The sequence below is a fragment of the Pyricularia oryzae genome, chromosome 1 (genome assembly GCF_000002495.2).
Source record: "Pyricularia oryzae 70-15 chromosome 1, whole genome shotgun sequence".
NCBI lineage: Eukaryota > Fungi > Ascomycota > Sordariomycetes > Magnaporthales > Pyriculariaceae > Pyricularia > Pyricularia oryzae.
The window spans coordinates 537,765-665,518 of NC_017844.1; the positions used below are offsets into that span (position 1 = coordinate 537,765).

Consider the following 127,754-nt stretch of genomic DNA (forward strand, 5'->3'; position numbering starts at 1 on the left):
TGGATGTGGTCCTTGATTCTCAATTGTCCTCGGACATAATGGGTGCACTTCCCACTTTCGGCGGTCCTTCCGTCGAATACTTCGATGTCGAATGGGTTTCGCAGCGGATACATTTGTAGTTGGCGTTCTTCGGCCCATCCTTGGTCGAGGAAGCATTTTCCTTCCGCACCGCAATCGGTGAGGGCATAGGTTGGGAGGTTTTGGCCCCCCACTGTCAGTTCGGCAGGCAGGATCATCAGGTCGGATCGTTGGTTATATTCCTCTTCAACGGGGAACCCGTGAACGGCGGCGGCAGAAATGCGGATCGCCGGCGGTCTATGCGCGGCCTTGGCGGCCTGGGGGCGACTTATCCCAGGCGGGCTCCGTTTTTCGAACTTCGGCTGCTGGAGCGGCTGGCGTCCGAGCCGCGGCGGGGGTTTTTAGGGAGTTTGGTTTGTATCTGGCGCGGGGACCTGGACCTGGACCTGGATCGTTCGATCCCGGCCTGGTGCAGCCGCGTGCGGCGGGTATCCGGTTCCGGGCATTTGGCAACGAAATGTTCTTGGGATCCACAACGGTAACATAGCATGTTTTCCTTGCGGTTGTGGCGGCGTTGGCTGCTCAGGTCCATAGGGTCGTTAAGCGGGAGCTCCGCGTTTGGCTTGGGGGCGGCCCGCGGTATGTCGGGTTGGGTTCGGGGAGCCGCGCGCGCGGGGGGCGCTGCGGCCCGAGGGGTACGTGTCTGTCTATTTTTATACTGCTGGTGCTGGCGGTAGCGGTTATCCAAGCTTTGCAGGTGTCGGGTGAATTCGTGGTATTGGCGAGATGGGGCGGGGTTGTGGAGGAGCATGTCCTGGAGCTCTTCCGATATTCCCTGGAATAAAAGAGGGGGGAGGGCATCCTCCGGCATTTCTCCTTCCAAAGACAGGCGTTGGAACTCCGACAGATACTCGGCGAAATCTACGTTCCGCTGCTTCAGGGCATATAGTTTGTTTTGTGCGTTTTGGACGTGGTCGGGGTCCCCGAATGCCTCCTCTAGGTATTGGAGGAGATCCGTATAATCTCCGAATTGGGGTGTGCCTCCGACCATTTTGGGCAGGATCAGGTTGTACGCTTTACCGGACAGTCGACCGGCTACATAAATCAGGCGTGATTCGGGGTTGGGGAAGCGGTCTTTGTTTGAGGTCATCTTCCCCCGGATTTGGGTGGCGAAGCGGCGGAGGTCGGAGCGGGCGCCCGTAAATTTATCGGGGTCTGGAAGTCGTTCAGAAAGGCGGGCGGAGGCGGGATGTTCGGAAGCAGGCGGCGGAGTCGTTCCCATAGGAGTAACCATAAGGGGTTCAACAGGCGTGTTGGTAGTTGGGGCGGGGGTGGTTATGTGTACCGTGGGTAGCGTTACGGTCCGAACTTCCTTCAGTTCGGACCGTGTTTTCTCTAATTCGGCGAAAGCGGCATCCCGGGAGGTTATGGCGGAGGCCTTTTCCATGGCCATGGCCAGAATGTCGGCCTGCGCCTTGTCGCGGACACGGTCCGTTTCGGCGCGGGCGCGTTGGGTCTCGGCTTCCTGCATTTCTAGGCAGGAGTTCAGGCGGACGTTGCTATCGTGCAATAGTTGCAGCTTTTGGTAGGAATCGGAGATGTAAGACACCCATTGTTCAGGGTGTCCTTGTAGGTGTTCGATCAGTTCCTCGGTCGAATCGGTTAAGATCGGGGGTTGCAGTGACGCAGGCATCGCGGGCACCTAATGAAGGAGCTACGTAATGTCACGGGCAGGCAGGGCGGACAGGTAGGTGCGGGCGATCAGGTAACAGGACAGAGTATATTGGCTATCTAGTCTTCCAGGTACAGGGTAGCAGGTGGTTGTTGACGAAGACGTAGCTCGAGGAGCTACATATCGGAGACTGCAGAGATTTCGCGTAGATATACGCGCGCGAGGCGCTCGGCCCTCGCGCCTTCACGTGACAGGGGTCATGACTAAGCGACAGCCCAGTGGCTGTCCTTCAGGTCTGTGACAATAAACGAATTAAAACGGAATCGGTAATTATTATAATATAAAATTCCTATTAAATATTTTTATTATAGTGGTTATTAATAACAAATTAACCGTTTACGTATAATAAAAAAAATTTATTATAATTGGAAAATAATAAAATTATTTAAAAAAGGCCGGGAACGGTTATTTTAACGCATTTGTTTGCAACGTTAGAAAATTATACGATTTTCCAAATGCGGTTAATTTTTTTTTGTTATTTTATTAGCAATTATTTACGGTTTTATGGGAAAATATATTTGCAATTAATATAAAAAATAGTTTGTATTAATTTATGGGCAGATATGCGTGTAAGGAAATTACGTATTTAACCACGTGATTTTATAACACGTAAAAAAATTTTCAACCGATTTTAACGAGCATGTAGATAGTTAAAAATGAAGAGATTAGATTACGTTTAATTTGTTATATTGTTTTTACCGATCGCAGCGATTATACGATTCCTATTAACATTAAGCATATATTGTCCGGCGGTCCTTATTACCTGATTATAGTTGAGCCGCGTCCCCCCTTGACATTCGAAGTGGATACAAATCGGCCGCACCATTTAACCGTGCAGCTTTTGGTACAAAGAAGAATCGCGCATCGCTATATGTGGGGGTTATTTTTATATTAAATAACAAATATAAACAAGAAAAAAAAACACACAAGTCCAAAGGATCCCACGGCCCCATGAGTCCAGTTGATTCTGAATAAAGCCCGACCGACTGACCAATTCCCTTTGTTCTCTGGACGATGGATGCAGCTTTCCCATACGAAACCTATTCATGAAACGCATACCTCGACCAGCTCCGAATCCTAGTCCCCCATCTCCATAACATATAGGGAAAAGGGATTAGCACGGCGCATATTCCGCCCACAACGGAGCCGCCGACTGTCAATCCCAGCTTTGCAAAGAGCCTCCCCGCGGCGTAGGGAAAGGCGGCGGCGAAAACGGACCGGATAAGGTTGTTGATGGCCAGGGCGCTATTGGCGTGGATTAGGTATACCTCAATTAGGTACACCACGCCTGACATGAAGACGAGGATGGATCCGCAGCCTATCAATATGCCCGAGAAGGCCTGGGGCAGCCAGGGCAGGGAAGGGTTCGAGGTCCATGCAAACCAGAAGATGCCTGTGTTTGCTGTTTAGTGTGTGCACAAGTGTATGTGATTGGAATTGCAAAGGCATAAAAGCAAGAAAAGAAAGAAGAAAAAAAAGAGAATAGACTCACCGGCAGGCAGGATGAAGGAGCCCGCTATCATTGGTGGTAGGCGCCTTTCGGGGACGTGAATTTTTGTTTGCTTAGCCATGGGCCCCAGGTAGTATATGCTATGAACCGCCAGCGCGACGCACGCGACGACAACACCTATAAAGATGCTGATAAATGGTAGGCTGCCGTCGACCTGGCTGAAATTCCGCTCGACGACAAAAGCGAGCGGGTACATAGAAAAGGTCAGATAGATGACGCCGTATACAAGACTCATGTAGATGGTAAAGATGAGCAGCTGTTTTTGGTCTCATGTCTGGTCAGTCGTGACAATTTCCCGTGCTTGGGATTTATCGAAAGCTTGAAAGCTTCCTCTGTGGGAACACTCACGATCGGCTCGAGTACAAGCATCTTCGGAGGTTTGGTCAAGTATTTCTGGACAAACACAGAAGCGGTCGGCCTTGCTTGGCCAGTCTTCTCGTCGCTCAGCCCCATACTCGCAGCCCTACGACGGAGTATAACCGGCCCAGACGTCTCGGGCGTCGCGAGGAACGCGGCCGTCCCAAATACAGCAACACCGATCAAGGTGACCCACGAAGTCCACCTCCAACCGACATAGCGGGCCAGGGCATTACCGGCGATGGGGCCGGCGGCTGGTCCGCAAAAGGTAGCCAGACTGAAGAGAGCCGTCGATACGCCCCTCTCAGCCGGACCGGTGAGGAAGTCCACAAACATGCCGCCCACAATGGCCAGCACCGACGAGCCCGCCAGCGCGCCGAGGAACCGGAAAGCGAGTATGACGCCCAGCGAGTCGGCCGCGGCGCAGGGGATCTGGAACAGGGCGAACAGGAAAAGACCAGCAAACATGGGCCGTGTCTTGCCGTACAGCTCCGAGGCCGGGCCCCAGACCATGGGGCCGAGGGCGAAGCCCAGCACGTACAGAGCGATGCCCAAGAGGGCGACGTCGTTCGAGACGCCAAAGATGCGCTGGACGTCGGGCAGGGCTCCCGAGAAGACGCTGCTGCCGAAGGAGACCATGAAGGTGGCGAGCGAGTTTGTTGCCACGATGGTCCACTTGCGCCAGGGGGACCAGTTCACGGGGTTCTCAGGGTCCTCGGGCCCGGTCCAGCCGGCTGTGTCCATTATAGACGGCTCCATCGCTGGCGCTGTCTCTTGTTCTATGGAAATGCTTGTGTTTCTTTCCCCCCTGAGACAGGTGGTGAGTACTGAGGAGCCTGATGCTTAGGATTAGGTGCAGAAGGGTCAGAGAAACATGAGGAATCGGGAATCATGATGCCCTTGCCGCACAAAAGAAAGAAACACCCAATCCGAGGGGAGGTGCGGGGGAGGCAATGTAAAGTAGAACCATAGTCAAGACTGTAGATGGGATTTGCCACCAGGTGAAACAGAGAAATATCATCTCGGGTCAAATTTCATTAAAACCAAAGGGTGCTTTTTCCCGAGACCTCGACTAACCGATGAATCAGGAGCCCCCTCCCTACCCGGATACAAGTGTTGCAGATTTAACCACTACCAAAACGTCGCAACCTCTTTCGCATGCAAGCTCGACGTATAAGGCAAAGACGAGGGGAACTTGGCGGCGACAGAAAAGAAATGGCCCGATAGCTCCACCTGCCATGCCAAAACGCAGAGGCTAACTGACGGTGCATCTTTTTGATTACCTCTCTTACGTCCCTTACGCCACCGATTCAAGATGACAGAAACGCGAGTGCATATCTCCCCTTAACAAAGCCTACAAGGGTGAGACATTTCGGGGCTGTCTTAGACCAGGTGTCTAGATGGTTCAGCGGCACGAGGAGTGCGTGGTGCGCGAAGCGAGCCACGTGCTCCGGACGTAGCGGTAGTGTTTACTCTACCTCGCCGTGCAGGGAAAGTTTCGCGGGCCTTTTCATTGGCTTAACCTGCTCTCCTCCTCTTGGAGGATCTGGCAAACTCGAAGCGCAATTGGACGAGAGTTTTAGCGTCGATTCTAGCGTATAACAAGTGAAGTTGTTCGGAAGGAATAATCACCACGCTACTCCGCTGACGCCTTCCGAAACAGTCGATTATTACGAACAGGTTATTTTAGACTATCTACCACTTGCAACCCAGCAGAAACGTGGTTTCGAGTCAAGGTGCGGTTTTTGCAGCTTTGACGGATATTCAAATATCCTGCTTGTGATTCTTTCGTGATTTGAAAAACTACTAGTATTGCATTTAGAGTGTGATATATATGCTCATCTGTGAAAATTTTTCTTTTCGAATTCTATTTTTATTATATTCCCCCTTTTTTTGCCTTTTGCCTTTTGTATTTTGACAGTCCACGTGGTATGTATAGTACAGTACAGCAGTATACTGAGCGTGGGCCGGCTGGGTTAACCTTCAAAATGACCGCGTAGCGCGGCAAAGTGGCAGGACCATGGAAGATCTGCAGAGTACCACGTACAAGTGGCAACTTTAGTCTCATTTGCCACATAGTTATGTCAAGATATGACATCCACTGCACCTCATCTGAATATCTCACCAGGATTTCGTGGGAGAATAGCGCGCAGTTGGATTCTGCAAAGTCGTGCATTTTGATACGAGATGCTACTATCAGGTGAGCGACGCGTCCCGCGTTGAGCCTTATATCTCACCGAAAAAAAAGAAAGAAACTTGGTTTTCAAAGCAAAGTTTGCTGGGGTAGGTTCCGGAAGTTTGACACTGCATGTTCACGGATCCCGGCAGGGTCAAATACTGGAAGAGGTACAGTGCGTGAATAAAATGTGCGTTTTTCCTAGCGGTTTAAGGTCTTATATTCCAGGTCCGTGTAACCTGGGGACGTACTGTAGCCAGGCATGTCATTTGTACCGCGTAGTAAACAGGCCAACTGCTTGCTTTGTGCGAATGAAGCTTGGTAGCTGAAAAGGCTATTTTGAATTTTTTTGTTGGTGTTAAGACGGGAATTCCCCGCTGTCCCGGACTGGATCCCGGATATCAATCTGAAAGTTTGACATATGCTGCGCGCTAAGCGTCTATCGATCGAGGGTCAGCGACCTGTCCCTACCGCATCGGCCATCATTATGATTGAGGCCCGAGCTCGGTGTCCTTTTACGGAACACGACTGGTCTCGCGGTCACGACTGTGACAGCCTGGGTAAGGCTGTGTGGTATCGGGGTAATAAAGTCAGGACCCTGAAAGTAAAACCGTTTTTTTTTTTTTTTTTTTTAGCTTTTTGCAGAATTGGATGTCTTGGATAATCTTTAAATGTTCGCGGGCCACAACAAGCTGCGCGACCTGGTGGCTACTTAGAATTGCAAAAACACTACCACCATCAATAATTTGCGCAATATCATGTCCCATCTATGACTAGCAGGTTTCAGGTGTAGAATGTGTAACTATCCAGAACGGGATTATGTTTATACAACGGCATGTAAGACCGAAGTGCCTCCATGCCATCTCCATGCCATCATCACGGCATGTTAGGAGGTTGTAAGCTTGGGGACCCTTTCAAAAAAGACAAAGGAGCCAACACAGTAGAGCCCTGTGCAGTCCCGAGCATAAAATGTGGGCATAGGGCTGTCCCAGTCGAGACTTGAAAGTATTGGATCATGAACCGAGCGAGAAACAGGCAATATATATAAGCTGTGAGCCATCGTCCTTTGGCGCCTTTTTGTACAAATTACAACGCACTCTTTCCCCCCCAGCGATTATTCAGATCGATTTTGTCTTTAGCTCAGCGGAACCACAAATGATCCTAACGCTTTGTCGTCCTTGACAGAAATGTCCATACCGATAGCTACGATCGCCTCGGCGGTCCTGTCCCTAAGGGGCCTAACTTGGGTGGCCTTTATATTCCTCGTCAGCTACTGCATCTATTCTTTGCATATCAAGCCCTTGCTCAGCCCCCTGCGCCACCTTCCGGCCCCTAAACAGGGCTTTTTATGGTTTCGACTCCTTAAAGAGCCCAAAGCCGTAGAGATTGAGCGGTGGATGGACGAGCTTCCCCACGACGGTCTCTTCAGGTATTATGGCATTTTTAACAGACAGCGCATTTTTACTGCCAGCCCTAAAGCTACTGCCGACCTGTTGCACGGTCCAAACGCCTTTAAATATATCAAGCCCAAATTGCAATTTATATTGGCCAACAATATTGCGGGCAAAGGTCTCCTAATCCAGGAAAGGGAAGAAAATAAACACGCCCGCAAAGGTTTAATTCCCGCTTTCAACCCCGACCAAATAAGGAAATCGTTCCCCGATATGTGGAAAACGGCCGTCGAAACCATAGAAGCATTGCCAAATTACACGGAAAAAATGGCTTTAGGGGATAATGGGTGTAACAGCACCGAAGTCGTCGAATTGCTTAAACTCATATCGGCCGCGAGCATCGATATAATCGGCCATTTTGCCTATAGCACCGATTTCAAGGCCATACAAATAAACGCACCAAAATACAAACGGCATGCCCTCAAATCGCCAAACTCGATCTTCGCCCGCGCCTACGTCGAAATGTTCAAAACGACATGGAGAGGCCAGCGGTCGCTCGAGGCCGCTTCGCTAATCGGCGCCAACATTGCCCTGGCCCTGCCCCTGCGCGCCGTCAAAACCATCAAAAGCATTATGGCACTGGTCTGGCAGGTGTCGGAAAACATAGTCACCGAGCACGAGCGCGCGGCGGAGGTCAGCGAGCGCAAACACACTTTTTCACACCAAGACAATGAGGACAAGACACTCGGCAGTACCAAAACGGCCGCGATCCGAGAGGACATGCTCAGCGTGGCGATGCGGTCCGGGGCCTTTCGCACCGGGATCTCGTCACGCAGACGGTGCACTTCCTCGCCGCCGGCACCGAGACGGTGGCGGGCAGCGCCTCGTGGGCCGTGCACCTCCTCTCACGACACCCAGAGATGCAGACGCGGCTGCGCGACGAGGTCCGCGCCGCCATCCCGGATCCGAACGCGCCGCAGCAACAGGCCACGTTGCGGTCGCTGTCCTATCTCGGCGCCGTGGTACAGGAGGTGCTGCGGTACCACTCCATCAACACGCTGTTGTGGCGCGAGTGCGTCGATCCGACGGCATCTGAGATCTGCGGCGTTTACATCCCCAAAGGCACCGTCGTCGTCTTTTCACCTTGGGCCATGAACCGCGATCCCAAGAGCTGGGGACCCGATGCTCGCACCTTCAACCCGGATCGGTGGTTGGGCCCCGCGGACCAGCAAGAGAAGCACCGGCGCCACCCGTGCTCGTTCCTGACCTTCGGGTCCGGCCCGCGCCGATGCCCGGGCGAGCCCTACGCTCGCGATGAGCTGCTGTGTCTAATCGCCAGCCTGGTCGGACGCTACCACTTCTCGCCGCTCCGGCCAGAGGCGGAGTCAGACGAGGGTCAGGAGATTGGGGACGATTTTGCGCTGACGCTTTTCAAGATTTACGAGGGCTGGAGGTTGATGGTGACGAGGGTTCCGGGGTGGTGAATTTTCCAAAAGAAATGAATCTGGAAAGAAAAGAAAAAAAAAAACTGCGATTGTTTTCTTGAAGTTGATTTTCTTACATACATGTACGATTTGAGCAAACGCCGGCGCTTCTCTTCTGTGCCAATTATTGTTTTCCTGTTTACTCGACAGGTTCGTGTCAGGAACAGTCCGTTTCTTTCCATTGCGATTTTTTGTGCGAGGCGCTGCGTGCGGCAGCTAGTTTCCATGGCTTCTACACGGGCAAACTAATAAAGGGACATCCCTTGTACATCCACGCAGGAGATAGCCTATCGCGGGGTTGACCGACAAATATAGAGTTTCTCTGTTATACAAACTTTGATATGTGTATGTGTGTGGGACAGGGTAAATTTTGCAGGGAGACACATCTGAGGAAGCCGTACTTGTTAGATGGAATGTGCCGAGATCACACGTAGGGAAATATTTTGATCTCGCTTTGGGTTTCGGGTGGCTCATCAGCTTTTTCTTGTTGTTAATTCCATGAAAGCTCACTGGTTCCGTCAAACATCGATTGCGGCTCGGTTTCCATATGGAGCAAAGGCTAGGTAGGGGATGAAACCCCATTTATCGTGACTAAAAGTGGGCCAGATGATCCCAACACCAACTCGATCCCACAATTCAATTGCTTACCTGGGTAAGGTGAGTAAGTTCAGAGCCCTAGGTTGAACAATCGATACACCTCCATGTACCATACCAGCCACATGGCTTTTCGGCCGATTAAATCGGCCAAAAAGAAATCGCTGGTTCTCTGAACCGAAGCGATCTTTGCGCGGACCCACAGGGACGGAGTACAACGCAAAGCCACAATTGAGCCACGCTCAATTGCGGGAGCTACGGGCTTCAGGGATGAGCCCTGAGACTATATAAGGGTTAAAAATTCAAAAAGGAGATGACCACTTCAGGGTCCTGTCCATTTGTGGGTCACCCGGGCTTGATTTGTTTGCCTGCGTGGTTTATCACTGCCAATGATATTATTCAAGATCGCCTTGGGTACTAAAGGCTATTCAGACCTCGCTGTAATCCAAACCAGCCGGCGGTACGTTTTGACCGTGGTATCGGTGACGCGTAGTCGAGGGCTTGGCCGCGCTCCAGTTAGCTACCGCCTCAACCTCCGCGTTCAATCAGCCACGAGAATCGAATTTTTGGGTTATTGGTAGGGGCAAGCCCGACTTTTTTTGCTTAAATGCCGCTTTTTTATCTATTTTATCATTGCAGCGGTCTCAGGCAGCCTATCTCCTGCCGACCTTGTGTTTCTTCGACCAAAATTAAATGATATTTTTACAAGTTAAACAACGGTAACCGGACAGCGCAATCTCCCAGGCCTTGTATCTCTCCTCTGTGATTTTGGCGCCTTTAAACCACATTCACTTAATGCAAACGCTAAACGCGACGCAATGCAAATTAAGGTTAATTATGTTTGCTAACCTCCGCCAATGAAGCTTTAGCCGACTCGCTACAATCCACCTGAGATATTCTAACTTACATTTCAACTCTGTAAAGTTGTTGCGGGGAAAATTTTGGCGTTAGAACATTTGGCTCTATTAGGCAGCATTAGGCGCATGTATGCATCGGATGCATTTCTTTATTAACTAATAATTTGAGTGTGCGTGTGCCGTTGTGCATATTTCGGGGGGGGGGGGGGGGAGGTATGGTCACAAAGATTCGACCTCTAGCATTCCCAAAGAATAAGCTTGATTTTCCAACCCCCTCATCGCTCCTGGGTGCCATCCATGAGGTAGGCATGTAAACAAAACCCCACCCCCATCCACGACGCAGCCATGGATTGTACGTTGCTTGCTACTCTGCCGACCGCGACCGCGAATTGAGTGGGACGCCAACGTTGTTCTCTGTCTGCCTCATCAACGCGGTCACGACCTGTTCTCTTTTGGTGCCTTCTTCAAAACTCTCAACCCCAATAATGCCACCAATTAAAATCGAACTAGCCTGTGTAATATTTGTATGGTATGATCCAACATTCGTATGGTAAAACTTCAGGGAACTGTGAGACAAGCAAGTATTTGGATGCTGCAACGAGTGCAAGTAATAGCCTCATAGCCCAGCTGCTTAAATACGATCGAGAGCGAGACCCATCTGAAAACACTAACGGGGTGACGGGGTGACGGGGACTCTCTGACGATATAGCTCCGTGTAGCTTATTTGTGTATGTCAAAAGCAGTACAGTTGAATACATTTGAACCGTATGGACTGACATGACAACCTCTGGGCAAGAAAAAATAACAACCTGACACAGTGACCAACGCGAAAATTCCACGAGCAGACTGTTCACAAAGCAACGGAATCGCATACCGTCAAAGTTTTCTCAAGACCTTCACGAGACATCGACGACAAGATCTATGGCCAAGGCAAAAACTTCAAAAATGAACGAGCCGCTTTGTACGGGAATTGAGCCCGACGTGGGGGTCGAACCCACAGCCTTGAGATTAAGAGTCTCACGCTCTACCGATTGAGCTAGCCGGGCGACTCTTGATGTTGCTGTGAAGGTCAGGAGAGTGGTAGGACTGATATCCCTCTCGTGTAGCGCTTTTGTGCGTCATCTGAGCCCTACATCGCAGCGGGGTCAAGTAGCTTGAGAATCCCATGCGGAGCGTGCATAATTGTGGGTAATATGTGCTTGTGTTCGAGTCGTTGGTTGGGGGTGGTTGAAAGCCGGGACATCACGTGCTGAACATGTGACTTTTTGAGAAGGTGGATTTTTAGGCGCAGTCTCGGAGGACGATTTTGTCCCAAGTTTCCCTTGCTTGCTAAGCAGAAGCGCTGAAACATTGAATTTCGTCGCAAGGTTACCATATCAAACAAAACTGGGCTTTGCTTGTACCTACTCTTCGCATCATTTTAGACGTCCAGCAGTGTATTCGTTCCCGGAATGCGTAAGATGTCAGAGGCACGCCTATCATGTTAGCCCGGAAAATTTGTCAACCATCTTGGGGACGCTTTCGTCCGCGTCTCAAATGGCCACAAATGACTACAAATGACTAATTTCCAACCCGACAACATCGCAATTGCTACGCAGGTCAAAGCGGGTGGATCGGTCTGCGGCGTACCCAAAATACCGAGTATTTTCGCAATTGTTTGTGATTTGGTAATCTAAGCGAGCGAGGGATTCAAATGGAACCCAGATAAAGGAAAAGCCCGCTAAATGACGACTGGTGCCTGTCCGGACCGTCGCCTAGGTCGCCAACAAGCTGCAATCGTGCTTCGTCAGCGCTGCCGCCTTGGCAGCTAGGCTTGTTTGCATGCATTCCTATTTCGCTACTTCGGGCTAACCATGCTAACCATGCTTGATGATTTCAAAGCACAACCCCACCAATCGGCTGAGACACGGGGCAAGGTGAGTATCATAGACGTGGGATGGTATGTCTGTAATTATATCTGGACATATCGTCATGGATATACATACATACACCCAAGTATATATAACCATCTGATCGCTGGATCTAGAGGCAAGATGCAAAAGATTCCAGATATTCACTCTCAAGCTGCCAACTCAGACTGACATCACATTCCCAACTCACACTGACCAACTCAACAACCAAGACGAGTATACCTTGCACAGGCGCTACACTTACAACCCTCAAAATCTCATCACTCAAGCCTTCATCGTCCAACATCATGTCCCCCACCAAGCAAGGCCGCAAAATCGCCATTGTCGGCGCGACAGGATCAGTCGGCACCCCAACGCTCGAGGGCCTGATCGCCCAGGGCATCCACACCATCACCGTCATCACGCGGCCGGACAGCACCAACAAAATCCCCGAGGCCGGCGTCGCCCGCGTCGAGCGTGGCGTCGCATCCGACTCGGACTTTGCCGTCCGCGTCCTCAAGGACCAAGACGTGCTGGTGATGCAGCTCGGCGTGGGCGCCATGGGGGACCAGCCGCTGTGGATCGAGGCGGCGGCCAAGGCCGGGGTGCCGCTGGTGGTGCCTACCGAGTTCGGCAGCGACCCGGACCCCGAGTCGCGCATCGTCCAGGAGGTGCCCATGCTCAGCGGCAAGAAGCCCGTGCGCGACCTGATCGAGGAGCGCGGAATGGCCTGGTTCGCCATGGTCAACAACCCGTGGTTCGACTGGTCGCTGCCAAAGGGCCTGTGGGGCTTCGACGTCGCCGCCCGCACGGCCAGGCTGTACGACGGCGGGAGGACAAAGTTCCCCACGACCAACATCGGCACCGTCGGCAAGGCCACGGCCGGTCTGCTGTCGCTGCCCGACGCGGAGCTGGCAAAGTTCCGCAACAAGCCCGTGTTTCTCAAGTCGTTCTACATCACGCAGAGGGACGTCTTGGCCAGCCTGCTAAAGGCGACGGGCACGGAGGAGAAGGACTGGAAGATTGAAGAGGTCGACTCGGACAAGTTCATCGAGCAGGGGGTGAAGGCGGGCACTGAGCTCGACTTCATATCTGCATTCTATGCCATGCACATGACGGAGGGACGTGGAGGAGACTACAGCCACAAGATTGGGGATAACATGGAGCTTCTGGGAGCGGTTGAGAAGGAGACCCTCGATGAGACTGTGGCGAGGGCTATCAAGGGCATTTAGCCCAGCGATAGCAAGTTGTGTTTTATTCAGCGAACGGTTTGGTCTTTTGATTTTGCAAGTCTGATCAACTGAAATTTAGCAAGTTTTAATTCATTCATTACAAGCATTCGAGCTGAATTGGCGTCTCTCCTGCAAGTCACGCTGAGCCGTGTAAGTAAAAAGTTTAGTTGACGGTACATGGCTTTTTGAGGTTGCAACATTCTAACAATAGTCTCGCTCTAGTGCATGTCTTGGTCTAATTCTAGATCTAGGTCTGGTCTAGTATTCCCAAATATCCAGGTGGGATAAATGACTGTCTCGGAAAAGAAAGTAAAGGGAATGAATGAGCACGTGCAGCGCGGGGCAACGGTCAACGCAGTTTAACGTTTATTTCTCCAACATCCGAGCGAAGCAATTACCAAGGTAGACAATCGGCACTCGGACGTAGTATCGGCAACTGCAACCGTGATTTTTTTTTTTACCATGATCGAATAAACCGTGGCCACATCCTCCCGACAAACCCATGACCCAGATAACTATGGCGACTGATGAAGAACTCATCATGACACCACCCGAGTCCCCGCCTACTCCCCTGCGCAGGGGAAGCATCATCGGCGGACGTCAAGGCGACAAGTTTCGCCTGACTGTCCTGGCTGATGGCCTAGTCCGCTACGAGTGGGCGCCGGACAGTCGGTTCGAGGATAGGCCGTCCTCGTTTGCATACCGTCGCGACCGCGGAGGGACCGACGGTTTTGTGGTCGAGGAGTCGGACGACGGCGGCTGGATTGACATAGTCACCAAACGTTTCCGCATCACCTTTGACACAAACTGCACGTCGTTTGCGGCGCACAACTTCTTCTGCCTCGTGGCGGGCCACACCCGCAGCCTCTGGCGGTATGGCTACTACAAGCCGTGGGAGAGCCTCGGCGGCACTGCTCGCACGCTGGACCGCGTCGACGGCAGGACGGACTGGGGCACCGGCATCATGTCGCACAAGGGGTATGCCACCATCGACGACTCGACCACCATGCTTTTCGAGGAGGATGGCTTTGTCGCGCCCCGTCTCGCGGGAGAAGGGAGGGTGGACGGTTACTTGTTCGCCTACGGGCACGACTACCGCGACGCCATCAAGGCGTTTTATCTCATCTCGGGTGAGACGCCCGTCATCCCGCGCTGGGCGCTGGGCAACTGGTGGAGCAGGTACTACCCGTACAGCGACGACGAGTACGTCGGCCTCATGGACGATTTCGAGAAGCATCGAGTGCCGCTGTCGGTTGCCGTCATCGACATGGACTGGCACCTGGTTGACGACCCGCGGGTTATCGCCGATGGTCAGAACGGCTGGACTGGATATTCGTGGGACCGCAAGCTGTTCCCACACCCGCGTCGCTTCCTGGCAGAGCTGCACAAGCGTGGGTTGAAGACGACTCTCAACGACCACCCGGCCGACGGTGTGCACAGGTACGAAGACTTGTACGAGGAGTTTTGCCGCGCGGTTGGCCGGGATCCAGCATCGGGGGAGCCGGTAGCGTTTGACATAACAAACCGCAAATACATGCGTGCATACTTTGAGGTCCTGCTCAAACCGCTCCAAGAGGACGGCTGCGACTTTTGGTGGATAGACTGGCAGCAAGGCGAGTACACCAAGCTGCGCGGCGTTGATCCGCTCTGGGTGCTCAACCACTTCCACTACCAGCACATCAAGAGCAGCAAGATGCCCCAGCCCCTGATCCTGTCGCGGTATGCCGGGCCCGGCAGCCACCGGTATCCGCTCGGCTTCTCCGGGGACAGCGTGGTTTCGTGGGACAGCCTGCGCTTCCAGCCCGCCTTCACGGCGACGGCGTCCAACATTGGCTACGGCTGGTGGAGCCACGACATTGGCGGCCACTACCTGGGTGCCAAGAGCGTCGAGCTCACCACGCGCTGGGTCCAGCTCGGCGTCTTCTCGCCCATCATGCGCCTGCACTCGTCCAACACGCGCTGGGTGTCCAAGGAGCCGTGGCTCTTGCCCACCGGCGGGCCACAGGAGACGGTCTTGGACTTTATGAGGTTGCGGCACCGGCTGCTGCCGTACCTGTACTCGATGAACGTGCGCGCCTCAGAGGAGGGAATGCCGCTCGTGCAGCCCATGTACTGGGAGTGCCCGACGCGCCACGAGGCGTACCGCGTCGAGAACCAGTTCCTCTTTGGCAGCAGCATGATGGTGCTGCCCATCACGGATCCGCTTGACCCGACGTACCGGCTCGCCAAGACCAAGGGCTGGTTGCCTCCGGGCAGGTGGGTGGACTACTTCACCGGCAGGATATACACTGGAGACCGCGAGGCGTGGATGAGCAGGCCCCTGGATCAGTATCCCGTGTTTGTCAGGGAGGGATCCATTGTGGTCTTGGATGCTGCCGAAAAGCTCCAAAACAGCACACCGCTGCCCAGCTCTCTCGAGGTCGTGCTCGCTGTTGACCAAAGCTCCGGAAACGCCTGCTTCGACCTCCACGAAGACGTACAGGCCAAAGACGGCGAAATCAGACGCTTGACTACAAAGATTGAATGGACAGCAGAGACGAGCACCGTCACAATCACCAATCCCCCAGGCTCACCCAAGGATTCCCATCCCACCCGGGAATGGAACCTGCTCTTCCTCGCCCAGCACGGCAGCAGGTGCACCTTGACCAACGCGCAAAACAACGCGCAGCTCCGCCGCCAACCCGACGAAAGGGGCTCGCGCTTCACCCTGGGCAGCTTCCCGTCCGACGAGCCCATCGTGGTGACGCTCGGCGGCGCGGGCGGCATGCGGAACAAGAACCCGATCGGCCACATCGAGAAGATGCTGGGCGATGCCGAGATCGAGTATGCGCTCAAGGACACCATCTGGGCTGCGTTGACGGTCGAGATGGGCAAGAAGACCTACCAGGCGCGCCCAAAGAACGAGCAGCTGCAGGGCGTGCAGGCCTTGGAGATTGATGACAGTCTGAGGCATGCCATTGTGGAGTTGTTGCTGCTCGAGTATGAGGACATTTGAGGGACTAAAAGATCCGGATCAAAAGTATTTGTAACACGTTTTCCCATGCCAGAAATACGTGACAGAAATAACCAATACAGCAAGACTCGAGCTTTTTACATGCCCAAGAGGAGTAGATGATACCCCCAGATGTTCTGATTAACCAGAGAGCAGACATACAATGGTATTCTACTTGCATCAAAACGCATGGAGCTCATCATTGTCAAGACATATTTGGGGTACAGCCAGCTACCCCGTACAACTCGATGATGGTAAACAAAGCAAGCGATAGAAACATGGCCGCTGCTGACAGAGGACTTGACCTTCTTCTGGTTGGCGCAGCACGAAAAAGATGTTATTGATCTTGCGTCAAAGGCCGTCTGCTCGCCAGTGGATTCAGCAAAGCACATACTGCCAAAATATCAATATGAGGTATTGGGTGAAGGAAGCGTCGTCATGCCATTGTCACGGAGCTCAATAGCAAGGACGTAGTTTGGGACATGCCGGAAATGCTGAATCTTAGAAAGACGGCCGAAGCTGACAAGTTTGGCATTAATAGAAAAAGTTGCAAATAATGCCCATTGACCCCTGCCATAATGTCAAATCGTAGCTTGGAGCGGCAACAGACATTGAGGTCATGCTTCGTGGCAGGAGCTGTTCAGCCGCCGTATGGTCACCGACAATGTCCTGACTCGGTCTTGATATTTTGTATTCCCTACCAGAGTACTTTTTTTTTCCACTCGTGATCCAAATTTAGTAGCTTCTTCTGTTCTATTTTTGTGCTGTTTGCAGATCAGTTGCTTTTAGGCAGAGTTAAGCACGGAAGTACGAGAGGTATGTACTAACAATCATTATGCAGGTTATGCCATTATTCGCGCCAACACCGGATTATTGAAGCAACGCTTAAACAAAACTCCCATCCAACCCGCCCTCCCCCAGGAACCATAGAAGGAGAGGGAATAAATAAGAACCAAACACAAACCGGTTTTTCCTTGACCTTGAACACCAACTCATGGTTTTTATATATCCTTTTTCATTTGGCATTTCACAGCATATTCCTTTTGTAACCTACAGTTTTTTCTTCTTCTTTTATTCCAACGACACCTTTTATTCGAGACCAAAATGCGTTCTTCTACGCTCATTACCATTTTCGGCCTGGCACTTGGCGTCTCTGCGGACGTGGCTGAGTATACGGCCTGCATGACGAATGCCCGACAAACCTGGGAGAATCTCGGCCATGATCCCAATCTGAACCATGCTATCCAACAATGCCACGTTGATTGCGCAAGGCATCTACCTTCGGGAATTTATGTGGTGTACGATCCTAGGCAACATGCTATGTTACTCTGTATGGATTTGGCTAGACCTAGGACTCCGACTCATACTGTTCCTCTTTAAATTTTCGTTGCAGTTGGGGCATGCGTGGTGGCAAAAGTTTTCGGGTTTGAATTTCGTCTTTTATAGGGGTCTTCAATAGTGCCTATCTACCTACCTTGGGTATGTGAGGCTTGCTGTCTAATTACAATGCCAATTTCTGGCCAACCTTGGACACTCCGCCTCGAGCCCCCTACAATAGGTAGCACTGGAACGTACCTAGATAGGTAGATAGGCAGATAATCAAGGGCTTAGTTCTCTTCAGACTTGTTACGAGCAGGATCCGCGATTCCCAATTTCCGGGTTACACAGACTACCACTCTTGAAATGGAGCGCAAAGAGGGTGAAATCTTGTTCATGTATCAAGGGAATTGTGTACCTCGTGTGCCATGGATCCTGGTCCCAAGCTTACCTGTTTTTTTCGTCGTGTACAAAAACAAAGATAGGCTTTTATGCTTATGCTTCAACTCAGGTCTGGACCTGCGATCAGGAAGTGGGTTTAGTCCAATAAGCTTACGTGTATTAGTTTTCCCAGGATTGATTCATGTGTAATAATATATGTAGACAAGCGTAGAAAAGGGTCAGTTAAACTTTTGTTTTGACGAGCAACTTTTACTCCTCGTCTTTTATGCCGGGGTATTTCATCTGGTCTCTACACCGAATTTACCTGCCAGTATACACAACCATTCTTGTATATTCTTCTCGTATTATTCCAGCTTCACTGCTCTATTCCAGTTATCAGTACGACAAAGGCGTCCTCTTACGTTTATCACCATTTTTGCTCGATTAATTGCGAAAGAACCTGGAGAGAGAGCGGCAGAGATTAGACCTCTTAAGCTGCCTAAAGTCATTGCTACGAACGTTGCGAGCATTCTATCTATGAACCAGAATACTATGTAGTATAGCCACAACATCCATGGGCGCATTTCAGTGGGTAAGTGGGTAGTGACGTTTAGGCTGCATATCGGAACGCGACATTTGTACCCTTTATTCTCTGCATTCGGGAGTGAGTGTTCGACTTTGCCGCCAGTTTTATTTGTATTTTTGCCTGGTAAACCATGCCGGAATATGTTGCGGTCGAATGAATTTGGCGTACGTACGTGTTGAGACACTTGTTCGCACAGCTTTCCTTGCTTCTGATGGAGGGCTTGACAATATGAGATGAACCAATGGAATGTTTAGCAACGTTTACACCCAGCTTGCTTTCTTATCAGTATCTATCTGTCTCCGTGTCAAAGATGCATCATACTTTATTGTGACATCAAGCTTAACCGAGCTGGGACGACAAACTCCCAAGTGTATTTGGTTCAACACAGGTTCTGTAGATATGGTAAAAGTAGGCTTACTCAACGACTGGTGGCCCGCCAAACCCAGGTAGTAAGCAGCAACAGGCTGTATCACGTGACTGTACTCGACGAGGGGTTATTCCAGGAGAGGCTCTCCACTTGGCAGCCCACACCACCCTCTTGCGCCTGCAAGCCCATGCCTAATAAGGCTAAGCCCCCTCAGCAAAGCGCCTGTGGATTACTGTTGTTGGTTACCGGCAAGCAGAGGTCAAATTTCCTGGCGCGATGCCGCACAGCAACAGCAGCGCGCACCTCGATCCGACACCCATCGAGCGACACTGTTCGAGGAAGCGACCAATCAACCCTTGGTCGTAAATGATGTGATGAGGTGTGCGGTGTCTAAGCGATTGGCTGACTATTGGCAGGTTCCTGAGCATGCTCAATTTATTCCCGCCTTCTATCCGTCCCGGCCTTGTCCAGCAACTGGCCTCCACTGTCATCCATCTAAAAGCTGTTAGGTGCTCTTACTGTACGGTTCTTTGCGGCACAGCTACCACTGGTCGCTACCGGTACAAGGTCTTTGGAGCACTTGGTGGATGCACTTTTTCTTCTTCTTACCTTTGGGGTCGGCAAGGCTAATCAAGTGCCGAAAGTCCAGTACATTTTGACCTTACTACGGGCTTTATGCCTGACTGGCCTGGCCCCCTTGTTCGCAAACCATCCTGTACATTCTGACTGTAATCAATTTGCTGATGTCGCGCATAGCTGCCTATATATCGTTACGACATCCTTCCTTTCAACAATATCCACCCTTTTTCTAATGATCATTTTTATTTTCATTCTCATTTCATCCCAGTATCCTGACCCGGGACTTGTGTTTTTCATCTTGCATTTATCATAACGCCGTGCAGAAACCACTAACCTTCCTTTCCAATCAGTCAAATAACCACTAATTCTAGACAGCTACCTAGGTACCTTGCCATCAACCCACTAACCAACAGAACTCGCCATGAAGGGCGCGCTTGTGGTGACGGCAGCCCTCAGCATAGGAGCTGCATCCGCCCGCAGCATTCCTGTTCAGGCCCGCAGCCCATATGGTACCGATGGCAGCGGCATGATAGCAGCCGATGGCAACCAAGATACCAATCATGACTCCCATAGCGCTTTGGAGAAGCGATTCTTGCCCCTGATCCCTGTGCTCGCAACAGTAGGCGCTCCACTCATTGGCAAGGCCGTCGACAAGATTGTCGACAAGGTCTCTGGAGGGGACAAGAAGAAGAAGGAGGAGGAGGAAGCGAAGAAGAAGGCCGAGGCTGACGCGGCGGCCGCAGCCGAGGCGGAAGCAAAGAAGAAGGCCGACGCGGAGGCGGCCGAGGCGAAGAAGAAGAAGGAGGCCGAGGACAAGAAGAAGAAGGACGAGGAAGAGAAGAAGAAGAAGGACGAGGCGGATAAGAAAAAGAAGGAGGAGGAGGAGAAGAAGCAGAAGGAACAGAACCCTGCCGTTGTGCCTGTGCCAGTTTCTCCCATCCCGAACACCACCACTGAAGAGCCGGGTGTGGAGGGAGGCGTGCCCCCGACCCAGCTTCCTACCGAGGGTGCTGAGGGTCTTCCTGATCCGGTTCCCGGCCAGGCTGTTGATCCTTTGGCTGGTCAAGTTATTGACCCGATGACTGGCCAAGTTGTTGATCCGATGACTGGTCAAGTGGTCGATCCTTTGGCTGGCCAAGTTATTGACCCGATGACTGGCCAGGTTGTGGATCCGATGACTGACCAAGTGCTCGCTCCTGTCCCCGGTCAGGTTCCGGACCCTTTGACTGGTCAGATTCCAGATCCGCTGGCCGGTGCTGCTGACGGAACACTGGGAGGCGCGCTCGAAGGCGGAGCCGCTGGCTTGCCTGTTGAAGGGGCCGCTGGCCTGGATTTCGCACAGACTGTTCCCGGCGATGCTGCTGGTGCTGTCCCTGCTACTGGTACTGTCCCCGCCACCGGACCCGTTCCTGCTGCAGGCGCTGTTCCTGCTGGTGGTGCCACAGATCTGGAGGGCCTCAGCGAGCTCCAAGGCCCCGCGGCTCTGCAGCCTCAAACCGCCGCTGTCAACCCTGGATTCGCCGGAGCTGGCCTCGAGCAGGAGGACCCGTCCCTTCTCGCCGCCAACCCACTTACCCAAGGCGGCGCCGCCCCCGCCCAGGTTCCTCTCGCTCCGAACCCGGCAGCCTTCCAGCCCGTGGCCATGGCAGCCGGTGGAGCCGCCGGCATGGATGGCCTCGACATGTACGCGCAGCAGCCGGACGCGCTCGGTGCGCAGTCGTTCGCCGCTCCTCCGGCCGGAGCTATGCAGGCGGTCTACCGACGCGACGACGCCGCGTTGGAGAAGCGGATCCTGCCCGCGGCGGCCATGGCTGCCATCTCGTTGGCTCCGATGGTGGCGCCCGTCTTCAGCACGGCTGGCGATCTTGTCGGCAAGCTCGCCAAGAAGATCAAGGGCAAGAAGGATCCCGAGCCGGCGGCTCAGCCAGTTGCTGATCCCGCCGTTGCACCGGCGCCGCAGCCGGCGCCGCAGCCGGCGCCGCAGCCTGTTCCTCCGCCTGCTCCCCAGCCGGTTCAGCCTGCTCCTCAGCCTGCTCCTCAACCTGCCCAGCCGATTCCTCAGCCAGTTCCTCAGCCGGGTGTGCTGCCTGCCAATGACCCATTGATGCAAGGTCCTGACGACTTTTATGACGACGAGTTTGAGGATGGTTTCGATGACGGTCTTGGCCCTGTTCCTGGTGCTGGTGCTGGCGTCGGTGCTGGCGTCGGTGCTGGTGCCGGTGTCGCTGGTCCCGCGACTGGTCTTGGTGCTGGTCCTGGCCAAGCAGGGGGTCTCGCTGCTGGTGGTCTTGGTGCCGGTGCTGACCCTTATGGCGCTGATCCCTATGGTGCTGACCCTTATGGTGCCGATCCTTATGCGGCCGACGCTTCTTTTGACAATGGTTTTGAAGATGACCTCTACGGCGCCGCTCCGGCCCAGGGAATTTACCGCCGCGATATCAATGTTGCTAACGCCCAGGATGGCACCGAATACTCTGACAGCACCGATGACGATGACAATGACGTCTTCTTCGACGCCGAAGAATCACTCAACGGAAAAAACACCCAGGTCTACGAGGGCGCCGACACCACCGAAGCCAATTCTTTGTACGGGCGTGATGATCTTTACGACGATGCCGACGCCGACGCCGACGAGGACGAGGACGAGGACGAGGACGACGATGAGTACTCAAGCATTTACAATGGTGAAGAGCATCCTGATAACACTGACCCATCTAGGCGCCAATCTACCCAGCAACCTCTGATCTTTGAGGATATAACTGATGAAGACGCTGTGGCCGAGATCATGAGGAGGTTTGTCCCGGCACGTCGCGTCAAGCGCAGCTGGAGGGCTTGATCCGACCGGGTTTTGCCGTCAATTTTTCTTTTATTTTTACTATTTCTTGTTTGTACATCTATAAGTATAGAGACTGGCTGTTTGCAAGGAGTTCCGGATCGATAAAATGCGGGTAGCGATACCGTTTTGGGTTATTTCTTGGGTATTCACTTTGTTTTTGCTTTTACTGTCATACATTCTCTGTCTATACATTTTCTTTCCTATTTGTTTGAGCCTATTGATTTTCCGATATTCAGTTGCTGTGCTTTTCATGTCTTGTGTAGTTTATACCGATGGGCTGAAGTCGCAATTCCGAGACTTGATGGGTTCGAACCAACTCTAGACCTAGACTAGAACAGTGTGGGAATTTCAGACCACACTCATGCAGTATCGCTTATTGTACTGCTTACAGTAAGCAGGCAAGGCAGCCTCAAAAAATGGGCGTGGAGACTGCCGGTCATGGTGAGTACTCACATGGCCGACAGCTCGGCATGTAACATAGCATCATGCCATTGAAGACGTAAAGGACCCTACAAAACATCGATCAGGGTTCAAAGATTTTCATACATGTCGTATTAAAAAACCATGGTACCTTGCTGTAAATACCGTTGCACTTAGACGGGTGGGCTGATCTGGGGAAAGCGGGTGCCTCGGCCCCCGCATATTAATTGTGGTGGGTTTGGCTATAATTGACTGGGAAGAGGCCCGGCGTAAAGCGTATCCAAGGAGCCTGGGGGCGGATTGGCAGGCGCACAGGAGTGCTGATTCGTCTTTTGCCAGAGGTTCCAACCAGGCGAATGGGATCATTTCGCGATTTGTGGGTTGATTAATGCATCTTTATTTGTTTTTTTTTGTTTTTTTGCTGTCGTAAGCTGATGGATAGCATGGCGATTAAACGACCCAGTGAACAAATTGATTTTCTTAGAGTTTGGACAATTTGCCTCAAACCCCGCATCCCCATGTGAGGTTAGCGGTTGGAGAGCTTGTACTGTAGGTACATATGTAACCAAAAGTAGCATGGCCGAGGTATGGACCCTTGGGGTCAGGCATGTCAGCAACAAAAATAAGTTAAGCTGAGTTACCTACTGTGTTTGTTCAAACATCACATCACCGCATCTTGGGCTGTCAACATTCAAGCCAGCGATCATCAAAACAACCAATCTCGAATCACAGATACGCGAGATTGCTTGAAATAATCAAGCCCTCGGTGGCCTGACTTGCTGCCAATCGCTGCCACTCGCTGTCGCCACTCCCTTCCAACCTATAGTTGCCTTGCTGTACACTTCAAATCCCCCCCAAAAAAAAACACAGCAATCATGGCCGAATCATCAACACAGCCTGTCATCATCGTCGGTGGCGGCCTCGCAGGCCTGGTCGCCGCCTTTGAGCTGACCCAGCGCGGCGTCCGCACCATCATCGTCGACCAGGAGGGCCGCGCGTCGCTCGGCGGGCAGGCCTTTTGGTCGCTGGGCGGCATATTCATGGTCGACTCGGCCGAGCAGCGCAGGATGGGCATCAAGGACAACAAGGACCTGGCCATGCGCGACTGGCTCGGCAGCGCCGGCTTCGACCGCCCCAAGGAGGACTATTGGCCGCGGCGCTGGGCCGAGGCCTTTGTCGATTTCGCCGCCGACGGAATGGAGGACTACGTCAAGAAGCGCGGCCTCGGGTTTCTGATGAACGTCGGCTGGGCTGAGCGCGGCGACGGCACCGCCGAGGGTCACGGCAACTCGGTCCCGCGCTTCCACCTGACCTGGGGCACTGGGCCCGAGGTCGTGAGGGTGTTTCAGGAGCCGGTCGAGGCGGCTGAGAAGAAGGGCCTGGTCGAGTTTCGGTTCCGGCACTGCGTCGACGAGCTGATCATCGAGGACGGCAGGGCCGTTGGTGTCAAGGGCAGGGTGCTGGAGGACGACAACAAGCCGCGGGGCGTCAAGTCCTCCCGCACAGTCATCGACACCTTTGAGCTCCGCGGCGCCTCCGTCCTCGTCTCGTCGGGCGGTATCGGCGGCAACGTAGAGGCCGTCAAAGCGGCGTGGCCCGTTGACAGGCTGGGTCCAAAGGTCCCAGAACACTTTGTCGTCGGCGTGCCGGACCACGTGGATGGCCGCATGATCGGAATTTCGGAGAGCGCAGGCGCCAACGTCATCAACCGCGATCGCATGTGGCACTACACCGAGGGACTGGCCAACTGGAACCCCATCTGGCCCTCTCACGGCATCCGTGTGCTCCCGGCACCTTCGTCGCTGTGGCTCGATGCCGAGGGCAAGCGCCTGCCGCCGTACCTCTTCCCGGGCACCGACACCCTGGGCACGCTGAAGCACATTTGCTCGACGGGCTACGACTACACCTGGTTCATCCTCACGCAGTCCATCATCGCGCGAGAGTTTGCCCTCTCAGGATCCGAGCAGAACCCAGACATCACCGGCAAGTCGGTGTGGCAATTCATCAGGCACCGCATCCTTGGCGGCAAGGGAACCATCCCTGTGCAAAACTTCCAAAAGCACGGCGAGGACTTTGTGGTGCGCGACAACCTCCCCGACCTGGTGGACGGCATGAACAAGCTGGCGGCGCAGCGGGGCGGGCCGAGCCTGGAGCTCTCCAAGATCGAGGCGGTCATCAACGCGCGCGACGACCAGTTCGACAGCCCCTACAGCAAGGACGCGCAGGCGATGCTGGTGGCCAACGCGCGGCAGTACTGGCCCGACAAGCGCGGGCGTGTGGCGGCGCCGCACCGGCTGCTGGACCCCAAACACGGCCCGCTCATCGCCGTGCGCATGAACCTGCTCACGCGCAAGACGCTCGGCGGCATCGAGACGGACCTGTCCAGCAACGTGATGCGCGCCGACGGGAGCCGCTTCCCGGGCCTGTACGCCGCCGGAGAGGTGGCCGGGTTCGGAGGTGGTGGCGTCCACGGCTACAACTCGCTCGAGGGGACTTTTGTCGGCGGGTGCATCTTTTCGGGCAGGGCGGCCGGGATTGCCATGGCTGATGAGGTGTTGGGCACGACGACTGGAGATCTCAAGGCCAGGATATAATGTGTTTGAGGGGATTGGATTCTCACCTTTTATGTCCTATTGTCAAATATTGTACCACGATAGAAATGAATGTTTGCATGTTAACAGGTACGTAACTAAGCAGAGCATGGAGAAATGTTGCCGTTTTGTGATCGAGTTGAATTTCTTGAAATTTTTGCCCATTTGTTTGCATAGTAGATTACAAATGACAAAAACAAGGTTTAAATCTGACAAAATCCCGCATTGTTCAAATTGCGGCTCACGTTTTTTTTTTTTTTTTTTTTTTTTTTTTCGCCTGTTCCCGTGGTAGAGGCACCAACTAGTTTTCTCGTCATATATTGAAGAGTACCAACCCAAAGTGTGAACAAAAGGCAAACAACTGTGCGCTTTGCGGTCATTCGTCTATACGTTGATTCACAGTTCCGACGTGTTTTGGCACGGTAAATGGGGCTATTCAGGACTTGCTTTGTGCCTGACCTAACTTCAACTTCTCGTTGGTAAATGTTGTCCATAAAAAGTGATTCAAGATGCAGTTCCGTGTATTGGCGTGACCCAGATCAAAGCCATCGGCCCGACTTTGGCCATCGTTCCCTAGGCCCATCTTGTCGAGCCGCCGATCGCGCTTCTTCCGTTTGGTAACCTTGCTGTGCCCTATGTCCCTATAGTGCCATGATCCTTCGACCAGATTGTTCTGGTCTAGTACCTGAGAAAATGCTCGCCGTTCGCCGTGGCTTATAGCAAGCTCTATCGCGATGCCAACCTAGGTCTTAAAGTCAACTTTGTGTTCGTCATTGGGCCTATGCATGCTGATCGATCAAGTGACACTGGCTCGCGTAGCATTCAATATCCCCAACAGCTGCTATTCCGCATGCAGCGGCATAGCTTATTCAAATTCAAAACCTGCAAAACAATATCCTGGCAAAGCCCTTAGGAGACCCACAGCTATGCACCGCCGAAGCCGCTGCGCCTTGGGTAAAAAAATCACGTTATCAAGAGCGCGAGATCGGATGTCCGATGCAGGAGTTTGATGTTATGAGATGTATCGCTCTACCATATTAGTTCTGGTGGGAAGCCTTGGAAGCTAGGAACACGTCGGATAAAGTAGGTACCTACTGCAAGCTAGAAAGGTAAGCGACAAAAAGCTTGAATTATTGACAACCAACAATTGGTCTGAAGTGCTGCTATTTGTCTCAAAGCGGACGGAACAAGGAAACAAAAAGTCGAAAGCGGAATCGAGACCTTGGTAAAACATGACCCGATGACGTTTTTTGGTGGGCTGCACTCTAATTGAGTATGGCGGGGGCGCTTGGTAAGGCACATTTTGAATTTGCCCCGTCACTGCCGGCAGTGACAGATCAGTGCGGTACGAAGTACGAACTGGGGCTGGCTTGTTTGTCTGCAGGTCGCATCAGCCTGCGGCTTTGCCGTAGGTATTATCTTACTACTAATTACTGCAAGAAACCAACCAGATATAGCCAGGATATAATTACGCAATAACCCCCATTTCAAGATTATCTCCAAGCTAAACTGATCGCCAGCATCGCATTCCTATGACCAACCACATGGGAGCTTGGGACGCCTCAAAAGATTAAACCTGGTTGATCTCGCTGCGCGTGGAGACGTGGGCTGGAAAGGCCGCGTACTCCCGCTAAAAAAAGACCGCTAAGCTACAAGTCTAGCCTTTAAACCCCACCTGACACAGCCAGAGCGTTCACTGATTGGCAGCAGCTTGTTCGACATCGCGGCCGAATACCCGGCTCATCACCGAGAGCAAGCTCTGTGTTTAGAGAGCCGTTTTCCCACCTTTTTATTGTGGACTTTTTTTCTGGGACGGTTTCCAATGCGGTTCGGGACGAACTCAAGCCCAGCGGTTTCTATGTAACCCCGTTTCCTTCGACGCCAGAACGGTGAACATTGCATCTCCGGACTATCCTCCATTTCCAGAGGGGTTTTTTTTGGTGTCTTTTGCGCTGCGTATCTGCTTGCCATTCGAGCTTACCCCTCCAATCTTGGCGCTCGTCGATTCGTCTTGGCATATCGCTCTGCCAGGGTCCTGCTCGCTCCCCGTAGCGCTGCGCGAATCATCCGGGCTGAGTGCTCCGCACCCTGTGAAAATCGATTTGCGAAACACCCGATAGCTTGAAAAAAAAAACAATGACATCAACCACTCCAAATCCCCCTCCACCCGGGCTCCACGACGCAAACGATATAGCTCCGAGGAGCGCTCTGCTCGAGTCGCAAGCTGCGCCCAAACCTGATGAAGCGCCCTCTGGCCACAGCGAGGAGAACCAAAAGAGCGCCGACAAGGACGACGCCGCCGAGCCGGAACCGCAACATTCAGGGCGACCCTTACATACCGCTTCGGATCTGAAGAACAAGTTTGACGATAAGAAGAAGAGCTTGGCCGAGAAGAACAACCCCCCAGGCGGCTTTGACAAAACACCCCTCCCCGACTTTCCCCCGGGCTTCACTGTCAAATTTACCTTCCACAGGGCATGGAACCTCCCCATCGCCGACATCCCGACCGCCGCAGCCGACCCCTTTGTGCACGCGACCCTGAACGCCGACGTACCGAAGCGCCACAAGGAAGACCCGAACTTGAGGCACCGCACCCGCACCGAGCGCAAAACTCTCGAGCCGGCGTGGGAGGAAGAATGGGTCGTCGCAAACATCCCCAGGACGGGCTTCCGCCTCAAGTGCCGCCTATACGATGAGGACTACCCCGACTCGGACGACAGGCTGGGCAACGTCACGTACATTTCGCCCATGATCGATGAGAACTGGCCGGGGTTGAAGCGGCATACTTTTGAGGTCAAGAAACGGTCGGGGAGCAAGCGCGCGTACTTTCTTAAGGCGGCCGAGTCCTTTTTCAACAAGGACTCCCACATGACACCTTTTCTGGAGTTGAGCATCGAAGTTCTGGGCCACTCTTCCGCACCAGGAGCGCAGATGTACACCATCTCGCCGACCAGGTTCATCCAGCACTTCAGCCCTATGATTGGGCGCCTGACGGGAGTCAAGGTCAACCGTGAGGAAAGCGACGAGCGCAAGTCGCAGGATCGCCGAGAATCGGAGAGCAAGAAAGCCCAGAGATACGAGTAAGTGTTTTGGCATTTTATTTTTAGTTATAAACCTTGCAAGGTTATAGATCGGCTAACCCGAGTCCCAAAATAGCTTCCAAGCAATCGAGATGCAACTACAGGGCCCTGTTCCACCAGAGATGTACCACAGATATGTCGAGTTCAAGCGCTTTGTGGGACCAATGTTCTCGTCGGCAGGTTTGCGGGGGCGCGTTCTGAACAAGGTGCTGCACAAACAGCACCGTCGTGTGTACAACTACGACTCGACGACAAAGTATGGCAACTTTGAGCCTTGTTCAAATGAGGCTTCTCTACAGTTCCTTCAGCTGGCACATTTTGACGAAGGCGGCCGTGTTTTCACATACGTCCTCACGCTAGATGGGTTGTTGCGTTTCACAGAGACGGGCAAAGAGTTTGGTATTGACATGTTGTCCAAGCACACGATGCACTCAGACGTGGAGACATATATTGCCTGCTCGGGAGAATTCTTCATCCGCAGAAAACACCACAAATTGGATATCTTCAACTCACATAAGCGGTCACATTCGGGGACCCATAACGGGGGCCAGACGAGCAAGGAGGACAGTGATGAGCAAAAGTCACAGGATCAACGGCGCGCCGAGGAGCAAGAACGGAGGCACGTGGGTGGTGAGGAAGAGCCTGTGAAGAACTGGGAGATCCCGGGTAGGAAAGCCTCTTCAAGTGCCGAGGAGGGTGGGGACAAGAAGGAAAAGGGCGAGGGAAAGGAAAACGAGGACAAAAAGGAAACCGAGGAAAAGAAGCCAAAGAGGTCGAGCGAAAGCAATTCACCACCTCGCGATCCTCGCAAGTACGAGCTCATCATCGACAACGACTCTGGCACCTACCGCCCTGACAAATCGATCCTCCCACTCCTGCACCAATTTCTCGAGTGCAACTTCCCGGACCTCGAAATCCGCGCCATGCACTGCGACGACGATGAGCTCAAGAAGCTCAAGGCGGACCAGCACGAGGCCAAGAAGAAGACGGGCCCGCGCGTGCACATGGTGTTGAACCGAAGCCCAAGCTCGTCAAGCATCAGCTCGTCGGACGAGAGCGACCTCTCCAGCCTGGACCAAAGCCTCGAGCACGAGAGCGCAAAGAAGAGCAAGCGGGAGAGGGCCTGGGATGCGCTCAACGACCCCAAAGGCGGGTTCCAGGAGCTCAAGGGGAGCCTCGCCAGGCGACCCAAAGATGCTGCTGCTGCTGAGCAGGCGGGGAAAGCTGAAGAGGTCAAGGTGTGAGATGTGGTGCTGGCCGCCCCTATTACTAATGTCTACTATTACTATAAATTGCTTGGCTGAACTTGCTGTCGGGGCGCTTTTTTTCTGCTTTCCTTGGGCTTGTTGCTGCACGCTTTATTAGTAATGTTAAATTTTATTCGAGAGCTTTTTCCTGAGATACCTAGCTATTAAGATACTTTGTTTGAGACACTTCAAGTTACTCTTTTTCTCGCCGGTCTGACGTGCTCTCTTCTCGTTCAAAATCCACCGTCTTCCGTCAGAGGACAAGGTAAACTAGATCCAGTAACCCACGCAGTCCTTTCTTCTGTCGCATTGTTACGAGCACGTTGGGCTTGTTCACAGAAGCGATGATTCCGCATAGAAAAATATGATATCGTGTTTTTATTGATATCATTCGTCTCACTTTGTATCTCTAGCGTTTTTATTTGATATTTTTACCTTGGCAATTTCATTTGGAAGTTGAGAATTCTGAGTGTTTCTTTCGAGATAGACTAATTCGGTAGAGTAACAAAATCCAGGAACCCAACATTCCTTGCTGCTAAATCAACGCCATTTCTGATATGCAAGCCTTGGCTAGTGTTGTCCGGACCAGACCAAATGGAGCCTGGCTCTTTGCAAACCAGAGAAGTCTCCAACCCCCACCAAGGTGAATAAGCATAGGTACGCTCACCTGTAATGTGAATGCGCATAAAAAGGGCGTGAGATTCACAGAGATATGGGTATGCGCCTCGAGGTTGCCCCGCGATCTACTGTACAACCTGGTAGCGCGCTCTTATTATCTCTGTTGGAACTTTTCCCGATTCGTCCCACTTCTGATAAGTCGTATACCATGGCTGAACTTCAAAGTAAAAATTGGGAAGACGAGTAGTCATTTTGACCCTTTTGCAATCTTTGTCCAGCTCCAGATACGCGGATTTGCCGTCCAGGAATTTGGTGTGCTTGATGGGGTGCTTGAGTCTAATCGGCTGTGAATAAGTTAAAGAAGAGACCTTCCGTCCGGTGTGGTCGATTCCGTCCACCTCTTCTACCACTGAGCGAACTTGGCAGCCAATAGTTGGCTTTTCCTTGCCACTGCCCTCTGCCGACACTGCATTCGCCATGCCGGCGATGACGATTGACCCGAAGACAAGTCCAAACTGCATGATGATTGGCGACTGAATTAATAATTTGATAAATTTAAAGACTCGGTCGTGATAGAAATTGAAAACAGAAGAATGTAACAGGGAAGAGTTGAAGGCGGTCTATGGCTGAGTTGAAAGGGATAGGGAAAGATATCTATTTGCCTGGTACACATACCAACCGATATGGCTACTCATTCTTATGGTTCTAAAGTAATGCATTATGATTATAGTTAGTTTAAATTATCATTTCACTTTCACAAGTTCGTCTTTCGGTGAAGCTGAGCAAGATATATTTGGTATACTCGGCTTCAAACGAATTGCTTTGGTTAGCATGGCAATGCACCTGTTTTCAAAAGATAAAAATATAGCCCTGTATTAAGGCTGAGGAAAACGGATATCCAGGCCCAAAACTCTCACAACTCAAGTTTGTACTCCGTAAAAGCACCGTCTTTTTTTTTGTCATCTACCATGCAAGTCATTGCCCTTTTCTGGTATAACGCTTAACCGCTCGCCATGACATGCAGGCAAACTGGCTGACTAGACTACCTTAGTTTCGCATCCGGCCTGACTCACATCAAGCTGATAAACCCCAGTCTCGGGGTGCATGCGAGAGCCGATTCCCCCCACTTACTCCAACGTTTGGTGTAAGTGAACTCCGAGCTCCGAGGGGCGGCTCTTGTTTCGAACGCCGTGGACAGGCCTACTTAAGACACGACAAAGAAAAATCTCTGCGCACTTGGAGCCAGGTCTTTTCTTTCTTTCTTTTCCAATTTTACCATTTTACACAAGAAAAAGAACTGGAGTTGGCAAAAAGTGGCATAAAACACGGAAATATTAGACCAGTCCAAAAAAAAAACAGAACCGAGCGGGCCAAGATGACCGCCACCGACCTGGACGCCGAAAACATGGCCTCCTGGGTCACCAACGCCCAGTTCTGGGACGACTCCATCGGCGCCGGGGGCAACGTCTACTGGCGCAAACTGCAGGAGCCGTCGCTGCGGCGGCTGGTCTCGGCCAAGATCGAGGCGGCCAAGGCGTCGGCGGCCGGCGGCCGCGCGCTCGACATCAGCACCGGCAACGGGCTGTGCGCGCGCTGGCTGGTCGACGAGGGCATCCCGTCGGTGCGGGCCGTCGACGGCAGCTCGGGCATGATCGAGGTCGCCAAGGCCAGGATGGCTGAGGCTAAGCCCCGGTACGACGGCATCCAGATTGGGCTGCTCGACGTCACTGACCGTGCTGCCTTTGCGCGCGAGATTGAGACGGCCGCAGAGGTAAACCGTACTACGTTTCTGTCTCCCTCGATCTTGCTTTGCGGATTTGTTCAGACTGTGATGTTTGGTTTCTTGCATTGCTCTTTCTCCGAAATGTGATCAATGGTTGCTTGTGCTAACCCCCTGATGCGAGTACATCAGTTCGGCGGCTACGACGTGATCTTGATGAACATGGCCATTCAGGACGTGCCGACTCTTGAACCGCTCGTCGAGGCGCTGCCGAAGCTGCTCAAAAAGGACGGAATGTTAGCAACTCTGCCCAGTTTTGCTTTCTCCCCTCCTTTTTTTTTATGAGTGATCAATGTTTGCTATACTGTGACTATGCTCCTTTGACTAACAAATTTCCCTGTCCCGCGCCCATGACAAAAGATTCTTCGGCACGCTCCTCCACCCCGTGTTTCTGACCTCGGGCGCGGCCCGAGACATCAAGCTGACGTGGGTTGACGGTGAGCTGGTCGTCGAGCGGGCGCGCATCGTCAAGGACTACATGTCCATCCCGCCCTACAGGGGGCTCGCAATACCCGGTCAGCCGGCTAAGCAGGTAATTCAGCGACTCTCTTTTTATGCTTTGCTTGTCTTATCCGGGGAAAACCGCTTGCATTCCATCTGTTTTCCAAGAATGCAACGTGACACAATGCAAAAAACAATACTAACAATGAGCCGTGCTTGTGAAAAAAAAGGTTTACTATCACCGCAATTTCCAAGACTTGTTTGCTCCGTTCTTCCAAGCCGGTCTCGTTTTGGACAAATTGGAGGAACTGGCATTTTCCGAAGGAGATGGCGAGCCCGACAAGATTGAGTCAACCCTCAACTTCACGCAGATACCCGTCATGATGTCGTTCCGGGTGCGGCGGGGAGATTAAATATGTAGGGCTCATTCCCAAGTCACACGGGTGTCCTGAACACAGATTGGTAGGAACCTCATGCATTGCTCGATATAACTATGCGAGCTGCACTTACTAGAATGGATATCATATCTACTACCCCTAGAACTAGAGACAACACTCAAAAGTTTCCCATATCCTTCCCATTCCACTCAGTAATAACACCTGAAAGACTGTTTGTATCAGAAATATTGGCCTAGAAGCTCCCTGATTGGGGGTACAATCCATCTTCTCCCAGGGATTACCGCCGGCACCTCAGGCTCAATCCGAGTCGTCGTGTTGACAGGCGGAAACTGATTCTGCAAGTCTTGATACCCTGCAGCCACTGGAGGCCTGAGACCCAACCCCTCAAACACCTTGTCCACACAGTTGTCCATGAGTTCTTGGACTCGGTCCTCCATGTGCCAGGGCCCGTTCCAACTCGCGGAAAAGGTCAGCCTGTTTTCATGTACCAGGATACTCATGATTATGTCTCGAGAGAATACGAATCGGGTGATGACGGGTCGCTCAATGTGAAGGGTGCCGATATTGGTCCGCATTATTTGGTCGATGTTGTTCATGCCAGGCAAAAACACCAGCATAGGCTTTTGGTCGCTCCTTTCCAAGAAGGACACCAGTTCCGGCTCAGCCATGTCGATATCCTCAAGTGGGTCAGGGTTGATCTCAGGTTCGGCTTCAGCTTCGGCCTGGGCTTCAGCTTCGGCCTCGGCATAGAACTTCTTGATTTGTTGCATGACGACCAGAAATTCGGTCTGGTCTGATTGAGGACGCGTGGTACTCAGGCAGTTGAAGAGAAGTGTTCCCATCCTTCCAAGCGCGCCGTTTAGAGACATAACTCCTGGAGGTGGCCCGCCTTGCCAGTCGGGGATGAGGACGGGAAGACGTTTTGAAGAGCGCACGTCGACCACGAGACATTTGTGTGAAAGTGTGTGATGAACTGATGCTGGGTCTTGAACTCTGCGAGGCTGGAAACGTCTGGAATCGCAGGTAATGTGGCTCATATATCGAATGACTTTGGCATCTGAGCCTTGGAGAAGGTGCCGATTCTGACGAGGTTCAAGATGGATATGGTCAGCAGATTCATAGTGTGCAACTGTTAGGTAGAGAAATTATAGTATGCTACTTTACCTGCCAATCTCGAGATACCAATATAACGGCTGCGTGAAATGCATGAGACACTGTTCTGCCTAGCGCAGACAAATTCGTCACCAGCAATACGGTGTCAATCTCGTTCAGCTCGATATACCGGTTGGCAGGTATAATCGATTCCGGGCCCAGGCGCACCTCGTGTAGCAAACTCAAATGCGAGGGGAATTCCGAAGCCACAACGCCGTGAGGCATAGGAGCAAAAGGTTGCTTGCCATGACCGAGCGGTTTCTGTGTGTGGCTGCTATCCAAAACAGGAGTTTTCCTGGCACGCAGAGGACTGAAGTGGAATTCTCGATTTTCCTAGTTGAGTATCTCTGGTACAGGTCTTCTGATGTCATTGGCGGCGAACATGACCAGCGCATTCAGAAGTCCTAGGGCGCCGTTGTCGTCTATTAGCCAGGCGGGGGATCTCAGAATCAGTTGAGTCTCCAGAAATTCGCTGTGAGGATCTAACTCTGGGATGATCACCGAGAGTTGGCAAGCGTCCCGCGACCCTTCTGTTCTCCCCAGGGAATCTTCGGTAGGGCCGCTTCTAAATGTCGCGGCCACCCAGTCAGGTATCGTCGAAGCGGGTGCACTGCCGACGCGAATACAAGTCCTTCGTAGCGTGTCTGTATTCGGATCTCGACTCACTGTGGCTGCAATTCCGAAATGACAGAAGCGGAGCTTGATCCAGGCTCTCTCCATGGCAACCTTGTACCGTTCCCCAAGAGTGTTCAGGTCAATATTCCGAATCCGAAATTGACAAAGCATCAACTTGACCATACACGAGGCCGTGATCATCTAGGCTTCACGGCCCGTCCAGTTCCAGTTTTCCGCTATGTTGTAATAGGTCACTTCCATATCGGTGAGTTCGGAGCTGGCTGCGACGCCACCCTGAAGCGGTTGATCGATCTCCATTGGCTGTAAATCTGCTGGAAAATGGACGGCAAGAATATTTCGCGTCAGGGAAAAGTGACTTGACTTGTATCGTATGTTCTGGGCGATGGCGAGAGCAATGATTGATGGTGACAAAGTAAAGTAAGGCAATGTCCCTAAGGTGGCTTACTGGAGACATGTTCAGTCTCAACGAAGCTGGTGAGATTTCATCATTGACGTCGTGACTTCTTCCAAGCCCCGCCAAATCAGGGGAAGAAGGCATGGTGGAGCATGTGTGTACATGGCAAGTCGCACTAGCTCAATAAGGAAACTCCGACAGATGTGCGCCTGGGGAAACTTCGGATAATGTTCTTGGCGTGTGTACAAATATCTTTTCCTGTCCGCATCGTGACAGAATTTCTTCTTTCTGTTTCAGTACAGTACAGTCTATTATGGTGCAAGACAATCTCTTCTAACAGAGACCAAGCCTGATTTTGTTTGCGCTGACAAAAGAAGAGGAACAGCCCAAGCATCGATCAATTGATTCCCTGCTACCCCGCACTTTCAGCAAGTACGTGCCCACCTAGGTAGGTATCCACCCCACCAAACACCTACCTCGTCACTACTAGCATCCAAACATCAAGCTGAAGCTGTCAGTCCAGCAAGCTTGGGCAACCACAATCAGGCCGACCTAGTCTCATCCATAATTTCCCACCTTGGATTCGAACTGACAGCCGCTACACATATCTTGGTCTGCATCGTCAGTCACCATGGCTTCAAAAACCGAAAAAGACCAGGAACAAATCGCCATAGCCAAGGGGTTGGAAAACATCCCCTGGTGCGATGACTACGAAAAGATGATCTCTGGTGTCTTGTAAGTCGAAACTGCAACGAAACAAGCCTTCCACGCTAACTCAAAGAAAATCAAAGGTACGACGCTTTCGTACCAGAGCTGGTGCAGGGTCGCTTTAGGGCCCGACAATTTATGCACAAATACAACCACTACTTCCCCGAAGACGCCACTCCCGAATCGCTGCAAAAAGGCCGTGAGGAGCTTCTACGGGGCATCATGGGCAAGGTCGGCAAGGACGCCTTCATCGAGCCCCCGGTCAACATTGACTATGGCTGCAACATAATCATCGGCGACACCTTTTACTCGAACTTCAAGTAAGTCTGCTTGTTTTGTGGAATGCTCCTAATCGACCTGCAGGCGATACTAGTTCTAGAACTAGTTGCTAACAAATGACTGCCACACCGAAAACACAGCCTCGTAATTCTAGACTGCGGCATCGTCAACATTGGCAACCGAGTCATGTTCGGACCCTTCGTCTCCATCTTCACCGCCACCCACGAGACCGAGGTACAGTCGCGCCGGGATGGGATTGAGTATGCCCTCCCTGTCACGATTGGGGACGACTGCTGGATCGGCGGGAACGTCACCATCTTGCCCGGTGTGACAATCGGCAAGGGCACCACCATCGGCTCTGGAAGCGTCGTGACCAAGTCAATCCCTGAGTTCTCTGTTGCCGTAGGATCGCCTGCAAAGGTTATCAAGAAGGTTCAGCCTGTGCCTGACCTCCCATAGGGGCTTCTGGAGAAGCTGGATTTATGAGAATATGATGTCATTTACTCAACACAAGCTAAGCTTGTCTATAGTGATCGAAGATTTGGACCTCTACGTGCCACATTCCGTTTTCTTGACCATGGCCATACAAACTCAGACTCAAGGGTTAGACTTTGCTTTGGTTTAAGCTGATCTATTTCAGACGGTGTGTTACGTGAGCAGAAAATCTTCAATAAGGGATGAACATGCTTGCTGAGCCGTTTGACTTGAAGATCCAGACCATCTTTGTGCTGCAGTAGCACCCAGGAGCTGAGGGGCTAGGGTCGCGAGCGGAACATACGGGGAACCATCCGCCATTTGGGTGGCTCAGTCACCGGTCTTGGCTTTGTTGCTGTTCTCCAGACTTCGACCAAGGACTCGTTGTCTTGTTTTTTAATGTCTCTAATATCAACTCTAAGCCTCGCCGTGATTTTATGTCGAGATGTTGATGGTTACAAACCCTAACCTACTGAAATGCTTTTGCCGTGACAGATAAGAACCTCCTGTTGCACCATGCCGGAGTACAAATATTGGATACGTAGGGTTGAAAGTCACCTTTTGGTATCACAAATGGCAGGAAGCTCAAGTGGCACCGAGATGTCGGACAGCGAGGCTGGTCTGTGCAAACTAATGCCGCGTGTACTGAGGGTGGGGCGAGGACCTGGTACACGGGTATGAGCTGCACCCAGGAAAAGCTACTCGGAGGAGTGATTTGTCGGGCATGTCATGGGCAGGTTGGAGAAGGCAACGGGATTTGCAGACTGAGGTGGTGATATGATGTGTAGGTGGGCATGTCGTATATAGGCTATGCTTTGTGACGTTGAGGGGGGAAATGAAAAAAGAAACGCCTACAAAACAAACCCTGCCTGCTTCCCTGAATCATATAGTTGCCTCCACCAGGACAATCTTGAGCAAATACCCGTTCACAGCCCACCTGAGGCCGTATTCCTTGACGACTACGCTCCCGCATTCCCCACACCGGAGACGCTCCAGCTTGGTCTTGAACCTCTCAGACGGCGGCGGTAGCAGGTTCGAGCCGTCGGCAATCTTGTTGAGCTCGACGGTGAACCACACCGACGTCCGCTCCCGGTACTTGTGCCGCGCCTTGTGGTAGAGACTTCGTATCGAACGGGAACTGTAACTTGAGTATATGCTTTCGAGAAACTATAAGCAAGACACCGATTACACGAATCAGATAACTGTCCACATTCTAAATACGTTTGTGAGGGAAGAAATGTTTCAAAAAAAATAAGGGGTTGAGAAAAGAGTGTTTGTGCATCTTTTACATGAAAAGAAGGAAAAACAAAACACCTTGTATAATGTCTCCCTTTGACAATTTCTTGGAAGCAAGAGTAAAAGAATAAACACGAAAATTAAGAAAAAAGAAGAAGACCAAGACAATAACACCAGGAATCATTTCTTCCTCACACTGCTCTTCCCCCTCCCCCTGCTTGGCGCCTTCCTCGAAGGCGCATCGTCGTCGTCGCTGCTACTGCTACTACTGCTACTGCTGCTGCTGCTCCCGTCCCCGTCGGCCGGAGGGGGCACGTCGAAGAAGCTCCCCGCGCTGACGGCCTTCCTCTTGATGATGACGTAGTTTATGCCGCCCCTCTTCTTGGGCCCGTCGTCGTCGCTCCTCAGCAGGGCGGGGAAGATGACGATGCTTCGCCTCCCGTCCCGGCCGCCAGAGTAGTAGTGCGGCTTCTCGTCCACCTCCTCCACGGGCGGTCGCCACTCGAACCGCCAGCGCGCCGCGTGGCAAAACAGCTTCTCGCCTAGCTCGACGGCCCGCGTCGACACGGCGGCGATCCCCGACAGGCGCAGCTCCCGCTCGGTGGGGGAGTTGGACCGCGCAAAGACGACGAGGATGCGCTCGAGCGTCGCGACGCAGGGCTTGACCAGCGCGTGGTGGTCCTGCGCGCCCGGCTGGAGGAAGAAGGCGGTGATCATGCGCCAGGCGGCGAGGGCGGCTTCTTCTTCTGCAGCGGGGGTGGTGGGGGGTTGGGTTGACCGCGTTCTTTGTTAGCTCGGGTCCGTTTACCCCAGGAAAAGAAGATCCAAAGGTGCGGGGGGAGTTGCTTTCCCATACCTTTGCCCAACTCGGGCCTCAACTCATCGAACCGCCTCATCAGCTCCACGACGGCCGGGTCCAGGCTCGTCTCGTCCGGGTGGCTGTAAAAGTCGATGCTGCTGACCATGACCCTGGCTATGCATATCCGGAGACCCATGCGGCGGTGGCGCGGCGAGTGCAGCAGAGTGGCGAGGTCCTCTGCCTCCTGCGCATCGTCGACGACGCCGGCCTCGTGTATCGACTCGCGAATCTGCTCCCGCGAGTGGTAAACGGAATCGGTGTGGTAGAAGCGGCGGGCGTGGGAGTCGATGGCGGAGCGGAGTATGGTCCACGTCTGGCGGACCGAGGTGTCGTCTGGTGGCGTAAGGAGGCTGTCTTGGAAATTTGTGAGAGGAAAGGGCGAAGCCCCTTTGGAACTGCTACCTCCCATCTTTTATTTTGTAAAGGGGGAAAACAGTTATTTGCTATGATTTGTTTGCTGGGCGAGACATGGTATACTGGATGGGATCCTTGAAAAAAAGATGTTGCGATGTCGATGCTTTCTGTGTGGTATTTCAGTGAAGAAGTTGAAATTCGACGTGCATGGACCAAGAAAACCTAAAGGTGGCTAGCCGGCCGCCTACACTAGATACAAGTCTTCCTTCCGTCACTGCGTGTGATTGTCGGCGATTTTTGACGGAACCTTGTGATTGTGGGCTGAGTACCGGGCGCGAGCATCCACCATATTCACATGAACCAGTTCGATCGTCGAGTCCCAAGAGGTCCGGAGCAAACCAAAAAGAGGTAAAAAAAAAGTCACTTTAGCTTGGCCGTGCCTGCAGGAGGGGAACCTCTCCGCGATATGAACAACAAATCTTGCATCTGAGCAGGGGCGATGGTGCAAATGCACGTGGGGTTATGGCAGAGAAAGGCGTAAACCCCAAGCCACTCGAGATTAGCGTTATCTCAGGTGGTCAACTCATGTCAACTGCTAAAAATGTTAGTTTGTGCTAGGCTCGAGGTTGCGAAGCTAGCCAGGTGACGTGGTCAAGGACAGGGTGACCACGGAAGCTCGCCTGACGAGCTATATTCACCTCTAGAACTAGAACTAGAACTAGGTCTAGTTCTAACATGGTTCGACTGCGATCATGTACGCCTAGGTTGAACTAGGTTCTTTGACAATTAATGATGCCGGCAGGCAAGTTCACCACTTTGACAATCTGCCAGGAACGACGGGGGAGCTCAAGGTTCGTTGATGTGGTTCTAACTGCCAAAAACAAGAAACTTATCCAAAAAGATGGAACATGTAGGACTCGTGGCGGAACAGGGTTCATTTAGACTTGGTCGTAAAACACCAAGCAGCGCACTTCTATGCTCTGCCTACCCTTAGCGTCGGGCGGCGTGGCAGGATCGACAAAGGCCGTATGCGGAGTCAGTGCGGCCAGACCCTCCCGCCCGTTTGGCCGCCCTTCGCTCCTCGAATCGAAGCATTTGATAAACATGACTTCGTCTGGGGTCATATCCTTGGCGTAGTAGAATTTGTGCTTGTCATTAGGAGCGATGGCGTAAGTTTCGCCTGGGTTGGTTGTTCATGGCAACTGGTTAGTACCCGTAATACCCTGGTCTCTGCGAGGAAAAAAAAGAAGTAACGTGGAAGCAGAGAAGCAACATCATGTTCCGAAATACGGGGTACTTACCTCTGACTTCATACCCCTCCATGCTAGCCAAAGATGCAGGGTCTGCGAGAACCTCCTTGCCGCGGTCGTCGTCGTCCTCCCCCTCCTGGCGCTTCGGGTACAGAAGATCAACAGCGACCAGGTCCTTGGGTTCCGTGGAGCGCCAATCAATCACAGCAAGGGGGTAATCAGACGCCGGCCATCCTATAGGCCGCCAGACGTTAATAATCTGGTACCGGCCCTTGATCAGCTCCTCAGCCTCGGCAGGATCCGTGACGTGACGACGTAGCCTCGTCTCCGCTGCAGCGGGAGTCTGGTCGACGTGGACAGCTTGCACAGGCTGTCGGGGACTGTCCGGTGTCCGACGGCGGATGGTGTGGTCGAATATGACAATCTTCTTGATGCCTGGCAGCTTCTCCTTGAGCAGAGACTCGACCTCGGAGTAATAACCCCCGCGGACGGCCTTGTCGTCGGTAAAATCTTTCTCGGCGGCTGGGTGATGGAAAACTGAGAATCCGCAGTTGTCGGTGGTGAAGTTTTCAAGACCCTCGGCGCGCATGTCATGTACGGGGCGCTCAATCGAAATGCGCTTCCACGAGGTGGCGTCGACGTCCACCTTGCTCCATGGCTTTCCGCTGTCGGTGTTTCCGAGCGTGCTCGGGTCGAGATAGCGGAAACTGCCGGTGGTTGCCATGACTGGCTGGAATGTATTTATTGCTCGTTCTTTCTGATACTCGCGCAAAATACAGCAGAGATCCGTATGGATCAGGCAGTGACTTGGTTGAACAGCCTGAGCTTGATCCAAATCCAGTCGTTTGTTTGTGCGGGGTATCGTTCCTTCCTAACAGGCAGATATACGGCAATCACAAGTGCTCAAAGCAGGTGCAGAGTATCGCTTTCTTCAAAATACGGAATTGAGATTGCTCAGTTCAATGACAATGGGGCTGGATGATTCTTATTGTTTTGCTATACACATGGATGATAACTGTCAATTCTCGATCTGACAAATGCTCGCCCCCAAATGTATACCCCAGATTAAGTGGGAGCCGATGATGCCATCACCATTTGACAAATGGGACATCCATTTGTCAGTCCCGCCGCAGTGGGGTAAACTGTTCTTCCGCGCTGACTCGCGCATTCAGCAGTTCTGCTTATTGTTTGTTACTCCAGCACAAAAACAAAACAAGAGCTCGCCATCCTCACCGTAAACTCTCGCCATAGCTTTTTAACTCAATGCCATGTTGTCGTGTTGCATAGTATGCGCCCATGGCGCTGCTTTTAACCCTTCCGGATTCCCCAAGCCAGGTCTGGACTTACGCCATGCCAGGGGTAATTTCTTTTGGTTGTTTTTGGTGACCCTGGAGATAGATGGTGGAACTTCGTGTGGCCAAGCAGGCGCCCGTTGCTTGGGTCAACAATGTGTAGTACCGTAGTAGTAAGCTGGCTTGGCTGGGTACCTTGCTTTTCCGCTCACACCACAACCGGCACTAATGTCCCGTGGTGAATCTTTAATCCTTGGGGGTGACAATCGAAGCTCGATAACTCACTACTTGTGGTATTGCACATTTGGGTATCGTAGCGTAGTTATATACAAACCTTACTTTGAGGATATGTATTTCCTTGCCTGCATGATGACAGGGCGCGTCAAACGAATCCATCGCCCAAGCTCTACCCCGGTTCAAGATTTTAAAGATTATCAATTACGAAAGTATGATCACTCAGATTGGCGACCCTCTTTTTACGAATGAGACCCTAGACTTGGAACCAACAAAAACGGAACAACCCAACCCCAAGCCACACGCAGCCCACCCGCCCACAACCCTCATCTTACGTGGTTTCCTTCACTCCAACACTGCCCGCAAAAGTCCATCCCATAATAACTTGGCGCGTACGCGCGTCGAGGTAGAGAATGAAAGAAAACAAAAGAATACTTCAGCCTTATGGCGTGCCGCTCTACCGAACACGACCCTTTTCGGGCACCTCGGCGCTTTCCCCCCAAGATAAATCTAATCAGACGAGCGAGCGGGCAAGGACTTGGCTGACTACGACTTTGTCTTGTTTGTTTCTTTTGGTCCACAGGACTTGGACCTTGGCTGTAATTTTTTTTTTCTCTGGCGAGGCAAAGCAAAAGAGAGGCATGCTAATAAGAACCAATGTCCAGCCCACGATGGTTTGTTTCGATCCTTTCGTGGTGCTAGTCCTCGTCTCCGAAACTTGTCTTTGAGAGCTGTCTTACTATTCCAAGATGATGATGCACCACCTCGGGTCTTTGCTGTGTGCCGCTGCAGCAATAGTGAGCACAGCAGCCGCGCAAACAGTCGTCGCTCATGATTGCTATCCAAAACTTGTGCCAGACATTGCATCCGACGAAATTCCCCTCGTTGCCCCGTTGGCTAACGTCATTGCCACCGATGGTCCGTCATCCACACGGCAATCTGGAAGCCAAGCCAGCACTTTGAGATGCGATTCCCCAAATGATGTTACCCACATCAACATACTGAGCAACATGTCCGTTGCGGGTGTCAGCCCCACGACACCAGCAGTCTCAAATCCAACATCAAATGGCCATGCCGTATCGCCAGGAGCTGCGTACGTTCATAATCTTTGTTGACTAGATCGCAGTCCAAAAATATCGTTGAACCTCGTCTCTGACTCTTCGTCTGCAGGAACTCAATGGCAGTCTGTAGGCCCGCCACCGCCCAACAGGCTTGCAATGCCACGATGGAGGAACCGAAAGCCAAAGCCCAAAATGTGCAACCGCTTGTACCCAAACCTGCTCACAAGCTGACCAGGTACGATTCGGCGGCGTTTGCTGGCGCGGGCGCTCTGATTGGCGCTGCCCTCCTCTTCTGAGTGCTAGACATGCCAAGACGTATCGACGACTGCTAGCCCATCGAGGCTGGACCGATATTTTGCATCAAACAGCGGCGCGAAGAAGTCGTTTCGGAGCTCGGTAATGGGGGCTGATTCCTCGATTGCATCTACCTAGACCAGGATCCAGTAATATTGTGATGACACGAGAACGGGTTTCGTCAAGCATGGTTCTTTGAGCCCCGGGCGGCAGCGGCGCTGGCCCGATGGCATTTTCGGCCTCTTTCCCATCGCTCTCCGCATTGCGGAACCGCACGACCGACCCCCCCGAGCGAATCCCTGCTGTCTGCCTCGCATGCACTATAATCATGGACGAGATTGCCAACGATTTGTCTGTGACTACGCCGGGTGCAACCCGGTAACCAGGTCATCTTTTTCTTTTTGCCACCGGATTGTACTCCCTCGTTAGCATATGCAGGTTCTCCAGAAGCTCAACCCAGCCGAAATGCTGTGGTCGTCATAAGGGTCACTGGTGGCGATGGGCCTGAAGAGGTGATGCCGTCGTGGAAACTTATACGTGCACGGCACGCCCTAGAACGATTCGCCCGAGAAGGTGTTTGCGATGTAGGGCTGGGCAGGGTACATCGGGTTTGCTATTTGTCCCTCGTGCGGGGGCTACATACCAAAGTCAAGTCGTACCTTGAACGCCAAGGCAAGGGGACAGGTCGTGTATGGTAGCGAGCTCAAGGATCCCCGATAGTCGAGTGCAATGGGCATTTTTGACTCGTTGGATATAACCATAAAAGCTACTTTTGTCTGTCCCGACAACCATGTCGACTCGAGGTGGTTGGCCCTTGACTCATTTTTCTAGGATATACTTCAACTCATGAAATCCAGTAACTGGGATGGAAAATAAACAATCAGAGTTAAACTGGCAGTTGTTTGCATTGTCGTCCAGTTAAAGAGATTGCCAATCCAGAAGCACTATTTACCTTCCCCTTTTGGAAAAAGCCGCAAAAACCTGTACCGGCGCCGTCATCGATGCAACTTTGGCTGGGCAAAGATTGCGTCAAAAAGTGGGCAGAGATAGCACGGCTCGGAGTGATGATGGCAGGGCAAATGAGGGGTAAAAAGAGAGTTGTGATGCCGTCTTGGATGCGAACGAGGGAGATGTAGAGTTCTGCCTATTATTTATTACTCGTATTTATTCATGTCATTGCATCCTCCCAGTCACTAAACCACCCTCTCTCCCTGTCCTATAACAACCAGGTGAAGCCTGACTGTAGGTAGATATCAACCACCAAACAGTCCAGACCACTCATCCAACCATGCGATCACCACCGGGAGCAGTGGCGGCCCTGGCCAGCGTCGCGGCGCAACTCGCCACCGCCGCCCTGGTGCCCCGCGACGCAGCAGCGCCCACGACGGCAGCGATGCCTCTCCCCTTCCCCGCCCAGGTCGGCATCGACGACTCCAACCTAGCGACGTGCGCCAACGCCAACTGGCCACCGCCGTCCTCGCCCGTCGGCGAGGTCATCAGCGCGCAGCTCCCCGACGCGGACCTGCAGGCGGCGCTCGGGGAGGTGGACCCGGCGCGGATCCGGGCCATAGTCGACAAGCTGGTCGGCTTCGGCACGCGCCACACGCTGTCGACGCAGACGGACCCGACGCGCGGCATCGGCGCCGCCAGGGACTGGATCGCCGAGGAGATGCGTGGCTATGCGGCCACCGCCGGCGGCAGGATGGAGGTCACGGTGCCCGGGTACGTGCAGGGCGTGGCCTCGCGGATATCGTTCCCCGTCAAGATTAGCAACGTCGTGGCGACGTTGAAGGGCGACAAGGATCCGGATAGGGTCTACGTCGTCTCGGGGCATTATGATAGTCGGGTCACGGATGTTATGAACTACGAGGCTGACGCGCCAGGGGCGAATGATGATGCTTCGGGTGTTGCTTGTGGGTTCTCTTCCTTTGCTATTTTTTACCTGGTGGATGTGTCACTTGCTAACAGCTTTTTTTTCAAAACTACAAAAAGTGGCGATGGAACTCGCCCGCATCTTTGCGACGCGCCGCCCAGCCGCGACGATAGTCTTTACGGCAGTGGCGGGCGAGGAGCAGGGCCTCTACGGGTCGGCATTCATGGCACAGACCTACCGCAACGCCTCGGTCAACGTGGAGGGCGTGCTCAACAACGACATCATCGGATCCTCCACGGGATCCAGGGGTGAAAAGGACCCACACACAGTCCGGGTCTTTTGCCAGGGAGGATCACCAGCAGGCGAGTCCAAGGAGCGGGCAGAGACGCGCGCCAGCATTGGCGGGGAGAACGACTCGCCGGCGCGGGAGCTGGGACGCTTCATCGCCGAGGTGGGCGGCAACGCCTTCACCGACATGAAGGTGGCGCTCGTGTACCGCCTGGACCGGTACCTGCGGGGCGGGGACCACAGGAGCTTCCTGGACGCCGGGTACGGGTCGGCGGTGCGCTTCACCGAGCCCAACGAGGACTTCAACCACCAGCACCAGGACGTGCGCAACGCCACCGACGGCACCGTGCTGGGCGACCTGGCCGAGTTTGTCGACTACGACTACGTCGCGCGCGTCGCAAAGGTCAACCTCGCCGCGGCCTGGTCGCTGGCCAACGCGCCGCCGCAGGTCCGCAACGTCACGGTCGACACGTCGACCCTGTCAAACGACAGCGGTCTGTCCTGGGCCAAGATCGCCGGTGCGGGAGCCGCGCTGGTCAAGGGGTACGAGGTGGTGTGGAGGCCGACCACGGCGAGCCTGTGGACGCACCAGCTGTACGTCGGGGACGTTGCGAGCTTCAGGGTGCCGCTGACAAAGGATAATGTGATCTTTGGGGTGAGGAGCGTGGGCCTGAATGGTTACAAAAGTCCTGCCACGATGCCGTTTCCCGGATGATGATGCTTCGGCGGGGGTTTGTTTGTCGGTAATGTGAGGAACACTTGCGTGAAAAGGTGAAGGAAATGAAGGCAAGGCAGCGGGCTTACAATTGAGTGGGGTCGTGATCTTGGGGCTGCCCGACAAGCCACAGAATTGTTTAAATTGGGCGATGAAATTGGAATAAGGAATAAGCCAGAGACAAAATTGGCATGGCAGAACTTTCAAGGTGCTTATTTTGGCCGCTTTTGGAAGCTCAATTTACCCAAAGGGCAGTAGTGCACGTAAGCAGCCATGACAAGTCAGTTGCTGTCGCAATGCCACTTTCTTTCGGTTTAATCACAAATCCCCGTCCCTGGCCGTGGCTAGGAACTCGATTCAAGAACACCAAAAATAATCTCTTGCCAGGTTCTTCAATCGGGCATGAAACAACCAAATCCCAATTGGAGATTTCTCTCCAGAGATACTGACTGGTGTTCAATCACTTGCGCATTAACCCGTGCATCCCTTTGCAGGGAAATTCCTCGCATGGTGGTCGAAAAACGGCGCGAAGGAGTCTACCACAGCCCGCATGGGACAGTAATTTCAAAGCGGCTGCGCCCGCAAACCAGCCTGGTCAGGCACCGCACAGCCAAGATTCAGCATAGCCATGGGCCAAAACAAACGAGCCCCCAGGCGCGTATTTTGGCTGTGCAGATGCATTCGACGCTCATGAAATATATATCAAGTCCAGGTGAAAAGATTGTTGTAAAGAAATCTTGAATGCATCATCACAACTTCTCATTCTCACATTCTCAAACGCAAAACATCATCAAAAAACGTCGTCTTTCGGCTTTGTAGATGCAATTTACACACAGTAAACCAACACCAAAGGCTGCCAACATGGAACCCTGCACCACCACCACCACCACCACCACCACTCACACAAACAACACCACCGACATCACAAAACAAGACCTGAATCGCGCCATGGCCATCCGCAAGCGAGCAGCTTCAGATCCCATGCCCTCTCCTCTCAGACCTCAAGCTGCCGCCTCTGCTACAACCCAACCGACAACGAGACGGCGACAGTCGCTCGACCACGACCAAGAAAACACACAAAAAGGCACCACAAACTATTCAAAGCCCCTCTGGGCGCACAGGCGACAGGAACTCAGCCAGTGCAGGATGCAGACCCGTGCCGTCAAGACGCTGCGCACCGGTTCGCCGGCTCGACAGGACCGGGTGGTCAAGAAGCAGCCGTCGAGGGCCGGCAGGATCCCCGAGTCGCTGCGGGTCGGGCGGGAGAATCCCATGTTCAATTTGAAGGTGTCACGGTTGCAATTGAGGATACCACATTCAATTGTGCTGGCCGACGACTCGGCCTCCTCTGTGAGGTTACTGTGGGCGAGGTCGCCGCTTGAGGGGTTTTCGGGGATGCCGGGGCGGATAGGTTTTGCATAGAGGTGTTGATTTGTTCGAAGCTATTCGGACGTGATTGGCGGGACTAATAGGGAATAATAGTTGTTGAAACAGTCACGGAGAAATGGAAATATTTTTGAAAGTTGCATCATGCTTGTTGAGACTCGTAGAGGTTCTGTATGCCCTCGTTGATATGGTAGCTAATAGTTCACAACCCGATTGTCGTGTCATGTCTCAATGCACCGATAATGCCCAGTCTTCACATTCCATTATGCCTTCTTGGTACCACCCATGTTGTTCTGGATAGTGCCGCCGATGGCGCCGTCCTTGGTGAACTGCTTTCCAATCATCCCGTCCGCGGCCAAGGGGCCTCCAACGGCCTGGCCTATTGAACCAATGGCTCCGTCGGCTGTGGTTTTGGTTATCTTTTGTTAGCATTGTCAAGCAGACACGACGAACCAGACGAGCGAAATGCTTACCCTCAAACTGCTTGCCAACAGCTCCCTGGGCATCCATGGCCTTGGGCTTGACGGCACCGGTGCTGGGGGCGTCTTTGCTGAAGTCCTGGGTGGGGATGCCAATGGGCTTGTCCTGACCGGCGTTGTTGCTTTCCATTTTGGTGTTTTGGGGCGTGTGTTTGCCGAGGTATGATTATTGGGTATTGTTCTTGTCAAGATTGAGCTGTCGAGAAGATGTGATGTGATTCCAAGCTTCTTCTGTCTGTACGAGTGTGACATTTGGACGTCCTCAAATAGGAATCAAACCGGTCGCACGGGTGAGAAAGCACTCATACAATCGCCAAGTGGTGACGACATACATACGCCCTCGTTCCTATTGTCATGACGACATTGCTACGATGCAATCGCTTTGTTTCTCAACAGTGCGTTTTGAACTCTATTTCTCTGTTTTGCAGCTGCAGGAATTAGCTCTTTGCACCTGCAGTAGGTAATTCACATTCATTGTATCAATATCTAGCCAGGTAGGTACCATTTACTGTTAGTGGTGGAGTTGGCGAGCATCTGGAAACAAACGTGCAAACTGAGTGAGACCCGCAGATCCAACCTCAAAGTATGTCGGACTCTTGGCTTGATCGGCCCCAACAACAAAACATAAAAATTCGGGCTTTTGTGTAATCCATGATACGTCGATTGGAAATCAACGAACCCGGCACCAAATGCAGGCGTCCAGAACATGCTGAAAGATGCTCATTCTGCTTCTTCCAAACGCAATAATGACGTCAGGTGCTTACTATCATGATGATGCCGTCCGTTTGAAGGGCAGACATGGCCTACGGCACCCAATGTTTAGGTTATGTTCAAGACATTTCTGTAGAAGACATGGACTTGAATCAGTCAATGCTCCAAAATAGTCAAAGTCAAATCCGAAAAAAAAAGAGAATCAATAAATGAGATTCTCCCCCAGACTAGGCAAATGAAGATGCAACCACTTTCCAACGAACAAGTGCAAAAACTTTCCAACTACGACACTCTCGCCCAGGCTGATGACGCCCAGCCCGCTATCGTGACCTCCATCCCCGAGGTCCCCATAACCGAGGCCCGCAAGCCATGGCAGCCCGAGGATGAGGATCGGCTGCCCCGTCCCGGAGTGGGCCGCGCCAACATCGCCGCGACCTACGATCAGCCCGAGGGCACGACCGAGGGGGACTATGCGGCAAAGCACAGCGATCAGACCGTGCTGCAGCAGCACCTTGAGTTCTTTGACAGGGTGAGGAGACCTTATTTTTTATGTCTCCTATGTTGAGCCGTGGACTTGATCCGCTAATTACCGTCTCTAAAATGAACCAAAAGGACCGCGATGGCATCATCTGGCCGCGCGACACCTTTATCGGCTTCTACCGGCTGGGCTTTGGTGCCGTGCTGTCCTTCCTGTCCATTTTTGTCATCCACAGCAACTTCTCCTACGCGACGGGGGACTCGTGGATCCCGGACCCCATGTTCCGCATCAACCTGTCCAATATCCACAAGGACAAGCACGGCAGCGCGTCGGGTGCCTACGACGCCGAGGGCCGCTTCGTGCCGCAGAGGTTCGAGGACCTGTTTGCCAAGCACGCCCAGGGGCGCGACTACATGACCGCCCGGGATGTGGTGAACCTGCTCAAGGGGCAGAGGATGATTGCGGATCCGGTTGGTTGGTTCCATGCGTTTATTGAGTGTGAGTCTTTTGTTTCCTTTAAAGTGTGTAAGATTTTTTTTTCCAGCTTCAAAATTCTTGCTGACATCTCCTTTGGCCCCATGTCAAAGGGACGGCTACTTATTACATGCTGTGGCCCGAGGACGGCCGCATGAAGAAGGAGGATGTCAGGGGGGTTTTTGATGGCAGCATATTCTACACCATTGCAGCCAGGCGGGAGGAAAAGATGGATGAGGCAAAGCGCAGATGAGAATTGGGATTGTTTGCATGAACAAAGCCTGCCAACGAAAAAAGACATTCTTGAATGAAAATAACTTGAAAGTACAAGGTATCGAATACCTAGAAATAAAAATCTTGCCAAAAACTCTCACAAGACAAGGGGTATCTCCTGAAAACAAAGAAAGGCGTGACTGCCAAAAAATACATGGTCAAGGTCGTGGGACTCATTATCAATCTGCCGCTACTTTGTGTTCCTGTTTTTGTCCTCATTCGCCTTCCCCTTCTCGTCTGCGGAGGGGACACTCTTCCCCTTTTCGATTCTAGTAACGACATCGATGTGATCTTGCCTCTTTACACCGCGGCTCCACCTCTTCCACTCAAACCCAAACACCGCAATGCTAGCAGCCCCAAGGCCAATCGCGCACCCCACGACGACGAGGAGGGTCGTCAGAATGGCCCCTCCAGACTCGGGTGTTATATCAATGCGCTTTTGGAGGACGCCCCGCGGCAGTAAGTGTTGCTGGTGCTCGTGGGTCGTATCGGCTATGGTATCCGGTTGCTTTATCGATCCGTCTGGTATTGCGTCCGTCTGGACTGTTACTGATGGAGTTGTGCTTGATGGGAGCTGCAGCTTTGTTGAGCTGGTGATATCGACTGGTGCAGCGAGGATTGTTGCACAGAGCAAAGATATGACGAGAAAAGCAAGAGCGGCTGTGTGGTGACTGGCTCGGAAGGCAGGGTACATGTTGTTTGTATGTCTGTCCCTGAGCATGCAGCAGCTGTTTGTGTTGCCGGTGAAATGCAAGAGCTGGAGGTCTAGCGTGCTGCGGTCGTATGATGGTGATATGTGTAACAGTCCTGGCTTGGGAATTCAGTGTTCCCTAACGTATATACTGGCGTTGTTTGACAAAAGACCTCGCTCTATTGACCAAGGAGGATTCAAAACATTTAATAACTGCAGTGTCCTTTTTTCTTTATGATTCCCAACAAGGCAGTCACACGGCTGCTTAGATCCAATTCGCTTGCAAGACTCAGCCCTACCAGGACGAGAGCGCCGAGGTGACGGATAATAAATTCACGAGCAAAGAATTTCAGGCAGATGACGCCAAGATCACAAAAGGCCACAACGGTTACCTGACGAGGGCATTGCTACCTATTATTGCAGTACCATTTTCTGCTGGATTAAATTGGCCAGGCCTCACGATGGCTGCGCCGCGCGCTTGTTGCTTACACGTGGGGACGAACCCGACAAAAAGGGAACAAATTCTTTTACCCCCAAAACGGGTCACCAGGCAGCCGTCGGTTCAGGAAGCGAGAATAAATACATAGCCCCCAAATGAGACAGGATCGTGTAATTTTGGGTCCAAACGCGGCATCTTTTTTACTTTTATCTCTAGGATATATCAATGTAATAAACGCCTTCTATATACAATCCACACAATCTGCCGTGCTCCGAATGTCAAAAAAAGTGAAAAAAAAGAATAAACAGCCTTGTCACCAGGCCGTGTTTGCCAAGGCTTCAGCGCTTGGGGGCCAAAAGGGGGAAAGCGAGAAGCGAAGAAAAGAATATAGAGAACAAGGTCTGATGATGTTGTATCGCGGAGCATTCGAGCTTGTGGGAAATAGCTCAGTTGAGAGCAGATCGATGAACGGAACGGTTTAGGCCAGGCCCAGGAGCTGGCGGAGAAGGTCGGCCATTGACGTTCCTGAACCAGCACCGGCACCGGCACCGGCACCGGCACCAGCTCCGGCTCCAGCCTCCTTGCCAGCCTCCTTGCCAGCCTCCTTGCCAGCCCCCTTGCCAGCTCCTGCTTCGGCACCGGCGCCAGCAGCAGGCTTGGCCACGGGAGCAGCACCGGCAGCCTGGGGAAGGAAGATGCCCCACTCGGCGTTCATGTTCTTGACCACCATCTTGAGCTCGTTCTCCTCCTCCTCGAACTCGAGCTCGCCGACGTTCTTGTCGATGACGAAGGCGTTGACCTCGGTGCAGAGCCTGCCGATCTTGCCTTGGCGAATGTCGAGCTTGTCTGCGTCGTGGAAGCAGCCCTTTTTGTTAGCAACTGTCTCGAGAGTCTGTTTGAGGGAACAAGGCCTCTAATGAAACCAGGGGGCTACTGACTGTCGGCGTTCAGAATGTAGTCAATCTGCTGCAGCGTGATGTTGTCGGCACCCTCGGCGAGCGACACCTTGTACGACGACGGCTCGAGGGCGACGAAGCCGGCCGGAGGGGGCGGCGGGGTCTTGTTCTCCGTCACCATGAGGGTGCGGCCCGCTGCGGTGTTTTGGAACTCGACCTCGAACACGCCGTTTTTCTACAGTGTCCAGGGTGATGTTAGCAAGAAGCCCCTGTTCAGAGAGCAGCAAGTGTTTAGGTTCCCAGCAGCAGGGCAGTCTTACCCCGGGTGGGAACTTGACGTCCTGCTTGGTCGCGCCGGCTTCCAGCGCCACCGCGACGCCAAACTGGCCAGCAATGTCCCGTTCATCCTTCTTCTCCTCCCCCTCCTTCTTTGCGCCACCTGCCTCCTTTGCACCTTCGGCGGCGCCAGAGGCCTTTTCTCCAGCTTTGGCCGCACCAGCCTTGGCTGCGCCGGGCTTGGCCGCACCGGCGTCGACTGAGCTGGTTGCCGGGGCCGGGGCAGTGGGCAGAGCCCAGACGGCCGAGAGCTGGGCAGCAAGGAAGAAGATTGACGAGGGACGCATCTTGGTAGAGCTGTGTTGGTAGTATATGTGGGATGTGATGATATTTCCTTTTATATCAAAGAGGGAAAAAGAAAGAAGATACAGTGTTCAAACGAAGGTCGGTCCTGCCGAAATGATGAGAAATGGCCGGCCAAAGAAGTGAAAATGGTCTAGGTGCGTGCAGATGATGAAGCATGAAAGAGACGAGTTCACCGAGAAGGGCGATGCCACGAGCCTATATATAAATTCTACCTGATGTGACCATAAACATAACTGGTTGCCTCTGACCGGGCCAGGAGGTATCATCTTGTCACCCGTGACTGTGGCATCAAAGACCCGACCCGGCTGCTACTGCACCGCCCAAAAACAGGCATCTCCATCTACAAAGCCTCGAGCAAGGAAGCAGGTTCAGCCGCGCTGGGCTTCTGCATGCGGCAAACCCGCGCGTAGCCAAACGAGAACAAGGGGTGGGGATGGGTGAAAAAAAGGCAGCAAGGCAAAGAAGTCTTGTTTCCGACAAGCAATCGCAGCCGTCGTGGCATTACAACCAATTACCAGGGGACAAAAAAAGTACCCTGGTGTCAAATCAATCGCGATGCTGCAGTCAAGCTCAATATTCAAGCGCCAAGCTCAATGGGGTAATCGCCTGACATGTGGCTTGGCGGGCAAGTTTACGCTGCTTGTGGTTTCTAGAAAAAATAGATTGGCAACAAATCCTTTTGGAATTGCAAGGCGCGTGCAAAAGAACGTGGTGAGTCTGCCAAGGCTGCCAAGGCTGCCAAGTCAAGTGAGACGGCGAACCCCCTGAGGTGGGACGCGTTTGGATGGCCATTCACAAAAAATAAACCGCCAAGAGCAAGCAGCCCCTCGCGGTGTTATGTTTTCTTTTTTTTCCCCTGCTACTTGCGCTAAATATGCAAACCCAAAATCTAGTGGTAGCAGCGCCCGAAACTTTCAACATGCGCGGTAGAGAGTCAAGGGGGGAGTCAGAGTTTCTATCAACCTTAATCGGTCGCTTTGCCTGCCAAGAAGTGTTCCGAAAGGAAGATCAGCGAGTCAGCAGTCCGAATGAGAGAAAAAAAAAAGCACCAGGACAAAAAAAAATGAAATAGAAACAGAAATCTTCGGCGCAAACAAACGCGGGCAAGATGCAGCCATGTTAGAATTGGCGAATAATATGAGCAACTCCAGCCGGGGCAGCACGCAAATGTTTGCTGTTTCTTGTGCTGTGTCGTGTGCCCAGCTTCCTTTCTAGATCTAGGACTAATAAAAAAATCTGGAGTTCAAGTGGGTTTTGGTTTGGGGGGAAATCGTCGGAGCCCCGGTGAGCGTATCTACTCCGTACTCTACCGACCCGGCTACGGAGAACAAGTGGTTCGCTGAGTGGGGATGCTATTGCTGGATTTGGCCACTTGGCCCCGAGAAATGCGTTTGGGATTTTCTGGAACATGCATCCCTCGCCTCCACCTGCCAAACAATTTAAGCATGGCCAGATACGATAGATCCCTTTGACCCGCACGCATGCTGCAGACGATTTGCTTGGGATAATGTTATCTGATGTTGCGAGATGATCGATGGGCCAGCGGGCCACTCATCCGATTGCATGTTTCTGGGGCACATGGTATGCAGGGCAACAAGGTCAGTGTTTGACATTGATTACTGGGATTTTGGAATCGCTTATTTTGTCCTATGCGACAAAGCTGTCACGGAGAAAATATTGAATCAATTTGATCCTCTCTGCCAAGCTGCAAGGAGGCTGCCCTCGACAAAGAGACCTTGTGCTAGTCCTAGTCCGCGTCGTTCCCACTGGCCGGAAGCCCACCCGTCATGCCCCTCCCGAGGTCCTCCTTGAGCCTCTCCCCGCCGACGACCAAGGGCTTGCAGTCCTGCAGGCAAAAAATCATCCTCGCCCACTCGGTCGGGCTGGGGTTCCTCCAGGCGTGCATGGTGGCGCGCTGGACCATGACGTCGCCCCGCTTCATGACGGTGACCTCGCCCGAGTCGAGCACGCTCTCGACGGTGCCCTCGAGCACGATGCCGTAGTCGAGGCTCTGCGTCCGGTGCATCATGCACTCGTGCCCCGGGCCAAAGTCGACGTAGCGCAGCACCGTGCCGTTGGCCCGCACCAGCCCGTGCTTCGAGTGGCCCTCGCCGTCCAGCGTCGACTCGTGCGCCGCCACGTCGCCGTCGCCGTTGAGGTCCACCGGGAACTGCGACGTCGAGTACGCCACCGACATGGCGATCTTGCCGTCGTCGTGCGGCGCCCACTTGACCGTGCGCTTCGAGTGCACGATTGCTTTTCCGGTCGCGGGGTCGTGGCCCGTCAGATACGTTGTCGGACCTGGGAGGTCGGGCGAGAGTTGGCCTTCGGTTGGTGGGCGGTCTGTCATGGTGTCTGCCGTCTATTGTGAAAAAAAATTATTTTGTTTGTTTTTTTGTTGGAGGGAAAGTGAAGTTGGCCCGCACTCCGCTAGTTGAGGGGGAGGGGAGATGTCTTGAGGTCTCGGAGGACCGAGGGTAAAGGTAGGTAGGTAATTATTCCATTGCCCAATTGACTCTTTCGTTTTACCCGACTGGCTGCAGATGGTGGCGTTGAACGGCGCTGCACAGTCTACTGTACTTGTACTGTACATACAGCTTGTCTTTGTCTGTGCACCTCGAAAAACTTCCTTTTCCAGTAGTCACGACGGATGGTGAGAAGGTACCTGCCCAAGTAAGCCTCAATTTCCATTCCTCGACTGGCCCATTGGGTTTGCTTTTTCTACCGGTGCAAGTTCCGTCCCTGCTTGCCCTATCCTGCGTACATCCCGAAGCCGGCGCGCCACCACGTTCACCGACTTCCCCCGCCCTTGTATTGCTTCTTGACTCTCCTTCTAACGGCCATCCATGATGACTAAATCCCGTAGGATAGCTGAATTGCCCTATGCTCCTCACGCCCGCAACGGATTGACTGGTCGCTAACTTCCCCGCTTAGCACTACCTACTCCAAGCATGTATTCGTCTTCAAGATGAGGGACTGATGAATAGGTAGGTAGCTACCCAAGTTCCCGGATTACGATACAAACCACAACACATCCCCTCCCGCCAGATGAGCTCCCCATTTACTGGCTCCCTATCGGCCATCATCCAAGCAACAGGTTGCCTAGTAATCTGTATCTTTATCGGCAACCTAGAACTAGACTAGGTCTAGTAGCCACCCTTGGCCGGGGTACCCCTGAGTACCCTTAGGGCGGCCCCAAAGTTCTCAATGTCCTGTGAAAGCTTCTCCCTCTCTGCTTTCACCAGGCTGTTTTCACCAGCAAGCTGGTCCAACTGGAACTCGTCTAGACTGTGCACAAATTTGGAGTTGAATACATTCAACGGGCCATCTTCGGCGTAGAGCAGGTCGTGGTGAACAACATACAAGGATATATTGTCGATGAAACGCTTCATGGCAACCTTGTAATAGCTCTTGAGCACGTCGTGGATATACTCCTGCATATGTTCGGCATTGCTCTGATTGTGGGTCGCTATGCTCTGCAGCTGCGCCTCGGTAAGCACGTACGCAACCTGCTCAACGTTTTCCTTTAACACGTTCAATGGCGCGCCTGCCACCTGTCTGATATTGGTTATCAGGCGGTCCCCCTGCGCCTTTGTGAGATTGTCGTTGAAGTAGTGGTTGACCGTCCACGGGGCGCATCCACGCTCCATGTCCAAAAGGGAATTTGCGTGCTTGCGAGCACGGTCGAAGCAGTTCACGACGTGATCTCGCAGGTAGCCTTCGCACAAGGTGTCCTCCAGCTGGGAGTCTCGGCAGATTTCTCTGATGGCTTCTTTGAGAAAGCTTTCAATTATGCGGATGGCAATCCCGATGTACGTTCTCGTGAGTGCTTCCCAGTTTTTGGACTGCTCTATGAAGATGGTCGCAAGCAGCGATCCATTGAACTAAACACATGTATTGCATCAGCTTTGGAACCATAAAAACTAGGTAGATATGGGATAGCTGGGGTTGTCAACTCACCGTGCCCAGGTCAGCAGTCCGACTGTTGGTGTAAACATTGCGAATGTACTTCATAATGCTCTCGCTGCTCTGGGATGAGTTTGATATGGCACTGAAGATTTTTATTAGAGCCTTGCTGTCGTTGAGTGCAGGCAGTTTCCTGATGACAGGGAACACTCTTGCTAATGAACCATAAGTTTCCCAATCGAACAATGTATTATTACCCCTATTCTTGATATTCCAGGACTGGGGACTGGTCTCCGACCAGGATCGATCAGGCTCGATGGGCTCTGGCATGGGAGGCTCAGGCTCGAAAGGCTCGATCTCAGGCTCGGGCTCAGGCACAGGCATAGGCTCAGGTATAGGCGTAGGCTCAGACGCTTCGGCGGGGGCTTTCTTCTTCTTGCCCTTCTTTGATGCAGCCGGCACAGAAGTCACCTTTTCGTAAAATGCTCTGGTGTGACCCTGTCGCGATATTCCAGCCGAAAACTGCTCGTCCAGCTCCACGATGCGGGTGATGAGCCGGTGGGAGTCATGGGCAAAGAATCCGGCATGCTGTGTGTAATTGCCGCTCAGGGCGTCGCGAGTGATGGACTGGAACTGGTCGCACAGATTGCCGAGATAGGCCCGCTGCGCGTTGGGGTCTGACCTCTGAGGCCCCATTGCGCGCTCCTTATCCGACAGTGTCCGAAGCTCTCCCTCGACTTCGGACCTGAGCTTTTTGAATTCGCTCTTGACTAGATCGGTCAAGAGGGCGCGCACTTGGGCCTTGAGGGCTCCGTTTCCGGTCCTGCACGTCCGTTTCAAGACCGACCAGGGCTCCATCGAGAAGAAGACTTCTTCTTTTTGCAGGCCTTCTTCCAGTGACATGTCAACATCGTCAGCGCCGCGGTTTTTCACAATGTAGTAACCCAACGTCAGTTCGCCTCTCTTGCGGGTTACATGGTCGATGGCAATCTGCTTTATGGTTGCTTCGACCGCAAGGTCTGGCTTGGTCAAGACTCCCATGGTCCTCTTCATATCAGGGTCAACCTGCTTGGCCAGCCTTAGGATCTCCTGGGTGGCCGGGTCGACGTTTGCTGGGACTATGGCGAGGATGCTAGTATATACATGTCGTGTAAGTCTGGGTATGGGCAAGTGCAAGGGATTTTGATGGTAATCATGTACGGCAGGGGGACATACATTGTTCTGGGATCTCTCATGTAGGTCATAACCATGTTTCTAACCAGAGTCATGTCGCTCTCGGTAGTTAGACCTGCCAGAATGCGGAGGGTTGGTCAGATGGGCCTTTGCTCAATTCTACATCTTTGGAGTGAAGACCAGGGCAGGACGACTCACCTACCGTTTCCGTACGGAATATACCAGGCACGTCAATGACGGTAAAATGCTCTTGCTGCGAACCATCAGCGTCTTGAAAGTGGAAAGAACTCGAATACCACAGTCATGCATGAGTTACCTTGGGACTGCAGATTTCGATCTTGAGCAGGTGTTGGCTGAAGGCTTTACCGGAATCGGGCTCGCCCGGACTGCGACGACCGGAACTGAGACCAAGCTCTCGATTGACGTCTCTGAATACTTCACCGAGCCTTTCGTTATCCATCTCCATCGCCGTGGTCCACTTGCGAGAAAAACACTTGAGCCTGGCAGCCTCGTCCTGGTTTGCGTCCTCGTGGGGGATGATTTTGACAGCTACGGACTCGAAATCCTCACGACGGCAGGTGATTTGAGTCGCGTAGCGAGTACACAGCTCTGCGTCCCGTGGGAATGCGAATCCGGTGATGCCCTCGAGGACCGAGCTCTTGCCGGAGCTTTGGTCGCCTACCACGACAAGCTGAGCAAGCGTTGCGATTGTCAGATATTATATCACAGACGCAGCGGGCAGCCTTTTATGGCATTATATGTAAAAATAAAAAATGATTATAGTATGTACCTGCGGAAGTGAAATCCGGCTGCCAATGAGTTCGCGTAGTTTGTCAACCTTGTCGAGCGTGGCCGAATTGCCACGCTCACCGAATCCGCCATGGGCGCCATTTGTGAGGCCGCCGTTCATGGTTGCAAAAGAGGGGAAAAAAGACAGCCGCGGGACTTTATATTGGGGAAAGATTCAAGGTTTTGAGGCTTCAGCGTAAATGTCTTCAGGGTAGGGGTTTCGAACGAGAGTCGAGGTGAAAAGTGATAAACAAAGGGAATGAACAGAAATGAGAGGACAGCAACCCATATTTACGTGCGTAGCGGAAGCCGGGTGCCTAGAGAAAATCCATGCATGCAATCACTCGCTGGGCATTAATTGCGCAGAGCTGCATCGTAGCCTTGCTTTGTTGTTTGGCGAGCTGTATTTAAAGCGGAGATATGGCCGCAAAACGAGGCGAATCAAGGCGAATCAAGGCGAATCAAGGGCGCTTATCTGGCGCTGTGTGATTCGGCGACAAGCCAGAAAAATGTCACCAACGTACTGGAAATTCCATATTCGGACGCGGGGTAGCGATGCGCAGATATTGAGCAAACGTCGAGAGTCACATCGCCGAGGCTTTTGCATGGGAACTGCACACCTATCGAATCTGTAGGGGCAGAAGTGGTGGTGTCGAAAACATAAAGAGGGATGGATGCATTGCCACGCAGCTCAGAATGTCAACCTACGTTTCGTAATGAACGCATTTTACCCATGGAGCCGTACCCGACAAGGGAGCCGACATGGACGAGCAAGCAAAGACTCGGCTGAGAATCCTCAAGGTTCGGTGCAGATGACACGGTAGAGAGGCTTCTTCGGGTCTAGAAACGCGCGGATGCCGCGGTGCCCATCGCTGCGGACGAACAGAGTCACGCTAGGGCTTGTCTACGTGGGAGAAGCGCGAACTATACAATCCCCCTCATTCCGAACCGGGCTGGGCAGTCGGTATTTCCTGAGCAGTGTCACGAAACAGACATACTCCAGAGCACCCTAACATTTACCACTTTGCAAACAATTAGTTCTAGGCGTAATTTACTAGTCTGCCTCACAATGCCTCGGTCCATGCCCTTTACATCAAAACAAGGTGGTCGTGGTGGTCCGGCCCCAGGAGAAAAAAATAAAGTAAACTTCCAGGACGGCGTGGCCGAGTCGCTGGTTTGCTATGCTCAAGACACGGATGTCGATACTTGCGATATCCCAGCCAACCTACCATACACGGCGTATATACATAGTGGCAATCTCTTGCAGACGGTGGCCCCGGATTTATCACAGATTTACCCCCGGGGCTACCGGTATACGTGGTAATCTTAAAACAATAGGTCCCTTCACTAGCGGTGTGTAAATCGGGCTAAATCAAGTCTCGATATTTGCAAATCGGCACCGATCTGGGTTGCCTGTGACTATCTATATCCGGATTTGGGCTGTACCAATCACGAAAGAACAAATCAACGCCCAAGATGTTCTGCGACCAAACTGTAAAAGAGCATCTATCCTGATGGATAAGATCTTGTAATACCTCACCACCACCAAGTACATTATTCTCACTTTGTAAGCAATAGATGCCAACCGCTATGGATCAAGCTGGCTTGCCATCCCTCTCATCCTTTGAATAGGCTCTATGATGTCAGGAAAAAAAAAGATCAAGAAACGCACGTCGATCCCTTGGGCTGGTTCTTTGCTCCCTCCCTCCAATTTTGCCCACGTTGCAAACGAAGAAAAAGAGTACCGGGACGCTGCTTCATTGGCGAGTCGACTTGAGATGAATGGCAAACCTTCCCCCAATCTTTAGCACAAAGTTTGTTTGTTTTCTTTTCTTCTCTTCTTCTCTGCCACACTTCAGCACAGAGGCGAAAGGGCGAAGGGGGTCACACCATACCTGGTAAAGTGCGGGTACCCGGCATCAGCAGTAGTTGTGCTGTGCCCCCCCTCCAAACGTACACTTCTGGTCGATGCCCGGGCCTCTGATCTCTACTGTGCTACCGTTGTGGCTGGGCGAGGGAAAAAAAAAGTTTGCCGATGTTGGACCACCCACCAGCATCGTCCAATGTCGGCCTTGGTATCCTTGTTTATCGGTCTCGACCGTCCACACAGCGTGCGCCATTCTTCCCCAGTACTTTTGTACCACCAAACTAAACCGTGAGGGCTTTTTTTTTGTCGGAGAAGTAGCGTTGTCTGGTATTCTATTCACACAGAGTTTATTGGATTTTTCTATCTCTTTTGGAGCGAAATCTGCTAGACTGGACGATGGAGCGGGGAGGGATGAAGGGCTTGTCCAGCAAGTACCCAGATCTCGGCCGGCTCGATCATCAATGTAGAGATCTTAATGTCTTTATTTTTTTTCATTCTGCCTTAATTTTCAAAAGTGAAAAAGGGAATAAAGTACCAAATAGCCCAGCTTCGAGAAAAGAATCTACATCGAACGAATTTTGTTATATCCGATTGAAACTTGGGCAAACAACTGGGCAATTCGGCAAAACTATCTTGGCCAAAACACTTGTGGATTTTATCCGCAGCACCGTCATTGGGAAATAAGCAGCCCAGACCTGACCCCGACAGATAGATTTGTTGCTGTTGGTCTGGCGAGCCACATCATCGAGGAGCCTTGCGAAGTGTTTGTCGGCATCTATTTTCTTCTTGTCAAATCTCCTCAGCTACGCGGGCAAGCAAGCACTTGCAAGATCTGCTCCTGGGCGGTCGCTACGCTGCTGTCTCTTTCAGGACAAACGACAGGCCACCTGGAAATGTGCGTGACATATCCGTACTACCAGCCGGAGCGAGATATACCCTCACTCCGGGGAAAGGTGGTACTCATCACCGGGGGCACCATAGGCCTGGGGAAGGAGGCGGCGGCCCAGCTGTCTCAGAATGGTCGTCCGGCGCAGGTGTGGATCGCGGGCCGCAACGCCGAGAGGGCGGGAGCTGCCATAGCTGAGATCCGGAGGCGGCTGAGGAAAAAGCCCGGGCCCATGCCCACCCCCCATCGCGCCGCCCCTTCATCAATGGCCGAGTCGGAGTCGCCCTTCCGCTCCAGCAACACCTCCATCGCCTCCTCGGTGGAGAGCACGGGGAGCCAGCCGTCGACCAGCAGCACCACCACCGGGGACCAGAGCGGCCTGCAGGGGAGCAGCAGCACCGGCATCCTGGACGCGAGCTCGCTGCGCCGCAACAGGAGCTACATCGACGTCGGCAGCCGCAGCTTACGGCCCGACAAGGTAGGTCGGAGCCTCCCCGACAGCGCCTCGGGCAGCACGACGCGCAGCCACCTGGGCGTCGACGACGGCGGCGGCAAGCTGCCCGACGAGACCGAGGTCTACTTTCTGTACATGGACCTGGCCAACCTCGACTCGGTCAGGGACGCCGCCTCGCGCTTCCTGGCCTGCGTCGACCGCCTCGACATCCTGATCCTGAACGCCGCCGAGGTCTCGGTGCCTTCTGGCGTCACCGCCCAGGGCTACGAGCGGCACTTTGGCACCAACCACCTCGGACACGCCCTGCTGATCAAGCTGCTCATGAGGCTGCTCGTGCGGACCGCCACCTGCGACTCGGTCGGGTCCGACGTGAGGGTCATCTGCGTCAGCTCCTTTGCCCACCGCTTCACCCCGCCCGAGGGCATCGACTTTGACAGCCTGAAGCCCGATCCCAGCTCCTTTCACGATTCCGCGAGCGCCACGGGATCAACGACAAACATCACGCAGAGCGATACGAACCAGCCCGGCCAGCAGGGGCGGGACGGCGGCGGCGGCGGCAGGCCAGCGACGTCGGGCAGCAGCCAGCGGCCGACGCTGCGGAGGCGGCGGTCGTCACACACCGGCAGCGGACCCTCCTCGCGGCTGCTGTACGGGCAGAGCAAGCTGGCCAACATCCTGTACGCGCGCGAGCTGGCGGAGCGCTGCCCGCTCTTCACGACGGTGTCGATCCACCCGGGCATCGCAAAGTCCGAGGGGAACTGGCGCAGGGGCGGGTCGCGCGTGGTGGGCAGCGGCGCGGTGGTGGAGCGGTTCGAGCAGTGGATCGTGCCCGTGTTCGGCGCGTCCATCGACGAGGGCGCCAAGAACCACCTCTGGGCCGCCACGGGCCGCGGCATCAGCAACGGCCAGTACTACGAGCCCGTCGGCGTGCCCGCCAGGCCGAGCGGCGTCGGCGACGACAGGGTCCTGAGCTGGAAGCTGTGGGAGTGGACGCAGAGGGAGCTGGCTGGGTATAGTTTGTGACGGAGCATGGAATGGTGCTTTTCCCATGGCTTGGTCTCTCTTATTCTTCTTGTTGTACTCTTTGCACCCAAAAAAAAGTTGGACTGGATGCTCCGGAACGAGCTTGATTTCTCATGGTTAGCGTGGTTCATTAGGGGATTTCTTACTGCAATTGGCAGGCACTGCCTTGTGTTACTGTAGCTCACTGGAGTCCAACGAGCGAGCGGTAGTAGGGATGGCTTTCAACAAACGGGCTTTAAGGCCTTGCTGTATTTTGTTTCAACACCAGATTATGAGTAATTATACAGGTTCATTGGATAACAGTCGGAAAGGGAGTAGGCTCAATAGCTCCTGGTGTCTTTGCAGAGAAATAAAACCTCGGCATACGACACAAAATGTGAGTGACTGTGGTCTCTCCCTCCAGTTTTCCATGTCCAGATTTTATTGACTCCAACTGCATGTGTTTCCCACCTTTGCTTGCTCTTTGAGCTCATAACAGTAGGAAAGCAAATATCGAAACTCCATCTCAAATTGACCTAGCTTCTGCGAACTAGAACCGTTTCGTCTGTATAGGCGCCCACTTAGACGCTGGGCTCCGTTGATGGCCGCTTTGGTGTGTGCCGACGAACATACTCATACTTCCTGTTTGACGAAGCGTCGGTGGAACTCTCGTGAAACTTCTTATGCTCTCAAGAAATTTACACGTTGGTCGGTCAAAGATAATCTTCTTGTCAGTGTTCTATACGGCAACGATAAAGGGGATGTCTTTACAGATCGTCTGAACCGCTGCGCCTGTGCCAGATTTAAGCATAGCTCACAGCAAAAGTCTCGAACTTTGGTACGAGACGTCGAAGGTCTGCCTTGATGGAGCCGGTGTGTTGCAATACATGTACTTGCTGCTCCCCGGTAAAGGATTCAAACCAATCGCTTATACTTCTTGACAGCTTCGCGTTTCCACAATTCTTATGAAGTTTACGCTTCTTGAAGAAAGCTATCAGCCCTGATTCCAGGGACGGCTGGTCGTCCAACCTCACACCAATGTAATTGTCGGTACGAAGGAGCCAGAGACCCTTGTTAACGTCTTCTAAATCGACAAACAGACCAAGGCCAGTTGCTGTGATTGGGACTTCGTGCCTGTGCTCTGTTGTTGTCGTGTGCACAATGGCGAGGTGACCAATCTCCACGACAATCCTTGGGAGCATCATAGTGTCCCCCACCATCCGCGTGAGCTGCTGGTTCGCATTGGGCATACGCTCGTTTCCATGGCCGGGTGAGCTATTGACAATCACAGCTTGGCCAGACCTATCTGTGTCATGGCCGGGCTCTTGCTTGATGTATACTGCGTCCGTGGGATGTAGCGTGGAGACGGGCTGGACAGCAGCGCTGATTGAGCCGGGTGTTGACTGTGAACTGGTCGTCAAAGGTTTGGACTCCACCTTGGGCCAAGTCAAACGGAAGATGTGAGGTGACGCAGTCTTTCCTGGGCCCTGTCCGCTGGGGCTATCGTCTGGGTCAGACACCAGGGCCAAACTCAGGAGGAAGGGCTTGTTGAGCGATATTGCCAGGCTGTTCACATGGTAGAGGTCACCGGTTGGCCTTTCCTGTGTCCTGTGGGTAAGGCGGAACGGAGCAGAGACTTTGCGGACGAGGTGACGGACTCGATTAACCTCGTTCTCAAGATCGGAGAAGTTGAAGGCTGGCTGCGATGGACTGCCGCGCAAGCTCTTGATCTCTGCCGTAAGCGACAGGAAAAAGGCTAAAAGCTCTCCTTGGAGTCGCCGGGCTTTTTCCTTTTGGTGCTTTTTTGTATGCAGCCCGTTCTCTTCCTCGTTTTGGGCTTGAACCGTTTTGTGACTTTGGATGTATGAAAGCAATTTGATGGTGATGAATCTCTTCTCGTTGTCTCCATTCCTCAGCATCCGCCTGACTACTTTGGCAGCTTGATTGCTGTGCGAATCATCCCAGGCAAATCCCACAGGGTCGGCTCGACTGCCGACGTCCTCGACCACGCTGTTCAACATCCGCACTAAATTCACTTGCACACGGGGTCCAAATGGTAGCAAGGCCACCGATGATGCTTCGCCTTTGAGATCTAGCATCGGTCCTGGGTGCGCTGGGTTGTCGTCGCGAGCCATCGCGTTTTGTTGAACGGAATGTGACGACATGGTGATAATCCTGTCACCTCTTGGTAATTATTAGCGCAAGAGAAATAAATCGGCCAGGAGGATCAAGATGTAGGTCCTCCGGTGAGGCTTCGGATACCATGGCTTAACAAGTAAGTAAGCATACATTTGCGGATGTCACTATGGAATCACCGAGCCCGTGAAACGAAGGTGGTCACTTGCAGTTGACGCCTGATGCGAAGACCATTTGACTGACGTGGAAGTGAAGTCGAGAGCGAGCAGAAATCTGTTTGCCAGCCCTACCAAGCAGATGCTCCAGGCAAGTCAGAATGGCAAGGAATATTTGATAGCAGGCAAGAGGGATCTGAGGTTGACGCCGAAGAGCTCAGAGTTTCAATGAAGCAGCCTCAGAGGTTGGGGTGTTTGACAACCCGGGAGGGATTGGCTGGAAGGATGGATTGAAAATTTCGATGCTCGACGCGACATTGAAAAGCTCAATTTTCTGCTGGCTGGTTGATCCGTTTGCCCTAATTGCCTTCCTGGTACGAGGGCGATGGCAGCCTGCCAGGCAAGCAAACAGTCCATCCACCAGTCCATCTCCTTGATATCAAGATCCGCCCCGACATACCAAGTTCCAAGCATAATTCTGGAAAATACAAGAATTCAATTCCTCTTTTGGTACATTCTACAAACCTTGCTCCTTTTTTGTAGGTTTTTTTTTCTTCTTTTTTTTCGAACTCCTCCAGGGACATGACGCCAGTTTGACCAGCAAAGCAGCACTCCCAGGCCCAAGGCCCTCAACGAGACTGCAGCCAGAACTGTTGAAAGCCAGGTAGGTCAAACACAGTACATGCTCGGCATCCAGCTTAGACCATAGGTGAAGTCAGCGATAAGCTCAAGCAAGGCGTTCTCCATCTCCAACTGACTACCTCATTCCCCAGACGACATAACAGCGACGCTGCGAAAACAATCAAGTGACTTCTCCGGCGCTCTGAAAAGCCAGAACCTCGTCGATCGCAGTGAGAACCTTCGAAGTCCCCACCACTCTCGAGCAAACGATGAACCTGCCAGGCGCCAGTCTTTCTTGTCGCTCAGTCAGGTGGACTTGGCCAACACCAAGCTCCTGCGTATGCGCAGCATTAGTCCAGCGGCCAGCCGAAGCCAGCTAAAACCCGAGTGCAGCTCCTACCACGTCCATCACACCCTAAGATCCGATACCCATGGAGCCACCCCGGCAGATGTCCGCTTGACAGAAATAGTCACAAGGTTTCTATGAGTTCCTCGAGTTGAAAGATGTCGTCCGGCACAGTATGGCTAGAATGTTCAGGGCATAATCGGCCGTGCATGATGCTGCGTCAGAATTAAAGCTGGCTAATACCGACACTGTATGCAGTTCGCAGTAGAAAGCAGCTTGAGCCCTGAAGAGCTTCCAGTAGCTATATCAGATGACTTGTGGCGCAGCAACATGCGGCGGGAATCAATGCATACGGTAAAATGTCATGAGTCCAAATAAACTTCAGACGGTTTGGGGACAGAAACAGCAACTATGACATAGTGCAAGCCCCAAGGGCATGACATCCTGGAGACCCGGTCGCCCTTCTGGCGAAAATGACGTTGATTTTATGGGGCCCCGTCAGGTGTGGCTGAGCGTAACTGCTGTGCACGTGGATCACTTGCGAGGATGCGTCGTAATTAATATTGCGCATGAAAGTATGGAGTACATAGAACATCAAGCGAGTAAAATGGAAAAAAAAGAAAAGAAAACAAAAAGAAGAAAGTGAACTCCAACAACGGAAAAAGCTGACCCAAGGCTTCCGAAAAGAAGGCTTCGGGTGTTCAAAGATCGTACCAGAGTACTGCCAATCCCGGTGTGACGGAGAGTACGGCTAGCATTCCCGAGTCCCGTACTACCACGCTACCGGAGACAGGCACACCCGCGATCTCGCCTAGGTAATACGCGACTATTACAGTACGGACTGTACGATGCACGACCATCAATATATGCCTTGACCGGGTTCCTTTAATTGCAGTGCCGCATGGAAAAGGCCTGAAGCATAATATGTGGTAGGTGCTGCTTTGGGGGTTGTACATGGACTCCGTGGGCAAACATGACAGGCGGTGAAGGACCAATGACTTTGAGCCGCGAATCTCGATCGGCACCTGTACTACTTTACTGCCCTCTCCACTTTGCCCACTTGGCCATACCTGAAGCAGGTTCCGTAATAGGAGTCCCGCAAGACTGACGATCTCGTCGTGGGAAGAAAGGCTTGGGAGGTCAAGGAAAAGTCATTTAGTGCAATCTCCGAGAAGACTCAAATGACTGGATATGTTGAGCCCAATAAAATTCCAAGAGCTAGAGTCGAACACAGTCGTGTACAAATTCCAACACTTTGCTGCTTTGCGCTTGTTGCCGTAAAAAGAGATAGATTATAACCAAGGGAAATGAAAAGAAGAATGGAACGTTCACCCGTTTGTTGAGAAAGAAAACTGCGATCAACGCTTGGACGGTTAAGTCGGACCGTGACCAGCCAACCAGGAACCCGCGCTGGTGGCCGTCCACAAAAGTGGTCAAGTGATCAGCCCGCTCGACCAGTAAGCCGGGGGGTGACAATATGTCGATCCTGTGCTCTGTTACATCTGAAGAAAAGAAAGCGGAAGCCACGGCGATGATCCTTGTCCTACCATGTGCCACAAACTCTGTTCTACCTAGCAGTAGTAAGGGTAGTTGGGGGGTTTTACTGTCAAACTGTACTGTAAAAATAGGGTAGTCCAAAGGTACTTTAGGTACCTACCTAGTTTAGGCTTGGCCCTTTGCTATCCGTACAACGAATCCAACACGTGTGTGTATGTGCGCGCGTGTGCTTGCAGGGCGCGTGGGGAATGTACTCTGTAGGTACAGTATGTATTAATAAAGAACACCTGTCGAACATGTCTTTGACTTGCGATCTTTTACATACGTGGTAATTATTTACCATGTAATTAGTAGATGTCCCAAGAAATTAAGAATGACAGATTGACATTAAACCCGGCTAATACCCAGCATTCTGCAGTGCGGCGATCGGTACCGTCTTTTACTAAAGCTTGAGAACCCTTTTTTGCTCCGTAACAACCCGCATAGTCTTTTTTGTTCATCCACCGGGGAGGCGATAAAAAAAGGGAAGGGAAAAAAAATAAGAATACCAACATGCTTGTCATAATAACAACTGCAGGGTATCCAGCTCGCCAGGCTCATTTGTTCTACCGGAGTATTATTACACGTTCCAGTGACACGCATGTGAGCTAAAAATGGGGATTGACATGGGATTTGTTCTACAACCCCACAGCAAAAGTGCGTCTGACAGAAGGACGGACCATGCCGCCACGCTGACGTATTATATCGCCCCCAAAGGAAGAAAGGCAAACAAAGAGAAACTTTTTAGATCAAAGACGGGGGAAGAAAATAAATGAAGGAAAACAACCTTTTTAGTTGGACGACCCCTTAGAGTTGGAAAATGACTAAAAAAGATAGCGTACTTTTTTTTTTTCAAATCCCGGGGCCGCTAGACTAAAGAACATGGCTGGGTTTGCTGGGGTAGTTAGAGAAAGAGAAAAAATAAAAACAAAGGATTACCAGATCTGTGTTTCTAAATGTTTGGGATCTTTCTTGCAAAGACGGCAATTGAGTTTGTCGATCGGCAGCGCAACGATAAGCAAAAGAACGGACCAGTCATCGAAGGAGAATCGAATCAAGGTGGGGTCATTGTTGGTACATTTGGCCTTCAATGACGCAGGCCCAGCAAGGAAATGTTCGGCCGTCAGCCGAACGGCAAGGGGATTTTCTTTTGGCAGCTCGCTGGATTATTGCATTGAGAAAATGTATGTGAAACCTTCTTAGCAAGTTGTCTTTTGTTGCAAATGGTAGAAGAAGCGATTAGGCAGGATTGTCAGCCAAAGAAAAAGATCCCAGGGGTCTTGTTACAAGCCCAACTGCCCTTCTCCGAGGAACATTGACAAAGGAGACTGACTTTCAAAGGCAAGCATCGTGAAGCGTGTGGCTTGTGTTGACGAATAATAATATTAAAACCATTTTTTTTTTCTCCAAAAAAAAATGTTTGTTTTGCGGCTCTAGAAGTCGATCGTCGGTTGGTTTATCGTCTAGCGCCATCGTCTACCATTTTATGCAATGTACCTGGTGAATTTTGCGAGAGGAAAGATGGAAAACAACCCCAAATCCAGGGTCTACTTGCCAACCCAACAAGGTGGCCGTTTGAAACTATCGCGCGATGCAACGGCGCCCTGACGTTAACCCCGAACAGAACTTCAAACACCAACCACCCTTACTAGAGTCATATCCGTCATTTTTTCATCCCATTGAGAAACCTGAAATTCAAAATATCGAATCCCGTTGGGCGCAAAAAAGAACAATCCCATGAAGTTATTCGAGGGCTTTTTCCCCTCCAACCCTTTGGGCCTTTCGGATGTCGGCCCAATCAGCACTTCTTCGGGGTTTGCTTGAATGGCGTCACTGGGTGGCGATCCCTATCTGACAAACTAGCACCCGCGACCCTGAACACCCGGTAGGTACGTACAGTTTACAATTTTTGGGGGGGAGGAAGGTAGGTACAAACAAAGTACCCGTCCTTGCCGTCGGCTTGCTGCTGACCCCACTTTTGCTCAAGTCAGCAGGTGAAGGCCGCCAAACCCAGTTTAGCCAGCCAAGCCCAGCTCCAAGGGACGAAATGCCCCGCGAGCGGCGGGCGGGATGTGACAGGCTCCATCCCCGACGGCGAGGTCCCCTGATTTTTTTTTTCTTTCTCGTGGTAGCCTGTGCAATTTCCAAAAAAGTCATCGTGGACACAAAAAAAAAAACCAAGGTCGAGTCACGTTGGCACGAGTCGTACCTGTCAATGATGTTTCCGTTACGACCGTATATTCTTTTCGTATCAAAAACCGTTCCAGTGGCAAGCTGCTCGAGTCTGGGGTTTCGGTGATTTTCCATAATCTTCCGTGTTACGCTGCCATGAAGCTTTCAATGCAGTCTGTACAGCTCATTTCCAAAGTCAAGGAAATTGCGTGATAGAGGCCTTGCTTTGATAGCCATGCTTTAAACCACGTACAGGTGGAGAAAAATTATATTTGTTCCAAAGTTTGTGATCCAACATGGGCCAGCATATTTCCGAGCAACTCTGCCAGTGTTGACGCGCCGTCAGAGTGGTCAGTTATTATATCATCGAGCCCGTTGATCGTCAAGAAACCACCAGATCCCAATTCGACACTGGTGCAGAAGCAGAAGACCGGAAAACTGTAAGTGCAGTCCAGTACTGTACATGATCGATACTTTTTGAATCAGTGGTGACCTTGCCTGCCTTCACCTCAATTGGGTCCCTTTTTTTTTTCTCTTTGCCTGCCACGCACACCTTTTACCCACCTTGCAGCACACAGTACCGTACCAGGACTAGGATAGACGCGCGAGGGGTTCCCCAACGAGGTAGCAAAGGCCGTTGATCGCAGTACGCAAAACAGGGCAAAGTGACCAATCCTTCTCCCTGTCTTCGCCCCGGTTTACAGGGTCCCCACCACTACGCCTGGTTGCCATTTTGGTGGTCCTGATTGATTGAGGGAGGGCATGCAAGGCTCTTTTTTGGCTGTGGAGTTTCGCTGGTCGCAATAATACTTTGCGTTGACGACCGCCCACCGCTCGTTCGTGGTATCTTGCGCTCCTCTTTCTCATTTTAACATCAATACAAGATTTTGATATTCTTTGTTTCTTGTAACCGTGGTATCTGGTTCACTGTCAACCAGAACAGGCTTTCACTCCACAAATAGCCTTGATTACCAGCCAAGACCTCCCAATTTCCGACCGACTTTGATCTTTGACCCTTTTTTCAGCCCTCCATCCCCACCAACCACCGTTCACGCGCTCTTTCTACTTTTTTTTTTTTTTTTTTTTTTTGTTAACCAACTCTCACCTGGTCGCACCCTGCAGACCGTCCCATACTACTACGACGCCACACGAAGCTACAACTCGCAAACAATTCCATACCTCAGATACCCAAAGTGCCTTACTCAGGCTCTCCTGCGCGGCGACGATAATAAGCTTTTTCAATTCCGTCACGATCCCGGCTTCGACAATTCATGCATCATTTGTCGCTGTCGCTCTCGAGTCCCAAAAAGTAGAGACGATCAAACATCGGCGTTGATCCCTGTTACCCCCCCCCCCAAAGGAAGGCAGGCACCGCTTGCATATAATACGACAGCTTTTCAGATACCCCATTCCGTTTCGAGCTCTTCTCGATCAAATCCTACACAATTATTCCACAAAAGAGAAAACGCACCTCACCATCGCCAACCGCGATGGATGTACCAGAACAACCAACACGGGCCAATCCGGCCCCCCCAAAGATGGACAGGTCCGACTCTTCGTCGGGCGACGACAACGCCTCTCCACCAGTCCCCGCCCCCAGCTTCAACCGACCCCGACTACCGAGCAGGAAGAGCAGTGGTACCATAATCGTCCCTCGCGACTCAATAGAGGCGAGGGAACCTCATCATGTGCAGTACGAAATGGATGATGGTGCGATGAGCCCAAGGAGGACGACAGAGGACATTGAGGCGCTTGGGAAACAGGCCAGGGACGAGCTCAGAATGTACGCCAAATTTTATCCGCCGCGACTGAAAATTCTCTATCCCGCTTCTCGACGTGATGGACCCGAGCTAACTGAGTATTCTTCTTTCTTAGGCACGCCAAGGCACTTCAAGATTCGCTCCTCATGATCTTCAACCGAATAGAGGCTGTCAAGGAGGAACACGACAAACTCGACAGCAACAACAAGTTCTTGCAAAAGTACATCGGCGACTTGATGAGCACGAGCAAGATCACTTCGACCGGCGGCCGCGGCAAGAAATGAACGCACACCCCCCTACGCAGGCCGAGCCGGGAGTTGAATGGGCCATTTGGACAGAGCACTCAGTCACACTTGCTGGGCCGCGTTCTGTCTTGGCGGAGGAGGAAAGGCGTCAAAAGGCGGAGTTCGTGCGATGACGAAAACCGACAGCGCACGGCTGACAAAGAAAAAAAAGTTCTTCCCGGAGATGGAATGAATTGATGCGCGACTATTTTTTTTTGCCTCGAAATTGCGTCATGTCAGCACCGTGCCACAGTCTGACGGACCGTACGACCACCGTCGACAATCCTCGATATTGATATGGCCAGCGTCAGCGTCTAGCGTCTTGCGTCAGCATTGATATCGACTTTTTCATGCGCTTGATTCAGTTGCACAGTCGCGACTGGGTACATCTACTCAACAAGGCGGTCACTGTATACTCGTATACTCTTTTTCCTTTCAGTGGCTGAGGCACAGGCTCCATTCCATGTTGACGCTGAGTGATGCAGTTGAGGCCATGGGGTTGACAGCCTCGGCATCCTGCCTTCATGGCGACAAGCAAAGCCACCAATGCATGTTACACCAGTCACCGTTTATTTTGACGTTGACAGAACCATAAAAAGAAAAAGAAAAAAAAACCGGGGGATGAGTGATCAGATTTTGGAATTCTTGGGATATATTCACTACCCTCTTGGGGATGCAAGCACCGACCGGGCTGTTTAGCACCCTTGGTCCTTTTACCTTTGGCTCCACTTCTAACTTGTTATATGAGACAGCACGCTCCAATGCGTCAATTTTGTTCTATTTCCTTTCAACACAGGCAACATTTTGTACGGGCGTTTATGGGATCTTGGGCTATGGCATGGCAAGGGTCATTGTTTTGGGCGTTTTGTTTTCGGCATGGCAAACCACTACTCATCAATGGTTTTAAGCTATATTATCCTTGACATTTGCTAATGTGTCAAGTCATGAGGACAATATTGAACCACATTATATGTATATGATGCTACTTGGGAACTACACGTGTCTTGCAACGACCAACAATTCTTTTGAACCAAGGAACTACCTACTTTCGTTTGATGACAGTGGCCAGTCCGCTTTTCTGGGTAGGATTCAGGAAGCCACTTGCGGTTATGGAGTATCTTTTTTATTTGCTTTTTTTTTTCGGAGTTGCATGTTTCGCTCCCAGGACAGGGACAACAAAGAACCAAGAGGAAACTTGCCTCGACCGGTCCAAGGATTGTTCGTCTGGTTTCTCTAGGGGTCTAGGTCGGATTCATTTGACTCGGGCGGCGTCACGACCAAGCAACATGATAACCTGGTTCGTACCATGGAAAGGCCGTGGTGTTTATGCCTGTGACAAAAAATCAAGGTCCTAACTAAATATAGTGCAAAAAAGGGCCGCACAGGAGGCATTGAGGAGATTATACGCAGCGGCTACCTATAGAAACTCGGTCAAGGGCCAACTAAGGTAATTATGCTATCTGATCTTTTGATGGCACGGGGTCAAACCCCGCGAGTGATTTCTTGGTTTCCAATTCGCAAGGTTTTCTTTTTTGTTTTCCTCTTTTTCCTTTTTTTTTTCTTCACAAAGTAGTTCTTTGTGGTCCAAGATAAAAAACCAAACAAACGAGGATAGCTTGCCTTGGTTGGAATCTTCTGTCCGCCTCATTACAACTCTGATACTCATGGCTACGTGGTAAAATGGCGGCATCTGAAGCCAAACAGGCCATCGGCGGGAGCAGGGGGGGTGGGCATTGCCGTGGTGTGGTATCGGTAGTGGGATATGCTTACTTTCTTGGTCTACTATGGTACGTGAGGTGAGGCATTCCCCTGCTCCGTTATATTTTTAAGGACCACTTGTTTTTTCTTACCTTTTCTTCACTTGTTTTCAGGGTCCGGCTTGTCCGGGCAAAAATACACCGCATCAGTATTGCGTAGTTCTTTGTTCAATTGGGGGCCACGATGGTGAGATGACTTGCACGGACGTATGGATCGCGTCGGGTTCCTTGATTTTTGTTTATTCGTCTTATTTGCCCTCTTCCTCTTCCTCCCCCTTCTTCTCCTTCTTCGATTTGCTCACCTCATGTTCTCGAAAGGGAACCGTTAAAAGCCTAATAATTTGCGTTTCCCCCGGATCTGTGGATTGTCGTTTGACAGGTGCGTTGAGATGGCCCCATGATACTAGACGTTTTGACTGAACTTTTTCTTTTGAGGGGGGACCTGCTGGTTCAAGCGGCCAAAAACAGGTTTCTGCCATCATACATGGATATTGCGCAGTAAAATAAGCAGAGAAAAAGATGACACGACTTGAGATGAAATGAGTCCGCCCGCAGATCCGTCAACTCTTTTGGGGCATATGCGACATGCGTGGCAGATCTTTGGAAGAGGTGTTGCCTTGATACAGTTTGGCTGCAAGGATGCAGCTCCTACTTTTAATACTTTGACCAGTCATCCTGCGAGCCTCTTGTTTATGATTCACGACACTACATACGGCGTGTTTTGCGTGTGGTGCGCAATAACAAACCCCCCCACGTGCAGAAAACAAGACGGTTGGGTCATGTTGGAAATAAAAGGCCCCATACCAAGATGCAGGCACAAATTGATGTAATTAGATTGCTCGGACAACCCGCAGGCTGGGAAATATGCATACAGTCATACACATATTACCGCTTTGTATATTGCTATTTAGTATGTGGTACCAATACACTTGGAAAAGAGGATGGGGGCGGGCCCCCTAGACTAGTGCTTGGAACAAATACTACTCAATAATACCAGTTCCAGTACCACTTCTGGGAATCCCCAACCTTCCTTGGACGGAAGGGATTGACGGGTTGGAGCAGGCAGGGTACATGACTCGAGCTGGGGAGAGAGAGAGAGAAATGCGGCGGCGGCCCCTGCTTTTGCTGCGACTCACGAGGCAACATTGAAAGCTTGTTCAAGGGGCATGCAGGTTTCTGTCTTTTTTTTCTCTTTCTTTGGGGCGGCGATGTTCCTGTCCTTGGTTTCTTGAGTGCCAGAGCTGCTTCGAAAGCGGAATTTACCGTCTATGGGGTTCCCTGTTTTTCTTCTTCCCGTCATCGCAGAGGCACGGACAGGGGAAGGAGCAAACAAGTGGGCAAAACTGGCAAGTGATGCGGTTCGTTCCAAAAAAAAAACAGGGTCCTTTGCCAAGAACAACGGTCCTGGGGCTTGTATACAGGTACGAAGTATGTACCACGAACATGGCCAGGTAGCGAACCGGGAAGTTTGCTCCAACGGATCTATGAATACTACTTACTATACGTACAGCGGTTCTTAAGATCTGGTTACTACTGTCAAAGTTCTACAAACTGACTACCACTAATAGACAAATTCCGTCGCGGTGAGGAGACCCAGGTACTTTCTAGCTAGGAGCACCTTGGCACATGAGGCTCAAATGGCTCGGACTTGTTTACCTATCTTGATTTTTCCCCAGCAAACTTGATACCACTGCCGTTGAACGATGGGGAACCGGCTCGTGTAGGTGTTTCTGGAAACTGTACCACGTAGCTCGCGTTGTGCGGAGGAAGCTCGGTTCGGTCTGGACTGACGGGGAGTTCGCAGCACCCCGGGGCCGTAGGGGTTCGCATCATATGGGACGACTGTAGTACTATTGGTGGACTCTCTCTACTATGTAAGTCGGGTTGTCCAATGTGGGCGGATTTTACCCTTCAAAGTTAAGGGGCTAATTCCTTTTACCAAGGCAAAGGTACTCGCACATGATCTTTCCAGCTGCTTGTTACTACGTATCCTGCCGATTACTAATTTACTTACTTAGAAACTCCGTTTCCTATTTTGGATATTTTTTCTTTCCTGGAGATATATATCCCCAATTTTTGACGGTGTGATTGAGGGGTAAGTCGTGCCAAGATCAACTCACAGCACGGGAAGGCGATCGAGCGAAATGCCCGTTGGGCATCAGTTGTTGCGAAAAGAAAGAAAGAAAGAGTCTATTTAGCCAATCAATTGCATGGCTTTCGTCATGGTAAGATATCTTTGGTACAAAGAAATGCCGGCTATTGGGAAATTTCCGATGTCGAAGCGGACCGGCAGAATAGGGGCTGCAAAGGCCCGTATTTAGGCAGATGCCGCAATGGCACTGCTCCGAGACTATGTTCTCGGCAGTCATATTTCGGGATTAATATCGAAGGAACGGCAGTCAGACGAACGGGCCACATTGCATGAGACACGTTGATAGATGGCGTTGCCGGCAGAGAAGTATCAATAAATAGTGAAAATGATACTATTGGCAGCAACCACCATCACAGGAGACGAAGTAGACCTGGTTCTCAACACTTTATGCCGAGTCGTAGTTTATGTGATTGAATGGGCGACCAGTCTGCTCTGTGAACATCTACCGTGTACAACTGGACCAGGGGAGCATCACCATGGCACTGCTGAAGCAGCTCGTCACCCTGGGTGCTGCACTCGCCTCGACAGCATTCGCAGGCAACAGCGGGAACAAAGCATCAGTAGCAGCAGAGCATGTACTACCACAGGTCCCAGAATACCTCTCCAACATCACCGAGCGAGCCCTGTTCCATCCCAAGGGCTGGTACGACCCCAAGATATGCACCGGCGACGACGACAAGTGGTGCCTGTTCACGAGCCGGGATGTCGCCAACGGCAGAGGCCTGGCAGTGATATCAATGCCCAGCAACTTTCAAAAGATTCGGCACCTCGAGGTCATCATGAACAAGGCGCAGACCAAGGCTTCTGGCCTGCTCAGGGAGGAGGAGGTCGGACCGGGACGCATCGGTATTGTGGCCACGGAACAGATCAAGCGCGCAACCAAGCTGATGGAGCTGCCGCCCGTTCTGATGATACACAAGACGTTCCTCAACGAGACGGACGAGTCCACGCAGGAACACATGATCTCAGCTGCGCTGTCCCTGCTGCCGGAGAAGACACGAGCGCTGGTGGAAGCCGCCGCGGGCAAGTCACACCTCGCCGTCAAGTCGGACGTCAGCAGCAGCAGCAGCAGGAGCAGAATCGCAGCGATCCTGCGAGCCCATCCGCTCGAGGCCAGCACGGGCGCCACGCACTGGGACGGACCGGAGCACGGGCGCCACCTAGCACTGTATCCCGAGGTGGTGGCGCTGGCGCACGACTGCCGGCCCAACGCGGCGTTCTACGTCGACCACACCGACCACAGCCTACACGTGACGGCGGCGCGCAGGATGCAAGCGGGCGAGCCGCTGTCCATCTCGTACGTCAACCCGCGGCTGGGGCGGGCGGAGCGCGAGGCGGCGGCACGGAGGATGTGGGGACGGCCGTGCGGCTGCGCGGCCTGCACGGGCCGGGGAGGGAACCTGCAGGCGCTGGCTGGGGCGGACGCCAGGGCGGCGGAGCTGGCGGGGATGGAGGCGGAGCTCAGGGACGCCGACAGCGCGGCCGTCACGGAGGAGATGCTGCAGCGCTACGTGCGTCTGATGGAGCAGGACGGGTTGCAGAGCAGGATGGCCGATGCCTACGAGCAGGTGGCGTACAACTACGGGTACCTGGGGCTCGAGGAGAGGGCGAGGAGGTTTGGCAACCTGGCCATCCAGGCGGCGACCATCGAGCAGGGGAGGGATTCCAACGACGTCACTGCCTTGAGGGTGTTTGTCAACGGCGTGACGGAGCATTATAGCTGGCGGTGGAAGATCAAGAGGCGTGGGGGCTGAGAGGGTATGTGGGTGTGCTTCAGCTTCAAATGTGTTTGTTGGCTGGAATAGCAAAAGACTGCTACGATACAATGCAGCGTTACAGGAAAATGCAAGAGGGTTTTTTCGCATTGATGTTCTCAAGTTGTTGCTGTCACCAAGGCTTTCAACTTGCGAGCATCTCTGGCTTCAAAAGAACACTTTGCGTTTTTGTTTCCTACACATGCAAGTCCGACTAACAGACCAAGGCGTACGACTAGAAAGAAAATCAGCGTCGAAAATAACGGCTGTAGAAGTTGATGAGCATATGCACGCTGGCTACAGTTACATAAGTGACGAAGAGAACTCCAACCCAAGGTACGGTGAACAGACTACTTCTAGGGACTAGCGAATGTATACCACTACTTTATAGACACTAGCGTCAGATCCCTGCGCTTCAGTTCTGCTTCTGGGTCTAGCCGTATAAGCTCCTGTTGACAAACGAAAAACTAATGCCAAAGCCCGCCGTTGCATGCATTCGCCTCCATCCTTCCAATAATATTTTTGCTACATATATTTCACTGTTTAGTAATTATATTGGCGGAACTTTTCGACGCATCGCGTTTTTAAGGGTCCTGTCGGCCTCCTGGCGGTCAAGTTTTTGCCTCCTTGCAGAGTTTCAAATATTAAACGTTTCCACGTTGGCCCAGGGGCCACATCCTTCGCCCAAAACATTTGCTTCTACAACATTAATTTCTTTTAGCTTTGATTTGTTATGGTTTTAATAAAAGGCACATTTCATCCATGTTATCTCCAAATTATGTTGAGATGCAAGACACGATTAGGTTGCAGGCCAAAGTTTTCAAGTGATGACGTACACAATACTGAAGCAAGTATTGACGCAGCCACATTCAGGGGCTGTGCCACGCGATTATTGGTGACCATTGAAGTATCAGGGGAAAAGTGATGTTTAACAGATGCTGTCTGGGGGGTTGAGCTCGACTAAGTACTAGCTTTCCGCCAAGAAAGTGTATACTTATGTAATGAATAAGGGAGCACATGGGCGGTCATGCAGCCATGAAGATTGCTACCGTAGATCTAGACTCGTCTAGACCTTATTCATCCGTTAACGAACTTTGTTGTCGGTGTCATGGGGCTGCAATATCTTTCCAACGATACAAAGGTAGCTGATTCTCCCACTTTTGGCATTCTGAGAATGTTGCGCTCAGAGTAAACCTTCTCTCAATGTATAGAGAGTCATTAATCAAGCAATGTTTCCAACATCATTACCCACCGAGCACGCGTGTGCCCGCCACGTCAGCAACTCCATGCCAGGCACCTGGCCGCTAGACAATACTGCTCGATCTCGTGAAAACACAGGTATGCTCTTCTCTACCAGCCAGACTACTGGGTCTAGAGGCTTATTAGCTCTGACATGACAGCAGGCGATGGAGGATACAAGTGGTGGAAGGCGGTCCGATTGAGACAGAAATGGTCAACCAAACAATTATGAAGAAAGCGATCGGTGGCACAGAGCCTTCTCTGAGTCGGTCTGGCTACATTGGATGATGGATGGGTCGGTTAATAAAATCTCCAAGAAATTGATGGCAAGAGAACCAAGGATACTAACATGATGAGATTGGACGATAGGTCTGATGGATTTTGACAGCAAAGAAATTACTACGGAATTTGTCGCCTGATATGACAAGGCCAAGAATTTATGGGTTACTGGGATGAAAACTTGTCTACACTCTTGTTAATAAACCCTGTTTCAGAAAATTCAAGTAATGTTGTGGTCAGACCATGTAGACCATAGATGCACAAGAAGAACTGCCCAGAATCTCATGCAGAATTTATTATTTACAGGCTTTATTTATACCCTCTGTCGCCTGTGAAGAAAAAAAAAAGATTTCTGATAGAAATTACAAGATTTCCAACATATAAAGTTACAGAGAGAACGGAATCCAAACAAGTACGAGGTAAACATACAGCCAAGATTTTGTCGTCAACGCTTCGTTAATTGTGCCCAATGATGTGATCCCAAGCCTTGCCCAGCGCAAAGTCGGTAAATTCCGAGTGGCGGTAGTTGCTCTTGACCTCGTAAGAGCTGTGGGTCTTTTTGGATTCTTCCCAGGCCTTCTTGGCCTTTTCCTCCTCCTCCTTTGTCATCTTGTGATTGTCGTCGCCTCCCTGGTGGATGTCGCTGTTGCCGCCGGACTTGAGGCCGTCGACGTACTGCCACTGGGCCACGAGGACCTGCTGCTGGGCGTAGGCCCTCAGCTCGCCGGCGCGGGCCATGAGGGCGATGATGATGTCGACGGGCTCCTCCAGGTTCCAGGCGGTGCGGACCAGCATGCGCGCGGCCCCCGACAGCGACACGAGGTAGCCCGTCGTGCAGACGACGTTGTTGGCGCGGTAGACGATGCGCTGCCCGTTGAGCACCCGGCTGAGCGGCTCGTACCGCCAGTTGTTGTGCGGCGCGTCCGGGTCGTCGTACACCACGTACGCGCCGTCGCTGCCGCGCCCGTCCGCGCAGTGGCCGATCGACAGCAGGTCCCACGTGCCGGAGCGCGCCAGCCACGGGTCGTCGGGGTCCTCGCCCAAGGCGGCCCGCGGGTTTTCTTTCCGCAGCAGCTCCCGGAACGCGCCGTTGAGCCGGCCCATGATGGGGCGCAAGTTGACGTCGAAGCCGGCGTCGGACTCCAGCACCAGCACCGCGGGGATCTGGTGCTCCAGCATGTGCTGCCAGACGTTGGCGTGCGCGCGCCAGCAGCCCCTCTCCGTGTCCTTGAGGCGCGTGGGGTTTTCGGTGGGGGGCAGGCCGCTGCTGCGGAGCGTCGAGACGTCGACCGCCGGGAAGTGGGTGATTTGGATCCCCGAGAGGTGCGACTGCAGCGCGATGGCATCGAAGCGGTCGTGGCGGTGCGGCAGGTTTATAAAGGCGATCTTGTCGACGCCCAGGGTCCGGTTCGAGGCGGCGTCAAAGACCGCAGAGGTCGTCGTCGGGGATATCAACGAGGCTGGAGGGTGTTGCGGGAGCGACATGGGAAGCTGCTCCTTTATCCGCGAGGCCTTGTCTTTGATGACGGCGATCATGGCATCCCTGTGCGGCCTCGGGATGGTCAAGTATGTCACTGTGAGGGAGGCCAAGGAGATGGCGGCCACGACGAGACATATCAACTTCCTGTTCCCGTAAAGGGACATGGCTGGTCCCCTCTCGGAGATCATTGGTGATGCCAGGTCCGAGTGACTGTTCAGGTGCACCCGGGGTTTACTATTATATTATTGAAAATTGAAAAAAGGGTGTGCGAGTCCAAGTTATCACGTATGGTTTGTGCGGCTGTCATGCACAAAACCAGCAGACGACCGTTGCGAGCAGTCCCCAGTAGATGATGTCGTTGAAACGCCGTGACGTGCGTGGGAGGTTCAAAGCGTGCAGAAGTTGAAAGAAAAAAGGAAAATGGGACCCAAAGCACGAGCGACAAGTCATTGCTGGGGAAGGGAGCTAAGTCATTTTGAACGAGACAGCCATCATTCTCATGTTGGACAAAGCTCATGTAAACTTCGTCGCATAATTCCCTTTTGTGGCGTTGGTGCTGACTTCAGATCCTAGGCTGGCCCTACCCTACCACGTAGAACCCCGTATTGTCTGCCACAGTCGGCCATGGATTTGGAAGCTTGTTGCCCATTTAGTCTAGAATTAGTTCTACTATAGTAAAATATCTCGGCCTCTTGCAACGGGACGGCTCTAACCGATCTAGGGAATCCCGGATAGCAACTTATGAATAGCAGAGATTTAGGCGCCAACGAGGTACCCGGTAGTTGGCTCCTCAGGATCGTCTAGTGGTCATTTGGTATTTTGGCATTTTGGCATTTTTGGCATACAACGTAGTCCCAGCCAGGTACTGGAGCTAGTCTGGTAAGTCCGTTTCGTCGGTAAGTCGGTCTTGGATGCGATTGGAGCCTTTATTGTAGTCAATCGGCGATTATTCACAAGCGCCGTATACTGATATACTATACGTGAATGTTTAGAAACGGAGCAGGCATGTCGGGATACACCACCTAGTTTATATGCCAGCTGATTCGTATTTGTGGGAGAGGCGGCACCGATGGCAGACAGCCCTTTCCCCTTTTTGCGGTTTGTCATTGGTTGAGTGCGAGGCTACCGTAATATTGAGCATGACTGGCTGCGGCACAGAAATGCTGTGTAAACAAAGAAACAGGGAAAGGTGTTTGATACTCAGCAAAGGAACGCACGAGGTGGCGGATCTATCCCCTTTCGTCTTTCGTATTTACCACGTAAAGGAGAGGCAAAAAGTTAAAAAAAATATTTAGGGCTTGGTGTCTTCTCTTCGCTGACCCCCTGGCCCTAAAATCGCGCCCGCCGTTTGAAGGCGTTTACCGTTCGAATCTAGTTTCAAGCTAGGACCTGGGACAAAAGTTGATCTTTGTTGAGTACCTAATGTACCTTATCTTTTGCCAAATGTCGATCTGCGTGAAAAAGTTTATGGCAATGTGGGGAGATGCGATTATGCATTCCAACCGACAGCAGCGCCAAGCTGCTTCAAAAAGAAGAGTAGAAAGACAAAAAAGAACAAAAGAGTTTTAAAACCCGAAGCCGTATGGGTAGCCTGTTGGAAGATCTGGCATAGGTTTCCAATTTTAAAAATATCCGACATGTGAAGGGACTTTACAAGGTTAAGGATGCTGGGCTAAAGTAAAACACTGGGGCCAATTTTGTTTTTTTCTTGGGATGGGTTGCCCAAGTTTGATGTCGGGCTTTTTTTTTTTTTTTTTTTTTTTCTCTCTCCGTATTGCCGGTCACAATTTTCAATGTGGCAAGCAACGGCAAGGTCAGATCCTGGGCGATCCATAGAGTTGGAATCCAGGCTAAAAGCTAAAATTGGACTGTTGTCAGTGTTGTGAAGCTTTTACTGCTGTACGTGCTTGACGCGGTGAGTGGTGTGCACCAAACACGAAACACGAAACACGCCTTGACCTGAAACTTGACAGCGCCAGCACCAATCCTACGGTAAGGGTGGGTTTCTGCCGAGTTCGTGTCACGATTTTAACTTACCATACCTACATTAATCGCTGCGTACCTGTTGGCAGTTTATCTCGAGCGAGCGCAAGCCTGTATTGAGCCGGCTTGCTAATAACTTGTGGCGATGTTTGCCTGCTACGTCCATCGGGGTTGCGAGGAAAAAGAAAAAAAAAGTCTCAAGTAAGAAAAGCAAACGGCAAGTTGGTGGTAGGTAAGCTTCGAGTGCCGACATATATAGCATGGGGTCGCATTTTATCATCTCGATTCCCCCTGTAACAAACATCGGAAGCTCCTGATGGTTGGCTGGAAGTTTGGGGTCTTTGAGCCAAAAACCGTTTTGGCGGTAAAGAAAAATACAAGCGACAGGCTTGTTGCGGCTTTTTCTTCTCGCTTATCTCCACACACTGGGGACAATCAAGCTTTCGGATAAGAAATCCCATAGTGGTTTCTCGACGTTTTCAAGCCCTAACGGTAGCAGATGCTACCTCGGTAGCCAACTATTTGCTTGGCAGGGTCGGCTGGAAATGCCAACTCGACCGAAATTCTACAGAATAGGATATTAGCGTACGAATTCGAAACAAATAACCTCGAAAAGCCAAGAGTTTGCTATCAATGTTAATGTTGCAATTCGCACGACTACCTACCTACGTACAGTAGTATCTACCCAGTAATGTGAGATGCTCGAACAAAATAATCGCGCAGAGTATGAGAAAAGTTGCCTAGGTAGGTAAGGTAATGTGACTAGGGAGCTAGGTAGGTACCAACTTTTTTTTTTTTATATTTTTTTTTTATATTTTATATTCTCATGTATGGTCTTTTTTCTCAACACCATTGTGATCGTGCACAGCTGTCATATGCATTTTTGTACTTGCCTCATCTTGTCTAGCCTGGGTTCTTATCATACCCGGTCAAGGCCCAGATTCTGGTCTAGATCTCATTGTCACCATGCAAGATTCGGGCTTTTGAAAAAGAAAAAACCAAGTGGGTAGAATCTAGAACTCAAGTACTGGAATAGCCCCCAGTAGGGCTTGGGCTTGGGCTGACCGGGGCTCATTCAACGCTCGCAAACCTTGCCGACTTGTCAACGGTTACACTGCAGCTCCACCCACTGCATGTTGGATGAGGGGCAGGTTGCAATCAAGACTATCTGGGTAAGCCACCGACATGCTTAGCGAGCTTACTTTTTCGTTGCTTGTCTCACGCAACGTGCACTAGCTTGCCGATGGGTCTCTACGTGGTAAATCAATCTGTTTTGGCTTGGCTCGAGCGCGCGGAGGAAACAAAAAACACGAGTGTGTTTTGACGGAGAGAAAAAAAATAGTGAGACGAATGCCTGTACCCAGCTAGGCCCTGATGCCAGCTGGTCTCCAGAATCCAAACAAGGTTGCATTAACGCGGGCCTGGATGGACAAGTCTCAAAGGGCCACCGGGGTAAGCGGTACGACGTTATTGGTTGAGGAGGCAAACATGACGGCAAAACGTGGCCGTCTTTTGTGTGTAGAGCAAGAGCAAGACAATTGGAAGAGACATGGCCGATAAGCCAAGGTAACTGGCTGCACTTTGGGATACACAAAGATATATAAAAGATGTAGCCTGCCTCTTGGGGGGTTGCTGTACATTGAGACCTGCTGTCAGAGTATCTCTCCCATCAAGTGCATATCATTTTTTTTTTATTTTTTGGGACTTGTCAGCCCTGGAGGTTTCCCCTGGATTATTGCACATCTCCGCGGAAACATTTTGTCAGCCCTATACCCGAGATATACATCTGTTTTTGACAAGTCGACCATTTTAGGCTCAGGTGCATAAATTATGTCGGACGAGAAGAAGGCGGTTGCGGTTGACACCCTTCCGGGCGACACCTCGGGAAGTAACTCGATCGAGATCACGACCCAAGTCGACGAGGCCCAGGGTTATGACCAAAAGGCCACCAAGGCGCTTCTGCGCAAGCTGGACTGGAACATAATCCCGTTCATGTCGCTCATTTACTTGTAAGCACTGGTCTAGCAGCATACCACCACTCGGGCCCTGTCTGGTTGGTGGAAAGCCATTCATTACCTTGTCCTTGTCAACTCACTAACAGTACACAAACACCAGGCTCTGTTTTCTGGACCGCACAAACATTGGCAATGCCCGCCTCGACAACCTTGAAAAGGATCTCGGCCTCACAGGAATCCAGTACAATGACTGCCTCGCCATCCTGTTCCCCTTTTACATCGCGGCCGAGATACCCAGCAACATGATGATGAAGCGCGTGCGGGCGTCGCGCTGGCTGACTTTTATCATGTTCTTTTGGTCCGTGTCCATGATCTGCCAGGGCTTCGTCAAGAACTACGCCGGCATGCTGGCCACGCGGGTGTTCCTGGGCCTGTTCGAGGGCGGCCTGTACCCGGGCGTCAACTACTACATCACGCAGTGGTACTGCCGCCGCGAGTGCGGCTTCCGCATGGCGCTCTTCTTCTCCGCCGCGACCATGGCCGGCGCCTTTGGCGGCATCCTGGCCCGCGGCATCGCCGAGATGCGCGGCGTGGGCGGCCTGCCGGCCTGGTCGTGGATCTTCATCCTCGAGGGCCTGCTGAGCGTGCTCGTGTCCTTCGCCGCGCCCTTTGCCATCCACGACTCGCCGGCCCAGGCCAAGTTCCTCACGCCGCTGGAGCAGGCCGAGGTGGAGCGCCGACTAAAGGCCGACGCCGGCCACCTGTCCAACGAGTTTGACGTGCGCTACGTGTGGCAGGCGCTGGGCGACTGGAAGATCTACATCCACATGCTCATCTGCATGGCCGGCTTCTGCCCCATCTACTCGTTCTCGCTGTTCCTGCCCACCATCGTCAAGGGCATGGGCTACACGGCCAACGACGCGCAGCTCATGACGGTGCCGCCCTACGTCGTCGCCTGCTGCTTCACCATCGCCGCCAGCTACTTTGCCGACAAGTGGCAGCGCCGCGGCGTCTTCATCATGGGCTTCCAGCTCGTCGGCATCGCCGGCTTTGCCCTGCTGTGCGGCACCGACAACTCAAAGGCCCAGTATGTGGGGACCGTGCTGGCTGCTGTTGGTGAGTCTGAGCTTTTTACTATTTCTCTTGTGCAGGGGCTTCCTTGGCAACTTTTGTTAGCAAAAAAAAAAAGAAAACTACCAGATTGGCGACACCAGACTAACAAAGTGTCCAATTGTTCTTGTTCTTAGGCATTTACCCCCAGATCCCTCTCGGCCTCGCCTGGAACAGTGGCAACATTGGCGGTAGTCTGAAGCGAGGCACCGGCATCGCCATGCAGGTCATGGGCGGCAACTGCGGCGGCATCATTGCTTCATACGTGTACCTCTCCCGGGATGGACCCCGTTACATTACCGGACACTCGATTCTGATCGGTTTCATCAGGTACGTTTTTATACTTTCCCCGCTCCGTTCAAGACGGTCTTTTTGTCGGTGTACATGTCATGTCGCTAATTAGTTATCCACTCTTTCCCCTCCTGCAGCATGGCTTTCTTCCTCAGCCTATTCATGTCGACATGGTGTCAGCGGGAGAATGCCCGGCGAGCGGCCATCTCCCCCGAACTCGGAGCGGACGAGCTTAATGATGAACAGAAGGAGATGGAGCGGGAGAAGGCCGATAATGTGCCGTGGTTCAGGTACACGACTTGATTAAACTTTTGTTTGCTTCTTGTGGGGTGCATTAAACAGGACGATCTTATCCATACATGGTCGGTGGTTTTTTTTCTAGAGTAAACCCGCATATAGATGTTTCGCACGATATACTATATAGCATAAGTACATGCTTAAAACTGAACCAACCATGAACATGTCGCAGCTGCCGAGCAGCCATGGAAAATATTTATTACTTGCATTCCCAAACCTACCAATGACCCGGTCGTAGGCCTTGGCGCATGACTCGATATCGGGGTAGAGGTGGGCTGCTGTAACGAACATGTGGGTGAATGGGTGATTCATACTCAATTCAAGTGGGTGAAGATCAGCAAGAACAACACACGTGCAATATTATCTGTGGTGGTTGACGATGAACATGTCCCTTTCATGCTTAATCCCACCAAGCCCGACAACCCTCCTCCTGCCTGTCCTTACCGGCAGTGCCACCCTAAACGGGATTCCGGCCAAGTCTCAAATCCGGATTGACAGCCTTTGTGGTGTGCCGCGGAAGAAAGCAATGGAGTGGGCAAGCTGGACTGAAAACATCCCACCATTCATATGCTCGCCAAGAAACCAGGGGGTCCCGACCAAGGTGGAGGAAAAAAAAAATAGGGACTGCAAATTTGGGCGTGCTGAACTAAAATCACCGACAATAATCACCCAACTCGGCACTGTTAACCTCGAACAGCTGTTTGCACATAGCAAATATAGTTAATTCGAAAAACGGCAGCATATAAAGCGTCAACGCACCTTTTTAAGGTATAACTTGTGTGTTTGATTCCTTTTTGTCAATTGCAATTATTTGCAGATATACGGAGGTTTGAAATCCCTATTTTTTTGTCCCCCACTTGCCGGACTTTACAGGCCTGTCCCAGTGGGGAATTAAGCTTAGTGCCTTGGCATACGTCTATCTTGTCTTATCAGATCGATCAGATAAAGTACACGGCGTGGAGATCTGCCAACACTGAATAAAATCGCGCAGCGTTCAAAAAGGAATCAGGTGTCCGATCTAAAGCCGAGATTTTCTTGACGCGGCTGACCGGCAGTTTGCCCAAGAGTTCAAGTCGGGAGGAGTGGTTTCGGCAGAGGAGCGGTAGGGTTTCTGTATGACGAAAACCCCACCTGTAGATACAAAAGGGGCTACTCTCCTGCTCTTTGCTTTTCCTGTCCGTTTTCGCTTTGATCCCTTCCAGATACGTTCTCTAGTAACCTCTACAGACATCCGTAATAATCTCCTTCAATTGATCTTTTTTTACTAGCAAAACTCCCTCACACACTAGAAGATGGGATCCCTTGGTGATACACCCGTTGAAGTGCCCACAAAACAAGCACCCACAACGCTCAATGGCATCGCAGCCGAAATCACTAGGCTATCGGCTGAGCTGACCAAGTTCCTTGAGGACAACAAGCTTGACGTCCCGACATTTGAAGCCGATAGCCCAACGAGATACGATGGACTCACTGCCGAGTCCTTCATGACACGGCAGCACCTGATTGACAGGATCAACGACATGTGGCTGCTGGCCCAGGGTCCCAGCGAGAGTATATTCAACTACGTCCACAATGTAAGTACCCCTCTTTTTTCTCACGTCTGTCTGTTTCCCCCATGATCCCCACTCTTGATCCCGTAAAGCCATCTTTACTCACTGTGACCCCCTCAACCCCAAGGCCATGCCCGACGCCGCGTGCCTCAACGTCCTCAACTACTTCAACTTCTGGGCCGCCGTGCCGCTAGACGGCAGCGCCTCGTACCAAGAAATCGCCCAGAGGGTCCGGCTGCCCCTGGACGTGACCCGCCGCGTCGTCCAGCACGGGCTCACCATCCGCCTCTTCGCCAGCGACGCGTCGACGGGCCCGGGCCGCGTGCGCCACACGGCACGGTCCGCGGCGCTCGCGCGCGCGCCGGGTCTGCGGGCGCTCGTCTCGACGGTGCTGGACGAGGCCGGCGCGCCCATGATGGTGATGCACGAGTCGCTAGACCGCCACAGCAGGGGCAGCGAGACGCTCAGCCCCGAGATGGAGCACACGGCCTTTGCGCACCTGCACGCCGGCAAGGGCGGGGACGGCCAGGGGAGGCGCTATGTCAACTCGTGGGACATGCTGGAGAACGACGGCGAGGGGGAGGACAAGGGCTGGCGGCAGAAGAACTTTGTCGAGTTTATGAGGTACCTCAAGGAGATCTTTCGGTTTGACGATGTGCTCTCGCACGCGTACGACTGGGAGAAGCTTGGGGATGCTACTGTTGTGGATGTAAGTCGAGTCATGCACTTTTGCTCACCCCCTTTTACACCCTACATCGGTTTATTTGGACACGACTGACGCGGCATCAAAAATACAGGTCGGCGGTTCAGCAGGCCACGACGCCGTGGTCCTAGCCCGCAAGTTCCCTTCGCTGCGCATCCACGTGCAAGACCTACCCAAGGTGGCACCCGTCTTTGCATCCTCCGTACCGGCCGACCTCTCCTCGCGCGTCACCTTTACGCCGCACGACTTTTTCAACCCGCAGCCCGTGGCGGGGGCCGACGTGTACATACTCAAGATGATACTGCACGACTGGCCGGACCACGAGTGCGCGCGGATCCTGCGGGCGCTGATCCCGGCCCTCAAGCCCGGCGCCAAGGTGATCCTGGTCGAGTACGTGGGCGGCGCCAACGAGGACGAGGCGGCCGCGGCCCTGCCGGACCCGGCGGTGCCGAGGAGCCTGACGCAGATGGGCACGGCGACGGACCTGAGGCTCATGGCGCTCTTCAACGCAAAGGAGAGGCCGCTCGGGGCGTGGCGGGGCGTCTTTGCGGCGGCGGATCAGAGGTTCAAGGTCAAGGACTGCGAGCCCAAGCCTGGCGAGTTCTTTGCCGTGATTGAGGCCGAGTGGACTGGCTGAGGGAGGGGGGGGCTTGTGATGCCTTGGTGTGTTTTAGCTCCGCGATTCTGGAGAATTAAAAGTAAAATATCCGTTTATAAGTCTACCAAAATCAACACATTTAAACTGCCACACAGCCATCATTAACTCTACCCGAGCTTACTTTTGCATCTTGATGGACCGCCGCCGAGTAAAACCCATATTCTTTTGCCCTTTGGCCGTCTTGGGAGGACTTGTTTTAGACTTTGAGCCCCTCACGGCAGCGGGTCCAACATTCTTATTCTGCAGATTATGTCTTGTATCAGTCTTCTTTTTAGCCGTCTTGTTTGTGACATTCTTTTGCACGCTATTTCTTGCGTCAGTCTTCTTTTGCACATTGCTTTTGTTGCCGCCCATAGTTTTGCCGCCTGTCGTAGCTGCCTTGGGGGCCTTGGATGGTCGAGTGCAGGATTTGGATTTAATAGAGCGCTTCGAGTTGCCTGGCAAAGGGGGGTTTGATGTCGTCGGGCATGAGATTTCCATAGCGGGTGCGTCCTGGACAACAGGAACACGGTCTTGGGTGGGATGCACCTGAGAGAATTTCCACTGGCTCCACGTATTGCCGTCAGGCTCCCCCTCGATGATTACATTCTTGAAATTGGTGACTTTGAGGAAATCAGCACACCCGAACTGCTCCTCATCCGGACAGTCTCCGGCCGTGCATGGAGGCACAACTTTTACCTTGAACCAGGCAACAAAAGTAGTTTTAGTCCTGTCGGGCCATTTAAACTCCCTAGAACCGGCAGGACGGTTGAGGCGGTCGTACTCCCGGAGGGCGCCAAACTCTCCACAAGAGCCGCCGTAACGGTGTCTCTGGTCACCAAAGTGCGCCTTCATCATCGCCTCAGGAGAGCCGATTGTTCTGGGATCGTCGAACCGGCCAGAGTAGACCATATCCTTTCCGGATCCTTTAACAGAACTGCTGAAATAAATCTCGGTTGGTGCGTTGTCCCTCTCAACCAGCATCGCTACTATCGTTGACGGGTAGTTGATCTTGGCCTGTGTTTTACTTCCGGCTACGCTAACCATCTCGGCGAATGCCTGTTTGGAAGCAAATATCAGCTCTCCTTTTGACAAGGTTGATGGGGTTTCCAGCCGAATAGCACCGGCAACGTGCACCCATTTGTTGATATCTTCCTGTAGTACCCCATTCTTTTTCAGAGTTGGAGGTGCTGTAGTTCCTCTAATGCCAAAAGAGGCACCCTCTGTAGGGCTCACAGTGCTGCAAAGCAGAAGAAAGCTCCAAAGCAAATGCATGACTGAGGGTTGAGGCGAACAAAGGAAGTCTGTAGCTATGTGTGAGGGTGTTTCAAATGTGTGTGTGCTCTGATTTGAGGGATATACAATGGATGAGTAGGAGAATAAACACCGCAAGGCTGGGTATAAACGATATTCACATCAAAAGTATGATGGCTTGATAAGACAATATTGTAGTTAATGCATGGTCTTGAGAAAACATATATCACGGAAAAGTAGTACCCCAAGGCTTTATAGCACATGTGAAGTACAAAAGAGTCCATCGTATCACCATGTACATCTTTCTGTGAGTTTTCGTTCTCGTCGCGGCTTACTACTACAATAAACGTCGTGATGTTACAAACTGCATTCAAAGTCCAAGGTTGAAGAGAAGTACATACAGACTAGTCAGCTTCAGTTGTTGGCCCGTCAAAAATAAAAGAGAATGATAAAAAAAAACCGTTGCATCGAGTTGTCTCCATAGACCGAGGTGGAGGTGCATCAACCAGGAAGGCAATTGATGTTGCTGGGTTCCTTACTACTTGCCGCTCGGCTAGCTCCTCCCAGCGGCTGAAATTTACATTTCCCAGCATAAGCAGTTTAACCCGCCCCGAAAATGCGCGATGCTGTACGCCACATGATGATCCACAGCCAGGCCCGAAAAGTCAGACCAAGAAGAGAACCAACAAGATTACTAGGGGTTTTCGTCTCCGAATTGAGCGACGGGCAACAATCAGATATTTGGGCCGTGACCTTGTCGCTGTGGGGTTCGGAGGCTGTTTCCACACAGCCCCCCCTTGGCTTTCAATATTCGCACAACCAACAACCACTTGCATGCATGTCCAGTAAGCTAAGGGATAGGATAGCCAGTTCAAAATAGCAACCCAACCGCACCGGCTCCGAAAATGGCCGACGAGGACACAACGCGAACGGCAAGGTTTTTTAGGCTGTTGCATCCAAGGAAATCTCTACTCTGTGGTTGAATAGCTGCGGTAATCTAACTTGGGGACCCTGGTTCTCCATCTAGTATAGGTCTAGGTCGCAGCGAACAAACATACCGTATTAACCAAGGTGTATCACCATTGTCAACACCTTTAGGTCGCAAATTTTGTCCTCCTATCTCCATCCCTCGTGGTCCCATTCTTCATACGGATAAAGCTTCTGTGCCTCCACCAGTGGGTTTTGGTCAGTCGCACCACGGATGTAATCCTCTACCGCACTGAAGCCGTCAATCTCTTTGGCAAAAAGTTCTTTCCCAAGATCCCACAATTCTGGCGGCGATGCATTAAGCTCGCCCCAGGATGCACTTGTTATTCTGACTGGCTCGTCGTTCATGACCGAACCCCGAAGCCTGAGCCAATTCTCACGCATACGGGGTGTTTGTTCCTGAAGGCCGTCCACGACTAATGACCACCCCTCCTCTTCAATAAGTTCTCCCGAGTCCGCCAAGATGCGCATAGAAATGCCTATCAAGCGGACTTGATATATGGCTTCAGAGTTGCGTATCAGCTGAATCAGCTCGGACCCTTTGCCAATCGAATTGTTGGTCAAATGAAGGACTTCAAGGTTGGGCAAGGGATAACCACCAAACATGTGCTCACAAAAGTCGTCGCCGTTGTGCGCATTTGCCCAGCTCGCCAATCTGAAGCTGATTGATGGCGAATCGAGATGAAGGTGCCTCAGACTTTTGGAAAGCATGAGCTTCACGATAGTGGCAAAAAGGGTCCATTGTACTCGGCGTTCGGGCTGGTATGTCCAGCCAAAGTTTTCCACCGGATCGATAGCTTCCTTACAGTCCTTGGTGCAGTGGTTCCCAATTACATAAATAACCGGAGTGACCTCCAAGACCTGCAGGGTCCGGCACGCCTCCCTCAGCTCGTCGCGTGCCGAGAGCTTCAGCGGCCGCAGGTACGGAGCCCCCGAGTCCCAGGCCGGCACGTATCTGGGGATCTGGAGGTTGATTATCCTGAGGCCGGTCAGTGCGACCCCGGCCTGGTGAACGGCGACGGGGAGGTTGATGATGAGGTCGATGGGCGGGTGGCAAAGTTTCAACGCCGTGTCTGGCGCGCGGGTGGATTTGAGATGCCAGCAGCTGTACCAGCTCATGGGCGCTGCCAGAGCCGCGAGGCTGGACTCGTCGACGACCTCGGCCCCCACAGTCGCGATCAAGAGCGCGCCCAGGTGCGAAGTGTTGCGGTACTGGTGGTCCTCGTCGTCCATGACCAGGCGGGTCGCGGCGGGCATCCTGGCCATCGCCTGTGCGAGCCGTCGCAAAGAGGCGCCTGATCTATGCGCCTCAAACTGCGCCAGGTATCGACGCTTGTATTCGGCGTGGATCGATTTGAGGATTCGCAGGCTCTCCGCGCCGACGTCGCTGGATGGATCCATCGACAGGCGCTCCCAGTCGTCGACGACTGCGTCGACAAGGGGCGATGGTGCATTGTCGCTCGCTTTGGAGTGTCTTCGCCATGTCCAAGAGAGGTATGTCGCGAGGTGGACTGGGTCCTTTGCAATCACTTCATCCAAAAACCCAAGGCGGACGCGGACCACTTTGACAAGTCTAGAGAAGATGGCATGATGCGAAATCTCATCCAATCTATCGAGAGATTTGGAGTCAAGTACGGAACAAGAAGCAATCGGGAGCAGTAGAGGCGTGGCTATGGTGGAGAACTTGGTGCAAACAAGCCGGAGGCTTTTGATGCTGGTTGTGTTTTGCGTGAGGTTTTCGAAATATCGCAAGCCATCCAACTCGAAAGGCTCAGCAAGCTTGACAAAGCCAAAGATGCAAGACAAGACCTCTGTAGGAAAATCGAGAATATGAACGGCGCTTGTGCTGGGCGTCATTGTGCCTCCTGGAGAGTTTGATGAGAAAAAGGAAGCTAGGCGATGCGAATGACTAGACGAGGAAAGCCGTGGTGGGCTCTTGCGCAGTCCAAATAAAATTCTGGGGTCGTTGGCTGATCCACACGCTAGCCCCGGTTTCCGGGTGCTTCCGGCGGTCCCTACGCGAGCTGTCAGACGGCGGCCAACCCCCCCACCTAAAACTAAAACCATCCTGGTCTGGAGCGGGCTGTCATCCCAACGTGGTTTGGGGCGGTGGCTAGCCTGTCACAACCTGTCGCTTACGACCTGCATGCCTGTTTTTTCTCTCTGTCTGTTTTTTTGCTGCGCCTGCCAAACCGAGTGACATAACATCCTCATTTCCCATGGAGAATTCTCCTCAGGGCAAGAATTAGTACAGTACCCCTACACCCCTACACCCCTACTATGTACTGTACACACTCCCCTCCTCACCCCCCATCCCCCCCATCCCCCAGCGGACCCCTCCCTGGACAACGAAAAAAAATTAGAGCGGGAAACGCAAGGGAGGCTCCCGTGCGGCCGTGCCACGCTGTACGTAAACCCCGCCGCTAATTGGTCCACGCTACACCAGATACAGTGCCACCCCTTGCGCAAGTGTGTCGTGATAACAGAATAGTTAGGGAGGATTGCAGGTGACAGGAGGATAAATACGATTCATGGTCATTCTTGGTCTACGGGGAAAGTATCCGGGCTCCATGATGCACAGAACAAAAAAAGAAGGGTGTTGCGAGGTAGGGAGCATGCCCAGGAACTACGAACCCAGGTAAATAAGGGGGGCCTTGGAGCTGACATGGTGCAATAATTTGTTTGCTCCGCAAAGAAAAAAAAACGTAATGGTATATAATATTAGCTCCTCATTTTTTCCCCATTTGGTCTTTCTAGTTGGTTTTTTTTTTTTTTGCCTTCGTTCTTGACTGCCGACCAAAATCGCCATGCGCTGCCCGACATTGTCTCGAAAGTGCCCAGTAGACATTCCTTCACCAATTTCAATGGCAGAACTTGCGCTCCAGGACTATGAGATGCAGCTAATGCTGTTTGAGCAGCAGAACAAGGCACGGCTGCTGACGGCCATGGAGCAACAAGCACGCGACTATTACATGGAGGAGCCGCCCTCGAGCGCACAAGCACTCATCGACTCCATACCCGACGCCCATACTAGTGCGCTCCAATTAGGTCATTTTTTGCAAACGAACTCTGCCAAGGGAATGACCGAAAGCGGATGGTTGGAGCTGCACATGATCGAGGGCAAAGACCAAATCTTCTTGGAGCGGCCGTCTTGGACCTGGACTTCGGTCTACCACCGACATCTGGACTTCAACCAACAAACCCTAGTCCCCGACGACAGCAAAAATTCACAAAAACTACTATCGGAGGCCGCCTTTGTGGTTCGAAAACACTATCGACACCACTGCCAGCCTAAGCAACTCGCACATATCCATACCCCGAACGCAGCACCTCAAGGGCCAGCTGCCGCCCCACCTATTCCAGTCAGAGAAACCATTGAGCTACAGTCGGATGAAGTTGCTGCTGCGCTCAAACAGTTCCTCCAGAGACAACCGAATTTTACGTCCCACTTTCCAGACTGGGATTTTGCCGCGCCGCTGGAATCCCCGTTTATGTTTTGGTATCAGTATGGAAACCAACCTCTTCCCGAATCCACACCTCAATGGCAAGCAGAGCTGCTGCGTCCACTATTTTCGTGGCTCGCCAGCAACTATGGTGCAATACACAGGGAGATAGCAACCAGAATTGCTCGAGGGGTAGTGTCCAGGTCGACCGTGCAGTTCCTTTTCCGTCCCGGGCAGGCCTTGGTCGACATGGCCGCCGAAGGGTCCCAGGGCTACATTGCTACGTCATGGCCGGTGTGGCAGTCGAGGAGTAAACCAGAGTGCGATTCCACCAAAGAGGAATGGGAGCTGACGGCATGGTCTTATGCGTTTCGGCCGGGGGGTTTTGACTCAATCCAAGTCCGTCTGCGAATTTGTCTCAATGCACCAGACGGGGCCTCAGAGGTTGACGTCAACGCGTTGAACATTCGACCGGTTTCGTTTGTCAGTAGGGAGGTCTACTCCGCACTGGCATTTCGAGGAGCAAACATGTGGGCGATGCGGAATGGAGGCTATTACCAACACCAGGTCGATTCTCATCAGGACTTGAACTTGGTTCGTGTCTTTCCCTCAACTTGGTTCAGATCCCGTTGTTGATCCTTCACTGTCATGATCACTCAGCTGCTTACACATTTACTACGAGCACGCGTGTAGCAACGAGGGAGATGCCTGATTGACATCGACGAGTATAGCCGCCTGAACCCGCCAACCGGGGAGTCAGCCCCGGGAGTGCAGAGGCCGAGGTCCATTCAACCGAGCGATGATCGGTTATTAGTATTTCCCAGCAAAATACCAGTCTACGACCTCTGCAGGGAAACATGGGGTGAGTAGGCGACATGTTCACATTCTCTCCTCGATCACTTCCCCTTTTTTTTACCGATTCTCTAACACGATACTATGACATACAATCAAGAGCAAATCCCACCAGAAGATATCCAAGAGGTAGTCTTCATGGAGTCACCAATCACCAAGAGTGCACTCAGCTGGCAGAAATGGGAGGTTTTGGAGCAGTTGATGACCCCTGACCGCGACAGGCATGCGGGTCCCCGGCGGCTGGTCAGCTTATTCCATGGCCCTCCTGGGACGGGGAAAACCTTTGCAGCGGAGATGATGGCCGATCACGTCGGCAAGCCACTGTTTCGTGTCGCGTGCAGGGACATGGCCATCGACCTCGAGACCGTCCGGACACGCCTCGATGCCGTGTTTGCGCTCGCGAAAAAGTGGAGCGGCATGGTGCTGCTCGAGGACGCAGATCGTCTGGTGCAGCAACACCAAGATTCCTCCTCGGACCAGGGACAAAAGGCTCGTCTCGGTCTCGTGTTTTACCTGCTCGGGCTATTCCAAAATTTCGACGGCGTGGTGATTGTGACGACTAGCTGCGTCGACGTCTTTGACGAAAAGCTAAAAACCGCCTTCTCCTTCAACCTCAAGTTTCACCGGCTCGACGGGCCCGGCTGCAGAACAGTCTACCTCAACCTGATTGACGTTTTGCTACAAAGGGGACTGGGTGGAGCCGTCGCGGGAGCGGGCAAGCGCCAGCTGGAACGAGAATCTCGGGCTGCGGGAAAAGCAACAAGCGCCAATGATTCAGCTATCCGAGGCGCGTGGCTTGCTGCGGCGCAGCCGCTGGAGGGCATGGGGATGAACGCCTGGGAGATAACAAGGGCCTTTGAGACTGCCCTGCGCCTGGCTGGTTCCGAAAGGACGACGCTGTCGCCGGCGCACTTGAAGCAGGTCATAGATTGCATGTTGTAATTTACAGGCAATGGAATGGTTGAAACATTTTCCACTTTTTTTTTCCTTTCTCCTTGCAACAAAGACTCAAACTTGTAAAGGTCATCGTACTTGGAGGGGTGGCATGCCGAAGACACTTGCCGACATCAAAATACGTCTGTATTGTCAGCCGCCGGGCACAACTGGGGGGGCGCTTGGGATTGGATTTGCCCTGCTACCAACTTTCAACTCGCTAGCCAACACATAGACCCACAGCGCGGCGACGGACTCTCATCACGCTTGGCGCACGTTATCGGCGGATGCTTTGATCCTTTTAAAAAAAGAAAGCCAAGGTAACTAAACACGGAAGGTCACACCCGACCCCGCCCTGTCAAAATCCGCTTTTTGCTTTTAATGCTTGCTTTTTGTGCGTGCGTGTGTGAGACGGAGAGAGGGGGGCTTGGGGGGGAGCACTTGACTTTCTTTTCTTTTCATATTGGATTAATCTGGCCAAGAGTTACCTATCTAGGTAACCACCTCAGGGGACATCACAAATACATCTCAAGCCTTGCCAATAAACCTGGCAGCAACGCCAAGCTTCTTTTTTTTTTTTTTTTTTTTTTTTTCACTCCCATGGACGTCGTTGGCGGTCCACTCGCAATCCCACCATGGCAAAGACCCGGGGGTGGAAACACTTGGCAGGACCATGGCCATAAAACATGCGCATGGATCAGGTCCCAAGCTCGGTTAGATTGTTTGGAAAATCGCGTGATCTGGAAAGGCCAAATGGTAATGATTTTCATCATCCCTATCGCGGATCTACTCGTCTGCTCGATCCCAGTTTTAAGCGGCACCATTCCGTATCTGGGATTTCAGAGCATCATCAGCTTGTACAAGCGAGCTCTCGTTCCAGGTTGCCTGGGTGGCTGCCTGGATACGTATGTAATCAGTTCCATTCTGCGCCAGGAGCAGCATTGGTTAGGCGAGCGACCATTTGTGTCTTCCAAGGTGTTCCAGATTTTGGACGCCGAAGAAAGGTACTTGAAAAGCGGTGGCCGCTCGACATATGTACAGTAATAAAAAGTGACAGCTCCTTTTGCAATGACTAACAAGTACTCACCAGCCCGGCACTCTTTTCCGTGCATGTCCGTTTTCCCCGTTTTCCCGCTCCAAAAGACAGGCATCAAACTCCTTATTTCGGAAGATTGGGAATCATCTTTCCACTTGCGGTTCGTGGACAGAGTCTCCACCTCGGTACCATGACGAGCTTAATCTCACACCGTATTCTTTGCATGCACACCCCTGAGCAAGGAACCCAATGTGCACTTTGAGTTTGCAGTCGATTTAGGGAATTATTATAGTTTTTTTTCCAGTCCAAACTGTCAAAAGTAACTGGCCCAACGTTAAATTATACCCGTATATACATACAGTCATGATCATAATTGCCTCCCCTTACCCCGTGACTCCTATGACCCCAGCCAGCCAACGCCCCTGTTAACCTTCCAGTAACCTCCCAACTCCAATTAGTAGTAAAAAAAAAGCAACAAACAAGAAAAAAAGACACGCATTCTATCCGCCCAAAAGACAAAACACCCTCCCAACCGTTTAGATGTCCTTGACGAACCCGACCTCGACAACCCTATCCATCGACAGCCTCAGGTTCGCAATCTTGGCGCGGGTGTTCTCCCGGATCCACAAGAAGGTGCTCAGCACCATGGCCCTGAACCAGCCCGTCTCGTCCCGGACCCTCATCTGGCCCTTGCCGACCACGTACATGACCTTGTGCGCGTAGGCGCTGTCGACCCTCTCCAGCTCCGCCGCGATGCGCGCGTTCCTGTCCGCGGCGCGCGCCATCCTGGCCGAGACGTCATCGGTCCCGGCGGCGACGGCGGCCTCGGTGTCCAGCGGCGGCAGGCTCCGGCGCTTCCTCATGGCCTTTTCGTCGTCCACCGAGCCGCCGTCCCCTGCTGCGCCTCCGCTCAGGGGCCGGTCGACCGTGGCGGCGACGGCCTCGACGGCGGCGCCCGTCGCGACCGCCCACTCTGCGCTGTCGCCGGCGCCGCGCTCCACGCCGCCCGCGGCCACAAACGCCCGCAGCTGCTCGTACACGAGCCCGGCCATGTCGGGGCTGATGACCTCGTCCATGAAGCCGTGGCGGACCACGACGCGGTAGCAGCCCGGGATGCCGCGGAAGCGCGACACCACGTAGCGCTGGTGGTCGGGGACGGTCGGCGTCTCGACCGGGTGCAGGTGGAAGAAGACCATGACCTCGGGGACGGCGACGAGCTTGGTCACGAACTGCGTGAAGACGGTCGGGGTCATGATGCCCGTCTTGTCGAAGAAGATGCCCAGGCCCTTGATGCGCGAGAGCTGGTCGCCGCCCCACTTGTCGGTCAGTCGGAGCGTCGCCGATCCGATGGATGCTTCTGCTGCTGCTGCTGCTGCTGCTGTTGCCTCGGCGAGCGGGTGTTCCTGCGAGTTGATGGAGCTGACGTCTATGGCCGTCTTGTTATCCGGATCGACCTTGCGGCTGGGCTCGACCGTCACCAGCGTGCCGGGCCTGAAGCGGTCTTCGGCCTCGGCGCGCCACTGGTTCTCCTTGCCGAACCTCCAGAGCAGGAAGAGCGACGCCAGCAGGCCGCTGACCAGCAACGTGAGCCAGGCGCCCTCGGGGACCTTGGTGAGCGAGGAGCTCAGGAACAGGCCGTCGAGGGTGGCGAAGAACAGCCAGGGCAGGAAGACGATGAAGGGGTTGATGCGCCAGACGATGAGTGCCACCAGGGTCACCATGCACGTGTCGAAAAAGGTGACAAACATGACGCAGACACCGTAGGCGTTGCCCAGCCTCGTCGTGTCGCGGTAGACGGCCGTCACCAGCACGGCGCCGGCCATGAGCAGCCAGTTGAGGAAGGGCACGTAGACCTGGCCGTGGAAGGTGCTCGACGTGTGCACGATCTTGACCTGCGGGCAGTACGAGAGCTTCATGAGCTGGCTGACGAGCTGGAACGTCGCCGTGATGATGGCCTGGCTGGCCACGATGGCCGCGAGCACCGCGAGGATGAGGCTGGGGTACAGCATTCCCGGCGGGACCGTGTTGTAAAAGGGATTCGCAAAGGCGTCGGGCTTGACGCTGATGAAAGCCGCCTGGCCCGCGTAGCCGATGAGCAGGCATGGGTATGTGTAGGTCAGCCAGCTGAGCCGGATGGCGCCGAGACTAAAGGCACCCAGGTCGGCAAAGAGGGCCTCGACGCCGGTGAAGGCGAGCAGGACGCCGCCCAGCATCCTCCAGCCGTCCGTCTTGTAGTCGATGAAGAACTTGATGGCAAAGTAGGGGCTGAAAGCCCGGAGAACGGTCCAGTCGTAGTGTATGAGGTTGTAGATGCCAAAGCCCAGGTTGAAGCCTAGCCAGAGGATGACGATGGGTGCGAATCCCGATGCAAGCTTGGACGTGCCGAGGGGCTGGATGGCAAAAAGCAACACGATGATGGCGCATGTGGTGCCCACCACGACCGGGTTCGAGATGTCCGGGTTCACGACCGTCAGTCCCTGCACGGCGCCCAGGACAGACTGCGCGGGCGTGAGTACACCATCGGCCATCACCATCGATACCGACATGACGGCGATAGCCTTGAGGAGACCGCGGACAAAGGTGCTCTTCTCGAGTGTACGGCGAATGCGACTAGTTCCAGCGTCAAGATCCATAGTCTTGTGGCGCTCAACACGTACGAGATGCTGTTCACGCGGGTCGCGATCTGTGATGTTGGCCTGTTTGTTGTGTTAGCAGGGGATCTAGACCACAGATGGTGTGGCAACCGGGGGAAGACTAACATAGCGGGTAAGCAGCGAGTAGGTACTGAAAGTACCACCCTCGCCCTCATTGTCGGCAAGAAGGATGATGAGAACGTATTTGACGGTCACAATAAGAGTGATGGCCCATATGACAACTGACAACACCTGAACAACACTGTTGGGATCCGGTGCGGTTGAGAACGTTGACGAAAACATGTACAGTGGACTGTAAAGCTCAAGCGTTAGAATGAAACACCGAGATGGATAAGACTTCAAAATATCAAGAGCCACACACCTGGTACCAATGTCGCCATAGATGACACCGATGGACTGGTAAGCGAGCCTTTACAACAACAAAAACCGTCATGTTAGCAACTTTCCCCAGAGCCGCACGGCGCAGCAACTCATCAACGGCAAGGATCAAAAATCATACCAAAGCAATGTCCTGCCGCTAAACACCTGCTTCTTCTTTGCTCCATCGTCGAGCCAGCCCTCCCCGTCCTCATTGTCGACACCGGGCGTGACGGCTGCAGATCCGGGCCTCAGGTCGAACGCGACGTGGCGAGGGAGGCTCATGCGTCGCTGGACGCTTCGGGTACTGTACACACCGCCGACGAAGCCAGTGTCGACCCTGGCGATGGGCACGCCGGTGCTGTCCGTGTGCGCCGGGTGGACGTCATCTGCGATCTTGATCTTGGCCGCATCGCTGGGGCTTTGGGCTTGAGGGTCTGCCATCAGAGGCAAGTGTACAAGGGCCCTCTTGTTGCTTGGATGATTGGCTCTTGGCGGACAGGCAAAGGTGGATGAATAAGTCTGATGTCAGGTCCTATCTGGCTCAGTCCCCGGACCACTCAAACGATATATAGGGTGCGTGTCAAATCTCGTTCAAAGAGTAAAAAGAGGCCCGATGCGGGAGGAGCAATTGTCATAAGAATATCCGAACTGTCATGGTGAACGACTTGTGGGTGACTTGGACGATGACTAAATCAGACGGGAAGACGAGGGTTTGGTGGCGGAAAGGGGGCTAGACAGGTCCATTTATTGGGGACGACTTGTTTTGTTCTTGGTTACATTGGCCTTTGGGCCTTGCGATCGACGACAATTCGCGCAACGGCAAAGTATACTAAAACCGTTTTGAGACCGGGGAGTCCACCAGGACCGGGCCCCTTTCGAGAAACACCAAAAAGAATCAAGGGACGCTGCGACGCTCTGCTAGCATGGCAAGCCTGGATGATCCAAGGCTTAGCGCCCTCCCGTCCGTATCCTTTAGCAGCTTAGCAGACCGAGTGGGATCGGGGACAGGCCAGGCCCTTGATAAGGCTTTAGATTGGGGTCACAGTCCAGATTGGTCAGTTACGCTTGTCCCATGTATGTTGATTCTTTGACTTGCGCCACCCTATGTTATGTGTCAAGGGCTTGAGAGGGGGAAAGATAAGTCAGACATTTTTTTTTCCGCCCAGGGGAAAATAGCACGTGCAGGTGGGAGAGACAGAAAGTGCAAAAAAAAAAAGCGACGAAAGCGACGAAAGCTCCGGGATTCCCGCCGATAAACTAAGCAAAGAGGAGAACTCCGACCAGCAAAAGTGCTCATCCTGCGAGGCAAGCTTTGCCGCGCAAGAGGGAGCCGTAGCCGGGTTCGACAGACAATCAGGGCGGGGGCCAGTGGTCAAAGGCGATGCAACATTTCTGCATGGCGCAAATCAGTTTGACCGTTGGTCACGTAGCAGCTAAGACCAAGGCCGGTGGTGTTTTCCCCATGGTGGCTGCGAGTCGTCAGCCTTTGGTGGTTTTTTGATGGGACGAAGAGGCGTGAAATTTGGAGAAGCTTGTGAAGTTCAAGCTTTCCTTGGCGGCGGAGAGAAACAAAAGAAATGTCTCCAAATCCAAAATTATTCTGTGGATCAGCAGATATCGGGGAGGGATGGGTCATTAAGTCCCGAAGGCAAACGTGCCCATAAATGTAAATCTTTTCTTGGGACCTGGCTATTCGCTGATGAGGCACCGGTTGTCTAACATTCCGAGAGTTTAGTCAAGGGCGGCATTGTGCGAAACCAGGAAAACGCGGTGACGACAAAATTGATCGCCCTTGATTAGCGGCCTCCCAGTCTAGTCGATTCTGTCCCCACAGCGACCAAAAAGCTTGACTAGGCGGACTAGACCTGTTGGAGTAGCCGGCGTCCCCGCCCCAAGAAGACAGAAAAAACGCCTAAACATAAACCAGAAACAGAGAGGCCCTGCGTAGTCCACATTGATAAATTTACCTACAGCTGCATCACATGCAAAAAGGGTTTAAAAATGGACCGCAGGAGTGCGCGTCTTGTTGGCTATGGCATCCATGCAAAAAAAAGACACTCCAACGTCCACTTTTCCCAGAACGACTGTTGCATGGTGTCCTTCAAACAGAATGAATTGCCGCTGACTCCGATTTGTATGAGGCATAAATCCCACCAAATGGTGCGTGACGACGCTCATCAGATTATTGCAAAGTAACGTGAAGTGAAGGCACAAGTCATGTCACCGCTTGGAAAGATGGGCCAGCAAGCTGAACCAATTTCACTAGGTCATTGCGGGCGTTTTGGACTTGAGCACACCACCGTGGTGTTTCCGCCTGGCTTTCCTCAAAGGACGGTCGATTAATCTTGCCAAATTGACGCTATCTTGGATTGTCGACAGCAACTAGGGCCTCCCGAACAGCATATATGTTCACAAGATACCCCTCGCCACCCTCGTTCATCCTACGCATCTTCTAAGCTTTTTGTATGACATCAAAAGTACCAACTAAACTCGCTTCAATCACTCATGCTGCCTTTTTCGTGTCTGCCTCGGTCACCATATGGTTCCAACCAAATTCGTCCTTGACTTTGCCAAGCTGGATACCCTTGAATTGTGAAAGCAGCTTGGTGCAGATCGGGCCGGCTTCCGGTTGAGAGGAAGGGACATAGGTGACTGTTTCCTGATCTACCGTTACTTCGAGACGCGGGTGTTGTTTGACGGTCGCGGCCAGGGACTTGGGGTCTGAGGAGCTGATCTTTCGAGTAATAGAGCGGATGGGCACGAGCGAAGCAGCTGTCCCTGCTGCCATCACCTCGCTGAACGTGGGCAGCTCCGTGTATTTGATCTTTAGATGGCAATAAAAGTTCGGAAGTTAGAAAATTGAATACGAGTAGTGGTGGCGCTTGTCTACTTGTACCTACCGATCGCTTCTCAACCTTCCAGCCAAAGCTTGCACCAATCTCCTGGATGCTTTCACTCGTTACGCTGTCAATCACATTCTTGGAGTCTGGAACCACGATAGTTATATTGCCTTGGCCATCGTCGATCGCACCAATAAAACCACTCGTTGAAAACTCGTCGATCTCAGAGTGGGTTGCCGAATCGAGGTGGAGGTTTATCCCGTAGCCTTCGGACCTGGCCTTTTCTCCCCACTTCAGAACAGGTGCGTAGTTGCCTCCGACCTTTGCGCTTCCGGTGCCGTTGGGCGCCGCGCGGTCAAATTCGTCCAGGATGAACGCTTTTGTGGGGGCGGTGCCGTGGTACACGCCTGTAGGCACTACGTAGACGGCAAAGGTGTACTCCTCGCACGGGTTGAGCCCCAGCTGGGCCGAAGAACCGTAGATCTGCGGGCGGATGTACATGGCGGCACCCGTCTCGTGCGGCGGAACGTATTCGGCATTGCGAGCGACGGCGGCGGTTACGGCGTCCATGAAGAGCTGGACCGGGACGGGAGGGATGCAGATGAACGATGCCGAGTGCTGCAGGCGCGTGGCGTTGCGGTCGGGGCGGAATATCTGGATTGTCTTGTCGCCGGGACCGCGGAAGGCCTTGAGGCCCTCGTAGGCCTGTACGCCGTAGTTTAGGGCCGGCGCCATGCCGTGGATCCTGATGTAAGGGTCCTCAACCCATTTCAGCGGTGACCACTCGCCGGTCTGGACGGAGTAGTGGGATTCGATGTGACCGTTGACTGTGCGCAAAGGGTGGAAGAGGTCAGCAAAACAGGGCTTGCGACAGCGCCAGAGGGGAACGGGACGTGGCGCGTCAGGTTGTGGCGCTTACCCTCGCGAATTTTGAAGCCGACATTAGACCAATCTATTGTTGAGACTGGCTCGGGAGGGAACGAGGATGCCATGGTATCAGATCAAAGTTTCAATGGCTGCTGCTTCTTTGTACAATACTTGACCGGCAAAAAGAGTTCAATAGGCGGGGACAAGAATGTAACTTCCAATTCTAGTCAGGGGGTAGGAAACGATAGTACAAAAACTTGTGACGTAGTAAGCCGGAGCAATTGTAATGTTCGCAATACAACGGCCTTCAATAAATGTAAACAAAACTCGGACGCTCCAGGAATGACTGTGTCTGCCCTATTTCGGCGTCACCAAGTCATGTCATGTCATGGAGTTCATCCAATGGCCCTCCGATTCAACGCCGTTCGTAACTACGACAAAAAGTTTCGCCGACATCGCAATGGCGGGGTCGTGAATGTGCCTGCCAAGACTGTAGTGGAACAAGGGTCTCTCCAGCTGAATGCGTTCCATTATTGGCAAAGAGGGGAGGTCATGTGACAGGGGTACAGTAAGCAAGATGAACTGAAGGAATGTCAAGGTTGCTCCATACAAAGCAATCAAAAAATCTTTCCTAGACCTGGGGTAATTAAAAAGAGCACCGTGATGAGCTGAGCGACCTGTTGGTACGAGCGATTACGAGCAGTTTGTCGTCCAGCATCCAGCCCCTCGGTCAATGCACCTATTTGGGTACGAATTCCCCGGCTCCCCTCAATTACAGTACACTGTGGGTTGTTCAAGATCTCACCTCCCAAAGTGGTATTTCTCACCTCGGCAGCAACCTCAGCTGGATAAATCATTTTCCTTTCACTGCCGTCAAGAAAGCTCTTGCCGGCTACAAGTGCGGCATTTGACAAAAAGCGCCCATTCGCTTCGCGCAATTCTACCGGGCCAAGCCTCAATTGTGACGGACACTGTTGCAACGGCGTGAGGCACGTCAAAAATAAGCAGCATACGTAAAAATAAACCAAATCGCGACTAGGTACTTACTAAGTCTAGAACTAGTCTAGTTCTAAGTGGTAGGTCTAGACGAGGCTAGGTCTATTTCTAGATCTAGATTCGGCGTTTTTTTTTTTTTTTTTTTCAGGCTGAGCTTGGTTTGTTCGCAACCCCTCAACTCGACTGGCCTTCAATTGCTCACTGGGCGCCATAAGGTGGCAGTGACCAAATCGAATTGAATGATAGTTACATTGGAAACATTCAAGACGAAAGTCCCCCGGTCAAGCTGCTGAAGTCTAGCCAATGATTGGCACAAGATGTACGATCTGGGGGCGGGTTACTGTATTGGTTTACCGATGCTGACGGTCCAAAGTGACAATGTCGTCGCTTAGTATTTGTAGCGACAGTTTTCGGCAATGATATCAATCGCCTTTTCCTTGGCTAGGTGATCACTTCTGGCATCGCTGCATGACCTCATTTTAATTCACAAAACAAACCACATCCAGTTTTTCTACAAGAAATCCCAGCTTTGTTAAACCCAGACCGTACTACGGACCTATCAAAGCCGATGTTGAAAAATTCGATTCTGTTCTGCCTTTGGCAGGCAGCAAATTTCTATTACTGCGTTGATGCCGTCAACGTGCCTCGAAAAGAAGGACCAGCTCAGGCTTTCGCGTCTTCTGCCGACGGGAAATTGAAGTTTACAAAGATAGATGCACCGGTGCTGGGTCCCGGAAACCCAGGCTCCGGAGCGACATGGAATCTCACCATGGACGACAGTACGACCGGTGCCAAGCAGACAGTCACGGGCTTTGGTGGCTCCGTTACTGATGCCACTGTCGTTGCTTACAATATGCTACCCGCCGACAAGAAAGCCGAGCTACTCCGAAAGTTGATGACAGGAGATGGCGCCAACTTTAGCCTCATCCGGCATTCGATAGGATCTTCCGATCTCTCGCCAGCCCCTGAATACACCTATGATGACAACAACGGCCAAGAGGATGTCGAGCTGCGAAGCTTTCAGCTGGGGAAAAGTGGAACAGACATGGTATCCATGCTCAAGGAGATGAAGGCTTTGCAGCCATCCATGATCCTTGTCGGAACTTCGTGGGCACCGCCGGCATGGATGCAGCTAGATCGCAAACTGGTCGGGACGACCGACAAGAACAACCTTGACCACAAATACGAGGCTCAGTTTGGTCAACTCTTTGTCAAATACTTGCAGGCATACAAAAGGGGCGGCGTGGATGTCGATGCCATTACAATCCAAAACGAACCCCTCAACAGCAATGCCGGCATGCCCAGTCTTTATGTCTTTCCCGAGGAATCTGGGAAGCTGATCAAGGACCACGTCGGACCCGCAATCAGCAAGGCCAGGTTCAGCACTCAGGTGTGGGCATATGACCACAACACCGACAGGCCAGACTACCCCCAGACGGTACTCGACATTGCCCGCGAGTTTGTCCCTGCTGTTGCCTGGCACTGCTATGCGCCTGGCGAGAACTGGTCTGCGCTTACAACCTTTCACAAGCGTAACCCGTCAGTCAAGCAATTCCAGACCGAGTGTTGGACGTCTGCAAAGCAAACAAAATGGAACCAGGCCTCTTGGTTCACCATGGGCCCGCTGCAGAACTGGGCATCGGGCTCGATGGCATGGACGCTCGGCACCGACAACCAGGACGGCCCCCACTTGCCCTATGAAGGGTCGTGCGCAACCTGCACGGGTTTGTTCACGGTAGACGCGAACTCGAAAACCTACACCCTCAGGACGGACTACTACATGATTGGGCAATACAGCAGGTACATCCCAAGGAATGCCGTGGTGCACGTCGTTACGGGCAGCTACAGCTGGCCCGACGACACCGGGGTGGAGAGTGTGGCGACGGTCAACCCGGACGGCTCTCGAACGGTGGTGATCGAGAACAAGCTAGAGGATGACGTTCATGTCACGCTCCACACCGTGAAGAGCAGTCAGGTCTGGAGTGGAAAGGTTTCAGCGAAAAGTGTTACTACCTGGCTCCTGCCCCCGGCCTAGGAGCTCGCGGCGGAGGACGAAGGCTCTGTGGTGGGATTTCGCTTTGTTAATTTGATGATTTCTTTAGTTGCTATAATTTTTCTTGTTTGATTCGTTGAAATTCCCGCCATCTTCTTTGTTCTCTGCCTTCGTTGAATATACCGGCAATTTTGCGGTGTCTCTAATTGCATCAGTACTAAGCGTTAAAGTCGGCCTCGCCCCTCAGTTTCTTCCCATCGAATTTCGGGGGTTGTGTTTTTTGAGTGTAGAAGTTGCAACTGGTTCCAGGTCACTTGCGTTGTCAGACAGAGGGAAGGGGCATTGGGCAGGGTATCATACACTAAAGTCGACCACGAAAACCTCCTATTTCGCTCGGCTGCTTGCTCCTTTTCTTTCCGCACCAAAAACATTGAGGCCTGAACAACCCGTTTCCCTGCTCTCGCAGCCAAACTGGTCACCTAACATCTATATTCGCGCTACATCGTAGTAAGTTCGAATGCTGTCTTGTCATTTTTTACCTCACGATACTGACATCGAGCTCACATCTTTAGACATCCTTGTTTCACGGTCATTGTTCTGTTTCAGCAATACCGAGCTTATCTCTGTCTTTCCCTAGGATTGAAAGTTATTATTTCACTACACAATATGACTACAACGCCTAACCATGCTTCCAAGCTCACTCACCAGCATCTATCGACAGTATAAACACGATACAGATGTGGTAGCTACTTGGCTGGCCACGACGGCCAAGCATCTTGGGTACGATGCATCAAAATTCACCCTGTCCAGACAAACAAGTTCGAGAACCCAAGACACAAAGCACGCTAATCTGGCTGGCAAGGCCTCTCAAACCCACAATGAGTCCCTCAAAATCGATAGTTCTTCTACACATGGTCGAAGGCGGTTCGTCCTCGCCATCCGCGACTTTGTACCATTAGCCAGGTACATAGCGAGCCAACCAAGACGCGTCAGAATCACCTCGTCATTCTCAACGGCCATCGACCGTGCCGTGCATGCGCGGGCAGACTTCCATGTTTTGCTGAGCAAATATGGAAACATTACTGACGACACGGCCGACTCACGTCATTCGCATTTTGCTGGCATCCTCGGCGCTGTGCGCGACTTACTACGACCGTTGACTTTACCCTCCGTACCTGTCATGACTGGCACTTGCCGCACTCTGGGCGACAAGAAGCTATACTACTTTAACTCCTTCACACCCCTGACCGTCTACGACACCCCAGACATGGATGAAACGGTCGGCGGGAACATGATAGCTCAGCCAGTATACGAGGCGGAGCGTGAGGACACGTTTGAGGACGCATGTTGGGCATTTTCCATTCTTTTGCATGACTTTACTGCACTCAGAATGCAAGTCAAAAATCTCTGGGAGCGATATGCACGTCGCGAATTGCACCTAGGCAGCGTGGCTATCGCGACGAATGCGGCGATACAGATTGCTCGCAGCTTGGAGGAGGACGTCGAGCATTTGTTCGCTGCTCATGGCGGTGCCCACGTAATTCAGAAGCAGTGGTATGGGATCCTTTGCGACGATGCCGGCCATGATTCAAGGCCGGAGCCGGGCGAGTTGCTCAACTGGGAAGCATACCGCCTTGCAGATGATTGCTTCCTCCCGGCAAATCTGATGATTGCAATGTTCTTTGAGGCTTATGCTCTGGGGAAGATGCATCATTACAATGGGAACTTTGATTGGTATGGCGAACTTGCAGAAGCCATCGATCACAAAACAGAGTTCTTTCAAGGCAAAGCGGCCCTTTCAGAGATATTGATGGAGACCGCGGTCGTATTTCACGTCCTGTCGGACAAGGAAACAATCCATTGCCGAGACGAATTCAGTCTGGCAATTTTGGCCATGCTGGACTGCACTCGGCCCAGCGTCCCACTGTCACTCAGTCTTGCCGGGACTATGTACCTTGATAGTCTCGTCATACTCAAGGGACAGCTTGATCGTCCATAGAAGGAGATGACCGAACTTGATCAAAGGATCTTGCAGACAATCAAAGTTACGGTAGAATTTCGTGGAGAGATGCGCATCCACAGTTGGCTTGCCGAAGACGAGATTATTCTTCAACGACTTGCCGCTCTATGTCGTATCTAGACAAGCGACCCGACGGCGAGATTCAAGAGAAAGCATCGCATCCGCATGAGACCAGACATATTTCTCAAACGCCACCCGCTTTTCTGTGGGACTTGGCTCAATGCACAACTTGCGGATTTTCATTTTGTGGGAGTGGCCTACGCCAGCGCCTAGGGCTCGCTTGCTTACATGGCACAATTGGTGCATGCTCTCGAAGCAGAAGGTCTGTTGCCCGCCGACAAGCGGTGGGACGATCTGGATGCGGCAAGACACTTCCAACCTCGCAGCTCATTCTTTGTGGGCGGTCCCCCTCGGGATGTCGAGGCGCACTTTCGCAACCATGCGCTCATGATGGGCTGCTCGCTCACCAACTTTGCACGCAACAGGCGGGCCAAGAAGACGGACCTCCGCAGCAAAGGCTCGCCGCGGGGTCTGAGGATAGGAGCGCCCATCACGAGATTTACAGGGGATTTGTTCCGCGGCGTCGGAGCTCGTGGCGGTTTGTCCGTTGAGCAGGTCGAGCAGATATTATCCAAAGGTGCGGACAGGGCCCAGTTGTGGATGGACGGTCGTTCGCCCCCCGGTGCCCCGGAGAGTATGAAAACGGGCAAAGCTCCGCACAACCTTGAGGAACAGCACCTGGAAGATGGTGACGGCTCGTGCAAGCTTGCGACACTGGTGCTGCACCTCGCAATGGCACTGGAGGCCGAGATACCCGAGGCTACCTTCAACTACTTTACAGTGTATCGGACGACGTGGCAGGCGTTGCGCGATCTCTGGGACGACAATGCAACGTATTTCGACAAGGTGTTTGGGGAGCTCGAGGTGCTGAGGGACAATTCGCGCGGTCCATCGCTTGTGACTTTTATCCTGATGGCGGCGACGGGGAGAAACGACTGGGTCGCGCTAGGTCGGGACCTCAACCTCCCACTGGAGCTTTCGGCCCAGTCTGTCAAGAAGATGCTCGATAGAGGAGTGGGTCGGGTCGCTACTGCAGAACTGGAAGGACTAGGCATCAACATCGATGGGCTGTTGTAAGTGCTCAAGGGCTGCCTGGAGAGTTCAGAAGAGATTTTTGACGCGGCATGCTGAAAGCACGACATCTCATCGCAGATGTACATTACCTAAACTGTCCAAGTTCTAGTCGCGTCTAGTTCTAGGTCTAGTCTAGTCGTTTCTAGTTCAGTTGGTCTTCAGAATCCCCAACTCCCGCAACAAAATATCCGCTCCCTTCTCTCCTATCGCAATAGCAGTCATGTTTGTGTTTCCACCAATATTCTCAGGCACGATGCTCAAATCTACGACCTTGAGACCCTTTACGCCGTAAACATTTAGACTGCTGTCGACAGCCCCCTTTGGTCCACCCTGACCATCACCCTCCCTAGGACCCATCCTCACACTCCCAAGCGTGTGCCACGTCGTCTGCACCGCGTTCCTGACGTAGGCCTCGAGAACCGCATCGTCCTCGGCGCTGTACACAAGCTTGGGCACCTTGTCCGGCCCGCCGCATTTTTCCGCCAGCGAAGGTCCGTCCACGGGCAGCTGCGACAGGGCGGCGCCGGAGCCCTGGGGGAACGGCGGGTGGGCGTAGGCGACCTCGCCGCGGTAGCTGTCGAGGCGGCGGGCAATGTCTCGCAGCTTCTTGTAGGTCCAGCAGGAGGCGGCGACGTCGAAGCTGGAGGAGGAAGTGGCGGACAAGGACGAGACCGACGACGACGGGGACGACAAAGAGGGCGCGGACGAGGGCGAGGATGAGAATATGCCCGAGTCGAAGGCGGGCTCGTCAGAGGTGGGCGACGGGCCCGTTATGTGCACGCTGCCTCGGCTGTAAGGGTACAAGGTGAAGGCCGACAGGGCGATGTTTTCGCAGCTTGGTTCGTCGTTGGGGCCGGGGAATCTGTTGTGAGGGAGGGAGGGAAGAGAGGTTTTGTGAGTTGGTGGATGGCGCTTTGTTTGCATTGTGCAAAGGGTGCAAAGAGGGTTTTAGGGGAGAACAAAGAAAAAAAAAGAAAAGAGCAAAAAATACTCACCCGCCAGCCATGCAAATCTGCACCAGACCCCTGCCGGGCCTAGTGACATAGTCCCTCTCCCAGCCCTCCCGAAAGTCTGCCCCGAGCGCCTCGACCTCGTCGGCCGACGGGCGCAGCTTGGCGGCGGCCTCGATAAAGTTGGAGCCGCGGCGGCCGCAGACGGACAGCGCCTCGGCCTGGCGCGGCACGTCGGCAATGTCGCCCAGCAGCGCGACGTTGCCCAGGACCTCGGGCGGGAAGGCGGAGCGGAAGGGCACCAGCAGCATGTGGTGGTCCTGCAGGTTCTCGCCGACGGCGGGCAGGTCGACCTTGAGCGGGACGCCGGCGCGCTCCAGCACGGCGGCGGCGCCGATCCCCGACCGCTCGAGGATGGACGGCGTGCACAGCGCGCCGGCGGACAGGACGACGGCGTTGAGGCGGCTCTTGACGGTGAAGGGCGGCGAGGGAGGGGATTGCTGGTGGAAGAGCGGGTTCGGGACGAGTTCGATGCCGCAGGCTTGCTTGTTGTCGTCGTCGTCGTCAAACAGCACGCGCGACACGTTGTGCTCGACCAGCACGTGCAGGTTCGGGTGCTGGCCGTCGCGCAGCAGGGGGTGCAGGTAGGCGTGGGCCGAGTCGGAGCGGTCGCCGGCCGGGCTGACGAAGCGCAGGTGGCGGGACACGGCGTCGACGCTCTCGAGGTCCTGCAGGTCGGCCGTCTCGGGGAAGCCGAGCGAGGTGACGGCCCGGATGAAGTCGGTCGTCAGCTCCTCGTTGCGGTACGTGCCGCTGCTGATGTGGATGGGGCCCGTCGACCCGTGCACCGCTGCCGAGCCGGTGCCGTGGTATGTTTCGGCCTAAGAAGAAGGGTGTAAGAGGGTTTGGACTTGGGATCCGGGCTGGAGGGGGGGTGTTGGTTGTCTTGCCTTTTTAAGGAACGGGAGCATGTCGTCGGGACCCCAACCTGGGGTGTTCCACGATTCAAAGTCGGACCGGTGACCTCTGGTGTACCTGTGGTTGTGGCAAGTTGCAGGTGTCAGCGGCAGCCACTGAACAAGGTACGTTTTGTTTCCACGCGAACCAAACCCAGTCGCCAGAGCCCCCCCAAACACTCACATCAGAAAGTTGATGCTCGACCCGCCGCCCAGTATCCCTCCCGTCGGCACCACCAGCTCGCGCCCACCCAGGTCCTCCGACTTGCCAGCGCGAAAGAACAGGGCCGTCTTGGCGCTGGGGTCCTGGTTCTTTATAAAGGCAAAAGGGTTGATGATGAGCGGGTCCTTGTAGTTGTCGCGGCCGCCTTCCACGACGAGCACATGCAGGTTCGGGGCGGCGGCGGCGAGTCGGCTGGCCACGACGCAGCCAGCAGTCCCGCCTGTTTTGCCATTGATGCTTGTCAGCTGTGGTGCTACTAGAACTAGACCTAGAACTAGTCTAGAATAGTTGGCAAAGGGGGATTGTGGTGGAGGTCGTTCGTACCGCCGACGATGATGACATCCACCTCCTTGATATCATCTGTGAATTTGTTGCTGAGGCCCATTTTTGCGATCTTTTTGATATCCAAAGCGAGGGAACTTTTAGTCGACGCCAAAATGCCTGCGCTCGGGTTGTGGACGACGTGGTTGCAGATAAGTCGCCATCATGAGGGCTGGTTTATATACTAGCGCAATTGAGCAATCGATGCTTCCCCCACGAACACATCTTTTTTTTTTTTTTTTTTTTTTTTTGCCACGACTGATTGACCCGTTGCCGACCAATGCCAGCAAATAGGAGGGATCACCAACCCCTGAACCATTTTTCCCCCCTCGGCCTCACCCCTCAATGTCTCCCCCGCAGTGCGATAAAAAAGTTGAAGATCCTGTCGAAGCTGAGCCGGAGAAGCAAAAGTGTGGCTTGGCGGAACAACCTCTGCGTCGCACGGCTGCGCTGTTGCATATCCCCCGGCTGGGCACGCAGGGTATATCTTGCTGCTCGCATACCGTACGATACATGCAGCTCTCTTGCGACCCGTCGTCCATTCTTGGTTACTTGCACTAGCTTTGGGCTGCTTGCCTAGTTTAGTTCTAGAACTAGGCTTTGGCTTCTATTTAAATTTCCTATTCAAGTAAGGGGGTTATCTAGAATTAGCAGGGATTCGAGTTTGTCAACATACGCGTCAGCATCCGACAGAAAAGTCTTGGTTGAGATTCCCCAAAGAAAAAAAATGTGGAGGGTTACTCGACAGAGATTTAGAGGAGTATCACCACACCACACCACACCACACTCGACGATTTATGAGATCGCTTAATCTGACTGTGTTTGATAATGTTTGCCAATGTCTCAAAAACCCCGCACGTAAGCCAGACCACGGTCAATCGCAGCTGAGCGACCACACCTATTCGCATCGGCCAGTTGTCACGTTGTATTTTCATGCGTGGGAAAGGCTTGCATGCGTTTCAAAAGTGCGGTAAAACCACAAACTTGGGTGTATAGGTATCCGAGGTGTGCAATTAGTCTAGGTTACAAGGCAGGCTTGGTCTTGTCCCGATTTGAATGCAGTCAGATAACGGCGTTGGCTGATATTACGCGCGGTATAGTTGTTGGTGAGTTTCCGATGTCGATTAAAGCCAAGAGACAATAGAGTGCCAGCAGACAAGCGATGCATATAGTACTAAGCAAGCAAATTCTAACAATCGCACAGATCCCATCATCAACTCAACCATGGAATTCCAGACATTACAAGAGGATTCCAGCAAAGAAAAAAGAAAGAAAAAAAAGTGTCACAGCACACAAACCCAGCCCTTGACAACCTCGAACCCGTCCATCCGATCCAGAGCCGCCCGTATCTCTTGCTTGTACGCCGGGATCCCACCCGCCCAGCAGACGGGCTCGTAGACCTTTCCCGGGATGCTCCCTCCCATGTAGGTGGACCTCGTGGTCGGGAAGAGGGTGCGGTCGTTGAGCTCGACAATCTTCTTCTTGTAGGCGTCGGCGGCCTCGGGCCTCGGGTTCACGTACCTGATGCCGCCGCGCGACATCTTGTCCATCATGTCGGCGATCCAGCGGCCCTGCACCTCGACCGTCGAGGGCCCGTTGCTGAGCAGCGTGGGGCCCTGCGGCCCGTACAGGTGGAACATGTTGGGGTAGCCGCTGACCGTGGTGCCGAGGTACGTCTTGGCGCCGTCTCGCCACTGGTCCGCGAGCTTTTCGCCCGTGATACTTTCGAGGCCGAGCTGGGTCATGACTGTCGGAAGCGTGGTTAGTATCTGTCAGTGTGTTTTTTTTGTCGATTTTGGTGCGACATGCCTCCTGTCACAATATCCTGGTTGGAGTCGAGTCAGTTAATATGCGTTCAGGCAGCAGCATGGCTAAGGCGATGACAAAAAAGGCAGTAAACACTTACAAACCCCGTGGCTACCGCAACGACATCAAACTCGTGATGGGTCCCATCCTTTAGCATGATCCCCTTCTTGGTGAACCGCTCGATCGGGTTGTTCTTGACATCCACCAAATGGAAATTCTCGCGGTTGAACTGCTCGTAATAGTCCGACTCGAGACACGGCCTCTTGACGCCAAAAAAGTGCGGCATCTCCTTGGGCGCCAACAACTCCCTCTTGGCCGGATCCCCCACCCTCGCCCTCGTCTTCTTTGCCCAGAACCTGTACGACTCCTTGTTTGCGTCGGGATCGATCAGGTTATCCTTGTACAGCCCGACCCAGTACCTGAAGCCGCCCTCGCGCCAGGCCCGCTCGTAGACGGCCTCGCGCTCCGCCGCCGTGTCGTCAAACGTGTTGCGCTCGATCCAGTCGTAGTGGAACCCGCCGTAGCACGTCTCGCGGTACCGAAAGAGCTCGTCGTAGGCGCGCTTGCGGGCGTCCTGGTCCGCGGCGGTCAGGCGCCGCCGCCGCATCGGCACGGCCAGGTTCGGCGTGCGCTGGAACACGGTCGTCGAGCCCGCCGTCGGGCCCCAGGCCTGCACGATCTGCACGCCCGAGGCCCCGGTGCCGATCACGGCGCACCGCCTGTCCGCCACGGGCACCGCCTGGTCCGGCCAAAAGGACGAGTGGTGCACCTCGCCTTGGAACTCGTCCATGCCTGGCCAGTCGGGGATGTACCGGCGGGCGGCCTTGAGGGGTGGGGGGAGGTTGAAGGGATGAAATGGGCGGGTTAGAGGTGAGGGAACAAAAGGGGGGGAAATTGTTCAGATGTTTTATTTTTCTTTTTGGCAAAACACAAGAGGGGTCTTGCTTACAAAGCCCGTGCCGAGAACGAGGTTTTTGGCCTGCGAGACCCTCCCGTCCTCGGTTCGAATGGTCCATTTACCCTGCTGCGTGTCGAACTTGCCGCCCACGACGACCGTGTTGAAGGCGCAGTCCTTTTTGATGCCGAGGATCTTGTCGACGTGGTCAAAGTACGCACGAAGGTCCTCGTACGTGGGGTAGTTGCTGCTCCAGTTCCAAGTCTTCCAGACCTCTGGCCACGAGAACTCGTACTCGGGAACCTCCGAGTCGACGCCTGCTCCGGGGTAACAATTCCAGCGCCATGTGCCGCCTAGGTCGTTGCCGGCCTCAAAGACGACGACGTTGTAGCCCCGGTCGCGGAGCGTCTTGAGCATGAAGATGCCCGCTTGTATAGGTAGCCAGGAAGGAACGGCTGTGTTAGTGGCTAAACAAGCATATGCTGTTTGCGTCGTTCACTGTAAAATACACAACGGACTTACCAAACCCGGCACCGACGATAATGGCATCCACGTCTAGATTGTCCGCATACGGACCCGTCTTCTCCGAGTGCTGGACGGAGTAGTCGGTCAGATCCGTGCTGAACTTCTTTGGCATTCCCGTGTCGCCCATGTTGGAAGGAGAAGCCGGTGATTGCTGGCAGTGAGATGTAGACAAAGGAGGAGGTGAAGTTGTTTTCTGCTGTTTGGGTCTCGACGTCGAGCTTCATAGTCTCATCCGATTCACATGCTTTCGACTACCCGTCCTTGGCTGCCCTTGTATAGTTATGTGAATTCGGATATTTATCCCCTATTCTACCCATCAAGCATATTCCATACTTTCAATCATCACCATCCGCAAGACAAATAAATGGTCAAGGAATTCTGCGGCCTGGTCTCCGCACTGTCCACGAGTAGAAATATAAATCACCTTCGTTTGACTGGTCACTGGTCGTCGAGGTTACGCTGCCAGTCGCGGAGAGGCATGTAAATATCCCGATTTTGATATCGTAACAATGCATGGATGTGGAGCAGGCTTCCTTGTCGCCTGGTTGCATTCTTACGGAGCATTTGACCCTGCAGTGGCTTCAGGGTTCTTTGCGTTCGTGATCCCGCACGGACTTGTTACTTCTGCCCTATACCAAAATATGTTCCTCGTACTCCACGTCTCCATTCCAGCGGTACCTTGCCAAGCCACTCGGCAGTGTATTAGTGACAAGCTTTTCCACGAAGTGACTGGTGTCTGCGTATATTGTATCCCCTTGACTGAATCTGTGACTTGTTAATAATTGCGGCTGGGAATCCGCAGCTCCATAGATCACTTGACGCTTGTTGGCTACTTGTTCCATGGTTCAAACCATCATGAACCCCTTCAGTTCTTGGAAAACTATATCCTTGGTATACAATGTGCTTTGTGAATATCTTGGTTGTCTTCATATCTGCATACCCCGGATCCACTACTCTGTCGATCTTACATCACGGTGCGAATCATTTCGGCAACTGGTCTGACTCGGACAAACTATTCGTTCGAGAAAGAGGGGTAATGATATATACTTTTCCGCCAGCAGGAAAGCTTGCCTGATGGTACAAAAATGAAAGGTGTTACAAGGGAAAAAACTTGGGTATTCGTCCAATGTCGAGCAAGAAAAAGGACCGCAAACCATTGCGCCACAACCAAGAAAAAACCAATCTCATCTCGCACCATTTCCGGCTGAGTAGTCTAAGACCGAAAACGCACTGCTGCCTGACAGGCACCTGTTGCATATAAACCCCCCCAAAAAAATCACGATTAATATATTCCTCACCCCCAAAGGCCACCCAACCTGCTTTCTCAGAAGCGATGCCCATCAGCACCGAAGCAGTCTCCTCGCTCAAGGCCATCGTCGATGGGGCCTGTGCCGACCCGACGACAGACATCCCCGGCGCCGTCGTGGTGATAGTCGACCGGGACGGCCAGGAGCTCCTCGCGCACGCCGCGGGCGTCCGGGGCCTGTCTGCCGCCGACGGCCACAGGCAGCCCATGACGCTCGACACGGTCTTTTGGATCGCGTCGTGCACCAAGCTGCTGGCCGGGATCGCGTGCATGCAGCTGGTGGAGCGTGGGGTGCTGCGCCTCGACGACGGCGACCAGATCGAGGAGCTGTGCCCGGAGCTGGCGCGCCTCAAGGTGCTGGGCAAGGACGGCGTCTTGGTCGACAAGACCAACAAGATCTCGTTGAGGATGCTCCTGACCCACACGGCCGGGTTCGGGTACACGTTCTTCAACGAGAGGCTGAGGGACTGGTCGCTGCCGACGGGCGTGGATGAGTTTTCGGGCAGGATCGAGGACGTCACCACGCCGCTGCTGTTCCAGCCCGGGGAGGGGTGGGAGTACGGTGTAAGTTGGTCGAATCGAACTGTTATTTGTCGCTGGGGGGGGGGGGGGGGGGGGGGCTTGACTCTCAGCCCCTGGCTGCTTATGAACGTTGCACTGACACAAAGAAACAAACCCCACAGGTTGGCATCGACTGGGCCGGGATTGCCCTTGAGCGTGCCACCGGGCTTAAATTGAACGAGTTTCTCCAGCACAACGTCTTTGAGCCGCTGGGGATTAAGGACATGTCCATGGTCCCCGGAGATGAAATGCGGTCGAGGCTGGCACACATGCACCACCGCGAGGGGGACGGCAAGCTGAGGCCGCGGGACCACCCGCTGCGTGCGCCACTGGTCGTTGACGTGCACAACAAAAGCGACGTCGCGAGGCTGCACAACAGCGGAGGCGCTGGCATGTTTGCCACGGCGCAAGAGTACTGCAGTATGTTTCTTGCCCATTTTCTTTCTCTATACTACATTGGATGGCAAGCTTTGCGCCCATCATTCAGCGCGCAGCGCAGCACTTTAATCTACTCGGGAGGAGATGATATCCAGCAAAAAAAAGAAAAAAAAACACTAACACTAACACGAAAAAACCCAAACAGAGGTCCTAGCCACCATCCTCAACGACGGCAAGAGCCCGACCACGGGCGTCCGGATCCTCCGGCCCGACACCGTAGCCGAGATGTTCAGGAACCAAATCCCGCAGTTCCCCGACTTTGGCCGGCAGGGCATACCGGCGGCCAAGCCGGACCTGACGAACCCGATCGCGGAGCTGTACCCGGTGGAGGGCGGGGCGCCGCAAGGCTGGGGACTGACGTTCCTGCAGCCGAGCGGGGCCGACGCCGGCACCGTCTGCTGGGCGGGGCTGCCGAACCTGTGGTGGTGGCTGAACCGCGAAAAGGGCGTCGCCGGCCTCGTCGCCACGCAGATCCTGCCGTTTGTCGACCCCAAGGTCATGGGGCTGTGGTTCGGGGTCCAGGGTGCCTCGTATGCTGCTCTGGGCTGAGGTGGTGGGAATGGTGCTCGATGGGTGGACTTTTTTGTGGGTGGACTTTTTATGGGTGAAGGGGTGGTCATGTCCAGTTTGCTGGGGAGACTGGGGTGACTTTCTCTTTTCTTCGCTCGGTCTGATATGCTATTTACTCTCAACTCTGGCTTTTCTTTTCTGTTGGGGCTAGATTTAAGCACTTCTCGGTGTTGGCTTGAAACCAGAGCCGTCCGCCGTCGAGATGAGGCCATGAGGCCATGGGGGAAAAAAATACGGATCAAAGACTCACCAAGATAAGACAAGCAAGGCAGTATACAAGCCAAGGGCCACGATAAAAAATCAAATCAGAATCAGCACTGTGTACATCCTTCTGTGGCTCTCTCTTCTTTGCACGAGGGAACCCTGGCTTTGGACGGGCGAGATCCGGCAGATGAACGCGGGGAGCAGTTTAAGAGGTAACAAGAAGCGGGGGAAAGCAGAGAGAGCTTGTTTCGGTGCATTGCTGCATGTTGGGAGAGTCAGGAAAGTTCGGACCAAAAAAGATGCCTGGTCACTCGTGGGCTAAGACTTCTTCCCAGCCCTAAGCATTGACAGCTTCCAATGGTCCTGTCCTTTTTCGTTTCTACTCTTCTCTGCTCTTCTGTCTCTCCCAAATATAACGTGTTTTTTTGGATCCCGTTACTGCATGGTTCTGTCATAGTTCGCCGCATGGTCGTGTGACAACATTGCAGCTGCCTTTACCTCAGATTAAGCAAAAAACATACTCCTGCCACTCTGCATACCTTAGCTTGCTTGGCCTTTCATCAAATCTTTTTTTTTTTGCTTTTTCTTCCCTTTCTTTTTTTCCCTTCTGCTGCCTGCCATAGCTGCATCGTTATTACTCATTCTTTCCCATCCCTATGCAATGCCTAGGCAACATTATTCCTGCGACCAGTGTCGACGGTCCAAAAGGGCATGCGATGCTCCCCAGCTAGAAGTGCCTGCACATTTGAACGGACACGCTGCTTCAATACTGAGTGGGAATCTCCCAGGTGCGATGGAATTTCACATTACTCCAATCAGACCGCAGGGTACTTGTGAGGGGTATAGATTGAAAAACTAACCTACCTACCTCGTCGTTGACTTTGTGATGCAAACAGCGCCCGAGACGAAACAGTGTTCCTACTGCCGGAGGACGGGCAAGACGTGCACCATGAACTGGGCCTGGCAGCAGATCCAAGTCTCGTTGGCGCTGCAGGCGGCTTCCCGCCAGCACCTGACGCCGACGAAATCGCAGAAGCGGGGCTACGCCGATGATGTAGACACTCGTGGCTACACCATAAGCCCGACGACAGGATTACCCGACGTCGGGATCGGGGAGGTTTCGATGCTGCCGGATGCAGATCTCAACGGCGTCTTGTCGGCGCCGCTGTCGGATGATTTGTTTGACCTGCAGTCGCTCCATCCAGACGCGAGCTTTCCTTTTCCGCCGCAGCCGATTCCATCTCTTGAAGGGGGCATGCCGTTCAACTTGTCAGATCCGTTTGCTCCGACGTTCCCCACCACAGCAACAACGACGTATCACCACCCAGGAGCCGAACAACACATGGAATATGCACAGGTAGACAGGGCACCTACCTTCAACCCCAGCCCTTCCTTGTCGTCCACCTCATCATTTTCCCCGCACCAGCCAGCCGCCCGGTCATCCAGCTTCACCAGCTTCACGAGCCCCGGAAGCAGCAGCAGCAGCAGCAGCATCGATCTGCAACGCAGCAACAAACGCCGCCGCCGTCGCTACACGCCCGAAGACACAAACACCACCAACACGACGTCGTCATCCCCCTCGTCGATGGCTCTGTGCTTCACCTCGCCCGTCTCCCGCTTCTCCATCGACCAAAAGATGATGGCCGCCGCGACGACGGCGTCCATCTCGTCGGGCCTGCTGCAGATCTACCACGACGTGCTGGAGCACAACCTCTCGTGCTGGCTGACCGAGGTCACCTGTCCGTACAAGGGCGTCTCCCGCCGCGAGGAAGCCCTCCAGCTGACCGAGTGGGGGCCCAGCTGGTCCAACCGCGTCCTGAAGCGCACCGTCAAGCTCGACCGCGCCGCGAGGGAGACGGGGCTGGTCAAGACGACCAAGGCCCAGGACAGGGCGGCCAGCAGGGCGCTGCACTCGGCCATCATGGCCTTTGCGACGCAGTGGGCGCAGGGCAGTCGGAGGCAGCGCCGGCGGTACCGCTCGAGGCTGTCGTCGTCGTCGCCGTCCTCGTCGTCGTCGTCTTCTTCCACGTCCTCGTCCTGCTATTCTGACGGGGACGACATTGAGCGCCAGATGACGGAGGAGTTTGACAGGAGCATCCAGCGGCACTTTTGGGCGCAGGCCAGGGCGGCGCTGGACGATGTCGCACACCTAGAGTCGTACAAGGTGGCGTGTGCGGAGCTGGTGTTTGGGCTGGCGCAGAGGCCGTGGAGCGAGGAGGATGAGGATGATGAAGACGACGATCGGAGTGCCGGGTTCGTCGCCGGGGGCGAGTGGGATCTAGGGCCTGGGGTTGGAGTTGGTGTCAGTGGCGGTGGGCAGACTGATCCGTTTGATACGGCTTCTCTCATGACCGAGATTGACAGGATCGTCGAAAAGGATGGACCACCAGTCTACATAGAGCGAGCGATGCGGCGGATGCAAGCCCTCAAGCGACGCTTCGAAGCGTCATCCAAGGGGTGGGCAGGTTCACAATCACCACAACATCAACAGCAGCAGCAGCAGCATCAACATGCACAGTACAACACCAAATTCAGTCACCAAAGACTCGAGCAAGAAGACGAAAAAACAGTCGGCCTCATCTACTGGCTCGCCGTCATGTTCGACACCGTCTCCTCGGGCATGAACGAGCGCCCACTGTCAGTGACGGACGAGGACAGCCAACACGAGCGCGTCGCGGAGCAGCACGGCAAGACCGACGACGGACCCGACGGCCCCTCCCGCGGCTGGAAGGTGGAGCTCTTCATCGACGACGACGTGACCCGGCCGCGGATGCGAACCACCTGGCCGTGCAGCTACCAGGAGGCCGCCGAGGCGGTCACGCGCTCGGCCCCGGCCAAGGTGCTCCTGTACCGGCACCTCGCGCACCTGCAGACGGTGCTGCTGCAGCAGACGTCGGCGGCGCCGGACAAGGTCGAGGCGGCCATCTCGCGCGCGGCGGGCCTGCACCGCTACTGGAACGTGACGCACGGCGCCTTCTTCCGCGACCTGGTGCGGCACTACCGCGACGTGCCCGCGCGCATCCGCAGCTGGTTCGTCTGCATCTCGGCGCACTGGCACCTGGCCGTGCTGATGCTGGCGGACCTGGTCGAGTTTGCCGACGCCCGCGGCCGCGGCCTGGCCCTCGAGGCGGACGCCCGCCGCGGCGCCGGCATGGTCGCCAACATGCGCGCCGGCAGCGCAGCCGAGCTGGCGGACCTGGCGAGGGTGTCGACGCCCGCCGGCCTGGACGGCGCGCCCGGTGCCTACGAGGCCGCGCCCGAGATGCCCGGCCTGCACCACGCCGTCAACGAGGGCACCATCATGACGGAGCCGTGGACCGTCATACTGATACGCGCCTTTTCGCGCGCCGCCGTCTTGATGATGCGCGACGCGGGGAGTCGTAGGCAGCAGCAGCAGTACGGCCTCGCGACCGCAGAAGACAAGACGGGCAGGAGCGGGGTGGAGGACTGCATCCGGGCGCTGTTTTACCTGGGGAGGAAGTCTGACATGGCGATGAAGGTGGCGGACGTGCTGGAGGAGGCTTTGGTGAGGGCGCGGGCGGATTGATTAGGCGTTTTTTTGTTATTTTTGTCTTTGTGTGTGGATTGTACGAATCGGTGTGATTTTTCTTTTGGGATACTACGTAATCTGGCGATTCGGTTAGTATGGCGTTGGATAAGGGCGAACCTGGCTTGAGTTGCGATCTTATTTCCAGAGTTGGATTGTATGTAGTGGTTATTTTCGATGCTACAAGTGGAGGATGAGGTAGATGGGATGAAGTTGAAGTTGTGCAGTGGGGATTCGCTAGCAAATGTGATACTGGCGCGGTGCCAAGTTGATATCCATATTAATGGTTATTTGTTTAATTCCATTGCATTCTGCGGACTGTGGCTATGTTTTTCCTGACTGCATTTATTCTTTTAAATTCATAGCGCAGCTTGATGTTTTCTTTTTTTTCTTTTTTTTTTTTTGGACAAAAGAAGCTTATGCATACGCACCTTACGAAGTACGTACAGTACTGGGAATTGCATGGGTTTTTCCTTCTCATTTCTTCTCAAGTACAGCATCGTGCCACTGCCACTTCTGCAGCAAAAAGCCACACAAAACTGCCGCTACCCGCGCGACAAGACCCCTCTAACCCACGTGCAGGGATGACTTGTTCTTGTCATTCCCGCATTCCTGTCTCAACGGCCCCAAAAGTGGCCACATAATTGGCTGTTCGATTTGCCAATTGGTTTCAAACCTCTGGTGAGGTCTTGGCAAAAAATCGACAGTTGCTACCGAGCCCTGCCGGCTAAAATTTCAAATTTCCAAAGACGAATTTCACAAGCCTGGAACACTCCATCATCCCCACCACAACCCGAGCAGAGGAAAAAAAACAAGGTGTGGATCCCGACAGGGCTGACACGCCAGCTTCTCGCCTCAGCTGAAACAAATGGCATCCGCAGAATCGAACGATGTCCTGCCATTTTTCTTCTCCATTTGTCCATGCCTGAAGCAAGCAATGCGACGGCGCATCCCGCCATGCGATAACGAAGATCCCAACGATGCGATTGCTCCCCGAAAAAACAGCACCCACCAAAAAAGAATTTCCCGGGGTTTCGTCTTGCCACGTGCCGTGCCTCTTCTTTTTTGCTGATAGCGAATGACGGCACTTTTTTTTTTCTTTTTTCGCACTTGTTCAACCAGGATCAATGGTAACAGCTTAACGCAGCTTGGTACAACCAACTGGATCTCAAAGGGGGCTCATCACTCCGTTCTTGGCTGAGCCACATCCCGGCCTTGTCACAAACCCCTGACTAAACCGGTAGCGATGGGGACGTGAAGGGGGGAAAAAAAGGAGGGTTTTCATCGTGTTGCTTTGATTTGGCCCGCCTACTGCGTATGGGATTCTGTTATAATATTCTGGCCCGGTCCGTTTCGAGATCGTCCTCGTTCGATGTGGACTCTTACTTTGAGGTTTTTGGCATTTCCGAGTATACGTCCACGTCGTCTAGACATCTCAACCTTGATCCCTTTCTATTCTCGCCATTCTTTAGTTGCAAACTGCAGGTCAGATAACGAAATATTAATTTGATATCTTTTTTCTTTTGTTCTTACTGTTGTCCTATCGCCGGTCGACCTTGCTCTTGAACAATACCCTTTTTATTCCCAAGTCTTTCAACTCCACACAACTCAGCCATGCCTGTCATCCCCGTTATCGACGGCGAGCTCCTCTTCAAGAGGATGGCTGCCGACATGCCCGAGATCGCACACAGCACCCTGGTAAAAAGGCTAGCGGACATGTACGGCGTCACCAAAAGTATCCTCGGTGAGGAGCACACAAAGTTGGACGTCTTTGGCGTTAGTAAGTAGTTTGCCCCAAGCTTTGCTTTCTTGTTGTGATCCATCCCATCAGCGTGTTCAAGGCTCACATGTTATGCTTCTTTGCCCATAAAGTCCTCGGTATAATATTTCTGATGGGCTTGCTCTACTACTGGGGTATCAAGAAGGACGGTGCGTGGAAATGATGGGTACGGTCGTTTTTGCCCATGGAGGGACGAGGCTTCGCTCGAGTCGATCAGACGACCAAAATACCAGCACCGCGAGATGCGGACAATCAAAAATCACGACAGAGTCTGTTCAATACAACGATATCGTCATCTACGAAACCTGACTCAGTTTACACCATCGAACAGCACCTTCTCAATCACGACCACCCGCAACATTATTCACCGTTGGGAGATATGGCCTCTTGGTTTCAGACTGGAAGCTGGGCCTGCAGGCACGAGGTCGCTTGGGTTTTGGAGAATGACGCGAGTCTGAATGGGGTTGCTTGATGCTAGCGTGGCATTGAGCAGAACAGAACAAGAGCAGAGATAGAACAATTGGATAACAGCACAGCATACCTACCGTTCCAACAGTGAGGTCGCATGCATACATGTTCTAAAGTTCGGCTGGGTATTTCGTGCAGGCATCCAATGCTCTGGGCCTGCGTTTCTGTCAAAGGTCTAGTGGTTGCACGTGGCATGTGGCATGTGGCATTTACCTGGGACTTTGTTGTTGGTTTCTCGGGGCTCGGTTCATTATGCCGATTCATTTTGCCCGAGTCTGAATCCCAGTCCCTTGATCCATGCGTCGTCTCTATCCCTCATCGCCACCACTTTCGCATGACTTGGGTTTTGCTGATAAACACATCACAGCGCTAATTAAGCACTTTGCTGATTTGATCATCGTCCGAGCAAGTGACGAATGTGCTTCTAGAAAAGCACAAAGACCTGAATAAATTCCAACCGTCTTGTCAAGATAACTGACACTAGACAAGGCATTTTAAAACGACATCCCATGTTTTCTCTTGTCCCAAAACCATCCCATCGAAAGCGGCCTCGATTATCGTCATATGGGTAGCCCAGGACAAGATAAACAGGCACTCGTGCTGTGACGTTATAAACATGGGCTTCGATCACATCGAAACCGATTCCTGTGACACCAGTCATGACTCTGGCATCGGTGTACGGTTTTTGTGCAATGAAAGAAGCGTGACGTGCTTTTTGCGGTAAAGATTATGAACAGAAATGCCCAGCCCGCTACCCCGGCCACGATGCGGTTGCTGCCGCTTCTGCCAAACTGACTGGCCGAAAAGAGCGGAATGCGACATCGTCCTCAGTCTCTAGCGAGGCCTGGCTAGACCGCAGCTCGAAAGCGGGCAGCAGGCTTTTTTGTCTACTTCCAAGTTCATCTGGAGCTTGATTGCATAACCCTACATGAGGGAAAAGAAAAAGAAAAGAAAAGAAAACAATTTTGAAGGAATTGAAGCCTAACAAGCATAGGAAACCTTGCACATCATCGTAACCGCAGGGGCTCATGATAGATCATCTGTTATAGTCTATCGTTTCTACTAATTATAACTCGCTATTATGCAAATGTTGATCTCGTGCAAGCTTACTGCCTAAAGACAGTCTCAAACCTGTCACTTATGTACTTGATGCCCTCGGCACGGTAAGTGTCGGGCTCAATGTAGCCATAGCCGGTGGCGTTGACGTCGAAAACGTAGTTCTGCGGCTGCTCGAGCGTGTAGACGGGCCACTCTGCCGGCTTGTCTGTTGGTGATTGAAAGACTTTGTATTAGTACCCGCAAATCCATAACAACAACATCATTCTCATGACGGAAGGGATCCACCTACCAATACCAATGTGGTTCGGGTCCAGGTTGACCACGAAGCTGATCCACATCCTCGCCATCATGTGCGACAAGCTCTTCAAGGACTCGGGCATGCCGCCAAACGGGTTCACCGACACGGCGTTGCCGTAGCCCAGACCGCCGGTGTTGTTGAACATGAAGGCAACCTCCTGGAAGTGGGTCGACCCAGCATAGTCCGGAATGCCGTTTGTCAGAACGTCAAAGTGGTAGCTGTAAGACGGCACGCCGTGCCTGGCCCACTCCTCGTTCGCGATGCGGCGGGGGGCGTGCATGATGGGGTCTCCGCCGTAGGCCGCGCTGCGCTTCCACATCGAGCCCAGCAGGGGCTGCAGGTCCGGTCCAGGACGGCCCTTGAGCGTGGAGGGGATGCCCTGGTCCGGGTCGTCGGGGTAGAGGGCCGCGATGGCGAGGGCGTCGTCGCGCGTGAGCCCGGCGTTGCTGCGCTGCACCATGGCGACGAACTCGTCCTCGGTGTTGATGCCGCGGACGCCAAAGGACACGCCCTCGTCGGCGTTGGCGCCGATCAGGTAGGGGACGTGGACGAAGCGGCCGGCGCGGAGCGAGGTGGTGCCGACCTCGGTCAGCAAGTCGCCGTCGATGACGGGGCGCGCGGGGCCGGCGAGCACGTCGGTCGAGTTGATAAAGGCGTTGAGGGCGTCGGCGGGGACGCCGCGCAGGCAGTCGAGCGAGTCGGCGGCGTCGGCGCACCCGGCCTTGCTGACCAGGGCGTCGTAGGCGGGCTGCCACGACTCGGGCGTGGTCATGCGGCCCAGCCCCGAGGGCGCGCCGGACTGGGAGATGGCGGCGCGGAAGAGTCCGTCGTCGCGTCCGCCGTAAGCGATGAGCTGCGTGCCGACCGAGTTGCCGCCCGCCGACTCGCCAAAGATGGTCACCTTGCTCTTGTCGCCGCCAAAGGCGTCGATGTTCTCCTGGATCCAGTGCAGGGCCAGGCGCTGGTCGCGCATGCCGATGTTGGTCTGGCCGGCCGCCTGCACCTCCTTGCCGAAGATGAAGCCCCAGGCGGACAGGCGGTAGTTGAGGGTCACGGCCACCATCGGGGTGCCCATCTCCACGGACTCCTTGACGAGGAACGAGGTGTTGTACCTGGGATCACTGCCGCCTGTTCGAGGTGCCGCACGTGTGAGCTTTACATGGGTTCGTTCATATGTGAGGGGGTTCAAGAACTTACTGCCCATGAAGTAACCACCGCCATGAATCCAGACGGCAACGGGGAGCTTGGCATTAGCCGGGACGCCCGCGGGACGGACGACGTTGACAGTCAAGCAGTCCTCGTTGACATAGTTGCCCAGCACCCACTGGTCCGAACCGTAGCCGATACACGCGTAGCCGTACTCGGTCGCGTTCCGCACGCCGTCCCAGGTCGAGTTCAGGGGCTCCGGAACGCGGAAGCGGAGGTTGCCGACGGGCGGCTGGGCGTAGGGCATGCCGAGGAACAGGTCTTGGTCGTAAAAAGAGTTGTGCACGCCATAGTAGGAGCCGTTGGCGACCTGCACGGTCGGGCCTTGGCTGGCCCGGGGCAGGACGGCCGCCGAGGCGCCGGCGGCCAGCATCAGTGACTGGAAGATGGATTGACGCATGGCGGGCAAGGGACTGAGATCGCTGGACCGTTGACTGGCTGCAGCAGAACAGAAGCGTCGAGCCGGGAAAATGCCAAGGCATCTCTGAGGAACTCTTGAGGATATTTATGCTTGATCCCATCTCGAGGAACCCACATAGCCCCAGCCGCCATGTCAT

The 127,754-nt window shown here is 53.1% G+C and overlaps 46 protein-coding genes and 1 non-coding gene across 47 annotated transcripts; 26 read left to right on the forward strand and 21 right to left on the reverse strand.

The window, feature by feature from the left end:
- Nucleotides 1-2,576: 2,576 nt before the first annotated feature.
- MGG_02093 (polyamine transporter 2) lies at nt 2,577-4,376 on the reverse strand (the record flags this gene model as incomplete). The annotated part of the gene is made up of 5 exons (XM_003708814.1): nt 2,577-2,617; nt 2,678-2,757; nt 2,810-3,152; nt 3,243-3,516; nt 3,609-4,376. The coding sequence occupies 5 exons, from the start codon at nt 4,374-4,376 to the stop codon at nt 2,577-2,579; spliced, it is 1,506 nt and encodes a 501-aa protein (XP_003708862.1).
- A 2,604-nt stretch (nt 4,377-6,980) lies between these two features.
- Nucleotides 6,981-8,668, forward strand: MGG_02094 (cytochrome P450 3A19; the record flags this gene model as incomplete). The annotated part of the gene is made up of 2 exons (XM_003708815.1): nt 6,981-7,877; nt 7,937-8,668. The coding sequence occupies 2 exons, from the start codon at nt 6,981-6,983 to the stop codon at nt 8,666-8,668; spliced, it is 1,629 nt and encodes a 542-aa protein (XP_003708863.1).
- Nucleotides 8,669-11,092: 2,424 nt separating this feature from the next.
- MGG_20050 lies at nt 11,093-11,165 on the reverse strand. Its single transcript has one exon. It is a non-coding gene; the product is annotated as a tRNA-Lys (tRNA).
- Nucleotides 11,166-11,981: 816 nt separating this feature from the next.
- MGG_02095 (uncharacterized protein) lies at nt 11,982-13,240 on the forward strand (the record flags this gene model as incomplete). Its single annotated transcript, XM_003708816.1, has 2 exons — nt 11,982-12,035; nt 12,299-13,240. The coding sequence occupies 2 exons, from the start codon at nt 11,982-11,984 to the stop codon at nt 13,238-13,240; spliced, it is 996 nt and encodes a 331-aa protein (XP_003708864.1).
- Nucleotides 13,241-13,366: 126 nt separating this feature from the next.
- MGG_02096 (glycoside hydrolase) lies at nt 13,367-16,832 on the forward strand. Its single transcript, XM_003708817.1, has 2 exons — nt 13,367-13,390; nt 13,463-16,832. Exon 2 carries the CDS (start codon nt 13,743-13,745, stop codon nt 16,233-16,235), a length of 2,493 nt encoding a protein of 830 aa, XP_003708865.1. The 5' UTR covers nt 13,367-13,390; nt 13,463-13,742; the 3' UTR covers nt 16,236-16,832.
- A 3,051-nt stretch (nt 16,833-19,883) lies between these two features.
- MGG_02097 (uncharacterized protein) lies at nt 19,884-22,526 on the forward strand (the record flags this gene model as incomplete). Its single annotated transcript, XM_003708818.1, has 1 exon — nt 19,884-22,526. The coding sequence occupies one exon, from the start codon at nt 19,884-19,886 to the stop codon at nt 22,296-22,298; it is 2,415 nt and encodes an 804-aa protein (XP_003708866.1). The 3' UTR covers nt 22,299-22,526.
- Nucleotides 22,527-23,332: 806 nt separating this feature from the next.
- On the forward strand, nt 23,333-25,482 carry MGG_02098 (3-ketosteroid-delta-1-dehydrogenase). Its single transcript, XM_003708819.1, has one exon. The coding sequence runs from the start codon at nt 23,594-23,596 to the stop codon at nt 25,310-25,312; it is 1,719 nt and encodes a 572-aa protein (XP_003708867.1). The 5' UTR covers nt 23,333-23,593; the 3' UTR covers nt 25,313-25,482.
- A 909-nt stretch (nt 25,483-26,391) lies between these two features.
- MGG_02099 (C2 domain-containing protein) lies at nt 26,392-29,927 on the forward strand. Its single transcript, XM_003708820.1, has 2 exons — nt 26,392-28,389; nt 28,466-29,927. Exons 1-2 carry the CDS (start codon nt 27,446-27,448, stop codon nt 29,631-29,633), a joined length of 2,112 nt encoding a protein of 703 aa, XP_003708868.1. The 5' UTR covers nt 26,392-27,445; the 3' UTR covers nt 29,634-29,927.
- Nucleotides 29,928-30,086: 159 nt separating this feature from the next.
- MGG_02100 (uncharacterized protein) lies at nt 30,087-31,125 on the reverse strand. Its single transcript, XM_003708821.1, has 2 exons — nt 30,930-31,125; nt 30,087-30,769 (listed from the first exon to the last, which is right to left on the reverse strand). The coding sequence occupies exon 2, from the start codon at nt 30,731-30,733 to the stop codon at nt 30,380-30,382; it is 354 nt and encodes a 117-aa protein (XP_003708869.1). The 5' UTR covers nt 30,734-30,769; nt 30,930-31,125; the 3' UTR covers nt 30,087-30,379.
- Nucleotides 31,126-31,473: 348 nt separating this feature from the next.
- On the forward strand, nt 31,474-33,106 carry MGG_02101 (uncharacterized protein). The gene is made up of 4 exons (XM_003708822.1): nt 31,474-32,025; nt 32,167-32,270; nt 32,395-32,566; nt 32,706-33,106. The coding sequence occupies exons 1-4, from the start codon at nt 31,630-31,632 to the stop codon at nt 32,886-32,888; spliced, it is 855 nt and encodes a 284-aa protein (XP_003708870.1). The 5' UTR covers nt 31,474-31,629; the 3' UTR covers nt 32,889-33,106.
- A 151-nt stretch (nt 33,107-33,257) lies between these two features.
- MGG_02102 (uncharacterized protein) lies at nt 33,258-33,643 on the reverse strand (the record flags this gene model as incomplete). The annotated part of the gene is made up of 2 exons (XM_003708823.1): nt 33,258-33,329; nt 33,395-33,643. 2 exons carry the CDS (start codon nt 33,641-33,643, stop codon nt 33,258-33,260), a joined length of 321 nt encoding a protein of 106 aa, XP_003708871.1.
- Nucleotides 33,644-34,358: 715 nt separating this feature from the next.
- Nucleotides 34,359-34,745, reverse strand: MGG_14604 (uncharacterized protein; the record flags this gene model as incomplete). The annotated part of the gene is made up of 1 exon (XM_003708824.1): nt 34,359-34,745. The coding sequence occupies one exon, from the start codon at nt 34,743-34,745 to the stop codon at nt 34,359-34,361; it is 387 nt and encodes a 128-aa protein (XP_003708872.1).
- Nucleotides 34,746-35,552: 807 nt separating this feature from the next.
- On the forward strand, nt 35,553-36,645 carry MGG_02103 (maltose O-acetyltransferase). The gene is made up of 3 exons (XM_003708825.1): nt 35,553-35,790; nt 35,847-36,083; nt 36,183-36,645. Exons 1-3 carry the CDS (start codon nt 35,687-35,689, stop codon nt 36,499-36,501), a joined length of 660 nt encoding a protein of 219 aa, XP_003708873.1. The 5' UTR covers nt 35,553-35,686; the 3' UTR covers nt 36,502-36,645.
- Nucleotides 36,646-37,172: 527 nt separating this feature from the next.
- MGG_02104 (uncharacterized protein) lies at nt 37,173-39,020 on the reverse strand (the record flags this gene model as incomplete). Its single annotated transcript, XM_003708826.1, has 3 exons — nt 37,173-37,683; nt 37,948-38,498; nt 38,609-39,020. 3 exons carry the CDS (start codon nt 39,018-39,020, stop codon nt 37,399-37,401), a joined length of 1,248 nt encoding a protein of 415 aa, XP_003708874.1. The 3' UTR covers nt 37,173-37,398.
- Nucleotides 39,021-39,806: 786 nt separating this feature from the next.
- MGG_02105 (uncharacterized protein) lies at nt 39,807-41,302 on the reverse strand. The gene is made up of 2 exons (XM_003708827.1): nt 40,267-41,302; nt 39,807-40,145 (listed from the first exon to the last, which is right to left on the reverse strand). Exons 1-2 carry the CDS (start codon nt 40,937-40,939, stop codon nt 39,904-39,906), a joined length of 915 nt encoding a protein of 304 aa, XP_003708875.1. The 5' UTR covers nt 40,940-41,302; the 3' UTR covers nt 39,807-39,903.
- Nucleotides 41,303-42,490: 1,188 nt separating this feature from the next.
- On the forward strand, nt 42,491-43,098 carry MGG_02106 (uncharacterized protein; the record flags this gene model as incomplete). The annotated part of the gene is made up of 2 exons (XM_003708828.1): nt 42,491-42,834; nt 42,912-43,098. The coding sequence occupies 2 exons, from the start codon at nt 42,491-42,493 to the stop codon at nt 43,096-43,098; spliced, it is 531 nt and encodes a 176-aa protein (XP_003708876.1).
- Nucleotides 43,099-44,384: 1,286 nt separating this feature from the next.
- MGG_16033 (uncharacterized protein) lies at nt 44,385-46,268 on the forward strand (the record flags this gene model as incomplete). Its single annotated transcript, XM_003708829.1, has 2 exons — nt 44,385-45,009; nt 45,089-46,268. 2 exons carry the CDS (start codon nt 44,385-44,387, stop codon nt 45,970-45,972), a joined length of 1,509 nt encoding a protein of 502 aa, XP_003708877.1. The 3' UTR covers nt 45,973-46,268.
- On the forward strand, nt 46,252-47,608 carry MGG_16034 (uncharacterized protein). The gene has a single exon (XM_003708830.1). The coding sequence runs from the start codon at nt 46,792-46,794 to the stop codon at nt 47,392-47,394; it is 603 nt and encodes a 200-aa protein (XP_003708878.1). The 5' UTR covers nt 46,252-46,791; the 3' UTR covers nt 47,395-47,608.
- A 13-nt stretch (nt 47,609-47,621) lies between these two features.
- On the reverse strand, nt 47,622-47,967 carry MGG_02109 (uncharacterized protein; the record flags this gene model as incomplete). Its single annotated transcript, XM_003708831.1, has 2 exons — nt 47,622-47,761; nt 47,832-47,967. The coding sequence occupies 2 exons, from the start codon at nt 47,965-47,967 to the stop codon at nt 47,622-47,624; spliced, it is 276 nt and encodes a 91-aa protein (XP_003708879.1).
- A 734-nt stretch (nt 47,968-48,701) lies between these two features.
- MGG_02110 (caleosin domain-containing protein) lies at nt 48,702-49,982 on the forward strand. The gene is made up of 3 exons (XM_003708832.1): nt 48,702-49,077; nt 49,161-49,524; nt 49,614-49,982. The coding sequence occupies exons 1-3, from the start codon at nt 48,784-48,786 to the stop codon at nt 49,751-49,753; spliced, it is 798 nt and encodes a 265-aa protein (XP_003708880.1). The 5' UTR covers nt 48,702-48,783; the 3' UTR covers nt 49,754-49,982.
- MGG_14603 (uncharacterized protein) lies at nt 49,883-50,733 on the reverse strand. Its single transcript, XM_003708833.1, has one exon. The coding sequence runs from the start codon at nt 50,492-50,494 to the stop codon at nt 49,964-49,966; it is 531 nt and encodes a 176-aa protein (XP_003708881.1). The 5' UTR covers nt 50,495-50,733; the 3' UTR covers nt 49,883-49,963.
- A 348-nt stretch (nt 50,734-51,081) lies between these two features.
- MGG_02112 (uncharacterized protein) lies at nt 51,082-52,604 on the reverse strand. The gene is made up of 3 exons (XM_003708834.1): nt 52,120-52,604; nt 51,842-52,034; nt 51,082-51,749 (listed from the first exon to the last, which is right to left on the reverse strand). The coding sequence occupies exons 1-3, from the start codon at nt 52,420-52,422 to the stop codon at nt 51,382-51,384; spliced, it is 864 nt and encodes a 287-aa protein (XP_003708882.1). The 5' UTR covers nt 52,423-52,604; the 3' UTR covers nt 51,082-51,381.
- A 1,584-nt stretch (nt 52,605-54,188) lies between these two features.
- MGG_02113 (cupin domain-containing protein) lies at nt 54,189-55,285 on the reverse strand (the record flags this gene model as incomplete). The annotated part of the gene is made up of 2 exons (XM_003708835.1): nt 54,189-54,742; nt 55,240-55,285. 2 exons carry the CDS (start codon nt 55,283-55,285, stop codon nt 54,189-54,191), a joined length of 600 nt encoding a protein of 199 aa, XP_003708883.1.
- Nucleotides 55,286-55,587: 302 nt separating this feature from the next.
- On the reverse strand, nt 55,588-58,430 carry MGG_02114 (uncharacterized protein; the record flags this gene model as incomplete). The annotated part of the gene is made up of 6 exons (XM_003708836.1): nt 55,588-56,325; nt 56,402-57,479; nt 57,563-57,635; nt 57,719-57,773; nt 57,837-58,211; nt 58,311-58,430. 6 exons carry the CDS (start codon nt 58,428-58,430, stop codon nt 55,588-55,590), a joined length of 2,439 nt encoding a protein of 812 aa, XP_003708884.1.
- Nucleotides 58,431-61,327: 2,897 nt separating this feature from the next.
- On the forward strand, nt 61,328-62,539 carry MGG_02115 (oxidoreductase; the record flags this gene model as incomplete). Its single annotated transcript, XM_003708837.1, has 1 exon — nt 61,328-62,539. The coding sequence occupies one exon, from the start codon at nt 61,328-61,330 to the stop codon at nt 62,537-62,539; it is 1,212 nt and encodes a 403-aa protein (XP_003708885.1).
- A 216-nt stretch (nt 62,540-62,755) lies between these two features.
- Nucleotides 62,756-66,209, reverse strand: MGG_02116 (uncharacterized protein). Its single transcript, XM_003708838.1, has 2 exons — nt 64,808-66,209; nt 62,756-64,702 (listed from the first exon to the last, which is right to left on the reverse strand). The coding sequence occupies exon 2, from the start codon at nt 64,681-64,683 to the stop codon at nt 63,322-63,324; it is 1,362 nt and encodes a 453-aa protein (XP_003708886.1). The 5' UTR covers nt 64,684-64,702; nt 64,808-66,209; the 3' UTR covers nt 62,756-63,321.
- MGG_16035 (uncharacterized protein) lies at nt 65,038-67,169 on the forward strand (the record flags this gene model as incomplete). Its single annotated transcript, XM_003708839.1, has 4 exons — nt 65,038-65,062; nt 65,595-65,768; nt 66,042-66,130; nt 66,464-67,169. The coding sequence occupies 4 exons, from the start codon at nt 65,038-65,040 to the stop codon at nt 66,593-66,595; spliced, it is 420 nt and encodes a 139-aa protein (XP_003708887.1). The 3' UTR covers nt 66,596-67,169.
- Nucleotides 67,170-70,364: 3,195 nt separating this feature from the next.
- On the forward strand, nt 70,365-72,590 carry MGG_02117 (uncharacterized protein). The gene is made up of 2 exons (XM_003708840.1): nt 70,365-71,267; nt 71,360-72,590. Exons 1-2 carry the CDS (start codon nt 70,975-70,977, stop codon nt 71,526-71,528), a joined length of 462 nt encoding a protein of 153 aa, XP_003708888.1. The 5' UTR covers nt 70,365-70,974; the 3' UTR covers nt 71,529-72,590.
- A 3,323-nt stretch (nt 72,591-75,913) lies between these two features.
- Nucleotides 75,914-77,191, forward strand: MGG_02118 (uncharacterized protein; the record flags this gene model as incomplete). The annotated part of the gene is made up of 1 exon (XM_003708841.1): nt 75,914-77,191. The coding sequence occupies one exon, from the start codon at nt 75,914-75,916 to the stop codon at nt 77,189-77,191; it is 1,278 nt and encodes a 425-aa protein (XP_003708889.1).
- Nucleotides 77,192-79,165: 1,974 nt separating this feature from the next.
- Nucleotides 79,166-80,377, reverse strand: MGG_13711 (uncharacterized protein; the record flags this gene model as incomplete). Its single annotated transcript, XM_003708842.1, has 1 exon — nt 79,166-80,377. One exon carries the CDS (start codon nt 80,375-80,377, stop codon nt 79,166-79,168), a length of 1,212 nt encoding a protein of 403 aa, XP_003708890.1.
- Nucleotides 80,378-84,002: 3,625 nt separating this feature from the next.
- MGG_02119 (high-affinity nicotinic acid transporter) lies at nt 84,003-85,847 on the forward strand (the record flags this gene model as incomplete). The annotated part of the gene is made up of 4 exons (XM_003708843.1): nt 84,003-84,181; nt 84,288-85,243; nt 85,375-85,567; nt 85,666-85,847. The coding sequence occupies 4 exons, from the start codon at nt 84,003-84,005 to the stop codon at nt 85,829-85,831; spliced, it is 1,494 nt and encodes a 497-aa protein (XP_003708891.1). The 3' UTR covers nt 85,832-85,847.
- Nucleotides 85,848-86,836: 989 nt separating this feature from the next.
- On the forward strand, nt 86,837-88,830 carry MGG_02120 (sterigmatocystin 8-O-methyltransferase). Its single transcript, XM_003708844.1, has 3 exons — nt 86,837-87,399; nt 87,503-88,084; nt 88,173-88,830. The coding sequence occupies exons 1-3, from the start codon at nt 87,118-87,120 to the stop codon at nt 88,713-88,715; spliced, it is 1,407 nt and encodes a 468-aa protein (XP_003708892.1). The 5' UTR covers nt 86,837-87,117; the 3' UTR covers nt 88,716-88,830.
- A 23-nt stretch (nt 88,831-88,853) lies between these two features.
- MGG_02121 (uncharacterized protein) lies at nt 88,854-89,990 on the reverse strand (the record flags this gene model as incomplete). Its single annotated transcript, XM_003708845.1, has 2 exons — nt 88,854-89,870; nt 89,952-89,990. 2 exons carry the CDS (start codon nt 89,988-89,990, stop codon nt 88,854-88,856), a joined length of 1,056 nt encoding a protein of 351 aa, XP_003708893.1.
- Nucleotides 89,991-90,771: 781 nt separating this feature from the next.
- On the reverse strand, nt 90,772-92,885 carry MGG_02122 (uncharacterized protein). Its single transcript, XM_003708846.1, has one exon. It carries the CDS (start codon nt 92,811-92,813, stop codon nt 91,086-91,088), a length of 1,728 nt encoding a protein of 575 aa, XP_003708894.1. The 5' UTR covers nt 92,814-92,885; the 3' UTR covers nt 90,772-91,085.
- A 762-nt stretch (nt 92,886-93,647) lies between these two features.
- Nucleotides 93,648-96,552, forward strand: MGG_02123 (uncharacterized protein). Its single transcript, XM_003708847.1, has 3 exons — nt 93,648-94,993; nt 95,093-95,261; nt 95,352-96,552. Exons 1-3 carry the CDS (start codon nt 93,764-93,766, stop codon nt 96,191-96,193), a joined length of 2,241 nt encoding a protein of 746 aa, XP_003708895.1. The 5' UTR covers nt 93,648-93,763; the 3' UTR covers nt 96,194-96,552.
- A 946-nt stretch (nt 96,553-97,498) lies between these two features.
- Nucleotides 97,499-102,176, reverse strand: MGG_02124 (potassium uptake protein). The gene is made up of 4 exons (XM_003708848.1): nt 100,374-102,176; nt 100,236-100,283; nt 99,980-100,166; nt 97,499-99,916 (listed from the first exon to the last, which is right to left on the reverse strand). Exons 1-4 carry the CDS (start codon nt 100,673-100,675, stop codon nt 97,757-97,759), a joined length of 2,697 nt encoding a protein of 898 aa, XP_003708896.1. The 5' UTR covers nt 100,676-102,176; the 3' UTR covers nt 97,499-97,756.
- Nucleotides 102,177-102,494: 318 nt separating this feature from the next.
- On the reverse strand, nt 102,495-104,390 carry MGG_02125 (branched-chain-amino-acid aminotransferase 1). The gene is made up of 3 exons (XM_003708849.1): nt 103,994-104,390; nt 103,135-103,901; nt 102,495-103,058 (listed from the first exon to the last, which is right to left on the reverse strand). The coding sequence occupies exons 1-3, from the start codon at nt 104,064-104,066 to the stop codon at nt 102,738-102,740; spliced, it is 1,161 nt and encodes a 386-aa protein (XP_003708897.1). The 5' UTR covers nt 104,067-104,390; the 3' UTR covers nt 102,495-102,737.
- Nucleotides 104,391-105,505: 1,115 nt separating this feature from the next.
- On the forward strand, nt 105,506-106,972 carry MGG_14602 (endo-1,6-beta-D-glucanase; the record flags this gene model as incomplete). Its single annotated transcript, XM_003708850.1, has 1 exon — nt 105,506-106,972. One exon carries the CDS (start codon nt 105,506-105,508, stop codon nt 106,970-106,972), a length of 1,467 nt encoding a protein of 488 aa, XP_003708898.1.
- A 643-nt stretch (nt 106,973-107,615) lies between these two features.
- MGG_14601 (uncharacterized protein) lies at nt 107,616-108,929 on the forward strand (the record flags this gene model as incomplete). Its single annotated transcript, XM_003708851.1, has 1 exon — nt 107,616-108,929. The coding sequence occupies one exon, from the start codon at nt 107,616-107,618 to the stop codon at nt 108,927-108,929; it is 1,314 nt and encodes a 437-aa protein (XP_003708899.1).
- A 309-nt stretch (nt 108,930-109,238) lies between these two features.
- Nucleotides 109,239-110,087, forward strand: MGG_13713 (uncharacterized protein; the record flags this gene model as incomplete). Its single annotated transcript, XM_003708852.1, has 1 exon — nt 109,239-110,087. The coding sequence occupies one exon, from the start codon at nt 109,239-109,241 to the stop codon at nt 110,085-110,087; it is 849 nt and encodes a 282-aa protein (XP_003708900.1).
- A 43-nt stretch (nt 110,088-110,130) lies between these two features.
- On the reverse strand, nt 110,131-112,784 carry MGG_02127 (alcohol oxidase). The gene is made up of 5 exons (XM_003708853.1): nt 112,538-112,784; nt 112,175-112,433; nt 111,985-112,069; nt 111,080-111,915; nt 110,131-110,946 (listed from the first exon to the last, which is right to left on the reverse strand). Exons 1-5 carry the CDS (start codon nt 112,596-112,598, stop codon nt 110,232-110,234), a joined length of 1,956 nt encoding a protein of 651 aa, XP_003708901.1. The 5' UTR covers nt 112,599-112,784; the 3' UTR covers nt 110,131-110,231.
- Nucleotides 112,762-113,095, forward strand: MGG_16036 (uncharacterized protein; the record flags this gene model as incomplete). The annotated part of the gene is made up of 1 exon (XM_003708854.1): nt 112,762-113,095. Exon 1 carries the CDS (start codon nt 112,880-112,882, stop codon nt 113,093-113,095), a length of 216 nt encoding a protein of 71 aa, XP_003708902.1. The 5' UTR covers nt 112,762-112,879.
- Nucleotides 113,096-113,817: 722 nt separating this feature from the next.
- MGG_02128 (uncharacterized protein) lies at nt 113,818-115,887 on the reverse strand (the record flags this gene model as incomplete). Its single annotated transcript, XM_003708855.1, has 4 exons — nt 113,818-114,281; nt 114,437-115,163; nt 115,290-115,663; nt 115,758-115,887. 4 exons carry the CDS (start codon nt 115,885-115,887, stop codon nt 113,818-113,820), a joined length of 1,695 nt encoding a protein of 564 aa, XP_003708903.1.
- Nucleotides 115,888-117,046: 1,159 nt separating this feature from the next.
- On the forward strand, nt 117,047-118,830 carry MGG_13715 (beta-lactamase). The gene is made up of 3 exons (XM_003708856.1): nt 117,047-117,630; nt 117,750-118,047; nt 118,211-118,830. The coding sequence occupies exons 1-3, from the start codon at nt 117,094-117,096 to the stop codon at nt 118,612-118,614; spliced, it is 1,239 nt and encodes a 412-aa protein (XP_003708904.1). The 5' UTR covers nt 117,047-117,093; the 3' UTR covers nt 118,615-118,830.
- An 895-nt stretch (nt 118,831-119,725) lies between these two features.
- On the forward strand, nt 119,726-122,386 carry MGG_02129 (uncharacterized protein; the record flags this gene model as incomplete). The annotated part of the gene is made up of 1 exon (XM_003708857.1): nt 119,726-122,386. One exon carries the CDS (start codon nt 119,726-119,728, stop codon nt 122,384-122,386), a length of 2,661 nt encoding a protein of 886 aa, XP_003708905.1.
- Nucleotides 122,387-124,000: 1,614 nt separating this feature from the next.
- On the forward strand, nt 124,001-124,329 carry MGG_13716 (uncharacterized protein; the record flags this gene model as incomplete). Its single annotated transcript, XM_003708858.1, has 2 exons — nt 124,001-124,166; nt 124,259-124,329. 2 exons carry the CDS (start codon nt 124,001-124,003, stop codon nt 124,327-124,329), a joined length of 237 nt encoding a protein of 78 aa, XP_003708906.1.
- Nucleotides 124,330-125,740: 1,411 nt separating this feature from the next.
- Nucleotides 125,741-127,597, reverse strand: MGG_02130 (lipase 2; the record flags this gene model as incomplete). The annotated part of the gene is made up of 3 exons (XM_003708859.1): nt 125,741-125,898; nt 125,983-127,119; nt 127,189-127,597. 3 exons carry the CDS (start codon nt 127,595-127,597, stop codon nt 125,741-125,743), a joined length of 1,704 nt encoding a protein of 567 aa, XP_003708907.1.
- Nucleotides 127,598-127,754: the final 157 nt, after the last annotated feature.

Excerpts from the sequence above, each read along its gene's own strand:
- MGG_02096 (XM_003708817.1), top strand. The coding sequence starts at position 13,743 with ATGACCCAGATAACTATGGCGACTGATGAAGAACTCATCATGACACCA.
- MGG_02098 (XM_003708819.1), top strand. The coding sequence starts at position 23,594 with ATGGCCGAATCATCAACACAGCCTGTCATCATCGTCGGTGGCGGCCTC.
- MGG_02099 (XM_003708820.1), top strand. The coding sequence starts at position 27,446 with ATGACATCAACCACTCCAAATCCCCCTCCACCCGGGCTCCACGACGCA. Across the intron at positions 28,390-28,465 it reads AAGAAAGCCCAGAGATACGA|CTTCCAAGCAATCGAGATGC; the intron begins GTAAGTGTTTTG and ends GTCCCAAAATAG.
- MGG_02100 (XM_003708821.1), bottom strand. The coding sequence starts at position 30,733 with ATGGCGAATGCAGTGTCGGCAGAGGGCAGTGGCAAGGAAAAGCCAACT.
- MGG_02101 (XM_003708822.1), top strand. The coding sequence starts at position 31,630 with ATGACCGCCACCGACCTGGACGCCGAAAACATGGCCTCCTGGGTCACC. Across the intron at positions 32,026-32,166 it reads AGATTGAGACGGCCGCAGAG|TTCGGCGGCTACGACGTGAT; the intron begins GTAAACCGTACT and ends CGAGTACATCAG. Across the intron at positions 32,271-32,394 it reads CTGCTCAAAAAGGACGGAAT|ATTCTTCGGCACGCTCCTCC; the intron begins GTTAGCAACTCT and ends CCATGACAAAAG.
- MGG_02103 (XM_003708825.1), top strand. The coding sequence starts at position 35,687 with ATGGCTTCAAAAACCGAAAAAGACCAGGAACAAATCGCCATAGCCAAG. Across the intron at positions 35,791-35,846 it reads AAGATGATCTCTGGTGTCTT|GTACGACGCTTTCGTACCAG; the intron begins GTAAGTCGAAAC and ends AGAAAATCAAAG. Across the intron at positions 36,084-36,182 it reads ACCTTTTACTCGAACTTCAA|CCTCGTAATTCTAGACTGCG; the intron begins GTAAGTCTGCTT and ends CCGAAAACACAG.
- MGG_02105 (XM_003708827.1), bottom strand. The coding sequence starts at position 40,939 with ATGGCAACCACCGGCAGTTTCCGCTATCTCGACCCGAGCACGCTCGGA. Across the intron at positions 40,146-40,266 it reads GGAGGGGTATGAAGTCAGAG|GCGAAACTTACGCCATCGCT; the intron begins GTAAGTACCCCG and ends CAACCAACCCAG.
- MGG_16034 (XM_003708830.1), top strand. The coding sequence starts at position 46,792 with ATGCAATTTACACACAGTAAACCAACACCAAAGGCTGCCAACATGGAA.
- MGG_02110 (XM_003708832.1), top strand. The coding sequence starts at position 48,784 with ATGAAGATGCAACCACTTTCCAACGAACAAGTGCAAAAACTTTCCAAC. Across the intron at positions 49,078-49,160 it reads ACCTTGAGTTCTTTGACAGG|GACCGCGATGGCATCATCTG; the intron begins GTGAGGAGACCT and ends ATGAACCAAAAG. Across the intron at positions 49,525-49,613 it reads GTTCCATGCGTTTATTGAGT|GGACGGCTACTTATTACATG; the intron begins GTGAGTCTTTTG and ends CCCATGTCAAAG.
- MGG_14603 (XM_003708833.1), bottom strand. The coding sequence starts at position 50,494 with ATGCTCAGGGACAGACATACAAACAACATGTACCCTGCCTTCCGAGCC.
- MGG_02112 (XM_003708834.1), bottom strand. The coding sequence starts at position 52,422 with ATGCGTCCCTCGTCAATCTTCTTCCTTGCTGCCCAGCTCTCGGCCGTC. Across the intron at positions 52,035-52,119 it reads ACGTCAAGTTCCCACCCGGG|AAAAACGGCGTGTTCGAGGT; the intron begins GTAAGACTGCCC and ends TGGACACTGTAG. Across the intron at positions 51,750-51,841 it reads CTACATTCTGAACGCCGACA|ACAAGCTCGACATTCGCCAA; the intron begins GTCAGTAGCCCC and ends TCCACGACGCAG.
- MGG_02116 (XM_003708838.1), bottom strand. The coding sequence starts at position 64,683 with ATGTCGTCACATTCCGTTCAACAAAACGCGATGGCTCGCGACGACAAC.
- MGG_02117 (XM_003708840.1), top strand. The coding sequence starts at position 70,975 with ATGGATGTACCAGAACAACCAACACGGGCCAATCCGGCCCCCCCAAAG. Across the intron at positions 71,268-71,359 it reads GCCAGGGACGAGCTCAGAAT|GCACGCCAAGGCACTTCAAG; the intron begins GTACGCCAAATT and ends CTTCTTTCTTAG.
- MGG_02120 (XM_003708844.1), top strand. The coding sequence starts at position 87,118 with ATGGGATCCCTTGGTGATACACCCGTTGAAGTGCCCACAAAACAAGCA. Across the intron at positions 87,400-87,502 it reads TATTCAACTACGTCCACAAT|GCCATGCCCGACGCCGCGTG; the intron begins GTAAGTACCCCT and ends CTCAACCCCAAG. Across the intron at positions 88,085-88,172 it reads GGGATGCTACTGTTGTGGAT|GTCGGCGGTTCAGCAGGCCA; the intron begins GTAAGTCGAGTC and ends TCAAAAATACAG.
- MGG_02122 (XM_003708846.1), bottom strand. The coding sequence starts at position 92,813 with ATGACGCCCAGCACAAGCGCCGTTCATATTCTCGATTTTCCTACAGAG.
- MGG_02123 (XM_003708847.1), top strand. The coding sequence starts at position 93,764 with ATGCGCTGCCCGACATTGTCTCGAAAGTGCCCAGTAGACATTCCTTCA. Across the intron at positions 94,994-95,092 it reads CTCATCAGGACTTGAACTTG|CAACGAGGGAGATGCCTGAT; the intron begins GTTCGTGTCTTT and ends GCACGCGTGTAG. Across the intron at positions 95,262-95,351 it reads CCTCTGCAGGGAAACATGGG|AGCAAATCCCACCAGAAGAT; the intron begins GTGAGTAGGCGA and ends CATACAATCAAG.
- MGG_02124 (XM_003708848.1), bottom strand. The coding sequence starts at position 100,675 with ATGGCAGACCCTCAAGCCCAAAGCCCCAGCGATGCGGCCAAGATCAAG. Across the intron at positions 100,284-100,373 it reads AGCGGCAGGACATTGCTTTG|GCTCGCTTACCAGTCCATCG; the intron begins GTATGATTTTTG and ends GTTGTTGTAAAG. Across the intron at positions 99,917-99,979 it reads ACTCGCTGCTTACCCGCTAT|GCCAACATCACAGATCGCGA; the intron begins GTTAGTCTTCCC and ends CACAACAAACAG.
- MGG_02125 (XM_003708849.1), bottom strand. The coding sequence starts at position 104,066 with ATGGCATCCTCGTTCCCTCCCGAGCCAGTCTCAACAATAGATTGGTCT. Across the intron at positions 103,902-103,993 it reads CGGCTTCAAAATTCGCGAGG|TCAACGGTCACATCGAATCC; the intron begins GTAAGCGCCACA and ends CTTTGCGCACAG. Across the intron at positions 103,059-103,134 it reads GGAAGGTTGAGAAGCGATCG|ATCAAATACACGGAGCTGCC; the intron begins GTAGGTACAAGT and ends TGCCATCTAAAG.
- MGG_02127 (XM_003708853.1), bottom strand. The coding sequence starts at position 112,598 with ATGGGCCTCAGCAACAAATTCACAGATGATATCAAGGAGGTGGATGTC. Across the intron at positions 112,434-112,537 it reads GGATGTCATCATCGTCGGCG|GCGGGACTGCTGGCTGCGTC; the intron begins GTACGAACGACC and ends ATGGCAAAACAG. Across the intron at positions 112,070-112,174 it reads TCGAGCATCAACTTTCTGAT|GTACACCAGAGGTCACCGGT; the intron begins GTGAGTGTTTGG and ends CCACAACCACAG.
- MGG_13715 (XM_003708856.1), top strand. The coding sequence starts at position 117,094 with ATGCCCATCAGCACCGAAGCAGTCTCCTCGCTCAAGGCCATCGTCGAT. Across the intron at positions 117,631-117,749 it reads GGGAGGGGTGGGAGTACGGT|GTTGGCATCGACTGGGCCGG; the intron begins GTAAGTTGGTCG and ends CAAACCCCACAG. Across the intron at positions 118,048-118,210 it reads CACGGCGCAAGAGTACTGCA|AGGTCCTAGCCACCATCCTC; the intron begins GTATGTTTCTTG and ends AAACCCAAACAG.